The sequence below is a fragment of the Carassius gibelio genome, chromosome A10, assembly GCF_023724105.1.
Source record: "Carassius gibelio isolate Cgi1373 ecotype wild population from Czech Republic chromosome A10, carGib1.2-hapl.c, whole genome shotgun sequence".
NCBI classification, from domain to species: Eukaryota; Metazoa; Chordata; class Actinopteri; order Cypriniformes; family Cyprinidae; genus Carassius; species Carassius gibelio.
Window position 1 is genome coordinate 19,767,070 of NC_068380.1, and position 144,179 is coordinate 19,911,248.

At 37.6% G+C, this 144,179-nt stretch overlaps 6 protein-coding genes and 1 long non-coding RNA gene across 18 annotated transcripts in view; 3 read left to right on the top strand and 4 right to left on the bottom strand.

Moving 5' to 3' along the window:
• Positions 1-50,288: 50,288 nt before the first annotated feature.
• LOC128021490 (mothers against decapentaplegic homolog 2) lies at positions 50,289-71,290 on the bottom strand. Of its 3 annotated transcripts, none has more exons than XM_052608742.1 (12): positions 71,098-71,290; positions 70,770-70,851; positions 68,396-68,833; positions 59,720-59,809; positions 58,226-58,419; positions 58,021-58,155; positions 57,863-57,937; positions 55,710-55,763; positions 55,350-55,562; positions 55,018-55,155; positions 54,777-54,921; positions 50,289-52,414 (listed from the first exon to the last, which is right to left on the bottom strand). In XM_052608742.1, exons 3-12 carry the CDS (start codon positions 68,632-68,634, stop codon positions 52,291-52,293), a joined length of 1,407 nt encoding a protein of 468 aa, XP_052464702.1. In that variant the 5' UTR covers positions 68,635-68,833; positions 70,770-70,851; positions 71,098-71,290; the 3' UTR covers positions 50,289-52,290. The 3 variants fall into 3 exon arrangements, with proteins under 3 accessions (XP_052464702.1, XP_052464703.1, XP_052464701.1); XM_052608743.1 differs by having other exon boundaries at positions 57,875-57,937; positions 71,098-71,268; XM_052608741.1 differs by having other exon boundaries at positions 54,777-55,155; positions 71,098-71,271.
• Positions 71,291-73,286: 1,996 nt separating this feature from the next.
• Positions 73,287-98,078, top strand: LOC128021484 (low-density lipoprotein receptor-related protein 2). 9 transcript variants are annotated; one of them, XM_052608724.1, is made up of 49 exons: positions 73,287-73,358; positions 75,346-75,465; positions 75,582-75,812; positions 76,826-76,939; positions 77,046-77,165; positions 77,293-77,418; positions 77,502-77,705; positions 77,793-77,961; positions 78,034-78,202; positions 78,293-78,521; positions 78,605-78,724; positions 78,807-79,025; positions 79,247-79,567; positions 79,653-79,871; positions 79,949-80,116; positions 80,472-80,735; positions 80,811-81,026; positions 81,119-81,325; positions 81,408-81,671; positions 81,757-81,972; positions 82,385-82,540; positions 82,714-82,980; positions 83,208-83,423; positions 84,743-84,895; positions 84,980-85,234; positions 85,751-85,966; positions 86,051-86,203; positions 86,302-86,565; positions 86,641-86,856; positions 86,922-87,089; positions 87,171-87,374; positions 87,576-87,743; positions 87,823-88,038; positions 89,057-89,286; positions 89,945-90,074; positions 90,158-90,351; positions 90,497-90,683; positions 90,992-91,207; positions 91,543-91,726; positions 91,800-92,001; positions 92,089-92,253; positions 92,341-92,547; positions 93,462-94,011; positions 95,026-95,151; positions 95,460-95,567; positions 96,489-96,722; positions 96,809-97,055; positions 97,141-97,255; positions 97,994-98,078. In XM_052608724.1, exons 1-49 carry the CDS (start codon positions 73,307-73,309, stop codon positions 98,033-98,035), a joined length of 9,537 nt encoding a protein of 3,178 aa, XP_052464684.1. In that variant the 5' UTR covers positions 73,287-73,306; the 3' UTR covers positions 98,036-98,078. The 9 variants fall into 9 exon arrangements, 8 of the variants coding, with proteins under 8 accessions (XP_052464684.1, XP_052464685.1, XP_052464686.1 ...); XM_052608725.1 differs by having other exon boundaries at positions 73,292-73,358; positions 97,144-97,255; XM_052608726.1 differs by lacking the exons at positions 97,141-97,255; positions 97,994-98,078 and having other exon boundaries at positions 73,292-73,358; positions 96,489-96,734; positions 96,809-96,955.
• A 4,877-nt stretch (positions 98,079-102,955) lies between these two features.
• On the bottom strand, positions 102,956-105,599 carry LOC128021495 (claudin-23-like). Its single transcript, XM_052608749.1, has one exon. The coding sequence runs from the start codon at positions 105,537-105,539 to the stop codon at positions 104,736-104,738; it is 804 nt and encodes a 267-aa protein (XP_052464709.1). The 5' UTR covers positions 105,540-105,599; the 3' UTR covers positions 102,956-104,735.
• Positions 105,600-106,179: 580 nt separating this feature from the next.
• Positions 106,180-108,417, bottom strand: LOC128021496 (claudin-23-like). The gene has a single exon (XM_052608751.1). It carries the CDS (start codon positions 108,089-108,091, stop codon positions 107,339-107,341), a length of 753 nt encoding a protein of 250 aa, XP_052464711.1. The 5' UTR covers positions 108,092-108,417; the 3' UTR covers positions 106,180-107,338.
• Positions 108,418-110,447: 2,030 nt separating this feature from the next.
• Positions 110,448-114,365, top strand: parm1 (prostate androgen-regulated mucin-like protein 1). Its single transcript, XM_052608748.1, has 4 exons — positions 110,448-110,603; positions 111,061-111,675; positions 112,814-112,892; positions 113,107-114,365. Exons 1-4 carry the CDS (start codon positions 110,567-110,569, stop codon positions 113,186-113,188), a joined length of 813 nt encoding a protein of 270 aa, XP_052464708.1. The 5' UTR covers positions 110,448-110,566; the 3' UTR covers positions 113,189-114,365.
• A 25,647-nt stretch (positions 114,366-140,012) lies between these two features.
• LOC128021497 (uncharacterized) lies at positions 140,013-141,020 on the top strand. Its single transcript, XR_008185566.1, has 3 exons — positions 140,013-140,220; positions 140,339-140,413; positions 140,501-141,020. It is a non-coding gene; the product is annotated as an uncharacterized LOC128021497 (long non-coding RNA).
• Positions 141,021-143,253: 2,233 nt separating this feature from the next.
• LOC128021493 (dentin sialophosphoprotein) overlaps positions 143,254-144,179 on the bottom strand; it is a 3,587-nt gene continuing 2,661 nt past the window's right edge. For both annotated transcript variants that reach the window (XM_052608747.1, XM_052608746.1), the window contains exons 7-8: positions 144,026-144,179; positions 143,254-143,914 (exon numbers count right to left, since the gene is read on the bottom strand). The exon at positions 144,026-144,179 is cut by the window's right edge and continues 134 nt beyond it. In XM_052608747.1, the coding sequence (XP_052464707.1) occupies positions 143,549-143,914; positions 144,026-144,179 (520 nt within the window). In that variant the 3' untranslated portion in view covers positions 143,254-143,548. The remainder of the gene's footprint in view (positions 143,915-144,025) is intronic.

Here is a 144,179-nt window from a genome sequence, read left to right on the forward strand (position 1 = left end):
TCTTCCTTTCTTTAAATCAATACCACATTGTGATGTCTTTCACGCGCTAATATTCTGGAAAATGGTACTCAAGCTTGAGTGATATTACAACTAATTCCTTCATATTTTGGGCCAAAATTCAGAACAATACTGTATATAAAATGCACAGACTTCACTGGCTCAAAGTACTGTAATAAATGGTATTTTTAAAGGTAAAAAACTACAAAATGCCACTATAAAAATCTTTTGGTTAATGAAAAGTTCCCTTAAAATGGTGGAAACTGTAGATCTAATGCCATGGTTCATGTAATTTTACTGTAAAATACTGTTAAATGTAACATTTTTGGAAGTTACAATTTTACAAAGGTAAAAAACTGAATTTATTAATTTCGTAGGTCGTCTATTGAAATTATATCAGATTAATGAAATGCAAAGATTTTTTAATGTGAATTTAAATGAAAAATTCAGATGCATAAAATGTACATTGTAAATTTTTTTACGGAAAAGTGCTGGCAGCTGCCATTTTATTTGTACCTTCAAGTTTATGTGCCATTTATCAGTAGCTACTACACCAAATATGAACTAATTTTAATTTTAGTTCAACTAACATCCTTAGTAGGATGCCCTACAAACTTTGCAGTGCCATGACAATAGCTTAAGAAAAAAAATCTGGCAGTACAAGAAGACCGTTTCTGTTCATGACTGCTAGAAACACCTGAAAGTGCAATATAAACATGTGCTGTTTTATGCATTGCAACATATTTTAAAAAACACTATGCATGAAATTGTGTGGCTGTGTGTTTGCTTTCATGTATTTTTAGGTTTCTGGGCTTTATTAGCTCTTTGCGCTTGTTTACACACTCACTCTCTTGCTTAATTTCACTCAACACTGATGCATTCCTGCTTTAATTATTGATGGGCTTTTCCTAGTGCCGCTGCACTGATTACTTCTTCTTAATTAGTCAATTCTTTACTTCATACACAAAGTGCAATTAAACACAACAAGATATTACCTCTGTCAGACAGACCATTAGTAGCGTGTGCACGGATGTACACACATGCGTGAGTTTCGGCAGCCTATGGTTCAGTCTCATTGGAGATATATGACAAAAACAAACTCCATTTTACTACACACACACACACACACACACACACACACACAGAGCCACTTCCAAATAAACAACCCGTGTCATCTCAAATGCATGGCAATTACTGTACGACCATCCTCTGCAGGGCTGGGAAAGCACACACATGTAGACGTAGCTTGCGGTTCAGTTGTGAATATCCCCTATATCCCCTGCAATTCATTTGAGAGTGAAACAGAGACATTAAGCTCAGCTGCGAGCGTAAAAGCACATAAACGGCTTTAAAATTAAAATTGAGCTTGGAATCAGCTGTGGTGATGCGTTCTTGGCAAACGTTGCTGCAGCGTTTTAGAAACAGAGCAGGGCATATCGTCCGCCAGGAACCTCTCAATTGCTATTATAATTATTCACCACCTTTTAGTTGATTAACTTCTAATTGCTCCTCTGGATTGTAATGGTCCCACTCGGATCATTACAGTTATTGCCTGCCATAATTACCGGTAATGTTCTTTTCGACACACTTGTGATTATTGCCTGTAGAGAAAAGTTGTTGTTGTTGTTGTTGTTGTTTTTGGAGGTTGCCATTGTTCGTGGAATTCAGACATGAAAACTGATGGAAAACAAGATTAGAGGTCAAAAATAACTAGTCTTTGACGTACAGTAACATACAATAACTCTCCTTTCCTGACTTGATTAAACATCTTTGTCTTATCAAATTGTAATTTCAGCTGGGCAAATATGCATGAAATGCATTTTTAATATAAAAATCTGATTTTCTAAATTATCTTTCATATAATATTACATGAGAACACTTTAATGCTAATAAACTAAGCGTGCTTAATGTATAGTATAATGATTGTGTGAAGGTACTTTAGTTAAACATTGTTATTACAATGCTATTGAGTATAATTACAATGTAATACCATTTTCATTGTGTGCTGTTGTTTTCAGCACAACAAATAATGAAATTTATCAATTCTGTTTCAGTATGTTGAATGTCTTGGTGCATATTCACTGAAATAAGACATTGGTAATTAATACTAACGTCACTGTAAAAAATATATCTAAAAATGTTAAAAAAAAATGCAATGAAAAAACGTGCTAATTTCTTTTTACAAGAAAATAATTTCAGTCTTTCTACTTCAGAATTTAAGGTTTATTTCAATGTGTTATTTACTAGCATTTTTTATTTATTTATTTTGTGAAAATTGTTTCAAAGTCAATTTTGGTCAGTCTATATTCGTAATGTAACTTAAAATGCCATGCACTGTTAACCTGAATAATCAGTTGTACATTTTAGAAAAGAAAGAAAGAGAAGAAACTTCTGTAATCTTTAAATGCTTTTTCCAAATTAAGACTTTCTACTTGTTGTGGCACAAATAAATCATGCATAATAAATTCATAACACATTGAGTCACTATTTCCTTATATTTTACTTGATTATTATCGAACAGCATATCATTCAGTTTTCAAAGATCTGCTGCACTTGTATAGACTGTAATGTTTTCAGGCCTGTTAAAAGCTTTTTACAGACCCAAGGCTGACTTAATCATAATACTATTATCCTTTGATAAAGCAAAGAGAGCACATTTTAAAGTTCTTAACAACTACCCCTCAGTCCTCCCCCATCCACACACACACACACACACAAATAACCCTGGATAATGTTCCTTGCACAAGGCTGACCAAAGCTTTCCTATCGCTTCCCTCTCTCTCCTATTTTTCCAGCCCATTAGAGATATTGCCGAGCCTGGGAACTCTGCATGTTAAATCACTTAATCAAAAGCAATGGGTCGAAAATCTTGTTTCTCTTCTTTTATTTGATTCATTCCTCCAGATAAAGGGAGAGTAGGGAATGCAGAAAGCACATTATCACTTTGGCCCAATAGCTCATGCATTATGTTGTAAGCAGCCACAGAGAGACTATCATTGGGTCTGATCCCTCTGGGTATAGGGCGACTGTTTTCACCGATCATCCATTCAAACACCCTACGAGCGCTCTGCTGTCTGCCTGTACGGCGTCGGTCCTCACACGGCCCCTGTGGTCCTCCTTGTCATTTGGTTTGGCGTGAATGAATAGACCCTTTTAAGTTGAAACACCTGTGCTGTAATTCTAAAGTGTCAAACAGAGATGCATAACGCCGCTCGCTTGCCTTAATAAAGCTCTTGCAGAGGCAGCATTCAAGAGGGAAGTCATGCTTGCTGGGATGCCCAGGAGCGGGACATTGGCTTTGACTCTTCACCTTTACGCTTCTTCCATATTAACTTCTAGCCAGCAAACGCTGAAAGTCTGTCTGTGATGTCCACCTTTGTGGGCCAAATCGGGGTTTACCCATCTTTTGATAGCACACTAAACAAAATTTGGTATAGACTCAGTGTGCATTTAAAAATTGCTACAGTTCACAAACTTCAAAAAATAGTTGTTGTTTTTTCCCAGTGTAGATATTTATGGTCTGGTGCGAAATCAGATGAGCTGCCTGCATAATGAAAAAATGCGTCATACTGTAAATGTGTAGGCAATTAATTTGGTGAGCTTCAGCAGCACAGTTGCTGAACATTTTATCAGTTAATTTCATTGTGTTCGGTCCACTTAAATGTGCAACATAATTCATTTGGTGGTTCTACATGAATCATTTTCGATGCATTGAATGAAAATGCATGGGTGAGAGTTTTAGTTCCCTCTTTGCTTCGCATGGGACTGAATTAGGAGAGTATATGTTGAAATTGTGTGTTGTTTTTTGGTAAAAGACCAGTGTTTAGTGTTCAGTTATGTTGGACACTTAAAAGATTTCAGTTACTGTTGTGCTAAAATGTAGTGCTTGGTCAGGTTGTAGGATGGTTATTGTAACTATGCACTGAAATTTTGAAGAAAGACTGAAGAAAGAGTATTTTGTTGTAAAACCTCTAATAATTTTTTAGAGGTAATAAAACAATTCAGTGTAATAAAAATAAAAAATACAACTGCTGTGATAATATCAGTGCAGTGACAAGTAATGGCAAACTAAAACTATATATTGTCAGACACAGACGAGGACACAGAGGATTCAGTGAAACAGTGTTTATTATAAATCAGAGGTTTCAGACACAGGTGAATCTTGACACGTGGAAGACACTGAGACAACACAACTTTCCTTAGGTGAACGGTGGTACAGATGGTGACTCAGACGAAGACGATGGTGGAGGGAATTCCGATGAGGATGAAGAGGGTAAGGCAGATCAGGAAGGTAGACGAATGTCGTTCAGGTGAGTGAGGAGATCGGTGCAAGACCAGACTCTGAGTGCTGGTGACTGGTGGCTTTATATGTGGTGCTGGTGATGATGCACAGGTGTTCAGAATTCTGGTGATTGGGGACGAGTGGGTGTGGCTAGAGTGTCTGATCCTGGGAGTGTAGCAGGTGTGGTTGTGACATATATATAAAACTCAGATCAATTGATTTTTATGTAAATTGGACTTAAAATATTGAGTAAAAACAAAAAGTATGGACATATTCACTTTGTTCATTTTACTTGTGTAACATCTGATTAATACGTTATTTGTCAACATTAACAAACATTTTTTTGTTAAAAATAATTCTGTCCCGTTAAAAATTGTAATTTTCCCCGATATTATTATGCTTATTATCATGCCATTAGCTGTGCAGTGGCCTCAAAAAGTATTGAAATGTCCTTGAGTGTAATTTGTGTAATTTTTGTAATTATAGGGTCTGATTGGTTACATTTTTGAATGCATAGAAAGTGTATTTAAAAGCATAAAATGCATTACATCCAAAAAAAAAAAAAAAAAAAATTAAGCTGAAATCATCAGACTCAAACATGTAAAGCATTAATTTGTTTAAAGAGTACACTTTTTATTATTATTTTATTTTTTAATGAACTTGTCAGCAAAATTCATAATTATTTAGTTTTGAGTGTTTGGCTAGACACTTCTAAAATTAATATATGCTTAATTTATGCTGGTGGTCAAAAGTTTGGAATAATCATATATATATATATATATATATATGTGTGTGTGAAATTAATTAAAAAAGAAGTTTCTTTCTAATTCTTTTATCAAAAATACACTAAAAACTGAATATTATTACATTTATCAAATTATTGTTTTCTTTTTGAATATTATGTACAATTTAATTTATTTCTATGATATGAACCTGAATTTACAGCATCATTCCTCCAGTCTTCAGTGTCACATGATCCTTCAGAAATCAATCTAATATACTATTGCTGCTCAAAAAATATTTTATCCTAAAAACAATAGAAGCTATCAAAACCAACAAAAGTGGAGTAATATGTAAGTGCTCAGTCAGCCTAACAGTTCATGTAGAAATAAAAAGAAAATAAGTAGATAGAATAGAAAAATAATTGAGAATGCTAGTGTTAGAGGCTTTTTAAAGAAAACAAGTGCGGTAATAAGAATACAGATAGAATAGAGAGTGCAAGTGTTCGAGCATCAAGTGTTTATTATTATTATTAGTCAAATGAAGATGGAAGAGATGTATGTTTAGCTGTTTCTTGAAGATGGCGAATGAAATCACATTTGTGGGGCTAGAAATCACAGGGAAGGAGGTCCATCTTGACTTAATGTTGCCGGATTTTGATATTTAGTAGAAAATGGCTAATAAGAACAAGCCTGTAATAAACTTAAATCCAAACAATATGCCACATACCAACATACCGTAACTTTTACCTCCCTACTTTATTAACTGTTGATGAGCCGAGCCCGAACAACAAACCCAAAGACTCTTAATTAGTGTTGCTTAAAATAAGTGGACAAGGCAACCCTTAACAAAACACAACGACTCTGTTGACCATGACAAAGATCATTTCATGTTATAAAAATGACATTTTAGGTGATGCACTCCTGTATTTAAATGCAATGTTACTCCTGAAACAGTGTGAAAGCGGCCAAAGATTCCTGAAAAGGGTAAGCAAGAGATGAACACATATGACACTTATTTCAAAAACACTTCAAATCTTCCTTATTGCAAACATTTGAACACTAGTGTTTGGACTTAAAAACCATAAAAATGTTTGCAAATACTAATAATCAGTAAATAGCCCAAATATTTCTATAGTTAATAGCATGCTCGTAGTAAAGTATTTCGCAAACATTTGAAAACAATACTTGCGAGTGCAGCTTCTGTATAATTTAAAGGAATTACTGGATTACTTTCCAGAGATCTTTTCTTGCGTGGCCTTTTCGTCCCGTTTCATGAACAATCTATTCATAAGGCTCTTAGGGGAAAGCTTCTTATCAACCAAAGAATAAGAACACTTTTTTAATTATGAAAAGTGAAAAGCATCACGTCTTTATGGAGAGTTTAAGAGTGCTAATGCATTCTGCGATCGTCAGATCATCTTTAACCTCTTTAAGACAAGAGCCCACAGTGTAATAATGTGCCGTTCGGACAAAATCACTTTCTTTATGAGAGGACAGAAGCGCAACCTAATATCATCTTCTTAAACTTTCTGACTTTTGCTCTGTTTTTGTTCAATCCCTTGACATGCAAACATCATTTAGCTAAAGCTTCAAATCCAGCATGAGAAGTGCTCAAGGCCGGATCTGAGGGAATTGAAGTGATGTAGAAAGGAAAATCGAACTATTAAAGCTCTCTATTTATAATAAATGAAAGAAAAAAATTATGAAAAGTGAGCTGGAATTTAGAAAAAAAACAAAACAATGCGCTGAAACAAATCTTCAAAAGCCTTTTCTTCCCTACAACAGCATGTAAGTGAATCATATCAAACTTTAATCTTCTTAGAAACAGAGCTGCATGCCTTTATAAGGGAAGATTGTGGTATTATATAAAATTCACTAATGATAGTTATAATGCGGTAATATTTCTCATGCAAATAACTTGTTTATTTGTTTTTGCTCAAGTGAAATTCCGGTAAAGTAATGAGAAGTGAGCAGGGGGTGTTTGATATGAACGCTTGCTTTGGTTTAAAAGTTTAACAGGGGATGTTCTGTCATGACGCCGACACAGATCAAAAAATTAATTTGATATATATTTCGGTAAGACGATTACCCACTGGGAATAAAGTGGCAGGCATCTGCCGAACTGCGTGGCTCATTAGGTAAGTTGGTGCACTTCTCTAATTGAGGGTTAAGTTCAAAACATGGCATCCTTTGTGAATGTAACTCTCGCTTTCAACTCATAATGACCAGAGTGAAAAACTACTACATATATATGGATGTGTGTATGAATATTGAAGTAGAAACCTTACAATATGTTTATTTGTAAGGGCATAAATATTGGCTCTGAAAACAATTAAATTCCCTTACCATTCTTTATGAATTTTAAGTTTGATCATGTTTCATTCAAATTAAAATGGTCTTTTTCAACACTGACATGAATGCATTTAAAAAACTTAAAAATATATATTATTATTATTATTATTAGAGTTAAAGCTTATTTGGTCAGCTTTGAATCTTAACAAGCAATATACATAAAAAAATAAAAAATAAATCTATTTCCAAAGAATCCGACTAGGTAAAAAGAAAATAAATAAATAAACCAGAAGTACCCAGGACATGATTTGGTTATGAATATTGAAAGCCAGTCTGTTGAGATTGCTGGAGCCTCCTTCACTGCTGTGTGTGATGCAGGAAACCAGCGGCTCCGTCAATAGACCACCGTACAATTAATACCAGGGTCCCATCTGTCCCGACCTGCGTCTCAATTTGATTGTAGCCCACTCTCCATTGTGCCTTTTTATCTCTAAGTGTTTCTGCTCCTCTCTGCCGCTGTATCTGGCCGTTCTTTGAATATAGAGGAGAGGTGGCGTGCATGCATTCATGTGTGTGTGCTGGTGGAGAGCTGGAGCACTACTATAGCTCTTTGATTTCAGAGGGAGTGTATGAGAGACTCTGGGCTAAATCTAGAGGGTGGAGAGCACAGGGCAGCGTGGCGATGGAGAGGCCGTCTGAAACAGGAGTGTGGGCGCTCTGTTATGAAGTGTATTAACATGACAATGGCTTTCATCTCGCAAGGGACTTTAGGATGCACACACACACACACACACACACACACACACACAAAGTAACCGCTATAGGGTGTTTACCTCTGACCACGACATGCAGGAAAGTGCCCACTGCCTCTATCTCCATATGAAGATCAAATAAAAATACATCTGCATCACGATTATATGACAATATCTAAAAAATAAAGCATTTGGGTGTATCATTTAACAAAAAATTTATTTAAGCCACTTGTTCATTTTAGTTAATTCAATGAGTTAGTGCAGCAAATATTGAGCATTTTGTGATCGTAAGATTTTAATTACACAAAATCAAAATTTGTAAAATTGTTCCCTGTAATGAGGACTGGACAACATATATGGCATCTGCATCTGAGCAACTTTAGAGGTGAATTAAAATTACGCACACTTAATATTTATTTTTACATCATTTTTTAGAATCTGACATTAGAATTAATTTAAAGTACTGTCTCATCACATGATTTGCAAGTATGAGATTATAACGACAGAGATGCTTCAAAAATGTCTCTGATTTAAACTTCAGTAGCGAAAATTGCTTTCGAGTTCGTCAGTTTGATTCATTTCCAGTCATCAGTTTAAAATATTAATTCCATTGTATTGATTCTAAACTCCACATCAACAGTTTGTTTGTAATCATTAGTCTAAAATCTTTACTGGAGGCTTTCCATGTCTAAAAATGCATTAAAATATAAAGATTTCTGTTTATCGCCATTTATTGTTATAGTAGTACACGTACAGTACATATACATTTTGAGTAAATCAAATATAAGTTTTAGTTCTTTAAAAATCACAACTTTTTAAGCCATTTCAGAGCAAAGATAGATATTATATTCAATATTGTCGAGGACAAAAATTTTTTTTTATCATTTGTTATCATTGTTATCATTATCACTTTTGTTAAATCCCGTATAAGTATTAGATTTAATACATTTTTATTTGCCAGGAAAAAAAAGATGAATAGTCAATTTTTGAAAAAATGAATACTAAACATATTAAGGTGTGTATGTGTAACAATTGAATCTATATTAATATATCACTACAATGTTATTAATATATTATTACAATGTTATTACAATAGAGATAATCAATGAAACTGATTTAACATATCCTGATTTGGTGGCTTAATTTCATTTATTTTGCATCTGTTAGGCCTGAAAAATTTATAAAAAACGGACTTTTTTATTTTATCTGTTTATTTTTATAAAAAGTTTACTTTAATGGCACAAAAACGTTTTTTTTTTTTTTTTCAGCTTAATTACATTTATTGAACACTTATTTGTAGTCTGCACTAAATGATCCCACTAAAATAAGGCTGTTGAAATAATCTAAAATATTCAAATGGAATGCATCGAGTAAATGGTCATGAGCGCATCTGTTTCGGATGGTTTCATATTCAGGTTGTGATGACGTGAAAATGAAAGTTGCCTGTGAAAGGTGCACGGCTTACAAGGCAAATGGCATTTTTGATTGTGCCATCTGCTTTGTGTCTGGCTACATCAATGAAAATGCACTTACTGTTTTTGCATATGTAAAGTTGGGCTGCTCAATCCTATGTATTCAGTCCACTTAAAAAGGGGGGATCGTTTTCCCTTGACAAGCCAGAGACATCGTACAATGAGGCACGGGAAAACATGTCCCCAGTATTTGAATGTGATTCATTGGACAGCTTCTTCAAATTAATTCCCAGAGTTGTGCCAGATTGCTTTACAGCTATGTCATATTCCTTTGAAAGGCAAAGCCTATTGACGGAAATGGAGGGTGACAGCCACCCAGAAAGCCTATTGCGTGATGTGGCGGGACAAAATGATAGGGGTCATAGCAAGTGTTATTACACCGGGCTCACACAATATCTCCCAAAAGCACCACACTGTGTTTTTATCCATAATTTAGATTGCCGGCTTATAGTCGGCTCTCTGCGTTAGATGAGGAAATAGATCTGTCCCGCCATGCATGGAGATTTCTCTAATCATATGTTGGCGGGAAGCAGAAAACAGCGACATGGGGCAAAATACACACCAGAAGGTGGTTACCACCGAAAGCGCTTTCGCCAAACCATCAAATAGACACTAGGAAAACGCCATTTGGAAAATAAACAGAAGATGTTGCATGGACTGAAAAAGACAATATAGGTACTAGGTTTTGTAAACCAGACATCTTGTTTAAAAAAAAAGTCATCGTAATGCATGACGTTGTGCAAGAATAACCAATTCAGACAGAAAAATAACAGACGTGTAAAGTGAATAATCACAGTTTATATGCCATTGAGGGTTGAGTGAATGTGAAATCACTGGTATCTGATTTAAATGATATGGAAACTGTTTCAGTCACAGAACAAAAAAAAAACAAAAAAAAGGTTATTGCGAATTTGTTTATATCATAACTTATACTCATAACGGGATTTTTTTTTTCCTGTATTAACATCTTTACGCAGTTACAAGATACAAAATGACAAAATTCGAAACAATTTGTTTTATACCGAATTGTTTTATACCTAAAGTAACCTGTTCTGTCTTGTTTGAAAGTTTCAGAAAGAAATTTCAGATATTTAAATACAATAAAATACAAAATAGAAAATGCTAAATTAAATAAAATATACATTTAAAAAAAGAAGCAGAATTGTCCATAAAGTGCCATTTTCAAAAATTGGCACCATTACAATAACAAAAAAATCCATGACGAAAGCAAACAAACTATTCTAAATCGGGATATTTAAACTTTAAAATTTAAGTTGACTTGTTTATAGTTTATATCTTGCTTTTTTTTTTTTTTTTGGCAGAAACACGCTTTCATACTCACATTATCTGTTACAAAAACTGAGTATCTTTCAAAGATTTGATTGTATATAAAACTGTGACAAATTATTAATTCATATCATTCATTTTATCAGTCATAAAAAACATTTTGTTCTTTTTTTTTGGACCTCAAGCTAAACTCTTAGTATCTTTCAGAGATTTGATTCCACAAAACTGACAAATTCATTCATGCATAATGATGTGCAAGAACGGCCTGCTGATCTAACTGACTTGTGTAATCAATAACACAGGTTATTTAGCATCTTGAGTTTGGCTTGTGGGCCTCAAACCAAGTGTGTTTTAAATATTTGGTCCCACAGAACTTGGGAAACTTTGTTAACAATTCTTCATCAGAAGCACTTATTGTATCAGTCCCAAAAGTTTGGTATTAAAGGGATAGTTCACCAAAAAAATGAAAATTAGCCCATGATATACTCACCCTCAAGCCATTCTAGGTATATATGACTTTCTTCTTTCAGACGAATACAATCTGAGTTAAATTAAAAAAATATCCTGGCTCCTCCAAGCTTTATAATAGCAGTGAAAGGGGTTTAAGATTTTGAAACCCAAATAAGTGCATCCATCCATCATAAAAAGTGCTCCACATGGCTCCGGTGGGTTAATAAAGGGCTCCTGAAGTGAATCAATGCATTTGTGTGAGAAAAATATCCATATCTTAAACTTTATAAACCGTAATGTCCTACACGCATTCCAGCGGATTCCCAGTTGAGTTCATTTTTGGCTCAGCTATCCCTTTTATTCATGTAATCTTATTGCTGCTTGTGGTTTTTGCGAGTGTTTTCAGGTTTTTATGCATCAGTCGGTCAGTGAGTGGATTGTGGCCGGTCTGAATCACTACTAAGTCAACAGCGAATCTCATGAAACAAGCTCTGCTGCACAAAAAGTTTATATGACTCAGTTCCTCGTATCACTCAGTCAGTTTCCTGTGATTCAATCAAAGTCGTTCAACACAGCAGTCTAGGAGGAAATGATTCAGTCATCATGTCAGTTTGTAGAGCTGTGGCCGCTGTGAGATGGCAAACAGAGCTTGAGTACAGTCTGACTTCCTGAGACTCCAGAGAGGCCGACTGTTCACACACTCGCATGGATCATCATGACGGATGGAGGCGATACAGCGCAGTACTTACCACACTTAGCATATGGGAGCATGTCAGTTATCTACAGGCTCCTGCGTTGATGAGTGGGAGCAAAAACTTCACCCCAGGTCTCCCACCATGCACAAATAACTCAATGAAAACTGAAAATCATTATCTGCAATTATCATAAATAACTTACAACCCTTCTCTGAAAAAAAAAACAATAATTGCTTCAAATAACATTATGAAGAATTGAAACTTTGCTAATCTATTAATTAAAAAGTTTTCTCATGTCTAAATGTGAAAACTATCTATCTATCTATCTATCTATCTATCTATCTATCTATCTATCTATCTATCTATCTATCTATCTATCTATCTATCTATGTATCGGTCTGTCTGTCTGTCCGTCTAAGTAAGTAAACGTTTGTCTTGACAAAAATATCTATTATACCTATCTATTATAGTTTTTGTTACTTTTGATTGGTTTTGAATTAAATAAAACACACACACACACACACACACACACATACAGTCATGCCCAAAAATATGTACACCCTTGGTAAATATGATCGAAGAAGGATGTGAAAATTAATCTGCATTGTTAATGCTTTTGATCTTTTATTTAAATTTATTTTCATTGGATAATAAGAATTTAAAATGGGGGGAAATATCATTATGAAATAAATGTTTTTCTCTAATACACATTGGCCACAATTAAGAATTCTTCTTTAAACCTCCTGTTTAGCAGGTCTAAATGTTCTCCTATAATGCCTGATGAGGTTAGAGAACACCTGACAAGAGATCAGAGACCATCACTCCAGACCCTTCAGATTCCCAGCTTCTCCTCTTCAGTTCACTCCTCTCATTTTTCGTAGGGTTCAGGTCAGAGGACTGCAATGGCTATAGCAGAAGCTTGGTTTTGAGCTCAGTGACCCATTTCTGTGTTGATTTTGAGGCTTGTGTTTGGATTAGTGTACTGTTTGAAGATCCAAACATGGTCCATTATAAGATTTCTAACAGAGTCAGTCACTTACTGATTTTTTATCTGTTGGTACTTGATCGAATCCATGATGTCATGTGTCTAAACAAGATGTCCAGGACCTCCAGCAGAAATACAGGCCCACAACATCAAAAATAAAGCAGTATATTTCAGTGTACATATGGGGCACTTTTTATCTCTGTGTTCACCAAACCCATCATGAGTGTTTACTGCTAAAAAGCTCATTTTTAGTTTCATCTGATCATAGAAACCAGTCCCAGTTGAAGTTCCAGTCATGGCTGATAACTGAATATGCTTTAGCATGTTTTTGGATGAGCTAGGAGAATTTTTCTTGAAACCCTCTTAAACAACATGTGGGGATGTAGGTGCTGTGTGATAATTTTTTAAGGTTTTCTGAACCCGAGATTTAACTATTTTCTGCAATCCTTGGAGAGTCTTTAGCCACTCAAACTGACCTCCTCACCACACATTAAGACGATATAGACACATGTCCTCTTTCAGCAAAATTATCTTTTGCTGCACATCAGAAATATATTATTTGGTTTTTCTGATTGTGATGAATGATTAAGGGAATTTGGGCTTTGTTTTCGCTCTTCTTTATATTTCTGTGAAACAGGTAGCCATGGCAGGATAATTTCATGTTAATAATCACCCTGGAGTAATCAAAATTGTGAATATGAATTGGAATATACTTCAGTGTTATTTTACTCATAATAAATTATAGGGGTGTCCTTAATTGTTGCCAATGTGTGTTATAGAAAATCATTTATTTCCAAAAAATATTTTCCCCCATTTTAAATCCTTATTATCCAATGAAATTTTAGATTTTTGTGAATTTTTTTAAATGAAAGATCAAAAGGATTAACAATGCAGATACATTTTCACAGCCTTCTTTGATCATATCTACCAAGGGTGTCAATGTTTCTGGGCATGACTGTATACTATATATATATATATATATATATATATATATATATATATATATATATATATATATATATATATATATATATATATATATATATATATATTCTGGTTTCATTTTAAATTTAATTATTATTGTGTTTTTCATGTCTTTATTTTTTGTTGTTTATAAATGTCTCTTTATATTTTATTAATGTTGTTAATTAATAATGGGGATTTAAGTGACTTTGAAAGAAGAATGGTTGTTGGTCAGACAGACTGGTCTGAGTATTTCAGAAACTGCTGATCTACTGGGATTTTCACACACAACTATCTCTAGGGTTTACAGAGATTGGTCAGTAAAAGAGAAAATATCCAGTGAGCGGCAGTTGTGTGGATGAAAATACCTTGTTGATGTCAGAGGAGAATGGGCAGACTGGTTAGAGATGATAGAAAGCCAACAGTAACTCAAAAAACCACTCATTACAACCAAGGTATACAGAATATCATCTCTGAACACACAACACGTCTAACCCTGAATCAGATGAGCTACAGCAGCAGAAGACCACACCGGGTGCTGCTCCTGTCAGATAAGAACAGGAAACAGAGGATACAATTCACACAGGATCACCAGAATTGGACAAAGATTGTAAAAACGTCACCTGATCTGATGACACTCGATTTCTTTACACCAAATTCTGACCCTACCATCTGAATGTTGCAAAAGAACATGAAATCATGGTTCAGGCTGCTGGTGGTGTAACGGTGTGGTGGATAGTTTCTTGGCACACTTTGGGCTCCTTAGTACCAACTGAGCATCATTTAAACACCACAGCTTGGTCAGTGTTGTTTCTGACCATGTCCATCCCTTTATGACCACTGTGTTCCCATCTCCTGATTCTTCCAGCAGTATAATGCACTATAATGATCTATCAGGTAGAAAGCACAGAGATGTTTTTTAAGTAAAAACACAGAAGTACAAAAGTATTTTCTTTCTCTCTCACTTTCATTTAAGGACTGATGCCTCTCAGTCAATAAAATAGCTTCGACACGAACACTGCAGATGGTGAATATCAAATATCCCTCTTCTGCTTCCTTTCCAAGCTGATGCCTTACAAATGGCTTCCAGAACAATAACTACAACAGGAATGGAAAGTAGAGTCACTTTAGCGACACGTTTTGTGTGTGATGAAAGCGCTTCATTTCTCTGAGCGTCAGTATCCTGCTTTTGACATTCAGCATCTGTTTCTCACAAACGCCATCCATCTGCACTCACTCTTTCTCGAAACACGGTGTTTATATACTTATAAAACAGACGGACTCCTTCAGTACATCAGGATCTGGAGCTTAATTGAAGCAAGCTGCCATAAACTCACTGTCTAACTGTTAAAGCGTCACATGAGCACAAAGCCATTGTTCAGAGAGGTAAAACCTCTTCTCCCAAAATACAACACTTGGCAGCAGGTAATCTTTCATAGCACTGGAAGTAGTAGCAAATAATTTCCTCATGTACTATTTACAGTAACTTCACGTTTATTTATTGTTTTTCAGCAATATTACACTATTAATGGGTTTAATTATTGAAAATTTGTGTTTTTATTTATTTATTTATTTAGATTTAAAATCAATTTAGCACTCAGCCTCATGTGGTTTTAGTTATATATATAATATTTTACTTTTATAGTAATTATTGGCATTTTCTAATAGCAGACTGATTTAGTTATGTTTAAAAAATCACATTGCATGATTATTCTGCATGCAATTTTTTTTTTTATTATTATTTTTTTTTTAATTAATTTTAAAGTACTTCATATTGAATTTGGTTTCGAATAGTTATTTACAAGAGCCTTTTCCATCATCCTGTCCTTAGGTTTCGAAATTTAAGCTCTCGCTTTACTGATGTATTTGGCAACATTGCAATGAAGCATTGTAAAATTAATGTAAATCTTTCAATCCCCTTTAAGAAATATCTGCTTACAGCTATTGTGTTGAGTGGAGGGGAAGAGAGGGACACAAAGTTGTGAAGTGTTTTCCCCCACATGGTCCCAGAGTTGAGAAAATGAACAGGCAGAAATGTAATGGAAATCTTCATCTGACAAGCAGGCAATCTTCAGCACCGGCCCAAAACTACACTTCATTTGCTCACCGCAAATGTTAATATTGAAATGAAGGCCTCTCCGGACTCGATCTGCCTCCTGAGATATAAGAATAGAGACGGGACAGTCTGAACATATGCAAATTCTCCATGAGTCGCGAAGAAAAGCTGTGCTAAAAGGAAGGCTCAATTTGGAGAGCTTAAATCAAGAATCACTTCTGAGGCTGTAGAATTGACTGAGCCAAGGACCCAACAAATATAAACCTCTTCCCATGGTAGACCTCTCCTGTCGGAGCAAATCCCAGCGTCTCTCTGGAATACGATTGATTGTGTTTGCTGGTGAAAAAAAGAGATGCACAGGTATACTCAGCACAAACTGGATCCAGCTGAATACTGTTGACCAGCAACAATGAAGAAGTTCAGCCCAACAGAAAAAAGAAAGGTTTTTTTTTTTTCATTCGTTTTGCATGTGATATTTAATAGACTGACAAATCTAGTTCTGTAGCAATATTATATTCACAGAAATATAATGTAAAAACTCACACACACACACATACAAAATATATTTTTGAAGGTTTTTTTGACATTATTACAATTTAAATATTGTACAAAATTTTGCTAGTTTTATCATTAAAAAGAAAAATAAAAAGCAAATGAAGCTGGATAAAATAATTAAACTGAACTGAACTTAAACAGAAACATAAATAACAAAAATAACAATTAAAATGAAATGAAAATGAAAACCGAAAGGATAAAAATAAAAGCTAAATCAAAACATTAGCAAAAAACTATAATAGTCAAGGTTAGTTTTCTCTTTTAATTTTTTTTAAGTACTTAAACAAACTAAAAAGTACTAAAAAATTATATAGACATAAAAAACTACTACTAAAAAAAATTTAAAATTATAAATAAAAATAACGGTACATTGATATAATGCTATGATATAGTAATACTAAAACCACTAAGAAACTTGCATTAGCGTGCTAATGTGTGCTACTGCTAAAAATACTGGATGAGAGAGAGTCAAGTTTTAATCAAATTTTATAGAAGCTTATTTCATTCAGGATATTTGATGTTGGGGGAAAAAAAGTCCAAAATGTGGTTTTGTCCACAATCAAATGTATTATGAAGAATGTTTTTGTAAGAGCATTAATTGCACTTTTAATTCTCAAAACTAGGTTTTTACATTTTCTGAAATCCTTTCTCTGAAACTTCTGTTTGGTTGGGTTGCTAGGGCATTGCTATGCAGTTGCTAAGGTATTCTGAGTGGTTGTTATCAGGGTGTTCTGTGTGGTTGCTAGGGTGTTCTGTTTGGTTGCTAGGGTGTTCTGTGTGGTTTGTTTACTGGCCCAAGTCAAAAAGCCCTCTCCCAATTCTCTAGATATGAAACTATTTCAATGTAAGTCGTTGTTTCACCTGTTTTATTGTCCACCAGATTCTGATTACTTAGAAAAGTTTGTTTCCTAACCTAAATCACTAACTGTGAACACAGCAACAGTGATGCTCACCTCAGCAGAGATCTACATCTGTGATACGTAAGACCTGTTAATACACTTGCAGGCGTGGAGCGTCTGTGTCAATACCGTCTGGATCATATCTTTATCATAAAAATGGTGCAAACACAGGGTCGATGGGAGGCGTTTCTATTTCCCATAGCCTTGCAACATAAAACTTCCCAGCCACTAGAAAATAGCTTCTCATCCAGAAAGAGAGGCACTGCTCCACTCAATAAAAACATAATACCCACAATGCTTCACTCTCAGTCTCACTTACACCCAATGCACACACACATTAGCTCGTAAAAGTTACTTATAGCTGCTTTTAATTCGGCCCAGAAAAGACGCCCCTGCCAATTCAGTTAACTAACAAAATAAAGCAGCAGTTCAAAGATTAAATGGACAGAGGAGCCACAATAAATCACAGAGTTCAAGGTTTACGGTTCACGATATTAAAACAAACTTATCATGTATTAATAAAACCGAACAAAAGGTTTTCCCCCTCACCCATCCACATGTTTTTAACTCGATGCATATGAAGTCAAAACTTTGTGAAAGCAAAGACATTATCTGCACTTTATAGGACCTAACAATCACTTTTATGAGGTATTTATTTGGACTACCTGTTTGTTTTTGTCATTGTCTTGTGCGTTTGAAGGTTAAGTGTGTGTGTGTGTGTGTGTGTGTTAATGCTCCATTATGTTTGTGGTGTGGGTGAAGAGAGCTCGCTGTCTGTGTACAGAACTTTGTTTCTCAGCACATTGAATCTATCTGTGACTCCACAGGGGGCTCATCGCCTTCAGTGTGTGTGTGTGTGTGTTTGTATATGTGATTTTTCTGAGATGATATTGGTAATGCATGAAGGTTTTAATATATGTGCCTGCTTTTCTTACCAACATATGGAACCCATTTTCTGACATTTGTCAAGGTTTTATATGATTTTCTTTGCATTTCCGCAACACAAATTATGATTTCATAATTAATGGTGTGTATATTGAAAATGAATTTTTAATGATGTGCTTTAAATGTTGAAGTTAATGTAATCTATATCTATCTATCTATCTATCTATCTATCTATCTATCTAAGTCAGTATATGTTTCTTAAGAAAAAGAATAAAGAGATCTTTTTTCTTATTTTAGATTAATTCAGATTTTGAAATATTATGACTGTGGCAATATCTCCAAAACTCATAAAAAATAGATTAGCAAAACTGCAGTGCTGTAGAATGTGAAAATTTACATATTTTATTTTCAAATATTTGAATTATTTAAAGTGGTGATTTAAAATAATAATGATAATAAAAATGTCATAAATAGATTTTTATTATCAATGAAATTCTAGAAATCCAATCCCTGGTCAATTCTCTTTGACTTTGCCTTTTTGTCCCAGCTCCACTTGCACAGTTTTTAGGGAGCTTGGCAGGTAGCTTTCTCCAACTGTCTTTGAGATGTTGCCAAATTTTAATACTTGGAATTAGTCTTAATTTTTTTTTTTTTTTTTTTTTTTTTTGTCTCCTCTTTTAAATCCCAGACAGACTTAACAATGCGGAGATCATATCTCTGCGAAGATCATTTTACAAAATCTCACTGAATTCACAAACTCTTCACTGACACAGACGTCGTATTTACCATTGTTTGTCCAATTATAAATGCAAAATTCCATTATTTCAAACCACATGATCAGTAATTTCAAAATATGCAGATTTTGCAACAGGTTCAAACCGGTCACATGGACTTGTCACAATGACTAACAGAAAGCTGCTTGCTTCTGAGTAAAGGCCATGATATATGGGAACAGAAATTGGGGAGTTAACTGTTGTGATGTCATTTCGAACAAAACCGGGCTGAAACAAACTTTACAGTTTCTTTCCTCCAAAGCACTCAAACTGAGAAACAGCTTCAACTACCATTGGTCAGTAGTGATTATGTAATAGGTAGGCGTGGCTCTGGGGCTCCGCCTTCTTTGGCATGGACATTTTCTACGCTTCAGTTCTTCTTATGTCAAGCTCAGACACAAGTTCAAACATGAACACAATGAAGAGCTTTTATAGTTGAAACTGGAGTTGTAATTCTCATTGAAAGCCACGTTGACACTGTTTTTCGTGTTTAACCCACATACCTTCTTTAAAGACCCGGGACATCACTCACTGCCCTCCCCCTCATTCATTTTTTAAAGTCATAGACATCAACCTTAGTTTCCTTCAATTTACTCATTATTATCAAAGAATGGTTCAAAATCACTCTCACAGACACAGACATTATTTTACAGAGCCATGTGGAGTACTTTTATGATGGATGAATGAAGTTTTTTGGGCTTCAAAATCTCGACCACCATTCACTGCCATTATAAAGCTTGGAAGAGTCAGGACATTTTTGTTTTTTTTTGTTTTGATGTAACTCTGGAAGTATTCATCTGAAAGAAGAAAGTCATTCACACCTGGCTTGAGGGTGAGTAAATCATGGGGTAATTTTTATTTTGGGTGAACTATCCCATTAAGCTTTGATTCATACATCACTACACTAAAGGACATCTAACTTATGCCAATCCTAACTACAATAAACCCACAAGGAGGTGCTTATGTGGGAAATACTTTGGGTAAAAAAGCAGTTATTGTTATTTTGGGTAAATTCAGGCCAGGCTATGAAACAGCTTTGGATTTATGTTGATGTGATGCCACTGTGGCCCAACAAAAAGTTTCACACCTTTGAGCGATAGCTTACAGCTACAGTCCCTTCCCGGAGTAGGTCTTTCCTGTCTCTTTGTTGCCTCTTAAAACGCATGGAAAGAGATGTCCTGTCAAAACGCTGCCATGATATTTGTTTTTCCAGTAAGGAGAGTGAATTCATTTTTTCCCCTTTCGCCTCCTGCTTTTGTACACTGGCCAAGTAATGCTGGTCACTCCATCAAACATTTAGTGCAGGTAGGTTGACTGTTCCCTGGTAGATACAGTGGGTGTATAACTTGCAGCTCTTTTGTCATGTTAACTGCAGTCGATCAATGCCTGGAGGTCAGGGGCTCCTGATATAGGTGCGAGCTTAACAATGAAAGAGGCAGAGAGAGAGAAAAAGTGTCCGAGATCCATTTTTTTTTTCATCTCATAACACACACGGGTCAGTTATTTTTCTCTGTTTAGCTCTCACCGCTCTAAGTGGATATTGATCAGGTACCTTAATGCAAAGCTGTCAAATTAATTTTGTTGGTAGAAAGCTATGACTGCTCTAAAATTGCCTCAGCAATCGGTGTTAGCTGGTAGCCTATGAATTTTAATCATTATCTGAATGGGAAGCTGGTGTTGAAATCTCTCTCTCTCTCTCTCTCTCTCTACAGAAGCAATCTAGTCAGAAAGTCAAAAGAAAGAAGTCGCAGACTATCTAATCTGTAGTCGTGGCAGTCATTTGTTCTGTAAAAGTAGTAATTATGGACTTTATGGATTTGGTTTTATTCATTGTAGTTTTATTTTGCAACAAGAGTTTCAGGTGATTGACGCATGATTTCACTTGTAAAAGTCGTTTTCTTTCCGTATGCAGTCCTGACGATGGATATGGCAGCAATGAAGCAAAAAGGACTTGACCCCATCATAAAGTCAAGGGCATAGAAACCAGTGAAAACCATGAAGAATGAAATACATTACAACAAATGTTTTGAAAATATGGATGAACATGAAAAGATAATTAGTAGTGTTTGCTAATATCATATTTCGGTTCACTAATTTGCCCTTAAGGCAGAATGTAGGTAGTACAGTAGGTTGTAAGCGCTCAGAAGAAGTTGTGGATTTTTGTTTATTCTTGATTGAACTTGTTGTGCCTCATGTAACTAATGCTAAATATGTTTTTTCATTTAAATACGATAATACTTAAAGGGGGGGTGAAATGCTCGTTTTCACTCAATATCCTGTTAATCTTGAGTACCTATAGAGTAGTACTGCACCCTTCATAACTCCAAAAAGTCTTTTTTTTTTATTATATTTATAAGAGAAAGATAGTCTGTACTGATTTTTCCCGGAAAAACACGAGCGCCTAGAGGCGTGACGTGTGGGCGGAGCTAAAGAATCACGAGCGCGAGTAGGCTTTTGTGTTGAGAGCGCTAGAAACTGTGACACAGATCCAGAGGCTGAAATTTAACAAGAGCAGCATCAGCAAAGGCTTCTCTATGTGGTATGTACTGAAACTGTATATATTTGCTTAGCGGTTTTGGAAAATGACTAAGTTCCACTTTATGTCGTCTTTTTTTTCTTCTTTTTTTTTAAGCTGTAAGTTACATGTGGAAAGTGCAGTTTGATGACAACATCGCATGTTGATTACTTGATGTGCTTACGCGCCGATAGCTAAGTTAATAACACAGAGATATTTGAAGCAGTTTTACTCACCGCCTGCGGTTCCAACACACGATCGTGACCCTTTTTCGTTGCGACTGCATCATCCTTAAGAAATAAACGATGTGCAAATCCGTCGTCAAACTGGGCCTTGTTTGTAAAACAAGCATCTTCGAAATGCAGGGAACAAACACAAACACTTGCACAACTCCGTTGATGCTCTGTAAAAATAAACTCCATCCACTGGTCCCTTAATGCTGTTTCTCTTTTGGTAATCTGTGCAGGGTTGTCTTGCCCTGGCAACCAAAAACACACTTCTTTTGTGACATTTCGTGACGCTCTCGCTCTGATTAGTGAAGTCTGTTGTGCTCTCAGTGCTCTGCTATACGGGAGCGCGTGCTCTTCCGGCAGAAGTGCCTCAGGACCCATATAAGGAAATTCCGCTCCATCTAACGTCACACAGAGCCGTACTCGAAAAAAACTTTCCGAAACTTGTGACAAACCGGAAGAGGTTTTTTTGGAACAAAAATACTCCTTCAAACTTACAAGTTAATTTTTGAAACTTTGTCCATGTTTAGCATGGGAATCCAACTCTTTAACAGTGTAAAAAACTCAGTTTGCATGAAATAGCATTTCACCCCCCCTTTAACATCAATAATATACAGTAATAGGTAATTTTATATGTGAATAACATTCAGAAACTGTATTTGAAATGAATAAGGATCCATAACTAAATGCTGATTTTAAAAAAAAGTATTTATTATGAATTATTATATTTGACATGCGCAACAGAACGATGCACACAAAGTTGCGCTTTTTAGGTCAGATTAGTTTTTCAGGGCTGTGTTAAAGTTATTTGGTCACAAAATGTTCTCTCTTTTTTAAATGTTAAAATTAACACACACACACACACACACACACACACACACACACACATATATATATATATATATATATATATGAAGCCTAAAACAAGAACTTAATTATGCAACTCTGATGTCAGGATGTCGTTTAGCATCTGTCGTCCTAGTGTTTGATGTGTGTACTGCACTGTTGGTACTAGTTAGATCCCATCAATGGCTTTCAGCCTTTTGCACACGTTCAATCTGTGACTGACCCCATCGATGAGAACCTCTGATTGGCTGTTCAGCTTAGCAAACTAGTGCGTACAAAGAAAAACGTGACGCGATGAAAGCAAGCAAAGAAGTTGAGTGAGATTGATGTGAAATGGTAAGAAAGCCATGCTTTGTACATCCACAGTCCTAGCTCTTCCTCTTTTTCCCTTATTTCCTCTCACACAGATGCAGAATGTATGTGCTAGTTAGTCGTGAGGAAACAACACACTTTTTTTGGCTGCTAATTCGTTGAAGGTGGTTTGTTGTGTCTGAGCCTTAGCAACCACCCACAAGACCCTAGTAACCACACAACTTCCCAGAGCACCCTAGCAACTATATAATAATAACTACCTAGCCTGGCAACCATACATTACACCCTAGCAACACAATTCTTGGTTTTAAAGTCTACCCATTGTGTTACTTATGCATGTATCATACTTTTACACCCAAAGGTTGTTCTCACTCAACACACATTACTTATTCATCCTCCGTTCAATTCTGTTTCCCTCAGATTCCAAACACATTTTCTATTTATTCAAAAGCCATTTTCTCCTAGATTCGGGATCTGAAGGATTGGATTGGGTTAATGTGAGCAGGTCTGGTCCATTCATCTCTGCCTCACCTGAGGGCCTGTGTTAATGCACTGAGCTCAATCTGACTACAGCATTGACTCCCATCCAAGAACAAAGAGCCAGAACGAACTTCAGAAGAAAAAAAAAGAAGAGAAAATGGACTAAGCTACTATAACTTGTAGGGAAAAGTTGAGGATTCAGAACTACAAAAACTAAGTCTCCTTGGAAGCTATGTGTGCTCGTATATCCCCCAAAATATATAAGATTCCCTTTTCAATAGGGGTCAAACATAAACTGGGAATATTCTTGGAAATAATTTTATTTTGTTCATTTTACATAATGCTGTGTCTATTGCAGAGCCTAAAATTAACACAAAAAGAAGAAGAATCTTTTCACAACAGTATAGTACAGTATTTATTTATCTTTTGAATTAGCTTTTATTTTTCAATTTTACTGGCCGGACATGAATAATCCAGCATTTTAGTTGTTTTCTTGGATCTGTTTGAACAAGGATGGTTTTGATAACATTGTCATCTGTATGCAAAACTTTATAAAAATGCAAAGGAAAAATATAATGAGATGATTTTTGGTAATTATTCCACAAATATATGTTCTTAAGGACATCAAAACCTCCAGAAAAGTGTACAATATGGGACGTTTAAGATGGTAGCTGTTTTGTACAGTAGCTAGTAACTAGTTTCTAGTCAGTTCCACACGATGTCATTTGCTGGCTGACCAACCACTGTGCTCCAAAAACTATCAATCTTTAGCTGGTATGACCTGGTATTAGCATTTTTTTTTTTTTTTTTGGCAGTCTACCTTCCTAACTGGCTGTTGTCCCTTCTAAATTCATTGTGTTGGTTTATTCTACAGTTACACAGTGTTTCTCCTTACCTAATCCAGTCATTTCTAATCAAATCAATATTCCATGTCCATTTATTTATTTGGAAAGTTGCAATATAATCAGTGCAGTCAGACTGTAAATTATTGTAATTACTTAATTGACATAACGGACATATTTCAAACTCCTTCAATCATTGGAATACAAGCGGACCATCAGCTGATTCCCGGGAAGAGGATTTTGGTGGTGGATTGTAGCCAGTACATATAAAGCATGAAACTCCATTGCTCGTCTGAACAACAATTGTTATAAGATGACTGCTATGCCATGTTTAACTTTCTTCCACCCTCTTTGTTTTATAAGTATTTCTCTTTTCTTTGGGGACTAAACAAACTGCCAAGTAACATTTGCGCCTCAATGCAATTTTCCCGCGCTGGCCTATGACCTCTCCACATCCCTTCCCACAGAATCCATTACAGCAGCGGCTGAACGGATGCTCACGCCAAACAGGTTCCTCTAGCACCTCCACGTGCTCAAGGTAGAATGTAGATTGAAGCAGACATCAATAAATAATTACGAGTCTTGAGACTTTTAAATAGGAATCTATGCAGTGTGAAGTGGCGTTTAATCGAGTAACTTCTGACACTGTATCCATCATTGGAAAAGCAGCAGACATCAGCAGAAAACGAACAAGCCTGCTTCTGAGATTTGCCTTCATTTGCTTCGTCTCTGGAAAGGGGGCACTTGGTGATATTTAAATTCATCAATTGGCTTGAATTTGCACTGGTCTCTGGGTGCATTGCAGAGCTAAGAGTGAAATCAAACAGAGACTATAATCATAGCAAAGTAATAAAGAGAAGATGCAAAAAACAACAACAAAAAAAAACGTAAAATTGGTACCTTCTTCTCTAATTTAATGAGTCTAGCTGTACCAAGAAGTCTGGCTGCCCCATTTGCATTAAGCTGTAATCATATCAGCAGTGATATGTATTATTTGTAGAAGTGTACCCAAAATGCAAATTCATGTATTTGATTTTCTTCGCTCCATGTTATGAGTGCATATCAATGAAATGAAAAGGATTTCATATTTCGTTGTATCATCAAGAGTCTACAACCAAAGCTCACACTCCCTGTTCTCAATACAGATATGATTATGTTGTACAATAGAATGGCTTCTCCGTTATAAGAATAAGCAATAATTTCCTTTTTAAAACACCTGCTGAAGAAGTGTAAATTATACCGGTGTAGTTAGATTTAGTTAACTTACTACCTTTGATTACCCATTTTGCATCACAGAGGAACCGAACCCGAGAGACTTGCTACCTGTTTTTGACAAAATATACAACAATTCTCATGCTGCGGCCCATTTTAAATTGAATTTTTTGATGTGCTTGTGGATGGCTTTATTGATTTTTGCATTTCTCTGAACTGCAAGTTGGCGAGTAGGTTTATGGAGACAGTGTAAAAATGTCCCCTGAATAGAGAAGCTCAGCTCCTGCTGGTTATGAATAAACCTTTATTAGATGTCATTTGGCCAGCAATAGACAGTAAATAAAAGCCAATGGCTAGTTGCAGTTAAATCAAACTTGTTGGGGATTTTCCATAGATTTACAAATGACCTCAGAGATTTGACTGCAACAAATGTGGCTACATATCGAGATGCATGAGAACATATGGACGGAGCACTACAACTCACTTTCATTTATTATATATAATCCTCTGCATGTCTGCAGTGCAGTTTCATTGTGGGTTTCTTCGACATGGTGGGGGTATAACAAAGGCATTAAATCAGAAACCACTGGACGTTTGGTATATATTTTTTTTCTGGTAGGATAAATTTTAACAGAAAGAAAGTCATTGTCAAGTACTAAAGTACTGTTAATTTCGAGAAAAGAAAATAAAGTAATTAAAAGTTAGATTTTTTTAAGGTCATGCAGCCTATTAGATAGATCCTTTGTCGGAATGTGTAAAAGCTTTATTAAAAAGAATAGAAATGGCACCTGGTTTCATAGACAAACATATTGAAAGCTCATTTACATATGCTATACGTTTGCTTAATGCTCACCTTAAACCGAGATCATGCATCAATGGCGATTCGATTATTCTACTGTTTTTGACTAATATAATAAGTCTAAAATAATCATAACTCACTGAGATTGCTTATAGATTGGCCCAGTTTGCATGTCCCTGGCTTCAGCTGCCCAAAAGCAAGGTGCTCTAGAAATCATTTCATACTGAATCAAAAGTATTGGCAGCTTTCACTTTACAGCTCTTCAAATGCATTGTTGTTGGAGCGTGTGGGGGTTTGCTCTGCGTCTACAAACCAATCAATCTAGGTGAGAATCACATTGGCCTTCTAAGCAAAAGCGCTTGGAGAGATTTCTAGGCCATGGTGTCACCAATCTGATTTCCACCAGTGACCTCTGATCTGTGGTGTCATGGGCCCAGCTGACACACAGGAGTCAACAGGAATCAATAGCCACTGCTGGGGTCACTTCACCTTGTATAAAAAAAGACATTATATATTTATTTCTATTAAAGCTTGACACATTCAACATCCACTCAGAATGAACTCCCGCACTAATGAAATGTCAATCTAAAAGAAAATATGAAGAGGGAGAGAAAGAAGGGAAGAGGAGGGGGTTAAATGTTAAGGTTTTGAATTCAGGAATGAATGCATGATCAATCTGAGTATACAGTATAGCAATATTTAAAAATCAGCGAATTATAAACAGTAAATTTATGCAGAAAGGAGATCAAAACAAAGTTTTGTAAAATAATGCTAGGGTGTTCTGAGTGTTTGTGTTGCTATGTGGTTGCTAGGGTGTTCTGAGTGTTTGTGTTGCTATGTGGTTGCTAGGGTGTTCTGAGTGTTTGTTCTGTTATGTGGTTGCTAAGGTATTCTGAGTGTTTGTGCTGCTATGTGGTTGCTAGGGTGTTCTGAGTGTTTGTGCTGCTATATGGTTGCTAGGGTGTTCTGAGTGTTTGTTCTGCTATGTGGTTGCTAGGGTGTTCTGAGTGTTTGTTCTGTTATGTGGTTGCTAAGGTATTCTGAGTGTTTGTGCTGCTATGTGGTTGCTAGGGTGTTCTGAGTGTTTGTGCTGCTATATGGTTGCTAGGGTGTTCTGAGTGTTTGTTCTGTTATGTGGTTGCTAAGGTATTCTGAGTGTTTGTGTTGCTATGTGGTTGCTAGGGTGTTCTGAGTGTGTGTTCTGCTATGTGGTTGCTAGGGTGTTCTGAGTGTTTGTTCTGCTATGTGGTTGCTAGGGTGTTCTGAGTGTTTGTTCTGTTATGTGGTTGCTAAGGTATTCTGAGTGTTTGTGCTGCTATGTGGTTGCTAGGGTGTTCTGAGTGTTTGTTCTGCTATGTGGTTGCTAGGGTGTTCTGAGTGTTTGTTCTGTTATGTGGTTGCTAAGGTATTCTGAGTGTTTGTGCTGCTATGTGGTTGCTAGGGTGTTCTGAGTGTTTGTGTTGCTATGTGGTTGCTAGGGTGTTCTGAGTGTTTGTTCTGCTATGTGGTTGCTAGGGTGTTCTGAGTGTTTGTTCTGCTATGTGGTTGCTAGGGTGTTCTGAGTGTTTGTGCTGCTATATGGTTGCTAGGGTGTTCTGAGTGTTTGTTCTGCTATGTGGTTGCTAGGGTGTTCTGAGTGTTTGTTCTGTTATGTGGTTGCTAAGGTATTCTGAGTGTTTGTGCTGCTATGTGGTTGCTAGGGTGTTCTGAGTGTTTGTGCTGCTATATGGTTGCTAGGGTGTTCTGAGTGTTTGTTCTGTTATGTGGTTGCTAAGGTATTCTGAGTGTTTGTGTTGCTATGTGGTTGCTAGGGTGTTCTGAGTGTGTGTTCTGCTATGTGGTTGCTAAGGTATTCTGAGTGTTTGTGCTGCTATGTGGTTGCTAGGGTGTTCTGAGTGTTTGATCTGCTATGTGGTTGCTAGGGTGTTCTGAGTGTTTGTTCTGCTATGTGGTTGCTAGGGTGTTCTGAGTGTTTGTGCTGCTATGTGGTTGCTAGGGTGTTCTGAGTGTTTGTTCTGCTATGTGGTTGCTAGGGTGTTCTGAGTGTTTGTGCTGCTATGTGGTTGCTAGGGTGTTCTGAGTGTTTGTGTTGCTATGTGGTTGCTAGGGTGTTCTGAGTGTTTGTGCTGCTATGTGGTTGCTAGGGTGTTCTGAGTGTTTGTGCTGCTATGTGGTTGCTAGGTTGTTCTGAGTGTTTGTGCTGCTATGTGGTTGCTAGGGTGTTCTGCGTGTTTGTGCTACTATTTGGTTGCTAGGGTGTTCTGAGTGTTTGTGCTGCTATGTGGTTGCTAGGGTGTTCTGCGTGTTTGTGCTACTATTTGGTTAATAGGGTGTTCTGAGTGTTTGTTAATGCATTGAAATGTTCTGAGCTGTTTCTATGGTACTGCTATGTGGTTGCTAGGGTGTTCTGGGTGTTTGAGTTGCTATATGGTTGCTAGGGTAATCTGAGTGTTTGTGTTGCTATTTGGTTACTAGGGTGTTCTGAGAGTTTGTGTTGCTATGTGGTTGCTAGGGTAGTCTGAGTGTTTGTGTTGCTATGTGGTTGCTAGGGTGTTCTGAGTGTTTGTTAATGCCTTGATATGTTCTGAGCTGTTTCTATGGTACTGCTATGTGGTTGCTATGGTGTTCTGGGTGTTTGAGTTGCTATGTGGTTGCTAGGGTAATCTGAGTGTTTGTGCTGCTATGTGGTTGCTAGGGTGCTGCTGTGTGGTTGCTAATGTGTTTTGGGTGATTGCTAGAGTGTTCTGGTTTGTTGCTTGTGAAGACTGTTTCTATAGGAGTTTGCTAAAATGTTATCGCTTGTATGTTGCAAATGTGTTCTGGGTGGTTGCTAGTGAGTTTTGTGTGATTTCCAGGGTGTTGTTATGTAGCTACTAGGGTGCTTGGGGTTGTTTCATGTGCAAGGTTGATAAAGGTGTTCTAAATGGTTTTAGGTGACTGTTATAGTGGATGTTGGGAAATTATTATGGTATTCTTAATGGTTGTTAGCACATACTTAGTATTCATCTTAGTGGTTGCTAAGTTGGATTGTGCTGTAGCTTGGGTGTTGCTAAATTGTTCTGAGTGGTTGCCAGGGTACTGTTGTGCTGTTTCTAAGGAATTTTGTGTGTGTCTGTAAACATTGCTATGTGTTGCTAGAGTGATCTGGGACATTTCTAATATGTTGCTATGTGGTTGCCAGGGATTCTGTGGGTTGCTTCACGGATCGTATTGTGTTCTGCAAAAAAAAAAAAAAAACATAATATAGTTGTGCATGTAATACTAATGTTTTCCTTTAAAAAAGCACTAAAACTTTGATTCTGACTACAGCATATGGCGCTCTTATATAAAGCCAGTCGGTTGATGACAGTGGATGTGTACAGCTCATATATCCAAGATGGCTGACTGATAAACCTGCTGAAGTCATTAAAGTGGAACATATTTGTCTCATAATTTCGGTTATTACACACATTTGCATCCACCTTAATTAAATTCACACTAATGTATACACATTCACTTCACAGGCCCATAAACAAGTCTGTCCTAAAGCATATTTCTGCGTTCTGTGGCTGCCTTATTGTATCTCAGTGGACTCTAGGGAGCTCGGACCCCCATCCCCACCCTGTGTGTGTTGTTTGTGCTGTCAGGGACCGATGTTTTGGTAAATGGGGAGTTAAACAGATATATCCAAGCGTAAAATCTGAAAGTGTCCCCGGTGGGAGCCCGAGGGCTGGTGTTTGAAATCAACTACATATCAATTGAGCGGCATAGAGCAGATCGTATGATAAATTCTATTCCTCAGACGCCTATAAATTACTTTTTCTCTCACTACATCTCCTTTCCCTTTCCTGCTCCAGCTCAAATCCCTCTTTTTCCTCATATCTCTCTCCAAACTACACCTTTAATAGCGTCCCCCGAGGCTCCAGCGCTGAAAACTACAATTGTGTGAGATGCTCAGATGGATATTTTCATAGCGTGAGTGACAATATTAACAGAACCTGTGTGTGTGTGCATGCTGTCTATTCTCCAATGGATATTTCCCCCAAATTCTTGGCCTCTCATCCCAGTTCAGTCGTGGTGTGTTATCTGGCAGTTCATTATCTCAGTGTTTTCTGTAAGTAAGTAAGCTTAGATTGAATTACTAGGGGCTCTATTGTCTATTTGGAATTCTCCTTCCATGTCGCCCTGCTAATGAATGGGCAATTTGCTGCGTCTTTTCCGAAGGCTGCTTGTGTGTATCAGTCACTTAATTACTCTCAGACTGCTGGCGGGGGTTTTATTGGTGATACAGGGCAGTAAAGGCCCAGTGAGCAGAGAGGGGATGAGCAAACAGGGGTCGGAGAGAACACATGGGCTAATTCTCAACAGACAGCGGGGCAAGTGAAACACACAGTAATGACGAAGACAGCTAGTCCTCATTCAAAGTTTTAATTTAGGAGTGTGAACTACAGACGGCATTCAAGAAACCCCAATGTGAATCACATCCATGTGATGTTAAAATGGATCATGTTAGTTTTTCAACAATGCATGGATATGCAAGCATTGGTCTATACGTTTTTTATTTTGTTGGATATAAAGTTTGAGCTTGTTGATAAGGCTCTTGGCTGTGAATCTGAATGTTAAGGAAAGTTTTCACATTAATATGTTTATGTTTAAGGCAATATTGACTTATAAATATAATTATTATAAATAATATAAATACAATAAATGTTTTAAAATATTGTAATATATATATATATATATATATATATATATATATATATATATATATATATATATATATATATATATATATAAATAGTTTATATTTAATGTATAGTGTTGTCAGAACTAAAAGATGTTTATTAATTAATTAAAAAAATATTGGTCATCAATTATTAGTTTAAATGATCAATTATTGTGTTTCATTTATTTAAAACAAGCTGTGTAACATATTCTGTGCAAAAAAAATTGCATGCTTAAAATTTTGATCTTTAAAAATATCTATATAATAATGCATCTTCTATGCATAAGCAAATTATAGACTGTAATAGTTTAAAGATTATTATTATTATTATTATTATTATTAAAAATATTGTAGTAACCTCAGGTAAAACAATACTCTTCTAAATAAAAAATATTGAATATTTCTTGTGATTACCAATAATAATAATAATAATAATAAATATGTGTGTGTTGGATTAATTTAAAAAAACTATTTATTACAGTTAATTACAAAAAAAAAATGCAAGCACCACACTGAATTCAATATATATATATATATATATATATATATATATATATATATATATATATATATATATATATATGAAGACTTGTGAAACACTCAAATAATCTTGTTTTTATTAAAAAAGAAAAATAATTTTTACTGTGTACTAAAGCTGTGCTTAATACCACAGATGTAATATAAATTATTCACCCAATACATTTCTTTGATTTATTATTCACATTTTCTGACAATATACTCTACGCACATTTGTTGTTACTTCGGTAAGAGTTTGATTTCTGAGGCCTAACAAAGTATTATGAGGATCACATTAGCTGAAAACAGTAGTGCACAATTGTTCAAACCATTACCTGTTCATTACTATAAATTCTACAGAGCCTGCTTTAATCACTAGTGGACTCATTCACTCAAATTACTCCGTTGGTTGTGTCGTTACACCGTCTGAAGTGACTGTCAGAAACCGTGCTGCTAACGAGACTGAAAGTGCGTCAAGGTAAAGGCACCAATCAGACGAATGCTAATTCAAGCAAGCCATGGTTCACAAGCCTGTCCTCCTCCCCTGAGCAGAGACAATGCCGCTCCACAGTCTCCCCCCATTTAGTAGTCAGAGCCCAGCCTGATGGGGCTCAGCGGGACGGCCTGCAGACGGGGGGTGGAGAGAGAGAGAGAGCCGCGGGCCGCCTCAGAGCTGCTCTGTGCTTCCAGCCGCTGTACCTGAAAGAGGAGCGGGACACGGGTCTGCTTCCTCCTCTGTGCGCCCACAGCCAGGGGATTCGGAAATCTGCCAGGTTAACTGGAAAATCTCCATAAGATCCAAATGTGATTCAAGACCCCCGTCCAGATAGTGCTGAACAACCCCCCAGTCATTTCCAAAGGGGTTTCAATGGCCAATAAATGAGAACGAGATTATTATTCAATTGTTGTTGTAGTTTTTTTTTCCCTCAGGTTAAAAAAAAAAACAATATTAACAAAAACATCCCCAGATTACATTGAAGAATAATTGTAACATAACTTTCTTTGCAATCGAGCAAATTAGACGGATGCAGTTTTCATTATGGGTTTTCAGGCGATTCTCATTGTGCTTGATTGTGCTTTTTTTTTTTTTTTTAAACAACAGAAATTAAAAGTAGTACAATACAATACCATTATAAATACCTGTTCTTGTCTTAGGACGAATTTGATTCACTGTTTTGATCCACTTCAAATCTTGACTAATGTAAACCAATTATGTGTTAAAATTTAAACCATAGCATTACTTTAATTTACATTTTTTGGGTTTACTAAATTTATTATTAAACTGCATTAAAGAGTTTTTCATTAAGGTAAGGAGAATTAAAATTAAATTAAATTAAATTAAATTAAATTAATCCCACATTATAATTTTACAGTTACAATAATTTTAGTGATCTCAGTGTTTTTCTAGGAATGATGTAATTTTAGCAAATGTTCATTTTGTTAAAAGAATAGCAACCACCCAATCAGTAAACTTCTACACACTGTATAAGCTTTGTTTAAGAAAGTATATTTGAGCTACTGTATCCCAACACTGCTCTATTTTTGACCTCTTCAGGCCACTAAAATATTGGACAGCTGGAGCATTGGTGAGTTAGCTAAACCTGCTCAGCAGCAATTAGTGAGCGTTAAACACCGCTTTCGAGATGATCAGTTTCCACTGCGTGCAGATTAACGCTGACAGCCAGCAGTTCAGGTGACTGACGACCCGGAGGAAACCAATGACACCAACTGCAGAAACATCCGAGCTTAAAAAGGTACGAATATATAACACTGTAGTGAGAGAGAGGGGTGACAGAAAGATGCACATAAGAAAAGTGATGAGTGTGGAGCCATGAACTGAGAATAAACCATGAACCACTGATGATAAACAGCAATACATGAAGGAAGATACATCACAAACTAAATTCAACTACATGAAATGAATGATGTATGATCAGGGCTGATGGAGAAACTCCGTCCAAGCTCACATTATATTCAGACTGATTATTATATTTTAACATTATGTAAGTGTGCCAGCGTTGACTGTTAGTCCTCATAAGGAGTATACTAACATCCTTTTATTAAAAACCACGAGAGTCTCTGTTAAAATCCTGATTTCAACTCAATTCTATACATATATTTTCACCTGCCCTAAAAAAATCATTACTGCAAGCTCTTAATAAATGTCCCCGATTGAACGTCTCTGGTAATTTCTGCCCAGGTTGGAGTCATAGGTCGTCCTTGTGCCACATGTTTAAAATGGAGTGATTTGGGGGTAAATTGTAAGTTGGCAGGACTCATCATCTGTAAAAGCATGGCTCCTTGGGGACGTGTGTGATGTTCGTGTGCCTCCTGGATTCCTACGAAGCAGAGCGTGGCCCCTTAAACCCAGCCGGAGACTCCAGCTGATTGTCTAAACCAAGCTGCCAATTAACCCCCTGTCCCTCACCGCTGGAGAGGCGCTGCTGGGTTAATTGCTTCATGCTGAACATCGGGACGTGAGCACAGCACCCGAATCAGGGGACACCAGTCAGAAGAACCGCAGATACAGGACTGGTGTTTGTGTGTCTTAATTGGAACAAAACATACTTGCATTTACTTCACTATATTACAACAATTAAATCTAATCTAATCTTGACGAACTATATATCGTTGGAAAGGTCCCAAATATATATTTTACCAATGTTTTTTGTAAAAAAATTATGTAGGAAAAGTAATAGATTAAATTATGACAAGAATGCACCCTCAAAAATCTACATTATAACAGGAATTTTGACCTTTGTTTAAAAAAAAAAAAAAAAGACTTCTTCTCTATCACATTTTAGAAATCATCAGAAGTTATATATCACTTGAAAACATAAAATCTCAAAATTCATCCTTCAAAACCCATTTTAAAATCAGACATTGTATTGCCATGTAAATGGTCCATCAATATCATGTTACAAAATGTTTTCAGTCATGAATTATAAAAATGTAAGTTTGAATTGTGCACTATAAAGTCTATGTTCAAAAATGTGAGTGACAGTTAAGTTAAAACCGAAAACAGTGAGCATGGTATTAAAATAAAATAAAACATAAAAAATAAAATAAAATAAAATAAAAAGTTTGCTGAATATTGAAGAATATTAACCAACAATATCAGTCCTAGCCTACATTATTTTATAGTGCAAATAATTGTTTTATTAGAAAATTACTAACCTAAACTAACTAAGGTTATGTTTATAAGATGTGTATAAAAAAAAAAAAATTTTTTTTTTTCGTTACAAAAGTCAATAATGTGTGCAATCCCAGATTTGTTGACTAGATCGTGATGGTTGCACTTATGTTAAGTGCCTCAAAGCTGTGCGTCTTTAACATTAAGCTCTTTATCTTGAGACGCGCTTGCTCTGATCAGACGCTATCTTCTCACTGACGGCTTCATGTGTTTTTTGAGACTGATCTTATAGCTAATTCATGATGCGAGAAAGTGATATTTAGGGAAAGGAGGTGTTGTAATTACACTCCAGCCACATTAGCTAAACTCCTTCTCCCTCTCGCAATATTACAGCTTCGTGACGACTCGACAGAAGATCTGGCTTTCAGACGCACACTGCATGCTTGCAATCACAGAAGAAATGACATACAAATTAAGACAGTAAAAGGGAGGCTTTTGAGTCATGTGACCACTCATAATAATAATAGTTCACTGAATGATTTTCGGAGTGTATTTCGGAGACTCATCTGATCTGGGACCTGTAACGTGAACGCCAAACTGACCTGATGTCTAGCCGATAAATAAGTAAAGATGGGATCTCTCAGGTTGCCTGTCAGACTGTGTGAGGAGATGCTGAAGAATAATAACCGTAGCACGCTACATCATACATGTAGACAACACACCTCTTTTAGCTAATAAACCGAGCTTATTTTCTATATGCATACTGTATTTCTAATGTAAATGTACCCAAGCAGAATTTAAATTCAGTGTGAATAGTAGTTAAATAATGCAAACGGTGCGTGACGGGGAGAGTGAGAGTCTATGTGTGCATCACTGTCAGTAACTTGACTTAACGTCTACGACAAGTCTAACTCAAGGTCACGGATGGGAGATGATATTTCCATTCAAGCACAGAGAGCTGGACAGGCTGCAAAGTATCGTGCATCTGCTTTAATAATGGAGAAATGAAATCCAATGCACGTCCATTATGTTCAAAAGTGAATGCAGAGCCCATACGCTGCAGACTAAAATCATTGTTTGTCTGCGTAATGTTTTCAGCACAATACAGTAACTTCCTTATCAAACCGTTTTCGTCATTTTTTACAATCCAGTCGATTCCTAACAGGTCCAATTAAGCCTGTCCTACATTTTATTTTGTATTATTTCATGCTGCATTTAGAAATGCATTGTGGAAGCGACTTGATTTTACCATTTTTAATGCAAGATATCAATCAATTTTACGTTTTTTTATAAGCTATACATTCAAACATATGTCTCCTGCTCAATTCTGTACATTGATTTGCTATCGGACTAGTTTTAAATGATTTAGCATTGCAGTCACATGTGTTCATTTAGCAGACACCTTTATCCAAAGCAACTTACAAATGAGAAATGCATTATATTTAATGTTGCACTGGTCAGTTTGTGTGTGTACGTGCTTCTGAACTGGACATTCATGGACTCCTTTAGAGCCTTTAAATAAATATACTGCAACTGAAATCTAGAGACTCAAATAGATAAAGTGGCATCAAATAACTTATATAAACTAGTCAGAAGACGTTATAGAGGCAATAATAGACTAAAATATCAAACCTTCAGTGTCTTGTCTTTACTTGCAACTAGTTAACTTTACTTGGTCACATAAATGGTTTAGCTGCAAACATCACTTTAGTTTTTTTTGTGTTCCTGTAGCTCAACTGGTAGAGCGTTGCGTTAGCAAGCAAGCAAGCGCAAGGTTGTGGGTTCGATTCCCCGGGAACACATGATATGTAGAAATTGATAGCCTGAATGCACTGTAAGTTGCTTTGGATAAAAGCGTCTGCTAAATGCATAAATTTAATATTTTATTTTAATTTAGTTCAAACTTAAATGAATAGTTCGTTACAAAAATCATGTACTGACCCTGCATGAGTTTCTTTCTTTTGTTGGATACAAAAGAAGATATTTTGAACAATGTTTGGTAACCAGACACTTGACGGATATAATGAAAAATATAATAATAATACTATGGAAGTCAATGGCTACCGTCAAGTTTACCATCAACAGTTAGGCTACCAGCATTCTTCAAAATATCTTCTTATCTTCTTCAGAATAACTCATGCAGGTTTGGTGAGTAAATGATGACCGAATGTTCATTTTTGGGTGAACTATCCTTTCAATGACGTCCTCTCATGAGGAATGTACTGTCTTTCACTTTACTCGAGCCGAGTTTGACCGGTTCGCTTCTTTTCTCAAACACGGGCGGTGTTCAGAGATGTTTGTGTCACTTTCATTCAGACGGAGCATGTAATGGTGAGTACACATCCCTGCCTGGTTATTAAGCGTATGTAAACCAATCCGGGTGTGTCGGGGTCACAAACAGAGTAATTAATTTCCATGCATCTCATTGCCAGAATTGCTTACTGATCCAGGGAGCGAGATCAGAGATGTCAGTGGGTAAATTGAGTCAGAGGCCCTGGCCTTACATCAGACACTCGCCTGACAGTGTGGGAAGGGGCGAGGGGTAGGGGTCCTGCGCTGTGATGGACAGGGGGAATTGGCCCAATAAATTGCACCCTGTAAAAGCGGTGTCTTCTTCATTAAAACACAGTGAATCTCCATTGCTATTCATTAACACGCTGCCGGACCAGACAAGATGTTTAATCCAGCCGAGAGCGTCCTCCGAAAAAGAGATTCTTATTTATTAACGGGAGGTGACAGGTACTGAATAAGTTGTTGTTCCCATTTCGGCCCACGCTGCTCCTCTCCAGCACACAATTGCAGGGTTTGCTTATGAAGGGCTCTGATTTGGGAGAAGGTGTCTGTCTAAAGAAGAGCTGACAGCGCGGTGTTGGGTCAAGTTAGCTGTCCGTAAACATTAGCACGTACACAACTTTATAAAAAACAAGCGTTTTCATCCAAAGATGGACTGGACATTCACTTTTACTGTAAATAGTGTACAGAAGCTGTTAGTGGTCATACTAAATATTATGTTTGTGTTACAACAGGAAACACATTTTTACAGTGTTTGCAAAAAACAATAGTGAATCCACACAATGAATATGAAGTTTATATATAGAATTTATATATGTATATGTGTGATTTTATTGTTTTTAATTTTTTTTTTTTATGGTATTGTTTAAAGTTTTCAAGTTACAATTTGTAGCCATACCACACGACTAGATATTCTGTAAAAATAATATTTTGTCTTAGGCATTACCACAAGAGACCAAAAAAAATTACATATTTAGCTATTTTTAGAAATGTTTTTTTTTTTTGAGTTAGCAAAAAAGTTTATGTACAGTCAATATTAAATTATTTTCAGAGATACAGATTTACTTATTCTTTATAACTATTTTCCAACAGAAAGTATTAGAAGTGCTTATTTAATATATTTTGAATATTCATGAACGTGATCAGTACATACATTTACCAATGTTTTTATACATTTTTTAAATAATAAAAATATTTCATAATTGACAGCTACCACACAGCCAGATATTTTGCACAAAATATATAATAAATAACAAGAAAAATTCTTAAAAAAAGTTGTCTTACATAAAAATTAATTACAAAAAGAATGATCTTAGTACAAATACATAACTTCTAAGTAAATGTGTTTTATTAACTATTATTTATTTTTAATAATACATATGCATGATATTAAAAATAAACGCGTCTGCTAAATGATCAAATATAAATGTTAAATGTAATACAGGCCAAAATATTTATGAATGTGGACGGTTTCTCCCAAAAAATACACGCTGCTTCACATGTCAAATTTACAGTGCAATCTAATACAAATCAGAAAAGAAACTCAGATCAGTCATTTATCATATCGTTCACATCTATTAAAACAAACAGATCAAATGTAGCAAATGTTACATGTACATCTAATTAAATACCAGACGCCTCAATTTATCAGTGATATGAATATCCCCAGAGGATTTAACGATTTAACACGTTTACAAGCCTCCAAAAAACAAGAGCTGGAAATGTCACAAGTACAGAACAGAGAGATGAGAGAAAAGTGGCAAGAACGTAGCAAGAACAATTTGTGAAGCATTAATGCGGTTGTGTGTGGTCTCGGGCTCGTTCGAGAAATCGAGTCGATTCCCTGGGCCTGGACTCCATCCATTTTCTGCCTCCAGTCAATATTTATGAATCCCCGAGGATTTTGCAGAATAAAGCACGTAAACAATCAGTGTGTGTGCGGCTGAAGAAGCCCTAACCACTGCATTCAGAGCCAGAGGCCTGCATTAGGACCAGCACAAACACAATGCATTGTGGGAGGAAAGAGCTCAGTCCACACAGAGCACAGTGATACGAGGTGATGGCGTGGAGTTTGGAAGCACTCTTACTGTGAGGAAATGTGTGCAAATATAGAGGGAAACTCATATTTTGTAACTGGAGAAGTTAATGATCCAAAGAAAGGCCTCAGAAGATCTTTGGGGGATTTGGATTATTTTGGCTGATTTTATTCGCTCTGCAGCGTGTTTGTGATGCTCTTTAAAAATAATGGAACACTTAGACTATACTGAAAATATTCATTATTCATTTTGAGCCTCTTGTTGAATTGTAATAATGCATTAATTGATCTTTTTATTTTATTTCACTCTTGTATTGACAAAAGTTTAATTTCATTTGCTTGTAAAGCTAGAATATAAAATATATTAAATTAAAATTATTTATTAAAAAAATATTAAATAATAATGTAAAAATTAAATATTTAGGATACAATTGTAATGTCATTTTATTTATTTTTTGCTTGTAAAGCTAGAATGTAAAATATATTAAATTAAGATTCAATTGAAAAGTTTTAATAAACTAATTGTATTAATATATTTCAAATTACATAATATAAAAGTAACATTTTAGTTTTTCACTTGTATTTTCAAGTATTATTTCATTTGATTTATTTTTGTTTGCTAAGCTGGAATATGAATTAATTTAATAAAAATAAAAATGAATGTTTATTTTTTTACTAAAATTATATATTTTATACATATTTTATTTATATATTAATATGATTACAAAAAAATTTTCTTTCATATTTTGCATTTATTTTTATATTTTTCCATTTTACTAAAAGTTTTAACTTTAAATGTTCATATGTTTCTGTGCATTTTTATTCATTTTTTATATGCTTTTAATATTTAGGTTTTATTTTTTGTTATTTTATAAGTTAAAATTAAACTAAATGAAAATGAGAAATTATGCCTTAGCCTGACCTAAAATAAAAAAATAAAAAAATAATAAAAACACATTACATTTTAATGTTTTACTTGCCATTTCTTTTGAATTATTTGTGTGTATGTATATATATATATATATATATATATATATATATATATATATATATATATATATATATATATATATATATATATATATATATATATATAAGCAATTTTTCAATACTATATTTTATATATATATATATATATATATATATATATACACACACACACACACATATACTAAATATAGTTACATTGTTATACCTTCATCCCTCCATCAGAGCACTTCCGTTGTGACAGATCCCCCACAGTTAATTGATTAATTAATAATTAATTGTGTTTTATCTCCAAACTGATATTTGTCTTGCGGTGGCTCTTTTTGTTTTAGGGTGCACCTATCAGTTGTGCAGGTGCAAACATGGCGTGTAATTAACATGTCATAATCAAAATGAGCGAGTTTGACACATTGTAATCACTGCATGGAGATTAGCCTGTAGCCAGAGGCCATCCATGCGGCCTGTTTTAATATCATTTGCATAATGAAAGCCCAGCGCCAGTAATAGCTTTGCTTTCTCTTATTATCATAATTTGACCCTGGGCAGAGAAGACCGCCGCCACGTCTCCTCATTACCTCGGACAAACTCAGAGACAAAGTCACGCTCAACTCAAACTCCCCCTCATACACGGGCCGAGGGAGAGACACATGTAAAAATGTCTTTTAATGTAGAAGAATGTGTCATTTGAGTCGCAGACAGATCACATACAGTAGTAGTTTGCTCAGCAACTGGCATTAAATTTGCGAGTGGGTCAATGAACATTTAACATTTTGGCAACATAAAAAAAAAAAAAAAAAAAAAAAAAATTAAAAAGGGTGAATGTTTATTATATTTGTTATATTAAAATAGTTAAATAGGCCCTAATGCTAATAACAAGTTTCAACAATAAGAAAAAACATTTTTAAATAAAGCTCATATTCATATATTCATATAGTGTATTATTATTTAAACTATGATAATTACAGTATACTGCTCAAAACAATGTCTAATTGTCAAACATTACTGGATTCTATTTAAAAAAAGAAAAAGGTGTAGGATTTACTTTAGAACAATTTTCAGATTGGAAAAAACTATTCTTTGTAATAGTGTGTTTTCAAATTTACTAGCAAATAAAAAATATTTCTACACCACTTTTTTTTTCATTGTAGAAAAATGTAGAAAGTAATTTCAAAGACTTTAGAATGTTCAACCTAAAGATCTATCTGCCACTGTAGAGAAACTCCTTTCAAAAATGCTCAAAATCGCATGTAAATAATTTAAACACAAAACAAGACACTTAAAAATGAGAGCTGGAGGTGAAATGTGAAGCTTGATGAGCCGACATGATCACTTACTGACTGTCCCTGGTGTCTGAAGCTAAATGCACCTACGCACCCCATCCCCGTCCCTGATCTGATGGGACAGGAACACACTGATCTGCAACCAGTGCAAACACAAGTCAAGAGCACAAAGCTGAAACACCAGACATAAAAACATGAAGATGAAAAAGCAGAGACAGGCGATTGTTCAAATGAATCCAGTGTTAAATAGACTGTATTCATGAGTCGAATCGAACACCTGAGGCTGCTGGGAGTTTAGTGGGCCATATCTGATTTAACACCAGAAGACAGACAGCCTAACAACACATTTGCTCATTCAAATTAAGTGTATAAGATGATGCTAATCACTGCACCAGACATCGTTTCAGAAAAAGCAAGATTAAGGTCTAAAGGTCTCTATACCAGCTCATATATTCATTTCTCCATTGTAGAAGGATCACTAGAAATCAAACTGATGTGGCATTTCGTCTCTGGATCACATTGATTCCCAACTAAAATGAACTATCAGCAACATTGCTCTATAAAAGCAGGATCGTGTTTTGCGCCGACGGGACGCGGAGGATGCCTCGCGCTGATGTAATTCATCGAAACCGGACTGCTCCCACATCTGTGAAGTCATTAAGCCCTGATCCAGGCAACAGAGCGGAGGGCCGGGCAGAGTGGGGTAGGGTGGGCACCCAAAGCCAACCGTATCGACAAAGACATGCATTTGCTAAAATGATGATGAATATTTCATGTGGACAAGGGTTTCAGAGCTCCTCGAGCGGATGTAAATAAGTCAAGAGCAGATGATATTTACCCCAGGATGAAACATTGATGAGAGCTCAGGCTATTTAAGAGGGCTAAACATGACATGGTGTTTACACTAGGGTCAGACAGTAGGGTCAGCCAAAGGCGTATGCTTCCAGCTTTAAAGAGACGGATAATGTTACAGGGCAAAAAGGCACACATCGCCCCCGAAGTAGTGACAGGCGTCAGGCTAATAGACCTCTTTAGAGGCTTGTAAGACTTCATGTGTCACAGTGTGTTATAGTTCCACATGCAATTGTTTCTTGTCTTTTCTTTATTTCAACAAATAGTTCACACAAAAATGAGATTTCGGTCATCATTTACTCATTTAATCGTGTTGCTCCAAGCCTGTGTCTTTTGCTTTCTTCTGTGGGGCACTAAAGAAAATATTTTAAAGAATCATTCTTCTTCAAACTGTTTTTGTCCAATGTTCTGTCAGGTCCTGTTGACTTCCATTGAAAAGACCATTTCTTTTTTGTTTTTAAGTGTCTTCTTTTGTGTTCCACAGAAGCAAGTAAGTCAAGTTTGGAACAACACGAGGGAGAGTAAATAATGACTGACTATACATTTTTTAATAAACCATCACTTTAAATGGATAGTTCACACACACCAAAAAATATATATTTTGAAAAATGTTGGTTACTAAACAGTCCCTGGTAGCCATAAACTTTAATGAAAGTCAATGTCAATAGCTACTGGCAACTACCATTCTTCAAAATATTTTCTTTCATGTTCAGCAGAAGAAAGAAACTCCTACATGTTTGGAAAAACTTGAGGGTGAGTAGATGATGACAGAATTTTCATTTTTGGGTGAACCATCCCTTTAAATGGGGGGGGGGGGGGGGAGGGCATTACTTACCAGGAACAATTCAGATTTGAGATATCAAACATAAGCACAATTATATTTTTACAATTCCATTAGGAAAGTCAACTCCTTAAATGTTAACTGTGGTTGCCAGGGTGTTGTTATACCATTGCTATGTTTTTTCTGAGTGGTTCTTTATCATGTTTATGCTGTAAGATGTTCTTGGTGATTCCTTATTGGTCCGAGTCAAAAGAGCATCTTGTCCCTAGATAAGACTCACAATAACACGTATGCAGTCATAATTAGAACTTTATGTTTTCCATAATATTCACAAAGCTCATTCATTAATGGCAGTTTAATCACTGTCTCTTCTCTCTTAGACACTAATGCATTGCTATCACTATATTTAATGATGTTATATGAGAAGTCAAGTTCATTCTGTTCTCAGTCAATAGACTGACACATTGGTTCTCAGCTCTATTCCTGGAGCTCCACCAGTTCTGCACATTTGGAACATTTTCTTTGTCTGACACAACTATTTCAGGTTCAGGCTTTGAGTCTGTACTAATGATGACCTGAATAAGGTGCGTTTGATTAGGAGAATGAATGATCTTGCTGTACAACTCTTTTGTGATGATGAGACATTCTTATCGAGGTCATACTCTCTTAACGTGGCAAGATACTCTACACAAACACTCCTACTCTGGCATAACGTCATGGCAAAACATTCTTGAAGTGACATTCCAGTCTCACAGTGGATTGACATGGCGCTTGTGTCATGCTGTGACATTCTTGGAGCTGGTTTAGCGTTTTTTTTTTAGCTCCTTTCTTGGCCATGTGCTCTCTTCATGGCAAGACACTGGCATTACATTCCTGCTCTACCTAAAAACTCCTGCCGTGGCAAAACACATTTCCAAATTTACAGAATGACACAGTACACGGTGCCAATGGGAGGGTAATCTCTGACAGGAAGTGGAGTTATAAGCGTGATCAACCGTTTCCTCAAAAAGAGACGATAGTATTCCTGCAAGATGCATTCAGCTGTTAGACTGCATCTGTCCTGTTGTTTAACTGCGATCCCTCAGCCAACGTTTATTCAGGATACTTAAGTCAGAGGGAGCTTTTTAATGCACTGTGAATGGAGAAGCGTAAATACTTTGGCAGCGGTCAGAACTGCTGCATTATATATTTTGCGGGAACTAAACAGAGGCGCTGCGGTCAGGCCACAGAACAGCCCGAGCACTTCACTCTGATCTGATGCATTATCCATTCACCACAGTGAGACTTCCCTGTTTGTGTGCATTAGGTCTTCAGTAGCCACAGTTATATGATATTAGATGAAGTGGGTGTCGTAGAGCATGTGTGTGTGTCTCACGCACATAGAAAACACCGCCCCACTCCAACAAGTCAAACTAAAGACAAAAGAACGGACTCAAGCGTAAAAAAACGATAGAGTGGAGACGTCAGACTTGATCAACAGATGACTGATCATACTGAGTGCCGCCCATCCTTCACAAGCCCATTGTTTGATGACAGAACGGTGAGCTGCCCCTGTGCATCCATTTCCCACAAGCCCCTTTCAATCCCCCTTCCCACCCTCCTCCTTTCCTCCCCCGGGGCAGGAGCATCAATAACGCACACTCCCAGCCGGTCGAGGGTAGAGAACAGGGCCGCCGTGAACCCCCGAGGCCTCTACCACGTGCCCCCAACATTACAGCACGGCCATCCGTCATCAACCCGACCCCGCCTGGGGTCAACGCCACCCTCTGACCAGCCAGAGGATGGGACCATCCAGGGGTCTGGCTACTGGCTCATATCGCTCATATATCATGAGATTTGTTGAACTCAGTATGTCCGTATGATGCATGTCAGATATGGTGCAAATGACATGTTGGTAGCGGAGCTATGAATAGCAAAATCAAATGTTCAAAAATGTGTCAGGATGACAGAGCCAAGGAGGATGTTGATTCAATTGCAAACACTGCCAATAAAGCCATATGAAAGCCATAGGAAGCTAAATGCAAGGGGACATTAATGCAGCCCTCATGCCATAGTTCTTCACTGCGATCTGGGTGTCGATGTCAGGCTTGACGAGCTCGCCGAGTTCTGTACTGCTAATTGAACATAATGACCTCTGGTTGCTTGCCAAAGGCTGCCAACTCCTGGTGGAAAAACCAGTCTCCCCCACTTCACTTCAGAGGACGGACTTTAGAGATCCTCAGTCTGGGATCCAACCACATCATAAGCTAGTTTAGACCTCATAAAGAAAGGGATTTGCATGTAAAGCTGCACAATATCCAGCAGTTTCTACGAGAGAGTCCAGGGTAATCAATACATTTCTAGTTTATTTGTTTACGATGTCGAAAAAAAATAAAATTACCCGACCAGTCCACTGCCGATTTTAATCAAGATCACGATCACTGATGTTCAGCTTAACAAAATGAGACTGCTCACGTATTTTGCACACAAAATTGTTTATTTGTGCACTAAAGGACACCATTTTATCCAAGCTTTACCACATGCAAACATAACACCCACTGTGTCAAGAATGTTTGCAATTAACAAGAACATGTTGTCTTAAATGAAAGTGTTTTAGGCTTTGATGAACTTGAACGAAAGCCCTTGATAGTGATTCGATTAGCGTGTATTACTGCTGTTTTCTCAAAGAAAATGTACTTAGCCACAGTGGGTTCATATATTGTCAAGTGTATCTTCTTTATTATGAATAAAAGACAGAGAATGAAATAGATTAGCAGAACGCAGAAGAGTACACTCAAGACAAAAGTACAAGGGCCAGTCCTATGTCGCCCAGTACACAGCTATTGTTCAAAATGGATAATAAGCTAGCAGTACAAAAGTGCCATTTCCAAAGACTGTCAGCAGCCCCTGTCTCTAACTGCTCTGAGTGTAATGGAAGGCTCCTTCAACACCTGAGACCATCGCACATTTTCAAGGCCTCCATTCCTGCCACCAAACCCCTCGCCACACTCGCTTTTCTTTCATATTTGACAAAGCCCCTCCTTTGCCTCCTTTTCGCTATTTGGTGAGGAGACATCTCCACAAACCAACAGAGAGAGGACACAGAATTAAACAAACAAACAAGCAATGCTTAACAGAGTCGCACATGGCTCCCTTTTCATCTTCTCAATAGCGGTTCAGGAAGGATCAACACTCGAGAGCAAGTCCTCTCCTGCGTCCTATCTCAGGGACCTTGTATCAGTCGCCACTTCACAAGGGAACTTTCTTTCTTGTTCTGACACACTTTTTAATTAGATTGTCCACTGCACGATCATTTCCACCAGCCCTAGCGAGGTTAGGAGCCTGAGCTGTGCTCTACGTGAAGGCTCTACATAAAAATGTGTGCTATGAATAACTCTATTAAACAAGTGGTGATTCAAAGGAGTAGCCAATAAAGAAACTTCTGTTTACTCACCCATGTTTTGATCCAAACCTCTGACTTTCTACGGTGGAGCACAGAATTTTGAAGCATGTACTTTCTTACACCAAATTGCTTACAATATTCCTTATTTGTAAGTTGATTTGGATATAAAAAATAAAATAAAAAAAATTAAAAAAGGGCTTAATTTTGTGTAAGTAAAAGGGACAAAAAAAAGTGAAATTCATCACTGACCCTTAATTTCCACTATTCTTCACACGCAACATTTAAGGCTTCAGAAGACTGTGATTACTGAGAAAACTTCTCAATGTCCATGTAACTCATTGACTAAATGGCACTTTGACAAATCTGACCTTGAAATATCCAAAGGAAATCAATCTGAAGTCAATGCAGGAGCAAAAACAGGCCTGAAGATTCAGTCAAGTTGACTTTTCGCCTGAGTCATGCATGGATTTTGGAGGGAGGAGGTGGTGCCTCTGTATATTTAAGGATTATCAACTCCCCCATCCCTTAACTGAGCTCCTTAGTTATTAATTTTACTGTTAAATACACAAAGAAAAGCACTTTTATGCAGCTCTCATTAATACGCCTCTCTCCATATAGCCCATCTAGGTGAGAACCGTCACTGTGGCTAATTATTACCTTCATATGCAAATGCCATTAGTCATGCTTAAAGTGTACTTTTTCTTATTTAATTAATTAAAACAATCATCTATGAACTTTAAATTAGTCTTGTGTAAAATAATCTCTTTTTATCGTTTAATAATTAGCAGGCAGTAAAGCGGCTGAATTAATTGCATTTAGGCTTCCGCCCCAGGAGACGCACGGAGAGGAACGGATCTCTTCTTCCTGAAATATCGAATTCCCATGAACTGAGGAGCTAGGAAGGGGAAAAAAGTGAGAGAGAAGATGAGAGGGAGAGAGAAGAAAGAAAGGGAATGAACTCTTTTCTGCGTTCTTTCTTTAAATTACCCCTGAGAATCAGAGACAACCCTTAATTAGCCTAGCACCGTGGTAAAATTGATTGAAATGCAGCACATCAATTATTAAGCGTAACAGTTTTTTATAACTCTCCCCAGCTTTTCTTTGGGTGGGAGTGGGGTACGATAAATTGCTTGGGTGTTAGCTCTGTAAACAGATTGCAATTGAGAGGACATTTGTTCAGATCTTCAAGACCCCTCAGTATCTCTTACATGCAGCTCTGTGCATCGAAGCAAAGTATCACTGATACTCTTCATGGTTCTTGTATCCTTTGTTCTGATGCAGTGTTTACATTGTACATTAGGAAACTATGGCATACTTCTTAATGCAGCCATTCATGCACATAAAAAACTAGGGTTCAACAAGGCTATGTGTTAGGCCCTTTTCTACTTGATAAGTAAAGCTCCAGCTTCTTTTTAACAATTGCAAAGTGAACAGAGTGTTATTCCAATCATCTATAATCACCTTTGAAAAAGGTTGGCATGCTTATTTTGACCCTTAAGGTCAGTTAAAAACCTCCCTCCTATCTGGAGTATTGTCAAAACAAGTTCATATGATTTATAATCTCTTTGTAACATTAATGTGGGTTTATTTGTCTCCACTCAAAGCCATCTAAACAGCAAGTACTTGGTTAATAAGCAGCTGGTACTTCAAATGACTTCTGTGATTACCAAAACAGTGTTGTTAGTTAAAGCCATCTCACTGGCAAATAAAAGTGTTCATTACTGAAACAGTATTAATCGGTTAAAACAGCAATAATCTGTATAATTGCTTTAATTACCCTGCCAATAAAGAGCAACACAAATTCACTGTTTTTTTTTTTTTTTTTTTTTTTTGGCTGTGGGCCCAAGTTATTTTCTTTATAACTGCTGCCAGCTGCTGGTAACAATGTGCATAACAGAGTTCAGTGCACAGAGGTATGTGGATTCTTGAGTGTAGGTGATTTCCAATAATTAAAATGACTTAAAATTATGCTAAGATTACGTCTTTTTAGATTTATTTCCATGTTCCAACAAACATGTGCCAACAAATAATACCTCTCAAAAAGAATGAAACATGAAGAATTTCCAGTTGGGCAAGATGTTGCCAATCTTCTTAGTTAAGTTGGTCATGAATTGTTGTTTCTGGGCGAACGGTCCCATTTGCCCTTTTGATGTCTCTTAGGGGTCACTAACTGGAAGACTACATGACCCTTCTGATGTCCTGTATATCCTGGTCATTGTCAGTGCTTACCATGGGTGGAAAAACTCATTTGAGCCTAATTAATTCTTTGCAGGGCTCTTGTGCTCCAGTTACCGCTGCAGACCTTTGCCAAAGTTTCGGCAAAAAGACTTCAGAAGACATCCAACACTTCACACTGGACAAGTCAGAGGGCAGAGCACAAAAGACTCTGCAGAGCCCTTTGTAAAGGAGTCAGGGATATGAAGGTCAAGTATAGGTTAGGATGAGGTTTTAATTAGTTGGCCATAACTTATACATGATTGCTCTCTCCCTATGGCCAAAATTGAACAATGGAGCTACTCTTGAATGAACCAAGAAGAATAACTCAAGATGGTGGAGATACTGTGGGGGTCAGTAAGGTATTATATGTAAAGAAATCTCACAGTTAACTAATAATGTCAATGAAGAAACTCAAGAAGGCAAGCTCAGAATGGAAAAGAATATCATACTTACATTATGGATAGTCGGACATAACAGTTTGACCCCGAATACTTACCAGGACCAATGGCCCAGAATTTTATCGAGAAGAGCGTCCTCATTGTACACCCATTCATGTTGTAAACCCAATAGGCTCATGTAGAATACATTTCCAGTAAGTCAGTTTATAAGTAAATATACGTTTTTGGGAGATGTTTTCTGGCGCACATTAACGAGCCACAGGAGTTTACACTATAAAATGCTGCCAAACCAGATGTAACTTTCGAGACTAAATGCCACATAAATTATAAACTATTACAGTGTAACTTGGAGAAACCACTTAGTGCCTATCCCGACCACAGAGAGGATTTTTAACAGGAGAGGAATGATTAACAAATGCTGTGATACGCTTAGAGCTTTTAGCAACTGACTGGCTCTGTGGTCTTGCCTAACATCAAGGTCCCTACAGACCGAAAGGTGAGGCCTTGATTCAGAGGGAGTGCTTTGTTGTAATAAAAATCAAATGGACAAGAATGGATGAACTTGTTTACACATTTAACAATTAGCTTGACAGTTATAACCATTTTCACAAATGTAGCCTCAAAGTAACAAAATTCAATCCTAACATACAATTTTCCCTCATTTTTAAATCAGCTAGCCCGATGGGCTGCTTTACTGCTCTCCGAAACGATCGTATATTACTGAAGCTTTTGGTCCCCCTGGTGGTCTCAGTCAGGAATCACAGAAGTATGAATATTTATTTTAATTAAACTGCTGTACTTAAGTTCATCCACCTAGTTCTGTCTAAGCCAGTCACAGGAGATCAGACCTTGGGTGTCCCAGTGGTCAAAAGACCCCCTTTTCAGATCAATGGTATTCGAACCACATAACCACACATTTTACTGTAGTAGAGTTTATTAAATGAAACAACTGACTTGGGCTCGCTTTCATATTTTTGTTAATTATGGCTTCATGGTTTTATCCAGTTTGGATTGGTGTCTGGTCTTTATGAAAACGAGATAGTTGACAAGGTAGTAGGGTGCTCAATTACACTTCTGCGTATTCACCAACTAGACACATCGAATTCACATCTGTGTCCAGAAAAAAACAAAAAAAGTTAAATAATGGTCACCATAGATTACAATGCGGTCATTTCATTTTGCTGCTTCTCAAGTACAGATACTGTACAAATGATAATTTAGTCTTAAATTAAGACTGTCCCACATTCGCAACATGACTTACACCACAACCAATAAGTTGATCTCTAATAAAGTTCTCAAAAGTTAGTGTACTCGTTTACCCAGGACACTGTTGGAAAAGAGCATCATGAAACAATTTTGATGGCAGTTGTGCAACAAGAAAATCAAAAGAAAAAGACTCCAGACAGGCGTTAACATGAGAATTAAAACTTTTATTAGTGTATTTATGAAGTCTGCATATGCAACACGCCTGAAAAGCTTATCGCCTGAAGTTCACGTCCTACCAATACATCTCTCTAATGGTAAAACAAGCTCACCAACTGTTAAATGCTTGCAAAATAGGAAAGAAAAAAAAAAAAGGAAAATAAAAATTATATACACACATTTATGTCTGGTCCACTTTCAGTTCTATTTGGTTTTCTTTCCACACCCAGTCAAAAATGGCAAACAGATTGTTCCCAGTGTCTTAATCAGCTTTAAAAACGGGCCACCACATCTTCATCAGCATTTTAACTCGATGCACTTAAAAGTACAAATCGCAAGAGTAGTTAAGATCAATGAAGGAAAATATGGAGACAGAGGTGGGAAGAGGGGAATGGATATTTGCAACGCCTGGTCACTGCCACAACAGGTAAAGAATAACAGACAGCTATATCACAGTCATTAGCAAAAGTTGTACAACGAGCACACACACTAAAGTTGCACAGTTCTCCCTGTAAAAGCAACCTGTTTAGTCTTATTTATTCCCCAATTGCAAACAAATAGAACCCGCAGGAGGAGCTTCCCCTTCAGGTAACCGTACTTCGAGGGCCGGTGGGTTATACAGTCTTGTGTTGGGAACATGGGAGGAAAGCAACTAAAAGAAAACGAAAGTCAGATGTATTTCAGGGGGGTTCGAGATCAAGGCTAAACGTTGACCGGGACAACAGCTTGAATTGGAAAGCAGAGGAAGAGGAGAAAAGATATCTGCACTTATAAAAATTCCATGCTAAATAACGTTTTCGTATGATAGGACATCTCATTATGAAGCCATGTTCCTTTAAAAAGAGGGCATGATCTAAAAAAATATTCAATTCTAATAAAAAGGAAGAGAGCTTTAAAGATCTTAAATATATTTATATATAAAAATACATGAAAATACAAAAAGTAGCTAAAAGAAAGATAAGTGGAAAAAAGAAAATCTTGGAACTGTGTGAAGGATAACCTAGTTTATTAACACTTAAAGCTTCAATACTTGGATTTGTTTTTTATTCTTTTGTCGTTTTTATTTTAAAGATCCGGACTGTGCGAGACGTTTTAATAACCTTCGAAAGTCTTCGTTCATCCCTACATGAAGCAACTTTCTGAAGAAACCAGACTCTAAAACCACTCCACAGCTAACTAGTGAATATTTCACCCAGTGAATAAAAAGTTAATTCTGAGGGGCGGCGTAAAGTTCGAATTGAACGTGGGCAATTTTTTTTTTGTGTGTGTGTGTTTGTGTTAAACATTCTATAAGTTTGAAGAAAAGAAGCATGACTTACAGCAGCATACCTCAAATCAAAGGCAACATTCTTAGTGGCTTGGGGAAAGAAATCGAAAAAAATAAAATAAAAATAAAAGTATCTTTTGGCTTTACGAAAGAAATCAAAAACCATAATTAAGTTTCAAGGTGTCAATCTACACAATAACACAGTGTATAAAAACAAATAACGCAACTTTTTGCCAGAAAAAGTAACCTCCTTGAACGACAGGATTGGGATCGGCATCCAGGTAAATTAATCGTTAAAAGAGTTTCAGAGTATTTACTTCATCAGGGGGAGAAAAGCCTTGCCGCTACAAGTGTGTGAAGTTATTTACTGCCTTCTTGAACTTCCACACAACATACGCACCTTCCCTCCTTCTCGAAAACCATGAAAATAAAATAAAAACCAATATACATTTCAAATTCTACTACTAATACATTTAATATTAAGGGTTTATGAAAGAAAACAAGAGAGAATTAAAGGTGCAAGAAGCTGATGAGACAGCAAGTGCTGAATTCAGGTCCGAACGGAGAGAACATCAGTGTCAGGAGGACAGAGATAGAGAAAGGCTCACGAGTACTATGAAAGAGAGAGAGGGGGCGGGGTTAAAATCTTTTGAGTTGTCGGTTGATGTGATTGTAGAATCAGTCGTTTTGGGGGCAGAGGACAGAGAGCTTGGTCACGGCGATTAGGACATACTGGAACAGCGTACGGAGGGCGAGCCCATCTGGGTCAGGACCTTGTCCAGCCACTGCAGGGGGCCGTTCAGGTGAAGCTCGATCCAGCAGGGGGTGCTCGTCACCGTCTGTCGTCTACAGAACCAGGATGCATCATGGAAAGCAGATTTGAAATTCAACTGGATAAAGTAACGTTTAAGCTACTATTGTGACGGCTTTGTTCTTAAACATTAATTATGGAATGCATGCAAGCGTATGGTTTAATTCTTACTGCAGTGAAGACTTGTCTCATGAATATTAATTAGTCCCAGAAAAAGTTGCATTGCATCAGCCTCATTAATATTCATGAGCTATGCTTTTGCCACGATTGGACTGGTATTTTTTTTTTTTTACAAATACTGCATTGGTTTCAGTTCTTCCAGTTTTGTTATTGATTACATATTGAAAAACAGCTACTTTCAGCATCCACGGATTACAAGCAAATGCGATTTAGGAAGTAAACGTTCTTAGTTTTAGATTTTTAATTCGGTTGATGCATGCAAGAGAAGCTCTGGCAAAACATGAAAACTAGTGATGTAGTTAACTAACTGTGGATATCAAAAGCATAATAAAAAAAAAAGGACTAAATGAAAGCAATAAAAATACGAAAGTGAAACATGAGATGTTTAATTTGTGGCGATCTGGTTTAATTTGATAAATCGAAGGTTTACAACAAAGACATTGGTAAATAAAGTGAGGTTAAGTGCATAAACTAGGTTACACTTTATTATAAGGTGTCCTTGTTAGTGTAATTATACATATATGTACCGAGTAATATTAATTAATTTTCATGGTTAGGGTTAGGATTTGGGTTTGGCTTAACATTAATATTGGCTTAACAACTTAACATTTTTACAATTATATACAAAGGAAAATTAAATGTTTATATTTAAAAGGTTATGTATGCATGTAAATAATACATTTTTTCAACTTCACAAAATTAAGAAAAAAATGTCTAGTTGTGTCTATTTACAACTTCAATTTACATACACACACACACACACACACACACACATATACATACATACATATATATATATATATATATATATATATATATATATACACACACACACACACACACTCACCTAAAGGATTATTGGGAACACCTGTTCAATTTCTCAATGCAATTATCTAATCAACCAATCACATGGCAGTTGCTTCAATGCATTTAGGAGTGTGGTCCTGGTCAAGACAATCTCCTGAACTCCAAACTGAATGTCAGAATGGGAAAGAAAGGTGATTTAAGCAATTTTGAGCGTGGCATGGTTGTTGGTGCCAGACGGGCCGGTCTGAGTATTTCACAATCTGCTCAGTTACTGGGATTTTCATACACAACCATTTCTAGGGTTTACAAAGAATGGTGTGAAAAGGGAAAAACATCCAGTATGTGGCAGTCCTGTGGGAGAAAATGCCTTGTTGATGCTAGAGGTCAGAGGAGAATGGGCCGACTGATTCAAGCTGATAGAAGAACAACTTTGACTGAAATAACCACTCGTTACAACCGAGGTATGCAGCAAAGCATTTGTGAAGCCACAACACACACAACCTTGAGGAGGATGGGCTACAACAGCAGAAGACCCCACCGGGTACCTCTCATCTCCACCACAAATAGGGAAAAGAGGCTACAATTTGCACAAGCTCACCAAAATTGGACAGTTGAAGATTGTAAAAATGTTGAGTCTCGATTTCTGTTGAGACATTCAGATGGTAGATTGGACATGGTTTAAACGGCATGGTCTACCTGAGCATTGTTTCTGACCATGTCCATACCTTTATGACCACCATGTACCCATCCTCTGATGGCTACTTCCAGCAGGATAAGTCACCATGTCACAAAGCTCGAATCATTTCAGATTGGTTTCTTGAACATGACAATGAGTTCACTGTACTAAAATGGCCCCCACAGTCACCAGATCTCAACCCAATAGAGCATCTTTGGGATGTGCTGGAACGGGAGCTTCATGTCCTGAATGTGCATCCCACAAATCTCCATCAACTGTAAGATGCTATCCTCTCAATATGGGCCAACATTTCTAAAGAATGCTTTCAGCACCTTGTTGAATCAATGCCATGTATAATTAAGGCAGTTCTGAAGACGAAAGGGGGTCAAACATATATTAGTATGGTGTTCCTAATAATCCTTTAGGTGAGTGTGGGTGTATGTATATTTTTGACCCATATATATATATATATATATATATATATATATACACAAAAGCTTTTATTTTGGATGCGATTGATCACAATTAATCGTTTGACAGCACTGCTTAAAATATTATATATATATATTATAGATGACAGATGGATAGATTGAGATCTCTTAACCCTGAAAAAGTTACATTAAAAGGTGCTTTACAACCTCCTGAGTAAAATAGTCCAAGTTTACAGATGTAGCGTTTAAGATTTGTCAGAGTTGAGTCAAGAGTTGTCAGTGAGGAGGTTTGATTGTGCATACCTGTACTCGGCTCCCCAGCCTTTGACGAAACTCATTCGAATAGTGCACATCCTGGTCAGCTGATATACTGCCTCAAAGCCCTGGTTCACCGACTGAGCCAGCAGTGCCGCAAACTCCTGGTTATTAAAGATCTTAAGGTTACAGCCTAAGAAAAAGGATATTATGTCATAAAGGTTAATCAAAATTTCTGGACAGAGTATGGATAGTACAGAGGAGAATGAAAAGTGAGTGAATCTCTTACCTGGAGGGATTTTACAGACCGTCGCAGGGTGCCAGCCATACCTTTGATTACAGTTAGGGCTTTGAACAAAGATGGCGCTATCGCTGAGACATTCGGCAAACACTTCCCCACCAATATAATACAGCCTGACCCCTCGTCCTAATCAATAAACGACAACAACACACACAAAAATATAGTTTTGGACCCCATTGACTTTCATTGTAAAGACAAAAACATTCTTCAAAATATCTTCTGTAGAAGAAAGCAAGTCATACAAGCGTAGAATGACATGCCAATTTAAATTTTTGGGTGAACTGTTTGATAGAGGTTTGCCACTGAAGGTGTCCTGGTACCTATGTGTCTCCGGGTCATCTCCACGGTGGCGTTGCGGTTGACGTTGGACAGCAGGCCCAGGCAGAAGCGCTCGGAGTTGGAGGGGTCTGTGAAGCCGTCCACGGTGAGGGACGGCTGAGAGGCGTGGAAGGTTTCTCCGACCCGCTGGTTGAGTTCATAGTAAGCTATAGAGCACCAAAAAGCGGGCTCGGAGTAAGTCACTGGCTGAAGGTCTGAAACAGACGAAAAAGACTTAATATAAGAACAACTTGACAAACTCAAATGTACATAGCCATTGTATGTCTATGTTAGTAGACCTCCTAATTTGCTAAAATAAGGACTTTCAAGACGCATTCAGAATGAGTTTAAGCAGGTCTTACCCATGCCATGATTGACAGGCGAGAGTGTGCTCGGTGACAGCTCTGCAGGAGAACCTGACAGAAATATAAACAAGGTTTCTAATAATGGCAACACAAGAAGAAATAACTAGACTTTTTGGGGCTTGCCCATATGAAACTTGTCATCACTGTTAGGGTGTTCTATGGCATAGCTCAGGTCCTTCCTTCAATTGGATTGTTTTTTTCTGTTTTATCATCTTTCAAGTCAAAATAGCCATGATTTGAAGAGTTATACCTGTTCATAGCACAAGTGAAGATTAATTCTTATGGTTACGGTTTCAAACAGACACCTAAACTGTAATTATGAGTGGTAACAAAATGCAGGATTTCACAGGCTGGAAACCAAAAAGCTGCAATGTAATGAAGTAGCAACAGATGTTCTCTTCTGCACTGACACACACAGAGTAAATCATAAAGGTCATAAATGATGGTTACAGGACATGGTTCCATCCATCAGTTGACTGTATGAGGCAGATCTGAATGCAAACTTACAGATGATGTCACCAGAGAGAAATCGGTCACTTCACTGGAAGATCGGTTTATGGTATTTAACTTAAAAATGACGAGGTTAATAATAATCCTATAATAATATTAAACCTGCATGGATAAAACATTAAGATCAATAACACACATTTATAAAACCATGAAATGTAATTTAATGTTGACTAACTAAAGAAATTCTAAGTATAATAAAATTTAGGTCAAAAGGTAAACTTTTCCTTCAGGTACTCTTACTATCGTAACTTCTGTCAGGTTAGCACTTGCTGTCTGTGATCAAAACCAGTTAACCGCCTTAAGGCTAGAATACAACTACTTGAGAAACTTTTGCACTGATTTATATTCTGATTGAGGCACAGACTCAGAAATGTGAAGCTTAAAAAAAAAAAAAAACTTTTCATTTGTCATGCATCTAACAACAAAGCGTATGTTTCTGCAATAGTCTGCTATATATGGATTGACCGGAAAGTCTGCTAGAGCGTGCAACTCAATATTTTAGCATATGATGAAGATTTTCCTCTGTAACCATTTACAAAGTCAGCAAGTGTATAATGCCTAGTTTTTTAAATCAGTTCACATTTTAACAGTTGGGTATTGCACTAAAAACCACTTGTTCTGAAGGTTTAAGAAGTTCATTATGCAACTTTCAGTAAGCAACTGCAGAATAATGCTGTGTTCACACCAAATGCGAATAGAGCGTCTGGCACGAATGATTTCAATGTTAAGTCAATGCAAAGGCACGTGTACTCGTGTCTGGAGGTCTCGCGGCGTGAATGAGGCGTTTAGCGCAGCATGAATGACGCGAATTGAGTGTTTTGCGCAAATGGTGCTTTTTGTGCATTTAGCGTTTGACGCGAAATCCCACCTGCCACCCGAGTTGAACAATTTTAACTTTGCTGTCAATTCGCGACACTTTAACCAATCAGGAGCCTGCTAGGAGTCACTCATTCAACAAGGAGGAACGACTGATGTTGTCAGTGAGCAGTCAACCGGAGCTTTATGACAAGTTCATATTTCTACAGAGACAGAATTAAAAAGGACCTATATATAGAAAACATATTAATAGATTCATTGAATAAAGGCCAAAGATAAGAAACGTTTCGTTTTACCCCAAACAAATTATATTTTATCTTGAACTAAAGAGACATCAGAGCCAGCGGCAAATGTCAGAAGGTCTAGCCGAGGTGAGGCTGCTCTCGGCGGATACATGATGACGGAGCTCCCGCTGATCGCATGGAGCTCATCGCCGAAATTGGCGAACCATTTTTTAAACAGACACTGTCTTTATAAATAAACCGCATATTTGAGTTTAAAACAACTACATTCTCGCCTGAAATACTTTTAAAACTACATTTCATGACACGATAACAGTAATATTTAGAAAATTATCCGAATAAAAATGGCGGTTGAAAATGCTGCGTGAACTCAGCTGGCAGAAGCCAGTTCAAGCGGCAAACTAGACACAGTAGACGCGAATTTGACGCTCTATTCGCATTTGGTGTGAACTCAGCATGAGGAGAAAGGAGCGTGGGAAGTAAACTACTGCAGTAAAAGTACATTTTAGATGCTTTACGGTCTAAAAGTGCAAACACAGGTGGCTGTCATGCCCATGTAGTGGTGACACTTTGGGAATGTACCTGTGTCCATACTTTGATTCATCTGCTGGTCGCTGGCCTCCCCATCCTCACTGATGTATCCCGGTGGAGGAGTTTCTGGACACATTGAGAAATCACAAGCAACCTATTATTACTCTTAAACTACACAATAATGCACATGGTGGGAAATGTGCTCCTACCTGGTATATAATTGTTAGGAGGCTCGATCCCTGTTGGGAAGTTGGTGTTTTCAGGTATGGAGTTGGTGTAGTCGTCCAGAGGAGGCAGCTCGGTCAGGATCTCCGTGTGTCTTGGCACGAGGACAGGAGGAAGAACTACAGGAGCCAATGTTCAGATGAATGAATGAACACAACAGGAAGCGGAAAGCTGTATCTGTTTCCATACCTGGCGTCTCCACCCGCTGGTAGTGGTAGGGGTTGACGCAGACTTCATCCTTCTTGAGGTTGAAGGCGTACTCGCAGGTCTCGATGGCGCGCAGCTCGTGGTGGCTGTGCAGGTCGGGCCATCGCCACAGGCGGCAGTAGATGACATGAGGCAGACCTTTGCGGTGAGACACCTGCAGACGGCCGTCCAGAGATCTGACCCGAGCGTCCACAGAGAGGGCGAGAGAAATGGAAGAGAGGGAGCGTGCCAAATGAGCAGAGAAAGACATGCATGGATGGAGGGAAGAGGGGAGATGGTGAGATTAGGCAGCACGTCATAACAATACAGACACAAGCTTCATCTATTAGGATTCAAACATCTGTAAGTTTAGCTACTACAAGACAATACTAATCATTTAAATCACCGGTTCTCAACTAATGGTTGGTGACCCAAAAAACGGGTGGTATACATCGCATGAGAAAAAGAAAAAAATGCAACCAACCATATAACAGTGTTAAGTTTTAAAATGTGGAAAAAGTTTTAAAATTTTTAATATGCATCCAATGAAAATGCACAACTTTAAGTTGCATATAAAATACCAGGCAAACGTTTGGAGTCAGTGATTTTTTTGTGTGTTATTAAAGTTTATGCTTAATGAGGCTGCTTTATTTATTTATTTTTAATCAAAATACAAACAGATATATATATGAATAAATACCAGTTTTATATTATTTATTATTGAAATTTTTATACACATATACATACATACACAATTAAATATATACACAGAGTGAAAAATATTACTACATATTAAATACCAGTTTCCTATTTTATATATATTGTAACATTTTTATAATACAATTTCTTCTTTAAATATTGCTTAATAGTTTTGTGGATTTCTGTGAAGGGATTCTTTTTTCAGGATTCTTTGATTAAGTTAAAAAGAATAGCATTTATTAGAAATAGAAATCTTTTGTTATATTAGAAAATGTCTTTACGATCATCTTTATTCAAGGTAATGTATCCTTGTTGAAAAATAGTATTAAAATAATAAAATTCTTTAAAATAATAATAATAATCAACAAATATCTTTACTGACCCCAAACTTTTGCACAGCATATATAAAAAGTGTATACGTATAGGTAATGCATATGTTCATGTAAATTTAAATACAAACCGTTCACTTCTGCATAATTCACATTCAGCTAATTTTTTCATAGGTTGGGTCACCAAATATAAAATCAAATCCAGTTGAGAACCACTGTTTTAAACTTAAAACTAAGTGAGGTGAATGTATGAATTATGAAAACGTGTCCATCTGCTTTAAATCTAATGTAACCTATAGAATTAAAACTCTACAATGACAAAAGTGATTCCATCTTCAAGATAATATTTAATGTAGACAAACTATAAATAAGCGCGTTAAAGTGTTTATTTCGCGGCCCCCTGTGCTCGTTCAGCCCCACCTGTGTCTCGTGGGGTGAGTGTGGCACAGTGTCAGGAGAGGATATTCACCTGGTTTGGTCAGGGTAGCTGTAAAGGCCTGAGGTATCCCACTGTTCTATCGTATTTGGTGTACTCAGTCCCCAAATTTCAGAGCAATTGCTGTGCACAGAAAGTAAAAAAACAAAAACAAAAAAAAAAGAAAAGAAAGAAAAACAAAAACACAAAGAAACAAAAAAAATGATAAACATGGGGCATGATTCATTCAAAAATACCAAGATGAAGTACCATGACGGGATAATCAAAGGGCATCGTTTCTTTTATTTGAGATGTTTCGCGCAGTCGCCTGAAGCTGGCGAACAACGCGCCCACCTCGAATAAAAGAAGCCACTCTAATGGAAAATTCACATATAACAGTGAGATGAGAAAACCGAAGAGAAACTGACAAATGCATTTCAAATTTACAGATAGGGCTGGGCGATATATTGAACATTCACAATATATTCGCAATGAAAAATAGACAGTAAGCGATTCATTTCCATGAAGCAGCTCAGATTGCGTAAATTAACGGATTCCAAACTCAATTCACTTGAAACACTAATAAATTTAGGTAAATTCTAATGCTTTTCAATGTTTTCTTCATTTAATGGAAAAGCAATGCCTTATTTTAAAGTTGTTACACTAAACATATATGTTTTACAAGATTTCTTCTAATATTTCCTGCTACATCGCCCAGCTCTAGTTACAGTGCATTATCTCTTCCCCGGTCATCATGCGGTGTGTTATGAGACAAACAGGGCAATTAACGTTATAAAGACGTTTCATTCAGGGGTTGGATTTCTCCATCAGATATCAACATTTAAACATGCAGCACAGGACAGGAGCCTACTGTCGTTTGACTACATCACACTCAAGATAAAGAAGGCTATCAGTCGATCAGACACGCACACAGACCTTCAGTAGTTCTGAAAAAGAAACATGGGATGAGAAACAGATACGGTGACGTGACAGGAACACGACTCGCACAGACTTGATATGTGATGAATGAAGTTGTGGCCCCCTGTGGTTTAACCGTCTCTGAAAAGGGACTCAAACACGTGCCAGACTCCACCAGCGACCTGTTCTCATCACAGACACGTTTGAAAAACCTTTCCAAACACCCACATACCGATATTGGACTATTTAGCTTGTTAAATTGTTCATTTAAATTTTTCCTGCAGCAGCAGCCCTAAGGGCTAGAGACGTGTTTTTCTTATATAAATTTTTAAATTATATAAATTTTTCTATTATAAAAATGCTACTTCCACTATTATGGGCCTGTCACACAGAATGCGTCTTTGTGTATAATACTGGAGATGCAATGCTAAGGAAGGGTGCAAGAACTTGCTTTAACTACTCATTATATATGGATTACTCTTACTGAACGATCACAGTTTTGACGGCGTGGTTTGGTTTCATTGAAAATGTCTTTTGTTTAGATGAAAGAAGCTTTATTTGTTTAAAATGACATGAGGCTGAGTAAATTACAATTTTCATTTCATGTTGGTTAAACTAACCCTTTAACCAACTAACTTTAAAAGAACAGTTTTTTTGTGTCTTGAAACTTAAAGCAGCCATCCCAACAATAAGAATGCATTTATACAACCAACATTAAAACACTTAAGGAGACAAAAGGAGTAAGGAACACAACCCTTGAGCAGTACATTAACATCAGAGCAGGTCATCTGAGCGCGGAGTGTATCGCTAACCCTCGACCTGTACGCTAGCTGCTACCTGATGTCAAAAGTTAATGAGACCGACCCTGAAGTAGAAACCACACCAGAGATATTGTGCGGAGCTTGCTCAGAGTATAACGTGTCCTTATTCCTTCAGGAAATTAAGATTTCATGATGCCCAGAGAACACCATCAATAGACACAAAAAGGCCAACAACATTTTTAAAAGGTGATCAGTTAAAGCTTTTTTCTTTTCTTTTGTATCTAGTTTTACATGGTGATACTACAGGCACTGAATTCACCTTAGTAATTATGTACAATTTAACATGATTGACTTTTGTTAGTACTGTACTAGTATTATAATTCTGACCAATAATCATTTTATGGCTGATAACCACTAAATTACTGTATGGACATTACAAACACTTAAAAACTTTTTTAAAGCAGTGTTTTAAAGATTAACTACAAGTAAGCACTAGCATGCACAACTAAATCTACAATACAAGTTTAACAAAATAAATAAATAAATATATATATATATATATATATATATATATATATATACACACACAATTTAAACTATACATTTCTTTCATGTCTCCGTTTGAGCTTTACTAAAATGTAATTTTAAGTGGCATGCAGTGAGGAAGAGGAAAAAGAAGAAAGAGCAAAGCAAATGTATATGAGAAACCATTAAAAGAAGTGAAACCACAGTGAGTTTAGATAAACTCACATGACCCGTTTTAGGGGGATTTTAGGGGGATGGGGACTTCAGTTTCAACACCAGTAGATGAAGAGTTTCCCAATACTCTCTTTAAACACACACACACACACACACACAATAGAAACCCGATTCAGTATTAACCCTCAAATCAACAATAGAGCAGATGGAAGATCACTGTGTGATATCAACAGAGGTGCAGTCAAGCATGATAATGATCATTCACAAACCTATTAGGAACCATTAGAAGGAATCCAATCAATATTAGACAATTTTAGTGAAACTATTAATGAATGTAACCAAATACAACATTTTTACAAATGCCTGCAACCAAAATGCAATGGCTTATTCAATTATCATTGCAACTAACCTACATTAGTCCATTATGCACAAGACAGATGCTCATAGCAGCCATTTAAAGTTCCCAAAGTTGGTACTTTGGGCATGACTGGGTTGCCATGTCCCAGACAGATGACACACTTTCGGAGGGTATTAACCACTGTATCCTGTTGTGTGGATCCCCACTAAACCACTGAGAGCCCATCTGCTGGCCACCGTCTACCCTCACTCCAGCTATACTCCAGATAAAAACAAAAAAGATTTTCTTTTAAAGCAGCGCTGCCTTCACCTACCAGGTGACTAGCTAATGAAAACAGAGTTTAGGGCCGAGTTTTGGACTTCAGGCGTCATGTAGGAAACCATATTATCTCTGTCAAATCTCAGGATGATTCCTGCAAATGAGGAGTCAGTAAGCGTCCCATTTCAGGCTGCCATCTGGACACATGCCAAATGACCAACATCTTAATTCCATAAATGACATCTGAACGAGCAATTTAAGGGGATCTTTTGAAATGCTTCATAAAATTGCATCTTAAAATGATTTCCCAACTCATAAAATTGGTATTTTTAATCCAATAGTCTCTTCTACTTAATTTCAGCAGTATTGATTAGAATTTTGTTATTTCCCATAATACAGAGGCTGGTCAAAGACGAAAAAGTGTTTAAACATATAAAAAAAAAAAAAAAAAAAAAAAAAAAAGTGTAATACTGCTTTAAACTGTTGTACTTTTTCCCCCTAAAAAAAATTCAAAAAGTTTTCTGTTTTATTTAATTGCAATTTTGTTTTTGTTTTTCTGAGCAAAAAATAAATATCATACATTTTGCCCTGATTTACAGAAGACACCCAGTAAAATGTCATTCAGTGTAACAATCTTGTCAGGCATATTTACAACAAAAATCAATTTATGACATTAAAAGACTAATTACTTTCACCCCAAACACTAATTAGTTTAGTGTTTAGATAGATTGCCACTATCGTAGGTTATTTTACTTACATTTAATGTGGTTTCTACGGACACAAAATCACTTTTGTACATTTCTTTTGATGTGGACACCTTAACGTCTTTGACCCTAATTCATAGCACTTTATGGATAAAATAACAAGCATTTCAAATAAACTCTGATCTGGGGTTCAGGTCTGAGCTTTCATAAAGAAAACACTGGTAGAGAGACATCTTGATCTCAACTCTAATATGATTTATGAATCCCAATGAAAGCTGGGTCTTAATTATAGTATGGGAAGCCAGACAGACAAAGGGAGTCTTCGGATTACAATCGATAGAGTTGAAAAACCCACAGCGCCAGTCGGCTCTGTCCTCTTCACATTCTTACACTCACTGAAGACATCTTACAGATAAACTACCAGCTCTTCTACACAAAAGACCTGCGCTGACAGGAAGTCAGGTCGAGGCCGATATGGGTTTGTAAGTCCTATTAAATGGATAAAAATACATAAGGGAGGGCAACAGGGTGGTTCAATCATGACTTTGGCACAAAAAGATGGCCTAAAAGTCCTTACATGGCATTTTAAAAAACGCATCATAAATGATTCAATTCTGCTTGTGCAAACCTCCAGTACCAATACAGCAGATATGCTGTATGGTAAAAAACATGATGTGTTTAAGTGAGTTTTGTCCTGGGATTCAGGCCAATTTTACAGATTCATTTCCCAACAAAGGAATCCATTCACACTCTAGTAAAACAGAAATTGTAGCAAGATTTGCAAATACTAAACAAAGTTGTATTGAAAATTGGTCAAAAATCTATGGAATATATTTTAATGTTAAAATACTCCGCCCAAACATGAAAATGTATTGCAGTCATCAAGATGTTTTGACAAACATTGGCAACCGAACACCATTGGAGCCCACTGACTTCTAATGCATTAAAAACACTTTTTTTTAATCAAAATATACAGTTTTGAAAAGACATGACAATTTGCATTTCTAGACAGAATATCGATTTAAAAAGAGACATTGGAATTTCATTTACATATGCTCATTTCTACACAACTTCCCTTGCCAAATTATGGTATATAATTCACTCAAAAAACACTGGAGAAAATGTTTCACTCTGATGTCTGACTGGACATGATTTGCATCAATCTGAAGTCAATCTTTGTTTAATTAACAAGCGTATTCCCGCCCTTTTATAAACCGCAAACAGTCAAATTGAAAACACCCAAGAAGAGACTAGCCGGGTCTTTTAGTTCACAGTTATGTGAGGAGGCTGGAGAGGACAGTCGAGGAGGCTTTTTTCCATTACCAAGCATGACAACGGACAGATACAACGACTGATCCAGCCGTTCCCACAAGCCTCCAAGGTTAGAGAACAGATTAGCAGCAGAAAACATCTTGGAGGTAAAGTTTCCCACCCTTTAAATCCACTCTTAAGGGAAGACAAAGCACTCTGGATGACTTTTCTGAAGATCTGACCGGATCAGTCCATAGCTAGCAGACATTTAATGTTCACTTCTACAATTTTCCAACTGGAGGAGGTCATTTTAACCTGTATTTACTGTAGGCTATTCACTCCAAGAGGTTTTGTTAAGTGAACCTGATCAGGCATGTAGGCACGGTGCCAAGTCACACAGTATTTTCACAATAACCATTGCACAACTTTTCAACAGTGGAAGAAGATATGCATTGTGGCCAGCTTTTGTTAAATGATACACGAACAACAATTCTGTGGATTTGAGATGTTAAAACTGATTCAAAAGAACTCGATGGAAATAAATCTCTCTAGGACAAAGGATAATGGCCGTTTGCCATTACAACAAGCTCGCATTATCCATTTCAACAGCACCTTTCAACTAAATCCGCCCAGGAAATGCGATTATGCCCTTTTCAAGTTTGTTTAGCAACTCACACCAAAATTAAACTGCATATTAGATGTTAAAGAATGAGAACCTGTTCTAGACCTCGACATTACTTAAAATAAACGGTGATGAATCTCCAGAATGGATATATAGAATATTCGCAAATATTGGCATGTGTGATTAATTTGGTGTTAACAATTTGATTTTTATTTTTTTTGCATAGCACAATGATTTTTGCGCTTTGACCAATTGTGATTCTTAAAGATTATTTTGCACTGTAACTCTTTTAAGTGCAATCTCAAAATACATGATTCACATTTCTGTTATCACTTCATTTTAATAGAATTAGTTTAATTGGTACATAGCTGATTACAATTCTCGAATTCATCTAATGAAAAGCATACCTAGATTATTTTATAGATTTCTGTTTTACATTGGCATTTAACATTCTAAATGCATTTAAAATCAGTTCAGGTCGAATTAATAAATAAATAAAGTTAGAAATAAAAAAAAAATATGGCAACACTTTTCAGAAAGTTGCCATTAGTTAATCTTAGTTAACACATTGAATACGATGAACTAACAATACAACCTTTTTTTGTTAGTTTATGTCAGCTAATGTGCATTACATAATATTAATTTCAACATTTACTAAAATCAAAAGTTGTATGTTACCATTATGATTAACAAACGCTTTTTCATTGTTGATTCGTGTTTACAAATGTGGATAACTAATCTTAATAAACAGGCCCTTAGAAAGTTACCAAAAATATCAATTCAATACATGTTAAGCTCAATCATTATTAGAATGAAAAAGGTACATGATATTCCTAGAAAAAATTCAAAGCTTTTTGTTGTTGTTTTTACAAGCTGGACATAAAATCTATTGTAAACTTAAAATGCTTAAAAGCCATTTCAGAGCATTATAAATCACCAAAACGCTGAAGAACAGAATGCATTAGACATATCACCCAACCCTTGTGTATGTATAACATATTGGTTTCAAACTATTGATATGTTGTGGCTCGGGCACACGACCTGCCCTCCATCATCCTCTCCTCGGAGCATCTCCCTAAAATATCAGCACTGATGCTCCATTTGTCATGAGAAATGGAATAAAAGCAGCCTGATGGTTGATATCGCAGACATTCATACAGCATGAGAAGCCTCTGTGCGCTCTGAATGGAGGTGATGTGGAGCTGCACAGAGTGACCTTAACTCAAGTCAAGACAGATGGAGCAGAAATCACTTGAAGAAATAAAGGGAGGCAATGCTGATATTTGACAACGGTAGACGCAACTCAGCGTCATGCCTTCACCTTCACTCACGGAGCAACATACGCAATGATACGGCTAAGGTCACTTCGACAATTAAATAAAAGCCTTTCAGAATCATTAGAGGACTTGCTTTGTAATTAGATGAAGACTTAAATTGAAGAGTTCATTGGCTTGCAATTCTTCACATCTTAAAGGAAGTTAATATTTACTCACCCTCATGTTGTTCAAAATTTAAGCCATTTTTAATAGGAGTCGACCGATATGGATTTTTCTCAGAGTGGCCTTGTGTGTGTGTGTGTGTATGTTTGTGTGTGTGTGTGTATGCAAACATTAAACTGCAGGTTGTTCATTACTAAACTTTTTTTTTCATTTGTTTACACTTGTTTAAAAAAATACTTTTTAATAAAGTATATATATATATATAAAATAAAATAAAAAAAGAATAAGAAATAAAATACTGCTGCAAAGTTCTCCACTAAATAATATACTCTCAGTCTCAAACCAATATCATATAATAAAATATAATGAAAAATATAAATAAATAACTATGATTACAGTGCAGCTTTACCAATCCCAGCTTGTAGGCCTGCTCATATTTAAAAAAAATATATACATAACTTTTCCAAAGTGTAAAGTGCAGCATCAACAGTTTCAGTTTCCAGGCCTGCTCAGATTTCGTTATTGCGTTGGAACGATCGGAATTAAGAGCAAAGGTCTGTTTAAATGCCGACGGGAGATGCGTTAGAATTACAATAGTTTTTTCTTAGTTGTAGTGATGTTCACACTCGCGTGATGCCTTTTGAAAACCTTAGGCCGGTGACACACTGGCATATTGCACCTGTCAAAAATATTATATGTCTATTTTGCCGTCAATAGTGTTGATGGTGTCCTTTATATTTGTGTCACCGGCCTTAGAATCAGCTGCAGGGCGGGATTTGCGCTGAACGCGGAGACTTCCGCCACTTAATATGTTTGTTTGGAAACACGAAAATGCACCTATGTTCCGCGCACAAAATATTGCATTCGGTACACACGTGCACCGTACCGAAAGCCCTGTACCGAAACGGTCTGGTACGAATACACGTACCGTTACACTGACACTTCTCTTGTGCAAGTTAAAATAAATAAGCAGCCCGGCCCATGGGACAAAAAGTAACGCAACGCTACGCATTTATTTCCATGAAAAGTAACACAATTAGTTCCTTTTTTATGGAGCAACACAATATTGTAATGCATTACTTTAAAAAAAAAAAAAAAAAAAAACACTTTCCCCGACACTGCTATTTTCTAAATAAAAAACATATATAATGTGGTTGATTCTGCAATTCTATTATAGTAATTGTCACAAAGAAATTGTTAAAAATATTAATAAAAAGGAAGTCAACGTTTAACAGTGCACTCAGTAATTTGGTAAGTGTGCGCGCACTGGAAGAAAAAAATTCAATTAAAAGACAAGTTAACTTTAATTTCACATGCACCATGCGATGAATATGACAGCAGCAAACTATATCATTTACTTTGCTCTGTGCAAGTATACTGTATTAGTCAGAACTGTTGAACAGAGACAGTAAACTAATGAAGATGGAGAACAGGAGCGCCATGCTATCAGGAGCCGGCATTCACAGCAGTGTCAAAATAAAGGTCCTGCTTCAGACATATCAGCCAAAGAGAGAAAAAAAAACTGGCTGATGCTGATAAGTGTCAAATCAACCACTAATTCTTAAGCAAACTGTAACAATTCACCTGATTTTTTGACCAACAAGAGGATGAGTAAACAACATTATTCATTCTTTCCCTCATGTTTTCGTGTTAGATTGACAAATTTAAGTTGGCATTGTCCTGAAAGCAGGAATGCAGTCATCTTTTGGGGATGTCGTACCTGGGAATGGTGACACACTTGGTGTTGCAGTTCTGTGTGGTGATGGCTTTCTCCAGCTCGTCCAGCTGGCCCGTCTTCTTCAGCTTCTTCACCAGGCTTTTAACCGCCTTCTCGCACCATTTCTCCTCCTGGCCGTTCTGCTCTCCTCCGCCTCCCGCTCCGCTCGAACCGCTGGCCGACTTCTTCCAGCCCAGCAGACGCTTCACCACGGGCGGAGTGAAAGGCAAGATGGAGGACATGCTTCTGGGGTGTCCAATAAGCGGTCAGCCCCCTACTGGGCAGGTGGAGTTAGGGAGACAGATGGAGGCTGAGAGAATGGGGAGGAACAGACCCAACGTTCCTAACTGGGATTTAGGAAGAGGGTCTCTGGGCTGATTATGAGGGGCAGGGGACAGAGGAGCTTTGGAAACAGGAAAGGAAAGAGGGGCGAGGGGTTACCTGAGTGAAGAGAAGCAGAAATCAAGAACAGCCAATGACAGACTGTGGAAAAATCTTCAGGGACAAGACTAAAAACCTCCCTCCTTTTTTTTTTATGGACTAATTTTAATTCAACTGTGTGTGTGTGAATTGTGTGTTCTCAATTTCAATGTGTTTTTATACACACTACCAATTCAAAAGTCTGGGATTATAATTCAGATTTTTTCAGTATTAAAAAGTTTCCATCCTTTGAATAAGTACAAAGGAACAGAATTAGTTTCAAATGAAAACCTCTCTACTGTCATTTGATTAATTTTATGCATCTTTGATTCAAGAAATAAATACAAAATCATACAGACCCCAAACTTCAACAGCAGTTTAAATACTTTCTCTTATTTAATTTGGGATATTAATTCTAAAACATCCTTATTTTTGCTATTTGTTCTGGTGACAACGGTGGACCAGAAATCAGATTTCGGCTTTAAATAAAGGAGAGTTCAATATAATGTGCTCTTGTTTTACCAAGAACTGATTCTAACGGTCTCTCAGCTTTTGATAGTGACTCAACCCTATTCACCAAATGAGAGATTTCTTTAAAACTACAACTTTATACAGAAGAAAAGATAATACCACAGAAGGCTGTCTTTCATTTAAAAGGATTTAGCTTTTAATTTAAAAAGAGGTTTCAGATAACAACAAATCCAATGCAGAGAAACCAGGCGAATATTTTTAGTTTGTGAACATAAGAAAGTGGAAGTAATACATCTTGATCATTTTGGCTAGCCTTACAACATACCCTTACTCTGAGTGCCCGTTTTCATAAAGGAAACGATGCACCATGAGAAAAGTTTGTTGTAAACACATAGAAACAAATTCACTGCAGAAGATGATGACGGCACTATGACATCAAAACATTTTTCTCATTTAAGGGCAAAGTAAGTTAACGGTCAAATCAACAATACAGATGGATGATGACATGAGGAAAGATAATAATAAAATTTGTCTTTTATATGCTGAATCATCTGAACAAGTTCTGCTTTTATGTGCAGCCTGTTTGTATGTAGAGTGTGTAACCATTCATTATTGCAATATCTGATTTTAAGAATGCAGAACTCTTAAAAAATTATGATCTCAGTTAAGTGTCAAACTTGAAAGCAGTTTGGACGTCACATGCAAGTTTGAACAACTTCAATAGAATGTTGGGGGGGGAAACAATTGTGCATATTAGAGGCACACATTCAAATAGCGGATTTCAAGAGCATCACGTGTGCATTTGGAAGATTCAAAACAAACGTTCAAAGCATTTTAAGAGTAAACTAAACACGTGAATCACTCTGGACAAAATAGGCACGTTCTGAACGGTTATTTGAACAGTGTACATAAATATAATCATTTTGGGTGGGGGGGTGGGGTGTATTGGAACGTTTCAGGTTTCGTGGCATCATAGACCCGAATCAAACGTTCAAATCAAAACACAAAACGCATTCGTATTCTGGAAAAACCGGAAATCGGAGGTTTTAGAACGTTCGGAGAATTTAAACACCACGTGTGTTTTTGTAAGGTTCGAAGAACAACACTGTTTCGCCCGTAATAGTCGTGTCGGAATGTTCGATTGGGGCGTTCCGCTCTTTGATGCCCACGAATGCTGTCTAGGTAATGTTAGGCAGCTCTCTGAGTTCTGACACATAGCCAGAGACTGGGATGAAAAATACACCTGTGCCAATGAGGCAGGTGTGAATTATATCACACTATCCTTGTAACGTTGCATGTTTTTGTCTTCAAATGCAAAAGCAAAAACAATTTGATTGTTAATAAACTAAATTGGCAAAACAAACATCACCATGTTTTTTTTCTTCTACAGGTACCATTCTTATCATGCATATAAATCGAGCCGAGCTAACCCTAGCCATCATTATCTCATCTGTAAGATTAAAATGATTAATGAATGCATTGTTACCTTCTTCTCCAGCAGTCTGATGGAGTATCGCGGGCTCGTTATGGCTGCATGGGCCGCTAATCGACTCTCTGTCCCGGTCTGCCTACAATACAACAAAACCCCAGGATCAACACATTTATGCTAATCGCTGCATTAAAAACTCTTTCATCTATGCAGGAACGAAAAGCCGAGATCTGGCCGCTTGTTCGCGGTGTGCGAGTTTGTGTGAGCATTGATTTTGTGTAAACCGCTAGCAGCCTGCGCTACTTTCTTTGACAGAAATAAAATAAATAAACAGCTTTCAGACGTGTTTGCGAGCCGTTACCTTCTCGTTTACCCGTCAACTCACCCTTTTAGCGAGGTGCTTTCTCTGTAACGAATGTGCAGCGTAAATTCCGAGCCAAACGGATTATTCGTGAGTGGGGAAAAGTCGATTTTAAACAATATTTTCCTTCCCACTGTAGCCGAATTACAGCAGCAGACGACGGCCTCCAGCGCGCGCAACCTAACCTTAATGCTCGCCATGCGATACGCGCTCTGCATAAGCCCCGCCTTCTTGCTCTCTATTGGATAAACTAAAAGCCCGTCAAGAATACTCTTCTCGCCGATTGGTTTATAAAACCGCCGATCTTGATCCAAATTGAATATGCAAACCATAGTCGATTTTTATTGGCTAATCAGATTGTGTCATTTAATCAGTGTTGTTTAGGTTCTGGTAGGAGGCAGTGGTTTGTCATTGTTGCTGTCCATCTATTGACTTCATAATAGACTTTACGTGAATGGGGTGGAGAAACTGAGAGCGAGTTACTGCCATAGGTTACTGCTTCTAAATAACATCACTATGAGATTGTGGTGTGTGTGTGTTCATCCGCCATTCTGCGTGTAAAAAATAACAGTGAAACATGCCATAATAAGCTTGTGGTGTTAACCACCTGTGCTCTTCTGCAGTAATAAAACACTATTAGAATTATTAAGCGTGCACTCATAAATGTGTTTTTATGCCCTCAACAGTAAGATGATGTTCGATGTTACGTCGAGAAATAGGCAACAGAGTATAGCGATAAATTATGTCATAGTTTGTACTAAAATATTTTTCTAGATGGTGAATTAAAGTGATATGTGATTAAACAAAGCCCAGGAATAACACAAGGAGGTGAAGCAGTACCAGCTCACATCACTAGATGTCGCCATTGTGCGTCATTTCATCGCTGCTTGTTTTCATCTGCAGTCATAAGCACTTATATTAACCATGTACAGTGCACTACTTATATTATTCATTCTTTTCTGTTTTACTGTTTATGAAATAGACATACACAAGTGTTATGTTAATATTATTTGTTATAGATAAATCAGGAAAAAGGCATTTGAGAGGAAAAACTCTGGTAATGTTGCTCACAGTATTAAAAATACTTATTTACTATGAATTAAATATAATTTATCTAATTTAAATGAAAACATTGTGTGGAAATTTTATGACAATGTCAGCCATTTTATTGTCTGGAATTATATATATATATATATATATATATATATATATATATATATATATATATATATATATATATATATATATATATATATATATATATATATATATATATATATATATATATATATATGCCAGTTATTAAACTAAACTATTTAAAAAACTAGTATAGTCGTTAATCTTTATGTCAATGTCTTTTGCATAATTTGGCAAAACTACTTTTTGAAATCTGGTTTGCATCCAAAGAAAAATACTTTTGACAAATGTTATGTTAATATTGAAATGTTTGGTAATAATCAGTGGTGGATAATAAATATTTTATTTATACATGCATTAAAAAAGCAAATACATTATTTTATTCAGCAATGAAGCATTCAATTATTTAACACTGATAGTAAAACATCATATTACAAAACACAAATAAATGCTGTTCTTTTGAACTTTTTTGTTGTTATTGTAGTTGTTGTTCGTATAAATAAAAATGAATCGCAGTTGCCACAAAAATATTGTAAAAAATAATAATAACTGAGCCCCAATAGAAAACTGATTTTAACGGAGTATCAAATCAGCATATTAGATTTCTGAAGCTGAAACTTCAGCTTTACCGTCACAGGAATAAATTACATTTGAAATAGAAAGCAGTCATTTGAAACTGTAATAACATTTCACAATATTAGGCCTCTTTCCTTTACTGTATATTTTGGATCAAATGAAAGCAGCGTTTGTGAGGTCTTCAAAAACATTATTTATAATAATTAGTCCAAACATATATATATATATATATATATATATATATATATATATATATATATATATATATATATATATATATATATATATATATATATATATATATATATATATATATATATATATTTATTATTATTATTATTATTATTATTATTATTATTAAATGCTTAAACTTACATATAAATCAGGACAATATTTGTTATATATACTTGCATAAACGAAGGATTGTATGACGTCACGGTGGCGCCGGTCTCGCGCAGCGGGATCTTATAAAGGCTTGTGATTGGTCCGCTCGCACGCGCGTGGCTTGAACAGGTGTGTGATGGACCTGCGGCGTTTCATCTTCTGCGCGGCGGTGTTTGTGTTACTGACAGGTAATTCTCTCGCTTTTGCAAGAGCGGTAGGACGGTGATATCTATGCTCCTCAACGATCCCTCCGATTCTTAATAATTATAATAAAAATTAAAGGAGAAACCGGGGCTAGTTGTCACAAAGCTGCATCCCTGTTTTTATCGAAAAGTCCAGTTTCACAAATGTGTGTGATTAGTTTCATAAAAACATTTACACTACCGTTCAGAAGTTCAGACATGATGTCTCAGTTGAGTTTGTTTCATTTCTGAAAATTAGTGTCAATTATAATGAATCATTCAGAAACTTGATACAATGATTTCTGTTAAATTCAGCATCCAATAATCAAAGTTATAGTCCTGGGCCCGGTTTTTCAAAAGGTTTAATCCGGATAAAATTGATCCGGATTTAGTAATCCTTTTTTTGCGATCCGTAATCACGTAATCCATCTTACTTTTGGAGCCAGTTTTTTAAAGCAACATCGGATTGGATCAATCTGATCCGGATAGGAACTTTTCAGGATCACCAAATCTGGAAAACCAGTGCTCAAACAGGATAGGAAATCACAATGTAGAACTATAGATATGTATAGAGCAACAAGTAGAATAGCAAGTGAGGGGTCAATATAAGTTCATTTTTATTTGAAATGAAAACCCAGACATTTAAAAAATAATATAAAAACAAGATAAACCCCACCCCATCCTCTTCCAGCAGTCCGCTCATCTGAGACCTACAACACAAACACTGTACATTGAGTATACTTATAACAAGTATCAAGTATAGCTGTTTTGAGAAAAAAAAAAGACTTAATGTAAAGCAATATTTTTGATTGTGATGAATATATATATCAATTAGTGACAGAATAAAATGTATTGTTTTTGGTCAATTTAGACAGCTGTTTGGGGGATTATTTTATTATTTTTCTTTATACTTTGGTGTAGGCCTATTCTGAAAGGCTGAATACGTTAAAGCCTACCTAATCACTGTAGCCTGATGGATGAACAAATAAAATTAAAACCTTATGAATAAATAGGATATCTTGTAAGGTACTGCATGATCCAAATATAGTATTATTTGATAAATTTTTTAAGTTTTCATTACATTTTGGCCATAAAATCCACGCTGAATCCACCCTTCTGATGGGATCAGTTTAATCCATATTTTTTGGATCAAAGTGATCCAAATCCTACAAAAAAGTTCTTAAAAAACCCAAACTAAAGGTTTGATCCGGATCAAAACCGAGATTGGATTACGTGATCTAATCCGATTATGTAATCCGTTTTTTCTTTTGAAAAACACATTTTCAAGATTTGATCCAATCCATTATCCAAAATCCTACTGGATTACTTTTGAAAACCCGGGCCCTGGTGTGTCCTGCAGAGTTTAGCTCTTACACACCTGGCTTGAAGTTTCTAGTGTAGTAAGACATGGATCAGCTGCTTCAGGTTTAATTCGGGTCAGAGCCAAACTCTGTAGGACTCCGGCCCTCCAGGACCCAGTTTTGGGACCCCTGCTATAGACCGGTATATTACTACAAAACAATTTCTATAATAATAACAAAAATGCTGTTCTTTTGAACTTTCTGTTCATCAAATAAAAACTAAAGAAAACAAACAAAAATCAAGGTTTCCATCAGAAATGTTTCTTGAGCAGTAAATCATCATATTACTACATATGTTTATTTATTTATTTTTTGCTGAATTGTCGTAATTGTTTTAAATTCCGTTGTACAAGGTCAGCGCATGTTCAATTTTCTTACATTCATAAAAACCAGCCTTTCAGTACCTTGGAAATGTCTCTTCTCTAATGACTGTAAGAAAGCCATCTTATCGGCCACAAGTAATTAAAATCTTTGAAATAAATAGTTGTATATAATTTTTACTCTCTTAGACGTTCATGTTGTTTTTTTAACGTTTTCATTTGACCTCCAGAAAGCTCCAGACTGTATAAAGTATGGAGTCCTGGTGTGTCAGAAGTGTTTGAAGTGTGTGAGCTCTGTGAGTGGTGTTTCAGGTGCTGACGGGGGCTGCGGCAGCAATCAGTGGCAGTGTGATGATGGAGTGTGTGTGTCACACAGATGGCGCTGTGACGGTGTCAGTGACTGCCAGGATGGGTCTGATGAGATGGACTGCAGTATGTATCAGACCCCACCTGCTCCTGAAGACGTGTTTTTATGCTCATGTTTAGGTTGCATCTGGTTGATTCTATGGAAGGAGAACACAACTAAACGAGTGTATTTTTGTCATTAGTATGTCAGCCTGGAGACTTGGAGTGTGCGGATGGCTCCGGGTGTGTGATTGTGTCTGATGTTTGTGACGGGCGTCCCCAGTGTCCCGATGCTTCAGATGAGTGGGACTGCAGCAGGCGTTTGGGGTGTCTGTCAGGTGACTGGAAGTGCAGGAACAACATCTGCATCCCACAAAATCTTCTCTGCAATGACGTCAATGACTGCGGTGACAACTCTGATGAAGAATCCTGTGGTGAGATGCTCTACAAGTGCTAAACCCTCATTAAACAATGTATGAATGTCAGTGCATTATCAACCTGTGGCTTTAAGTGACTTTGTCGAACCATTCGATTAAAATAAAAACAAGAAGAGACACAGCCTCTAATTATCCAGGCCCTAACACGAGTGATATAGGGACAACCTATTCATAAATGCAAAATGGGAAGGATATGGATAAATGTATTTAAATGTATTAAAAGGATAGTTCACACAAAAATGAATCCTACCCCATGATTTACAGTACTCACCCTTGAGTCATGTGTGCATGACTTTATTTCAGATGGATCCAATCAGAATTGTATAAAAAAAAATGTCCTGACTCTTCCAAGCTTTATAATGGCAGTTGTTTAAAAAAATAAAAATAAAAAGTTTGAAATTTTATTTTTCTTGCACGCATGCATTGATTTGTCACATGGGGCACTTTTAATGATGGCTGGATGCACTTTATCGTGCTTCGAAATCTCAACACCCATTCACTGCCATTATAATGCTTTGAAGAGCCAGGACATTTTTTAATACAACTCCGATTGGAATTATCTGAAAGTAGAAGGTCATAAACACCTCTGGTGGCTTGAAGGTGAGTAAATCATGGAGTAATATTCATTTTTGGGTGAGCTATGCCTTTAAAAGTATTGTATCGTTTCACATTGCTCTATGATCGTGCATGTAAATGCTTTCATTGTCCTGGTTTCATGTATAACAAGCTCTGTGAACTCTTGGAAGTTTTCTAGTTGACACTAAAAACATTTAAATTGTATATTCGACCTAAACTAAGTTTAAAAAATAATAATAAATTGGAGGTGGAAACCATGTGACGCTCACCCTCTCATATTCACATATACTGTGAGCATCCTTTGCAGAAGCAGATTTACACAAAACATGTACATTTAAACAGGGTTTCTGATGATGTTTAGAATATCATATTGTCCTTTTGATTCATGGTCTGTAAGCGTCGTGGTGAATATTTGCCTGGTTGTGTTTGATTAGGTTCCTGTGGGAAGATGAGCATCCGCTGTCCTGATGGCACATGTCTAACCTCCAGACAGAGATGTGATGGAGTTGCTCAATGCTCGGATAAGAGAGATGAGCCACTAACATGTGGTACATAAAGACCCTCAGTGTTCCTTTTGAATGTTGAATATTTATTTATTTAGTGCTTTTATTGATGAGGTTTTCCCCTCATGTTTCACCTTTCCATGTGACCAAGGTAAAAGTTGTCATTATGGCAATGGCGGCTGTAGTCATACTTGCATTGACCAGCTTTGGGGAGCTTTGTGCACTTGTCCCACTGGAATGACCCTTTCTGCAAATGGACTTGATTGTGAAGGTATGTGTGCACTTTTGCCTCTAAGCAGACTATATTTCTGTAAGATGCAGCATTGATGCTGTTCTCTGGATGTGCAACGGATACGGTCACAAATACAGTCTTTCAGTTTGAGTTGATATTTTTCCAGATGTCAATGAGTGTGCCCAGTCTTTTGGACCTTGTATGCACTTGTGCACAAACACACCCGGGTCTTTTCGGTGTCTGTGCCAGAATGGTTTCAAAGCTCTTGACAATGGCTCTTGCGAAGCTCAAGGTAACTTATGACATGTGTTTTCAGATCTTACAATTAATAACAAGTATACACTGGAAGCACTGACATCAGACTGTTTTCGCCAGGAGTCGTGACCAAGATCTTGACCTCCAGGAAGGGGTTGATTGGTTTAGTGAACGTGAAGACCAGAGTCTACGAGCCGCTCTTTAAAAGCGAGAGTGACCCCATAGCCATGACCTATGATATCCAGAGAAACTTCATCTACTGGGCTGATAAAGATGGGAATATCTACAAGGCTTTTAAACGGAGGAGCGCAATTCTTTATTCAGGCTAGTCGAGCACTAAATCAATGCAAAACCACTTTAAATATCTTGGCCTCCACTGAAAGCAGACGTGTTTTATTCTTCTCTCACTAGGGCAGTCTGGTTTGCACAGTCTAGCCGTCGACTGGTTTACTGGACAGCTGTACTGGACGAGTGTTACCCAGAAAGCCGTCCTCACCGGTGCAGCTGATGGCAGTGCTGTAGGCACGGTCCTGTCCAAAGAAATGGACCCGACAGAGATGGTCCTCAGCCCGACTGAGAGGTACAAACTGCTTTTGACTGTATTAGCACAGATTTGAAAAGCATGGTTATATCTGGCTTTTTCCTTTTGTAGTTTCATATTTTGGATTAATAAAGAAGCGACTGAAGAGCTGACCATCGAGAGGGCGGAGCTGGACGGTTTGAACCGGACTACACTGGTTTTCATTACTGCGCAGCTCCCGAGGAGTCTCACGATGGATGTGGCGGCGCGCCGGCTGTATTGGATCAGTGTTTACAAAGCGGTGCGACATGTTTGGGGTGAAAAAACAAACTAATTTTGTTGTCAGATTTATTGATTGTGTTCATGTTGAGTTTTTCAATTGAAATGGCAGGCGATTGAGAGCATCAGGACGGACGGCACGGGACGGCACACCTTCTGGGGTTTCTTTCAAGGCCGTCCTGCTCAGACCCTGGCCGTGTTTAACGGCTGGTTTTACTGGGCCGATGAGAAAAAACTCTCGCAGGCTTCTCAAAGTATGCCTGCTGACACACAAAATGGTTTCATCTTAAAAGCCTCGCTTCCTTTCTTGAACATCTACCATGTTCTTCAGCAACCCCGAGGTAAATGAAGTTTCGTGAACGCACATTATTTCTTAAATCTTAAAGGTGGATACACCACAGCATTATTGTGTTTTGTGATGTAGGTTTTGCTACGTGTAAAGACTCGGGCTGCCGGCTGTGTTTGCCCTCCAAGAAAACTCCTGCCGGGTTCACCTGTCTGTGTCCTGAAGGAGCGCTGCCCATGTCTTGGGGATCTTGTGAAAGTGTGTTTCACATCTGATATTTAGCATTTCAGTTCAAAATGAGCTGCCTCTTGATGAGATGTTCACCTCTTGTCATTGTCAGATTTTAAGGTCGCCTATGCCACAGCCACGGCTATTTACAGTTTGGAGTTCGCAGGAAAGATTCCTGTGAAAACTGAACTCTTTACTTCAGATGAAGACATCCAGTCCTTTGACATGTACTGGCGGAGAGGATGTGTGGTGTGGTCTAATGGGACGGGCCACGTGAAGACGAACATACAGTCTCAGGACTTATCGGACTACATCCTGACATTAAAACCCGGTGTGTTACCGTTTCCACTAGAGCCTTGAAACATACTCTACATGAGCACATGAGAACTGATGCCTGCTGTTATTCATGCTTGATTTTGTGCAATGTGGATAGATTTGTTTACTTAATGTATTTGGCCATTATAGTAGACAGAGGGACTTAATACACATTTAATGCTATGTTTATTCTAGCTTAAAGTAACTAATTCTGTCTTGCCTTGTCACTTCCTGTAGCCTGCCTCGTCAGAGTTGACCAGAGGACTGGGAATCTGTATTGGCTGGCCTGCGATGAACTTTCCATTGGCGTTTCTACCATTGGCCCTCTCGACAGGAGTATCTCCAGACAGCTGTATCAAGCCAGAACCGCAATCCTTGACCTCTTTGTGGACTGGCAGAGAGGACAGCTGTACTGGCTGGAGGGAGGTCAGATCATGAGGATGAAACTGGGTCTGATTGGTGGAAATGCAGAAGCTATCTTCAGCTTTGAGGAGGATGGGGTCAAAGCCGTTGTGTTTGACCGTAAAGCGAATGGCTTCCTTTGGAGCGTGGAGTCTTGTGAGTGTCTTTTCTGTGTCAATGAACTGTTAGTGTGCACACTACAGGCTTTCATTTACTTGAGCTGAATGTGAAGTTGTTTCAGACTTGCAGGTTATGAGTCTCCTGAAGATGAGAAGGTACTCCGCTGGTAAAGACTGGGTCGTTCCTGGCTCCCTCATGGCTGCTTATGAACCCTACACGGTGACCTTGTTCAATAACATCCTGACCGTGTGGAATCGCAGAGATGGAGCTCGCGTCTCAGGGGTGGCGGTAGAGAATGGGGTTATTAGCTTATCTGTAGCCCTCAGGGAAGTCCAACAAGGTTTGCAATGGTATTCTGGGTTTGATTTTGTGTCTTTATGCTACTGTTATTTATTTTTAGTTTTGGATCCACTTTAGATACAACAACTGAAGATGTGCGTCCTACTGAGGTGACTTGCCAAAGTCCCCAAGTCTCTTGTGAAGGATCAGCCGTGTGTATCAGCCGATCTCAGCACTGTGATGGGAACAGAGACTGTCCGGACGGATCTGATGAGGCCTCGTGTGTGCACACGTGTGCGAAGACAGGTATGCTTTGACATTTCGCCCAAAAAACGTTTACTAAAAGTCTTTCAGTGACTCTCATGTTGTTTGAATCCTGTATGGCTTTCCTGTTTCTCAAGTCTTCTACATGCTTGAGACCGGTTATACAGTGTTAAAAAGAAACCCCGAAAAATGTCATATATTTGTTCCACCTGAAGGAGTATTTTAAGGTTTAAAAAATTTAGCTCATAGTACTTTTACATTTAAAGTGTAAGTATAGACTTGTTTTTGTTTAGATATTTCATTTAGTTTGGTTTGTTTTCTGCGTTTCTGACTTGATGTGCACAGGTCATTAGACTCTGGAAAAACCTGGTTGAAAGACTTCCCTCTGTTTTCTTAGATGACTTCCTGTGTAAGGACAGGAGGAAGTGTGTGGCGAGGGATCTGGTGTGTGACGGCCGCTCTCACTGCACTGACGGCTCAGATGAGACGGGATGTCCCACCACTGCTCCTGAAACCGTCTCCACATCATTAAAGTGTCGTGTGGGCTCTAAACCCTGTGAGGACTGCCGTGAGTGTGTGCTGTACAGTCATGTGTGTGATGGAGAGATGGACTGTAAAGATGGATCTGATGAACGCGGCTGTGAATATCGGTGTAAAGCAGGTAAAGCTCATGTGACCGATCCCTGACTGTCTTCTGTAACTCAAGACGTGTGTAACTAACAGTGTGTCCTCGTAGATCAGTTCCAGTGCGCTCATGGGAGGATGTGTATCGACAGAAAGCAGGTGTGTGACGGCACACCTCAGTGTCAGGATCGCTCTGATGAACTGGACTGTTTCAGTCGCTCACACGAATGCAGACATCAGTGTGATGATAAAACTCGCTGCATCCCAGAGAGCTTCCTCTGTGACGGAGAGAAAGACTGTGTGGACGCCACCGATGAACACAACTGCTGTGAGTTTCAAAAAGATGCTGGTTTTATCGTGTTAATTGCATTAAGTATTTAAAGGTGAACTAATCATGGCTGATCTCCTAACGTTTAACAGCTGAGATTAAAAGAGGGCATATCAATATGTTGACGCTGGACAAAGACAAGTCAGGTTTGCAGCCTCCGGCTCCAGTCTGTAGAAGTCCATCCGTGATGTGTCCGGGAACATCACTGTGCATTTCCCAGATCCGGCTGTGCGATGGGAAGAAGGACTGCCCGGATGGTTCTGATGAAGTTTCATGTGTAGACGCTTGTTCAAAACCTGGTACATTTTCACGTGATCATCAATGCACGTAAAAGTTTTCCAAAGAAAATGCTAAGCGTGGACATCTGTAATGTTGTGCCAGGTGACTTCCTGTGTAAGGACCGAAGGAAGTGTGTTGATGGGAGTCTGGTGTGTGACGGCCGCTCTCACTGCGATGATGGCTCTGATGAGGAGGCTTGTAACATGGCGGCTCGAACCTCAACCACGGCGCTATTAAAGTGTCGCAAGGGCTCCAAACCCTGTGAGGACGGCCGTGAGTGTGTGCTGCTCAGTCATGTGTGTGATGGAGAGATGGACTGTGCAGATGGATCAGATGAACACGGCTGCGGTCGTCAGTGCCAGCCCGGTTAGACTAATCCCAGTACTCCAACCTTCATATCAACATTATATCCCAGTACTGTCCTCACGGTGTCCTTGTTCCTCCGCCGCAGGGCAGTTCCAGTGCACTTCTGGAGCGAGGTGTGTTGAACTCAATCAGGTGTGTGATGGCACTCCTCAGTGTCTGGATAAGTCTGATGAAGCAGGATGCTGGAAACCCTCAAGGAGCTGCAGCATGCGCTGTGACCGGGACAATCACTGTATTCCTGAAGTCCTCATCTGCAATGGGATTCGGGACTGTCGAGATGGCACAGATGAAGCCGACTGTGGTGAGCCAAAAGTGCTCCTGAACTTGGAAAACTGTTCATCCAAGATTGTTACATAATAACTGGTTGCTAATTGTTGAAAAGCAATGCGAGTTATACACAAAAATTGCAAGAGTGTGTCAAAATTGCCAATTTAAAGTTGCATTAACATAAACATTAACTTTTTTTTTTTTTTTTTTTTTTTTACCATCGTTAGCCAAACGATACCCAACCCTAGTCTTAAGTGTCTTAATCTAGACCAGAATAGCCTATACGTGTGTACCAAACTTTATGCCAATTTTAAAAATGGTTTGGTCAATCAGTAGTTGCTTGTCACGGTACAATCTTTGCTTCATATCCCTCTTATTGTACTCCACTTTCCAAACACTGTGTCTGGTGGAAGTCTGTAAATAACCTAATAAGACTCTCCTGACAGCTGTATCCAGACCGGCTCAGACCAGCTGTGAGAGTCCCTCTGTCCTGTGTCCGGGAACATCAGGGTGTGTGTCTCAGGCTCAGCTGTGTGACGGCACAAGAGACTGCCCCGATGGATCTGATGAAGCTTCATGTATCGATTCATGTGCTGCTCCAGGTAAAATAACTGTGCTTCTCCCAGCCTGATAAACTGGCAAGTCCCCAGAACCTTTCTAAAACCTCTTCCTCTCTCTCCGCTCCTCCTCATCCTCCCCCAGCTGGTCACGATCCCTAAGATGTAATCGGTCATGACTCGTGCCTGCTCTGCTGTATTGTATGTTGTTCACACAGGTGACTTCCTGTGTAAGGACAGGAGGAAGTGCATTAATGGAGCTGTGGTGTGTGACGGCCGCTCTCACTGTGCTGATGGTTCAGATGAGCTGGGATGTCCTGGAATAGCCACTGAAACCACAACCGCAGCCTCCTTCAAGTGTCGTGTGGGCTCTAAACCCTGTGAGGATGGCCGTGAGTGTGTGCTGTACAGTAATGTGTGTGATGGAGAGATGGACTGTAAGGACGGATCTGATGAAGAACAATGTGAACTTCAGTGCAGTCCAGGTGAGATGTTGCAACAGTTTCACAATCTCATTTTTTTGGTCTTTAACAATATTTACTGAGGGCTCGAATACACTACAGCTTTTGCCCAAATTTTTGCGCTGATTTTGCGCCTGGACAAGATGATAGCAGTTGCCAAAGTCAGAGCCAGGCTGCAGATCTGAATGTACGGATTACATAGAAAATCTCTTGACTCGTTAACCTGCTCCTTGTCTGTGGATTGTTTACAGGGATGTTTCAGTGTATTCAGGGGAAGAAATGTATTGACATCCGGCAGGTGTGTGATGGGACTCCTCAGTGTCCGGATCAATCGGATGAAGCGGGATGCTGGAAACCCACCAAGAGCTGCAGCATCCGCTGCGATGGGAACAGCCGCTGTGTCCCAGAGGTCTTCGTCTGTAACGGGATGAGGGACTGCTGGGATGGCTCCGATGAAGCCGACTGTGGTGAGTCTGCTGCAGAAGCATCAGGACATGACATGCTCTGCTTTCCAATTATATGAACTGCTCCAAACTGGGAGATATAATCCTTTAAAGGTCCCGTTATTCATGTTTTTTTTTTTTTAAGCTTTGATTGTGTTTACAGTGTGCAATATAACATGTGTTCATGTTTCGTGTGTAAAAAAAAACACAGTATTTTTCACACAATTCACCTATCTGTATACAGTTGTTTTCACTGTCATAAGAACGGGCTGATGACTTCCTTGTTCTATAAAGTCCCTCCTTCAGAAATACGTGACGAGTTCTGATTGGGCCAGCGGTTCCTGTGTTGTGTTTCGACAGCAACGGAGCGCGCGCTGCCCTCCTGCTAACGTGATTGGGCTAGTTTTGAGAAGCAAGTGGGCAGGATTTGTTTTGAAAACCTGGCAATCCTGAACTGAACGCATGTGCTGGAGATGTGCTTCTAATAACAGAACGCTTTTACTGATGAGATGCGCATGAAAATCGCATTCAATTTATTCTATTTTTATTTTTTTTTGCACAGCCCTAACATCTAGTTAACAAAGCTAAACAGCATTTCTCTTTGTGTAATAAGTTACAGAAACTGTTAAACGCACCAACTTAAATAATAAAATACACTTACCGGTTGTGGTCCATAAACAACACCTTCTCCAGACAAAGAGGAAACTGCTCCATCTTTCAAGAATAATCTTTGTGTGAATCCGGCGTTAAACTGATTGAGATTGAGAAAGCTGTCCTCAGCAAAATGTGCTGCACATAGTTTTACATGTGCATTATAATTTTCGGGAACAGAGTTAAACATAAATTGTAACCATTGATCTCCAAGTACAGCGTCCCTGGGAAGCCCAAACAAAGATGATTGGACTCCGAGATGAAAAGAACAGCGTTACGACGACTTGGCAAACACAAACGTAGCTCTTCCGCTTCTCCATCGGAGCGCAACAAGACCACGCCCCCTTTTTTGTGTATTCATGTGGGTGGAGGTTAGTCAAAAACTGTTTAAGTGACATCATTACTGCAGGAACTAAAGGGGTGTAGTCCAAACGGGTGGTTTTTTGTAGGCGAATTCTGTTAATCAAATATCTCTCTTGGCATTGAACTTTGAGCTTTAGAATTGTACAGATATTATTTATACTCTAACAACAACATTACACACTAACTAAAGTTTAAAACATGGGATCACAAAGAACGGGACCTTTAAATCCTTTTTTTTTACTTTGTGTAATGTGTTTCTGGGTCAGTGCGACTCAAATTGATCTAACACTTCACTAGTGACAATAAAAGTTTGTTTTTGTTTTTTTAAGCCATGCCTACTCCACCATCACCGTGTAAAATCCCTTACGTGGCTTGTCAAGGGACGTCTCTGTGTATCCTGCAGCGCTATCTGTGCGACGGGAGAAAAGACTGTCCTGATGGATCCGATGAGAGACCGTGTCTTCGCAACTGCCCATACCGCAGTAACGAATGCATTGTTTGAGTTTTAGTTGTAACGTGATAAAGGAATTGCTGGCTTACATCTTTACGATCACGTTTTCTCCCAGGTGATTTCATGTGTAAAGACAGGACGAAGTGTATTGAGAGGAATCTGGTGTGTGACGGCCGCTCTCACTGCACTGACGGCTCAGATGAGACGGGATGTCCCACAGCAGAGACCACATCCTCAACCAAGTGTCGTGTGGGGTCTAAACCCTGTGAGGACGGCCGTGAGTGTGTGCTGTACAGTCATGTGTGTGATGGAGAGATGGACTGTAAAGATGGATCTGATGAACACGACTGTGAATATCAGTGTAAAGCAGGTAGTCCAGCCAGAGATCATTTTACACACAGTTTACACTTTGTAAAAGAAAAAGGGAAAAGTATAAATTTTCTCCATTTCAATTTATAATTGTATGCATTTTATATACATTTATATATAATATCATTTACTATTTGCGTTTTTATGAATTTCTAATGGTCTAATTTTATAAATTTTACTTTTATATTGTTGTTTGTCTACTTCTATCTATTCATTTATATTCAAAAATCTTGTAAATTTATGTATGCATCTCAGGTTTTTTTTTTTTATATACAGTTATCTATGAAGCCTTTATTTGTTTTTTTGCTATCTATTGATTTTATTTATTTTTGTGGACCTTTTTCTTATCCATAAATCGGTTTCATTTATATACTGTTTTTAATACTTTCCCCTAAACCCTGTTGAACAAGCGTTTCAGAATAGTTTATTTACAATTATTTTGTGACGCTAGTGGCACAGAAGTTTTCCCTTCCACATGACTCTTATTAGTAGACTTTGCTCTGTTGTTGTTCCTCAGGAGAGTTTCAGTGTGCCCATGGGAGAAAATGCATAGACTCAAAACTAGTGTGCGACGGCAAACCGCAATGTCAGGATTTTTCTGACGAGAGCGACTGCTTCATACGCAGCAAGAGCTGCAGCCACCGCTGTGATAATAAAACCCGCTGCATCCCAGAAAACTTCCTGTGTGACGGAGAGAGAGACTGCGTGGACGGCACCGATGAATCTGACTGCGGTGGGAAGCTGAGCTACTGCTGGAAATATGATTCGACTCTATGAATTTGGCTAAGAGTCATTTTTTTAATGGTTTTGTCTTCAGGGTACCCCACAAAGGTGGTGAAGTGTGAGAGTCCTGCGGTGCTGTGTCGTGACGGGGCGCTGTGCATCCCTCACACCAGTCTCTGTGATGGGAAGAGAGACTGTCCTGATGGATCTGATGAAACCATCTGCTTTGACCGATGTCCAAACTCAGGTACTCGAAGGTCACTTGCTTAATTATACGAAACATAGCTTAATTTTAAAGCATGCATGCAGTCACCATTCCTTTGTTTTTGTTTTTTTTATATATAGGTGACTTCCTGTGTAAGGACAGGAGGAAGTGTGTGGCGAGGGATCTGGTGTGTGACGGCCGCTCTCACTGCACTGACGGCTCAGATGAGACGGGATGTCCCACCACTGCTCCTGAAACCGTCTCCACACCATTAAAGTGTCGTGTGGGCTCTAAACCCTGTGAGGACGGCCGTGAGTGTGTGCTGTACAGTCATGTGTGTGATGGAGAGATGGACTGTAAAGATGGATCTGATGAACGCGGCTGTGAATATCGGTGTAAAGCAGGTAAAGCTCATGTGACCGATCCCTGACTGTCTTCTGTAACTCAAGACGTGTGTAACTAACAGTGTGTCCTCGTAGATCAGTTCCAGTGCGCTCATGGGAGGATGTGTATCGACAGAAAGCAGGTGTGTGACGGCACACCTCAGTGTCAGGATCGCTCTGATGAACTGGACTGTTTCAGTCGCTCACACGAATGCAGACATCAGTGTGATGATAAAACTCGCTGCATCCCAGAGAGCTTCCTCTGTGACGGAGAGAAAGACTGCGTGGACGCCACCGATGAACACAACTGTGGTAAGAGTGAGTACACATTGATATCACAAGAAGACATTAAATGTACTCACGGATTTGTTTTGTAGCTCCCATTACTGGCCCATCCGTCACTGAGCAGCCAGCTTGCATTAGCCCTTCTGTATTTTGTCATGAAACCTCAAAATGCATCTCACAGTCCCAGCTGTGTGATGGAAAGACGGACTGTCCCAGTGGAGCCGATGAGCGGTTTTGCATATCTTTATGTCCAGATCCAGGTAACTGATGTGCTGTTCTTAGATGATATAGATCAAAGTCAATGCATGTTTGATGAGCTGAAGACGCTGTCCTGCAATCAGGCCAGTTTCTGTGCGAGGACAGACGGAAGTGTGTTGAGAGCTCTCTGGTGTGTGACGGTCACCCACACTGCGCTGACGGCTCGGATGAGAAACAGTGCCCCGTCTGTGCCATGCTTTGCGACCAGAAGAGCGTGTGCCTGACGAGTCAGCAGATCTGTGACCGAAAACCAGACTGTAGAGACGGTTCAGATGAGAAAAACTGCGGTAAGTCCACAATTTACACCATGCATGTGTGCATGCATAAACAAATTAATGCATTTTATTAATTTACCTTTTAAAACATCTTTTAGTGTTTCGCCCTGAATAGAAAGTCATGTGTGATTGAGAGTTGGGCGATTAAAATTTTTTGGTGAACTGTTTAATTTCAAATATGTCAGTCTTTCCCATTGATTTTTCATATTTCAGACACTGGTCTTATGGATGCAAGTGCTCCGTTACCTCTGAAATGTCCCTTGGGATCCAAACCTTGTAGGGATGGGAAAGAGTGTGTCCTGTACAGCCATGTGTGTGACGGGGAGAAAGACTGCAAAGACGGATCTGATGAGAGGAACTGTGAGCGGAAATGTAAAAAAGGTACATTTACAGTAGAAGTGCAATGTATCCTTATTTGATGAAGGCCAAATGAATACAGTGTACTATTTCAACCCTGTAGGCCAGTTCCAGTGCGCTCATGGCAGGAAGTGTATAGACATGGAGCTTGTGTGTGACGGCACACCTCAGTGTCAGGACCGATCCGATGAAATCAACTGCATGAAGCTTTCAGAGGAGTGCAGGCACCCGTGTGACAATAAGAGCCGCTGCGTTCCTGAGACCTTCCTCTGTGACGGAGAGAGAGACTGTGCGGATGGCACTGATGAAGACAACTGTGGTGGGTCAACGGCAGGAGGTGTTCATGGTAGTATGGGTCAGGATCTGGGTTCAGTCTCGAGGACTTTTTTCAGGAACTGATGAGTATTCGTTCATCTAGATCCATCGAGACTTTGCTCTTAAACAACACCTTAACAGTAAATCAGAAAGATTGGCTTTAGTTAAAGGATAAAACATCATATTTGGATAAAAATGTAAGGGATAGAAGTGCATCATTCATGGAACGAGCAGAGTAGAGTTGTTGTTTTAAACGGGAATCATCTTAGGGGAAGTTTGATGCCCATTTTACACAAGTTTGTATGTTTCATTAGGGTCCTTATGAAATGTCTGTAATGTACTATGGTTAAAGTTACTGCAGTGGTTGTGTAAGGCAAGGCAAGACAGGTTTATTTATATAGCACATTTCATACGGCGTGATAATTCAAAGTGATTACATGAAAAGATAATCGCAACAATAAAAATGATTTATAAATGTATTTAAGAGGTTTAAAATGAGTTTAGAACAGTTAAGAATAGTAAATGATTATACACAAAATGTATTGCAATCAGTTTGGACAATGCACAATGCTCATTCAATAAATGCACAGCTAAGATTTGAGTCTGCATTTAAAAGTGAACGTGAAGGTGTAAAACCCCCTTTCTACCTCGTCAAAAACAGCTCCGTTCACAGCGACTCGTTTCGGTGCATGTCTCTTTAAATGATAATGAGCTACTGCTCACCCCACTACTCTCTTCCATGGGGCGTGTCAACGCAAGAATCATGAAATGTGTGAAATATGGCTTGGAGGTGGTCTTATTTAATAGCTAGCTATCCATGTAGAAACCGGCTGCAGATTCAAACAGCTCACGGGATGAAACCAGTTTCAGATTCACAGCCCATAACTAACTGGCTTGCATGACACTAAATGCCAAAAAAGCTACTTCATTCGATGTCCACTTTAAGACGTTATCACCATTTTAGTGATTTACTTCAGTGTTCGGACAGTTTTCCTGACTCTGTGGTTTGGTTCGTCCTGCAGTTGTAGAGCCCTGTTCTGGAGAGCGGTTCCAGTGCAGTAGCGGTCAGTGTGTGGCTCTGGCTCTCCGCTGTGATGGGTACACTGACTGTCGGGATCACTCGGATGAGAAGGGCTGTCCTCGGCCTCCACACTGTCCTGTGGAGCAGCGCTGCCCCCACACACACGAGTGTCTGCTGAAAGAATGGCTCTGTGATGGAGACCAGGACTGCAGTGATGGGTCTGATGAGAGGGTGAGGAACCGCACTGGTCCTGTGATCTTGTCCCAGAGGAACCAAATGCTTCTGTTTTTGCTTAATGCTGTTGTGTAGGTTTTGTTTGTTTGTTTTTGTTTTTGTGGTATTTGTTTTTCTTTGTGATATTTTGTTTGGTGCATGGTGTTTTTGTTTGCCGTTTTGGGTTTTATGTGGTGTTTTCCTTGTGATATTTTGGTTTGTTTGCTGGCTTTTTTGGTGTTTGTTGTGGATTTTGGTGTTTATGGTGTTTGTTTCTTTCTTTGGTTTTGTTGTGTTTGTGGTGGAGTTTTGTGTTGGTGTTATGTTTGTGGATTTTGGTGTGGTGATGTGGTGTATTGTTTGGTTTTTTTTTTATTGTGTGTGTGTGTGTGTGTATTTAGTTGTTTTATTTGGACCGTTTTAGTTTTGTTAGGTTTTTGTTGATTTCTTCAAAATGCTTTCACAATTGCTCTGTTGGTTTCTGTAACCAGTGAGTTTAGGGAGGAGATAACTCTGAACAGGGGTCTCGCAACAAATGTTTAAAAATTTCCCCCAATTTTGTGTATTGCCTCCAGTCCAAGTGTGTTTAAAACGAAGTAGATGTGTTCAGAAGGTTCAACATAATCAAGTTATCCATCTGCACCACAGTGAAACCACCTCTTCTCTCCCCGTGTAGAACTGCGAGGTGACTGCACTGAAGTGTGGAGAGTTCCAGTGGTCGTGTGCATCTAAAACTCAATGCATTGTGATGACATGGAGGTGTGACGGCGTAAAGGACTGCAAAGATGAGAGCGATGAATCTGGATGTGAGTGGACGTCTGAAATCAGCTCTAAACTCCATATCAGAAACTGTTCAATAATCTGAAAGTGTTGATTGCTTGTCTTATAGGTGGTCAAGTGAAATGCCCCACACACTTGTTCCAGTGTGGAAGTGGGGAGTGTGTGGAGCCAGATCTGGTGTGCAGCGGGGCGTCTGACTGTGCAGATGTCTCTGATGAGGGTGTGGGGTGTCTGAAGAACAACTGCTCCAGTCCCAGCCGCCCATCATGCCATCACTACTGCATCAACACTCCACACGGAGCGGTCAAACATTCACTTTCTGCTTTATAGAAGAGTGTTATAATCGTGCATTATGCAAAACACAAATCAAGAATCGAGCTAAATTTAAATGAAATATTTTTGCACTATATAGTGGCATCCAAATGCAAACATCCTCTTGTGTTTCCAGAGATGTGGCTGTAAGTCTGGCTTCAGGCTTCAGTCTGACGGTTTAACCTGCAAGGACTTAGATGAATGTAAAGAGATTCAGCCCGCTGCCTGCAGTCACAAGTGCCTCAACACGCCGGGCTCCTACCTGTGTCAATGCCACCCTGAGTTTATACTGGAGCCGGATGGGCGCAGCTGCAAGACCGCAGGTATAAGTCTATAGCAGCTAGCTAGCCTAGCATAGCCAAACTTTTTATCACTATAAAGTCTGATCCTGGTCAAGTACTAACGAGAAGTGACTGTTTGTAACAACCCGTTTCCCCTTTTGCATGTCTTTTAATGGGTGGTACAAAAATATATTTAAAATACATTTGAATAATTGCACAACAGTGTCTTTGTGGAACTGGTTGCACAGGAAATGCTGAAAAATTGCAGAAAAGTGTACAGTATATAGACTATGTATTATTCTACTGTATTAATAGTGTTTTTCCTGCACGTCAATCATGTTTTTGTGCAGAGGAACCCAGTCTTTTGGTCTCTGAACAGAACGAGCTGTTAAAATTGGGTCTGCGGAGCGGCAGCATTCAGGCCCTCACTACACCGGGACGCAAGCCCATCTTCTCTCTGGACTACGACCTGAAAGAGCAGAGGGTGTACTGGGTCAGTCTGGAGGAAGAGAGCATCAAATATGCCTTCCACGGAGAAAAGGATAACATTCAAACTATCATCAAAGGTAAAAAAAAAAAAAAAAAAAACTGACGTCAGAGAACTGTGAACCTTATGTGAATAATCAAAATATTTCCTTAAAATCTCAGAAGGTACTTAGTACTTTTTCTGAAAAATAAATCACAACTGATTAGATTCAACTTTATAAAAAATTGCTTTGTTAAATGCATTTTGCTTTCGAATATAAATAGTTTCAGTATAAAAAGTTTCAGTGTGCACATGTATAAAAGGAAATGCAATTAATATTCCATCAAATATTGTAAGTTTTAAAAGCTGAATGTGTTCGGCTTACAAAACGGTTTAAGAGACCCTGGCCTAATCAAAATAACTTTGCACATTCAGGTGTGAAGTCGGACTCCATAGCTATCGACTGGATGGGGAGGAACCTTTACTGGGTGGATGGTGTTGCTGGGCAGATTCTAGCTGTGAGATTGACCAATAGTCTTGTAGAGCCCCAAAACTACATCGTGGTTGTGGAACAGGATTTGCATCAGCCTCGTTCGCTTGTGCTGCTGCCTCAGAAGGGGTGAGAAACACATCCAGGATGCTTCAGTCTCCGTGTGTGGATGCAGATAAATGTTTCCAGTTATTGTTTGCAGGGTAATGTTCTGGTCCGAGATCGGAGGTCAGGCACAGATCGAGCGCTCGGGCATGGACGGCTCAGACAGGAAGGTGGTGGTCAGCCGGGGTCTCGAGCGGCCGGTCAGCGTGACGGTGGACACACTGACTGACAGACTATACTGGACTGACGAGAAGCTCCGGTGTATAGGATCCGCGACGCTGGATGGAGAAAACATAAGGGTGATATGAAATGTGCCATTTAGTGTACTTTCCCTCTAGTAGCAGTTTTCTTTGTGAATCCATTTATATTTATATATAATTTTTCAGTTGCTACAGCTGTCTGAGATGCCTAGTCCCTTCTCTGTGGCGGTGTTTAATGACATGGTCTACTGGTCCGACACGAACAGACGATCCGTTCAAGGGGCCAATAAACTGACTGGCAAGAACCGGCAAGTTCTTCTCAAGAGACCCGGCCAGCCCTTCGACCTCAAAGTGAGGATGCATGCTGTACACGTTACTGAATCTCATCTGGACATCAGTATATCTGCCGTTCCTGATCGTTTCCCCGTCCTGTTCTAGGTTGTGCACGCGCTCTTGCAGCCCAATGTGTCCGGCCCGTGTGAGAAGCTCGGGTGCTCTCACGTGTGTTTGCTGGCTCCGGGGCTCAGAGCGGTGTGTCGCTGCCCCGTGGGGCTTCTCTTAGCCTCGGACGGATTCAGCTGCACCCCACCTGTCGATTCCTCCTCTCCTTTCCTTCTGTTACTGTCTCCTACCGTGATTACACAGGTACTCCACTTCAGAAGAACCACTGAATGGAAGTGATGCAATAGTTTGTCTCCAGGACAGATTGCAGAGTAACACCTTTAAAATGACAGTGTAGACTGGTTTTAAAATCAACATGAAATCAAATTGTACCTTAGTTATTTACTTAAATGCACATTCCTGGTCGTACGGTGCATAATTTATTAGTTCAATTTAATTCATGTTTAATTTTTGGCTGACATCACATAGGCTACTAGTTTGTTAACTGGCAGCCAAAATAGTTCGTTTATAAATGAATAAATATATCCTAAATAAATTACATTTTAAATGTATATTTACCATTGTGTAATTTATTTGAATTATTTTTACATATAAATCATAATTACTTGTATAATGTATAATAATAAAATAGATTTTTTTAATTAAATATAAATCAATTGTATTATAATGTAGCTGATATTTTATTTGTATAATTTATAATTACTTTTCCTAATTTATTATACTATATTATAATTATTATTGTATCCTAATTTATAATTTTATAAAATTATGTATTTATATAATTAGAATTTTAAAACCCCTAAAATGGTTCATGCATTTGTGTAATGTAATTGTTATGAAATTAAATTTGATAAATATATTTTAATTTATAAAAAAAAAAATTCTCTCTCTCTCTCTCTCTCTCTCTCTCTCTCTCTCTCTCTCTCTCTCTCTCTCTCTCTCTCTCTATATATATATATATATATATATATATATATATATATATATATATATATATATATATATATATATATATATATATAATAATTAACCACATTTTTATTTGGGGCAAAACTAAAAGATGACTATTTTTTCCAACATAATCCCACACATGCCATTTGATTGAGCTTCACTTTTACCGATCCCTCAATAAGCCGTTGTTAACTTCCTGAGCTCAGGTCTTCACTAAGGGACTGGAGACAGAGGTTGGGATGAAGACGTGGCCGGAGCACCGTGCTCTGACTCTGCCGGCCGTGAATGAAGCTTCAGACTTCGATCTGCTCCTCGAGGACCGCACCGTCTCTGTAGCTGACGCCGGACGAGGATCTGTAGCTCAGCTCAAACTCAGCAGCTCTGGGTTCACACCCATCGGTCACGTGCTTCAGCTCAAAGGGGACCTGGTGACCGCTCTGGCTGTGGACTGGGTCACCCGAAACCTCTACTGGAGCAGCGTCAAGAGCCCCCAGCTGTACGTCACGTCCCCCGGAGGGAAATACACCAGCCTGGTGCTGCAAGCTGAGCTGGAGGGAAGGGTCTCCATCGCCCTGCACCCTCCCACGGGCCGCCTGTGCTTCACCGCAGTGGGACGGAGGGGACCCCAATCTCTGCCCCAGCTGGACTGCGCTCACATGGACGGGAACAATCGCACGCTGCTGTGGAGCAAAGCAAAGATGCCGGTTTCACTCGCCTTTTCTGAGAAAGGAACTACACTGTATTGGGCAGATATTGGTGCGTTAAGAGAACATTTCACTTTCCACAAATAGGGAATATATACTAACATACAGGGGCGTTTCCTCCAAATTGGATTAGAAAAAATGTGTACTACAAAAAATTTAAATGCAACATTTAAAAAGTGTATAAAACACTTATTTTCATAAGAAACATTGTCCGACAGTGACACCAGCTAACCCTCTCGCCTCCCCGGAGCCCATTGAGTTTGAGAGTGAACGGAGGAAAATCTCAATCGCGATATGACTGGATCTGACCGGTTAGGTTTGTGCAATAAATCCCGCCTCTTGTGTTCATGCACATTGGAGAATTAGTCTGAATGAACAAGATTTAATCTAAAGAAGAATCAGCTTGGTGGAAGTAAATCTGTGTCTGACCAATATTTACTGCACTTTGATGAACCGGAAAGTTCAAAAATAGTAAAAAGGTGAACTATTAAAAAGAGTACCGTAGCTAAAAATAAGTTCAAATACAATGTTGCTTTACAATGAAACCGAGGAATTTGCTTCATTATATATGGAAACTGCATACACAGACTATCTAACATAATTAACAAAGTACAGTAGCTTTAAAAATGACAGGTTTGTCCCAATAAAGAGGTTTAAAATTCTATATACATTTAATTGTTACTGCATTATTTTTTTTTTTGTTTTAGTAAATGGTTTACACACCGTAGTATTGGCTATCAACCATTCAAAATGTATTTTTGATTTATGTCATCTAAACGGTCGTTTTTCAGAAATGGATATTATAAATTCTTTTTTCCATTTATTTGAGATAGTTTTTTCAATAATTTAAGTTATCATTATTGGTGGTTATTGTTATAAAATGCTCCAATACATTTTATTGTCGTTTGTGAAATATTTATAAGTTATCTGTTTCCTATTTGTGGAAAGAAAAATTTTTGTTTGAAGAAAAATAAAATTGTATGTCTATATATTTTATTAAGCTGTGAATCTCTTCCAAACCTGGTCAATAATGCTAACCGATCCTGTTTGTGTGTTTTGATCCCAGGAAATGATCTGATCGGCTCTATTAATATGGATGGCTCTGATTATAAGGTGTTCCTCACCGGGTCTGCCTTCATGGTGTCTTTAGCCTGTGTTGAGAACATCTTCTTCTGGGTCACACTGGACAACGGTAACAATCACCCCTCCACAAGTCTCGTTTCCATTAAATCCAGTTCTGTGTAGAACCACTAGATGGCATCAAGTCATCAACACCCTGGCTTTCAACCATTATATTCAAATATTCTTAAAAAAACAAAGCTTCTTTTAAGAACACTTTTGAATCCTAGCGACTCTCAAATGAAACTTTGACAGTAGTTTATACATTAGATAATTAGAACTACAATCAATCAGTTATTAACAACTCTTGATAAAAACATCTTCATTAAATATGAATATTACAAATGTTTGATGATCTGCAGCTCTTTGCTCTTGAAACAGGTTCAGCTGCAGTGTGGTACACGGACGGTTTCCAGCCCAAACACATGTGGTTTGAGGTGAAGACAAACATCATAGATCTGAAGGCTTACAGCAGCTCCAGTCAGAAAGGTTCTTCCCTGCTGCATTTGTCCCGTGTGTGTGTGTGTGTGTGTGTGTGTGTGTGTGCACAAGTCACATTAGAGTTCTTCTATTTTCCCACACCTCACACTGCAGCCGTCCCTGACAAACCTGTCCAGCACAGACTCACTCGCTGCTCCTCAGCTCCACTCGGTTCAGTATAGTACCATGTTATTCTTGTTTTTGCACAGTTTTACTGTATGTTGTATACGGTGCATGAATTTCCTGTATATGTGAAACACCAAGATCACCTAATACATTAAATGATCACCTAACACTGCACTTATTACTGTATCCCACAGTGTGTTTGATTTGCTCTTACATTTCCAGTCTGATGAACAAACCATAGTGAATTACAGTGATTAGTGATTATAGTTGATTTAAATGCTAATGATTCTTTTTTTTCTTTTATTGCATCAATATTTATGTATTTATTTATTAGACTTAATTTTATGTACTTTATTTTTCTATAATTTTGTTTATATTAGTTTCTTTCTTTTACATCTTGTGCATTTTTTTTTTTACCTTAATGTATTTTTCTGTATATTCATTTATTTGTTTTAGATTTTGTTTTTATCATATTTTTTAATTGAATATTTTTTTTTATATTTTTAAAATATTTATATTTTGTATGATATTTGTTTACTTGGTCTTTGTTTCTTTTTTATTAATTTTATCTTATTTTACTTTTTAATTAACTTCAACTTATGCATGTTTTATAATATTTTGATACTTTTTTTAGTATTGATCTTTTTTTCTTTTAACACTATCTTCTTTAGAAATAAGATAAAACATAAATACGCAGCTGTTTTCAGTGTGTAATCTAGTATTTGGGTCTGAACACCGGTTGCGTCTCTGTACCAGAGTGAATCGTCCTGTAATTCTTGTCTGGTTCTCTCTCTTCCTGACCAGGAACCAATCTCTGTTCTGAACACAACGGGGGCTGCAGTCACCTGTGTCTGCCGTATCCAGGTGGACGCTCCTGTCGCTGTGCGCAGAACTACCTCTCCGTCAACAAAACCAAATGTGTTTCCAGCCTCCAGTGTCCCGCGGGCAGTAAAGCGTGCAGAGACGGCCTCTCGTGCATCCCTGTGGCCCAGATCTGTGACCAGATCCCAGACTGCCAGGACGGCTCGGATGAGGAGTGTGAGTGAATCGGTTCGTCTCCATTTCCAGGTTTGCAGTCCTGCATGTACAGATCAGATTCTAAACACAGTGCTAATGAAAACCAGGTGTCAAATCTGATACTCGGCGTCTGCCTGCTCTGGGCTCTGCGGTCGAGGTCTCGTCGTGTGAGGCGGAGCGCTGCAGCGGTCACGGGACGTGTGTGAGTGTGGAGGGAGAGCCGGTGTGTGAGTGTGAGGAGGGGTACAGCGGGGATCTGTGTCAGGACACCGCCTCCAGCAGCACTGCGCTCGCCCTCACACTCACCTTTCTCTTCGGAGGTGCTCTGATGGCCGCAGTCATCCTCAAGAGGAGGTTCATCACTTCAGAAACATAATAGATACAGATTTGATAAATAACATGTTTGTATATCAAACTATCCTCCCAATTGTATTTGCAGCAGGGCAAAAGCAGCGAGGGAAGAGGCTACAGAAAAAGAGACGCTTGTGACTGATGAAGACGAGCACATAAACTACTCCCAAAACTTTGCTAATGAGTTGTACGTTCCTGAAGAGGTAGAGTGAAGTTTCTATAACTAACTGCATATGTATACACATACATGTATATAAAAATGAGATTCTGGAGCACAAAGAGATGTTTTGAAGTGTTTACATTGTTTTACATGCAGTACAATGACGATGAATGGAATGTGATTACAATGGCTTCCGGATAAATGGTTTATGATCCACAAATATAATAGAAATTCACAAATAAATAGGATGAGACATGCAGATTAAATTAAAATGTTTATATAAAGATTGTACATTTTCTTCAAACCTCATTGTGGATCTCATTTCTTGTTTTGCATGAGATTTACAAACAAAAAGATATGCACAATATTTGCATAAAAAAAATAAAAAAAACTCAATGTTTTTGAGTGTCATCCTAATTATTTTGGTGAATATCTTTGCTTTTATAATAATCAATTTAGTCAGGAATGTGGAAGAGTTATTCTGGGGACTGTGAATGACAAGTTCCAAAAATAACTGGAAAATTACATTTTATGTATTTATTCATTTTTTCCTAAAATAGCTTTGTGCATTTTTCCACATTACTTTTATTATGTGGAAAAGAGCAGCCTGGACATTCTTCTAAACTTCTCATTTTGTGTTTCACAAAGCAAATATGATCATAGAGGTTTGGGATGATTTAGATATTTGGAATTCATAAAAATGGACCTGTAGAATTGTATATAATCTTCTCTTGTACATTAAGTCAGAATTCAGCCTTATGACTCTTTCTCTTTCCTGTAGGCTCCGATCGCTCCAGCTCTCACCACGCCTGTTGTCAGCTAATCATTTTTTGTGTGTCTAATAAAACACTTTCTTCTGCAAGAAATATGGTGTCTAATTTCAAGAAAAGCACTTGTCTCATATAAACTTGCCACAGATGTCGAAACAGCAGGTAGTTGGTATTCTAAATAAATGTTTACACAGTATTTCACAAAGGAAGCCGCAGGGTTCATGTCACACACTGAAACCTAATGGGATTGTGAAACCAAAGTCTAGTTTTTATTTAACACCTCAGTCATTATAATTAATTATATCCTGAAACTGTGCAGGAAGCAGGTCTGTGTTGTTGTGCAATGCATGTCTGTCACACATTTACAAATGTAATAGTCTTTCTCACTTTATAGTTGTGTATTTTCCTGTAACCCTTAAGTTCCAGCTTTATTGCTTGGTCATTTGAGTTGCTTCTTTAAATAGCCTGCTTTTCCTGCTTCCTTCCACAACACAAAACACTTGTGTGTTTATGCAAAGCCAGGTCTACTTTCAATACTTTCTCTGTTACCCCATCCCCCATGAAACATGAACCAGCACCTGAACAAGAGGAAGAGGCTTGTGTGACGCTCTCTGGGTCCTATCAATTTGTGGCACAAAATTGAAATATTTTCATCATATTCATGAAAAGGATAAATTCAGGTTTGAAGTATTGGTTTCATTTAGTTGTCACTGACTCATGATCTGCCTTCACCTTTTGAATTCCTACAGAGATGTAAAAAATAAATGAATACAGAAAGGGTTCAAAATGCTATTTGCAATTTAAAAAAAACCAAAGGTGCAGAATGATTCTTTCACGAATCCGACGTTACTTCAGGGCCCATTGTGTCGATACATTCACGTTAGTCACTTTTTTTACTATAAAAAATGTCTGCACTAAAATACAAACTTTAAGTTGCGTGCATATTAAAGGTGCTGTGGGGAACTTTTGTAAAAAAAAAAATATATATATATATATATATATATATATATATATATATATTACATATTTATTAAACCTGTCATTATTTCCTGACAGTAGAATATGAGACAGATAATCTGTGAAAAAAAATCAAGCTCCTCTGGCTCCTCCCAGTGTCCTATTGCTATTTGCAGAAACTCCATCGCTCCCGGTAAGAAATCAACCAATCAGAGCTGCGGTCCCTAACTTTGTTTGTGTTCAAAATGTAGAAAAATGTATATAATAAGCGAGTACACCATGAATCCATTTTCCAAACCGTGTTTTTGGCTTGTCCTGAATCACTAGGGTGCACCTATAATAAGTGTTTATATTCGGACTATTTTAGATTGCTTCGGGGGTACCGCGGCGGAGTAACCCAGTACCTTTGTGATTCTTCATAGACATAAACAGAGTAGAAGTAGTTCCGGCTACGATGTTCTTCCGCAAGACGCAAGAAGTTCCGTTTATTAACCGCTAGAGCGTCAAAAGTTCCCTACCGCAGCTTTAAGTAAATATTTGTCAGTCTCCTGCTTTCTTCGGGTTGCATGAGGGAGTAGATGGGGACGTGTTTATCGGATGTCAGACACATCCTACACTGATTTAATGTCCTGCTCTGTTCATCTGGCCCGTGTTTGTCCTGTAAGCTGAAGGTTCACTCCTCCTCCTCCTCCGTGTGTTACCTGACAGGGCTCTAGTTTCACTGAATGGGTGGGTCTCTTTTCTGCTCGGGAACATTGCTTTATTCTTTCTGTCTCAATGCATTCATCTGTTCTGAAGGCATCTCTCATTCCATCTTTTCCTCATTTGTATACAGAAATCCAGTTCTAGTTTTGAATATATGTTTGCCAGTTGCCACCTTTCACTTGAAACATGGTGAGTAGTTTTAAGTAAATTACTCTATTCTCTCGCCTTAGGGAGTCACCTCAGGGGATTTTAAGGGTGCAACTTCAGGATGTAACCTGGCGTCAGATTCACAGTTTTATTAAGGCTTGTGTGTTTCAGGTGTCTTTGTTTGCTTGGAGAACTTGCATTTGCCTGTGTTAAGTGATAAAGTTTGCATTCATTATTTAAAAAATATATATTTAAAAAAAAAAGAAGTTTATATTTCATAGTTTTGTTGTTGTTGTTTTCTAAAGAATTTGTACTTCACTTTCTTACTGAGAAAATTACTCTTGTAACAAAATGTGCCACCCGTTTAAAATATATTTAGGGGTTAGGGCCAAACTATATGTGAATGAGATATAGACCTACATATGAGAAACATGGCACATTTTTATGCTAAAAGCTGTTGAATGGAGTAATATTTTTAGACTGCATTTTGGCTAGAGATATACTGTGTACACATGCATACAGTACATACTTGTAGGGTCAGAAAGATTATTTTTCTAAATGGGTTTTATACAATAAATATTGAAATTGAAGTATTTCTAAAATTTATTTCAAAATTATTTTTGAATATTTATTTTAATATTTGTTGGTATTTATATATTTTGTAACTTTTTATAATGTTTATTTAAATGTTTAAATGTTTTGTTATTCATTTATTTAAATATTTGAATTTTTATTTCAAAATAAATATTTTTTATTCAGCAAAGATGCATTAAATTGATCAAAAGTGACAATTAGACATTTATGATGTTACAGAAGATATTATTTCAATTATTTCGCACAACAGGAATGAACTGCATTTTAAAATATATTAAAGTAAAACAGTTATTTTAAACTGTAATAATATTTTCACAGTATTTCTTTGTTTTCATTGTTTGATCAGTCGTTAAAGCATAAAAAAAAAGTCTTACGAAATTAACTAAATCAATTCATATTAACCCTAAACTGGGGAAAGTTGTGCGTGCACCAGTTTTAATTAAATCATATTTCTAAGCACTTTTGCAATATTGCTGCTTTCTTCAAATTACATCTGAAAACAGATCCTGAAAAGCAGTTCTACGTAGTTGCCACTCTCCACAACCTTTCTGTGTCTGCGTGATCTGCTTCGCGTCTTTTGCATTTGTTCATCTAGTTTGCATGTGTTTTGTTCTTGTTGCACTTCAGAGCTTCAGCGTGTCTGCTCCTGCCAGCGATGACGGTGGCATGTCTCGCCGTCTGCTTGCATGTGCTGATATAAAATGTAAATATGGTAAGTGTGTTCTGGTGAACGGGAAGCCCACCTGTGAGTGTAAGCTGGGCTACATTGGAGACACCTGTACCGAAACAATCAATGCCGCTCTGTCTGTGCCGCTCACCCTCGGCGTCCTGGCTGTCATCGTCGGATTCACCATCCTGCTCTTCGGCCTGGCATTTTTACGGCAAAAACAAAAAGCAAAGAAGAGGTGTGTCTTCGGATTCCTTATTATTGTTATTTTTAAATCAATTTATTCATTAACAATGCAGTTTGTGCATAAAATGGAAGGAATATGTCTGATGTTTTTAATGTATTCATTGAAAAAAAAAAACTGTAAAATTATAGAGGAGTGATAACCTCTAAACCCACATGACGTAATAATTTTAACTTTTTATGACAAGGCATGGTTGGTTCAGGTTTTAAAAAGTCATATATTTGATTATAGTTTCAATATTTGAATATTTGATTATAGTTTCAAGAATTACTTTTTGCCTTGGAAATTACATTTTATAACATTTTAACTTGATGCTTAAAGAAACAGTTCACCCCAAAATGAAAATACTCACCCTCAGGTCATCCAAGATGTAGGTGAGTTTGTTTCTTCATCAGATTTGGAGAAATGTAGCATTGCATCACTTTCTCTCTGCAGTGAATGGGTGCCGTCAGAATAAGAGTCTAAACAGATGATAAAAACATCACAATATGTCCACATCACTCCAGAATATTAATGCACGTCTTATGAAGTGAAAAGCTGCATGTTTGCAAGAAACAAATCCATGATTAAGGTGTTGAAACGTTAAACTGTCACTTCCGGCCAAAAGATGAGTCCATAATCCATAATAACGCTTCCTCCAGTGAAAAAGTCCATCTCTTCTGAATCGGGAGAGAAGTCTGCACAGATCAAGTACAATCTCTAAACAAATATGTTGTGGATTTCGATGTGAGAGACATCAGAAGGTGGACTTTTTTTCACTGGAGGAAGAGTTATCATGAATCATGGACTCATATTTTGGCCGGAAGTGACAGTGTAAAGTTAAAACATCTTGATGGATTTGTTTCTTACAATCTCGCAGCTTTTGCCTACTCAAGATATTAACTCATGGACTGGAGTGCTGTGGGTTACTTGTATATTATTGTGATGTTTTCATCAGCTGTTTGGACACTCATTCTGACGGCACCCATTCACTGCAGAGGATCTAATGCTGAGCAAGTGATGCAATGCTACATTTCTTCAAATCTGATGAAGACACAAACTCATCTACATCTTGGATGCCATGAGGGTGATGACATTTTCAGCAAATTTTCATTTTTGGGTGAACTCTTCCTTTATAGTACACACTCATGTATTCAACCGCGATTCACAAACATATTTGTTCTACTCAGTTTTTAATTTATTTATCATGCACACTTTTGTTTGCCACTGACACTTTAACTGGATTTCAATGTTGCATGATTTGCAGTGACGAAAGAGCCTGTAATCCAATGCTATCACTTTGTTAACAGAAAAAAGGCAGCTGAAGAAGCCATGTTAAGAAACGGAGCACATCTTTAACATGTTTTAATCCAGCGTGCCATAAAATAGGTTTGTCATTTTACATCAGAGTTACTCAAATGAACTCTATATAATGGTCACATTAAGAGACAGTAACTCTCTCTGTTTCCCTCTTCACAGAGTACCATCAACACTTGAACTTCCACTTTCCACCATGAAGCTTAACTCGCACTTAAATGTGCATGAATATATATATATATTCATCTTATGTCATGGGTGTATGAATGTAGGTATTGAAGTAGCTCTAACTGGATTCAGCTTTTAACTGGAAACCATTGTGAAATACATGAAGAGCGCAGCACATTTGAATGATCCCGGAGCATGATTTGGGTTGGTGTAGCTGCAGGGGAGAAACATGTAAATCATCTCGAACATGCAATGAGCTGCTGAGACGTGCCAGGTATTTCAATGCGGTTTTTCTGGTATTATATTTAGCTCAGTCAGTCCTGACTGGTGAGTCTGAAAATTAGTATGAGGCCTGGTTGTATATAATTTGTATTTTTGGAGTTTCACAACATCTCTGCATGCAACACTTTGTAGTAGAGGGCCTACGAGCCTCATTCGGCTGTACAGTGTTTTTGAATAAAGAGATCAGTTTTTTTATCAGCTTGTATTTCTCAGTCATATCATCAAAGATTGATTCAGTGCACTTCAACAATATTTGCTCTATTTTTAGCAATATGTTTCCAAATGAAATGGCCTTTTCATATAATATTTCGCAGTCAACGTATCTTTATTTAAACTAATTTCACATTTATTTTGCTATATACTTTGTTTTAATGCCACTGGTGTCTGTTGTCAATATGTATATAATTGCACATATGTAATAATAAACATCAAGGACATGTTCAAATATGATATCATGAATTATTAAACATAAGTGCATTTTTGTATGTTTTACTGCAAAAGTGCAACTATATAGTATTATTATAACGTTTACAACGTATGGTTATAGTTCTAAAGAATCAAAAAGTGTTGCCTTAAATCCCTAAAAGAAGTTGTTTCTGTTTTGTATGACACAGACATGTACGACAGATTTGTTTTTAATAAATAGCATTTTAATACAAAACCAAAAAAATGTGTTTTAATCTCTTTACAAAGAGAATTAAAAGATGATGGGTTGCTGCTTAGAAACCTCCCAAACTTTGAGCCCAATGGGAAGGTACAGTAAAGACACCCTTCTTCCTGTATCTGGATGCGTTTAGACCATTTAACCCCATATGCACCGCTGCTCTTGTACTGTATGTGTCTGTTTATAGTTAATGATTCACTTTATTAATTCAGCATTGTAATACATTGCATGTTTTTTTCTGCAGTCAGTTGCATAACAGGTATGTTTTTTTTTTGAGACCTCCAGACTGAAGGCACGTTGTCTGCTTACAAGAAACAGCTGAACATGTTTTATTCTATGGCAGACAATCCTGGAAAAACTGGAATATTTGACAATATGTATAGCCATGGCTTTACAGAAAAAGGTAGGTATTTACCAACACCAATCTTGATTTTTGGAGCAACATACTTGATGACTCACAGGTCACCTGACAGTTCAAACATGAGATCACACTGAATCAACCAGTATTACTAGTTACACCGCATCACAGAAAGCCCTGGTAATTCTTCCAACTCCAGCTTGTTTTTCCACAGCAGAAGAGAGTATTGCACAGATATCCTTTGTTCAAATGAGCTCGTTTTTATAAAATCCGATCCTGCATTACGAAGCTCATCTTTCAACAAGAAGTTACATTGAGTCTATTTAACTCTAAAATGTTGCTTAGCTTAAAAGCGTGACTGGCAAACACAATCAGTAACTGTTGTAAACATGCAAAGTACTGGTAAAAGTAAGAAAAAGCCTGGTGTAACAAGTGTACCATACACTCATCTACGCTCCACCTTTCACTAAAAACTCCTAAACAACAAATCATTTCTTCTTACGAACCTGAACAATGCTTTTCCAATATAAAGAACTTTTGTGCGATGGAAAGCTTCCGTAGATTTGTTAAAGGTTCTAAAAGTAACCATCAGTGAAGATAAAAAACTTTATTTTTCAAGAACAAGAAGAATCGCTCAGAAGATATTCACAGTATGTACTCAGCTGATAACTTCACAGATCAGCGTCGTAAGGTCTTCCGGTGTAGGACGTGTTGACGGATCCTCTGTCTCGGGGTTTGGCTCTTGGGAAGTCCAGGTCATCGTCTAGTGACTTCTGCGAGTACGGCACGCTGCTCTCGGTGCTCCTGCTGGAGCTCCTCGGTGGGTTGACCCTCGGCAGAGGCGTGAGTCTGTTCACGGGCCGTTGTGTGTTGCTCACAGGCTTTTCTCCACGGTTGCGTCCACCGCAGCAGGAGCAAACCCCGAGGAACATCACGAAACCCCCGAGGACCTCCATGATGCCTCCGATGTAGCCCAAAATGATGCAGTAGCCAACGCGGATGTCATCTGCTCTGTTCGGATCTCTTTTGACAGAAGTGGAATTGAGGCTGTTGAGGAGATAAGTGTACCACGCGATGGGAATAATGGTCAGGACTCCGGAGCAGAAGATTAGGAGGCCACCCAAAGAAGCCAGTATCCACCTGGGTCTGTCCTTCCAGCATCTGACTCCAGGTGTTGCCAGTGCAAGGCCCAGCAGTGTCACAATCAGTGACGCGACCATCATCCCTTTAGCGATCGGAATGATCTGGTTGCTAAAATAAATTTGGTCGTTGCCTTGCAGGTTGCACTGCTGGGCCCGAGACGTTGTGGAGACCGTGCAGATGTCCCAGATTCCCTGTTCCACCACCAGATCCGGAGGCTGGTTTGCGAGGTTGTTGATGGTGCGCCAGTTGGGCGCGACCGTGCTGGTCAGGTCCAGGATCCACCCGCAGGGGGCCAGGACCATGCCGAATATCAGGATCCCCGGAGTCCGCATGGTTTAGGGTCGAGCTGCCGTCCGCTTCTGAAGAGAGACGAGTGCGTCAGCTGCTTAAGAAGAAACACACTGAAGCTCTGAGGAGGTGGATCTGTGTGATTAGCATCTGAAGGGCGTGGTGACGAATGTCTGGTTCAGACAAAGACAAAACTGGTTTTCACTGCATGCCGTGTTTCAGCCGAACCTGGAACGCCAGTCTGGGAGAAATGGGAGAAGCTGGGGCAAGCTGCCTCAAAGAGAAGATGTTGATACTGGAGTAACAGTGAGGTTTAAGGACAAAAGTTCATCTGCATACAGCTTTGTTCAATCTACCAAGATGTCTATGTTGGTTTCAGTCAACTCTCTTGAAATAATGTTTCACTTTTTTTCTATAATTTACACACTTATGCCTTATAATTTCATACAGTTCATTAATATAGTTAATATCTGGCCAAATAATGTTTAATATTTTGATGAGACATAATTCTGCTGTGTATTTTTTTTTTTTTTTTTTTTTGCAAATAAATATTATAATGAAAAAAGTTTCCATGCTTATGACATATGTTCATTGTACATTCAGAATATATATGCTTGTAAATAAAGAAAGGTATATATTAAAAACAATGTAAAGTCACATTTAAAAACAGCAATAAGAGGATAATATTTATTATAAGAATGCATAAAATTGTACTCAACATCTCTTCAAAGCGAACTGTTTTTATTATTATTATTATATTAATTCAGGTAGTTATATGAGAGCAGTGTTCACCCATCACAATCATAAAAATACATTCAATCATTTCCCCTTAATTTGACGGGTGGATGTCAATTACGACATTATCACTGACAAACACTTCCACAAAGATAACTGCGTATCATTCTGTCTATCGTAAACACCAGTGACATACATTTCTGCAAACATTCAAAGCCCAGTGCAGTGTTTGTGCAAAGATTAGCTTCCTTCAGAAGAATATTAGTTTTTTTGTTGTTGGTATAACTCTACAAACATAAGAGGTTCCTAATAAGTTAGATATATACACATTAGAGCCAAAGTACTACAAAAAGTCATTAAGGTACTGTTACTACAATGATGAGGGCCTCACAATATAAAGTGCAACATATATCAAACCAAACAAATGGTGTTAGTGCTCTTCAGTAGAACAATATTTATGAGTAGTTGACCGATAACCTCCATAATAAAACAAGAAGTACAACTAAAGGTCACATGATGATTTACAGTTAATCGAAATAGCCTTTCTGCGAACCACGGCTAATAAAAACATATAGACAGTACAAACAATAATGTTCAACATGAACTAAACATCCTAAAGTATAACATAAAACACATGACCGGAATAAAATGTAGTAGAAACAACCATATAAACTTTCTTTTACTGTTTTCACTGTAAATTTCACAGTGACTCTAACTTTTAATTAGAAAAAAAAAAAAAATCATTGTAAAATAAGGCACTTAAGAAATCTTGCAAACAAATGGCCTCAGAAAAATATATTCCAGTTTACTCAGAAGTCAATTTAAACTTGAATATAATAAGTAACCTAAACAAGTAAGCTATATAAGTAAACAAAATGAAATTCACTGTGGACAAAATACATGTTTTTCCAGTTTTACAGTAAACGGTGAAATTATAGAATATTTTAGGGATAACCAGACACTAGTAATGAAAAAATAAATTGTATTTTTATCTGTTCGATAAACTCTGGTAACTGTATGAACCACTGATCTATAATATATCGAGACTATAATAGAAATCAGTGATTTTAAGTGCCATGGTGATTTACAGGATTTAAAAGTTCTTTAATCACAAATCTGTGTCGTAAGGTCGTGCTCTGTAAGCAGTGCTGTCCTGCTGTCTCTTGTCCCGTGTGAAGTCCGTCTCACTCGGTCTGGAGTAATACGGGACGCTGCTGACGCTGCTGCTGATGCTGGGCACCGTGACTCTGTGCGCTGGAGACGGACCGCGCGTGGACTTCACCGGGAACGCCCTCGGCCTCTCATCGCGCTTCCGAGCGCCACAGCGCCGACACAAGCCGATGGACATCACCAGTCCTCCGAGGACCTCCATGATCCCGCCGATGAAGCCCAGCACCAGGCAGTATCCCACACGGACATCGGTGGAGGCGGAGAAGATGTAGGTCATGATGTGAGTGTACCACGCCACCGGGATGATGGTGAGGACCCCTGAGATGAAGATGAGGAGACCTCCGACCCCAGCGACCGTCCAGTGCGGTTTCTCAGTCCAGCATCGGACTCCGACTGACGCCACGCCGATGCCAATGAGATTGAGAATGAGCGAGGACAGCATCAGAGCTCGCGCGATCTCGATGATCTGCGCGCTGAAGTACTGCGTGTCCTGCTGGTTGCACTGAATGTCCCGGGACGATGTGAAAGTCCTGCAGATGTCCCATAATCCTTGCTGGAGGACCAGGTCGCTGGATTGTCCCGGGAGGTTGTTGATCGTGCGCCAGGCTGGTGCCACGGTGCAGATCAGCTCCAGAATCCACCCGCAGGGCGCGAGCACCATCCCGAAAATGAAAATCCCGGGAGTTCGCATGATGATGGGTTTGGGAGATCACGAAAATAGCCCCTGCTGGGAATGATGGGGTTTGTTTCCGTTTGTTTTCGAAAGCAGCCGGACAGCAGAAACTTCTCGTGGGAGGATCCCATCAAGCCTGGCCATTGTTGAAAGCCACGTGACTGACATCAGAAGCGCTCCGAGTTTCGACTGTGCTGGCGCACCTGTAGAGCCACGCCCTCTGGCTGTGACGTCACGCACCACAGGAGAGACTGGGGAGAGACTCTGGTGCTGATGATGCTCACCACATCGCGAAGAAATCATTGCTTCACGAAGTAGCACAGTTGATAGATGATTGGAATATGTTTCTTCACTTTAAATTGTATATTTCTACTTCTCAACAAGTCCCAGTGTATAGTTATTATGCCTTATTGTAAAGTGTTATCAAATTATGATATGATTTTTTCTTTGTTATCAGTATTCCTCTGATTTATGTAAAAAAATTAATATGTGTAGGAAACTTTTTTGATTATTAAAATAAATTGTAGTTTTAATTAGACGTTTTTTTTTCCTGAACATTATTGTACATTTAATTATTCAACTTAAAAGAAAGAAAGAAAAAACTTTTGAAATTTGCTATTTTTGACTTTTTGAGTTATTACTCTTTCATTTTACCCTGTCTTAATCTCTGAAATCTTTCTTAATTTCTGTCATCTAAAAAGTTTACAGTGATCCAAAAACATTATCACTGTCAACCAGTGCTCGTCTTGATTTCTGTCTCCTTTTCTCTGGAACCAAAATGTCTCTTTTAAGTGCATCCCTCAATTTATGCTGCATTACAACTCTGTAACAGGGTTATAATAGTCAACTAAATCTATAACCATAAAAAGATGTTAGTGAAATAAAATAAATGTTAAAATAAAATGTATAAAATAACTTGACGTACTAAAATAACTAAAACTTAAAATTGATAAAATGATCAAACACACACACACACACACACTGGGGGGTAAATGATTTTTACTCAGAAATTGCAAGTAAATGTCATAAAGAACACTGCATTAAAAATAAAACAAAAGGACTTAAATATTATTTTCTTGACTTCACTAATCTTTGTTTTATTTGCCACTTTTAGAAATCATTAAATCCTTACAGTGCACAACAAACCAAATTTAACATGAACAACAACTGTAATACCTCAATGGTACTACGATAACACTAAATGATGTTCTGCTTGAAATGCATTAAGTGCTGCATTGTGACCATGTCAGGTTTGATACGTCATCATCCTCTGAACAGTTGTTGCATCATTCTGGAGTCATAAATGTGGATGGAAAGTTTCACTCAAAACCATGAAAGCATGTTTGAAATGTCCTCCTGCACACAGACTCACAGTCCCTCTGAAACTACAGCCGTTCCCTGAGCACGCCTCTGATCATCTCACTGCTAATCTGCTGACAGAATCAAGGCATTTGAATGACAGAATATTATGAATATTAGGTTCTCTGCCCAAAAATACAGGCTTAAACCAGTCTAAGTTGCTATGTAGTAGTTGGCTTGTATAAGATGGTTTATCTGATTAACCAGTGTTAAACTGATCAGACTGAAGACCAGTCAGAGCAGAGGAAACCTGTTTGCCAGCTGAGCAAACCATCTTATACTGGGCTTTTCTTCCTTCTGACTGCATTGTTCTGTTTTGTACAGTTAGATGTTGATATAAATGTCCCTATAATGCATTTGTGAGTTGCAACACAAAGTCAACACGGCCTTTGTTCCTACTGAGCTCCACCTAGATGACTGAGTGATATTTTGACATATCATCACGGAATGTGGATTGGAATGAAGATAAACCTGGCTGAGCAGTCTCAGCATAATGATAATACAACAAGACCGCAACAACGCATTATTTTTATCTTGCAATTGTATCTAATCTTGCCAGTTAACAAGTAATAATCACGATGTTCCTATAATAATACTCAAAGCCTGATATTAATATCTTGCACCTTTAACATTCTTATAACAGTTTCGAGCCTTTAGTCAAATGTTATACTGAAACAAATATAATTTTCATTTAAGAGCTATGATAATTGACTATGAAAGTAGCAATCTGTCGTAATTCAGCATTCTTTTTTTTTTTATTGATTTATTTTTATATATTCGAACGTTTCTCTGAAAGTTTAAGAATTCTCACTTCTATTTAACTTAAATTTGCTTCCACCTAGTGGTGAGTTTTGGTCATAACACACTTATAGTCTTTTAAATTCACTCATTATACCTCGAACATCTGTTTATATTTGGTGCTATTACAGCCAATATGTGTGTATTTTAATATTATATTTTACCCTCTTTTTATTTGCTCCTCTGATGTGAGGTCACAGTGGACCGGGGGCGTGCACGCCTGCGCGCTCTCGACCTGCGCGTGTCAGTTTCCTTCTTGTCACTCGCATGTGTTACACAGTGCGATAGAGAAAGTGTTCAACAGTCGCGGTGTCAGACGTGGAAAGAGGAAGGAACATGAAGACCCACTTTTCAACGGCGGTGATATTAGCAGGTATGTTTAAAATGTTATAATTTTATGTTATGTTATTATTTATAAGTTATGAAAAACGTGCACAGGCTACGTAGCCTGCTCATTATCCATTTTAATTATTTAAATTAAATTTAAATAACACTGCTTTTGTAGTATAATGTTTAATATTAAACAGTACAGTAATTATTCATTCAAAAAACGCACGTGCTACTAGAAATGCGCTTTGCGCGTTGCTTTAGCTTTTAAAAGGCGTAATAAAGGTTACCTCTTTATAAAAGCTAAAAATGAATGAACTAACGTGTAACAACTTGAAACAGTAAGGTGCTTTACAAAAGCGTTTCCTGTTTAAGAAATAGTTTCAGTTTTAATATGCAGGGGGTGTTTTTTGTTGACAGTCATAGTTCAGAAATGCACTCACTGACTGTATTACCAGAATATAATGCATGCCTTGTTTTTGTGTTTGTGGTGTGACATGAAGGTTGGATGATATTTGGAGGCAGCACAACGAGCACTGAGCCGCCAGCAACTACACATACAGTTACAACTCCATTCACATCACATGTAGCGTTATCACCAAACACCACAAACGGCACTGAGGCGCAAACAACGACTGAATCGGTCTCCACGACCCCCAGTACAAGTGAAACAACCGCTGGGTCCTCAGAAAGCGTTGGCACGAGCACTACGAGCAACTCCACACCAACTGAGACAACAGCAGACACCACTTCTGTCAATAACACTACCTCTGCGGGGACTGAGCTCACAGGCACGAGCGCGCCACACAACACGAGCGCGCCACACAACACGAGCGCAGTCACATCGAGCTGGGTGAACGAAACTCAGACTACATCCTCCTCAGAGAGCCCTGCCTCACTGGAGACAACACTGGGAAGCACAGAGCCGGTTATTACCACTAACGAAAGCGCACCTTCAACTGTAATTACTACGATAACAACAGTGGCCTCTACTTCTACACTGTCAACGCCTGGGACTGAAACAACAACAAAGGGAACCGACAATACTGCATCATCCCGATCAGCACACACCGATTCTGTTGAAGAAGAAAAGAAGGATCCAAAGGCCTTGAGCTCAGGTTTGTGTATATATATTGCGTTTTATTGCACAAAAAAAAAAGAAAAAAAAAAAGTTTGTTTATAGGACTAGATGAAATATAAACAGTTTCGATTGTTGTTTGACCTTCTGTTCCAGATCTTAAGTAGGTCAAGTGCGTATTTTAGTTCCTCCTGAGACTTTATCAATTGTTACCTATATGGTTTCATAACTAGGACATAACCATTTCATAACTAGGGTTAACCTCTTCGGTATTTTATGAAGCGTCCCTAAAAAAGGTTTTGGATAGCATGAAAGTCATTAGCTGAAAATCATTAATGAAACTATATTGTCAAATGCAAAGTTCTTGGATAAGGTCAGAGAAGGGTCACAACAGGTCAATGATTTAATGCTGCAACTTTTTTTTTTTTTTTGCCAAGGCACTGATTCATAAACACTTTAGAAGTGGCCGAAGTTAATATTTAATACAGTATATTGGGTGATTGAACCTTTGACAGTTCGATAACACTTTCAAATAAAGGCTCAATTGTTCCTCACCCTTTTCATAAGCATCTATTACGTTGCACTTTGTACAGCGTTGATGACTTTAGTGTCATTTACTGGAGTTTTGGGAATTTGAATGAGAACTTACTGGAAAAGCAGTGGCTGAAAATGATAGTGACCTCAGGACACATCACCCACGATAAAACTGTGGGAACGTCTTAGCACTGATAACAAGTATCATCTCTCACAACTAACTTACCCCGTCTTCATTAGTTTTGCTCAGTGACTATACTGTATGAAGTCATTCGTCCTCATTTCATCATTTCAAACCTGACAAACTTGTTTTTGTGGAACATTTCGATTGAAAAGTGTGTGTGTTTGTTATCTTTAATGACTCTTTAATAATCAGTTATGTAATGTATTGACAGTCACATGTTTAAGTATGTGTCTTAAAAGTATCTAACACATCTAAATGCATGTTTGAGCCAGTGTGTGTGTGAAAAGAAACATTTAATATACAACTTGAATATACAACTTTTTAATCTCTAAATTGTTTTTATGTGTCTTGCTTGATAGGACTTATAGATAAAGGAAAAATGCATCTTATTTTAATATACTTGAAATAGCTTTGTCATGTATGACTCATCCAACTAAATTTTTTCCTTATTACTTTCTAGGAACTGTCGCTGCCATCGTAATCGGCTTTCTTGCCATTGTACTAATTGTACTTGCTGGTGTGTACTACTTAAAGATTCGGTGAGTCAAGCATCACAGTTTTTTGTAGTTATCTTAATTTTAAGCTGATTCTCACAAAAAAATATATGCTTAACCCTATATGTATATACAAAAAAATAAATAAAAATGAAACACTCCTATATCTTTGTAAAAATCGAGTTGTACACCACAACAGAGAAAGAGTTTATTCCTAACTGAATTGTCCGTGGCCTTCTGATTTGTTTGTGTGTTGCAGACCCTCTTCTTACGGACGTCTTTTGGATGATGGGGAACACAGCTCTGTGGGGAATTTTCTGAACCCAATGTTTGATGGCTAAATGGAGGAGCATTCGTGAAGAAATATTTGATTCTGAGGAACAACCTTCACGTCTTTCTTAAGCAATGAATATGGTAACATTAGATTCTATATTTTGGCAAAATATCAAAATAAGATGATGCACTGACCGGAATCATCAAGACTTCGACGTCCTGTGAGTATTACTATGAAGACGGGTTTACAGGGCATTTTGGTCCTGTTCGAAGGAAGTTTTTAAGTGATGTCCTTGAAATTTCTTTTTTTGTTGTTGGTTGTTGTCGTGTAATTTATTTTCTCAATTATATTTTTCATCTTATTTACATTGCTTGCTCTGTTCGTCTCATGCTCATATATTGGAGTGTAAATAAACCACGTTACAAACATTAGCAAAATCAAATCCTTGCATCTCAAACAGGCCACTTGCGATCGTTATTGGTCTCAAAGAGTGACCTTATCATAAACCATAATTACAGCCCTGGCCTCCCTTTGTTCATCCAAAGACAGTCCCTGTTTTAACACAAAGTCTGTTTAACATTTCTGCATCCTCTACAATAACAGATCTTTCCCCGTGTCATTGTAATAGCAGGGATCCACAAGCAGCGTGCAATTAAGCATTTAAACAGTCAAGAGACTTAAAAATAAGCCATCAAGCAAACGGAGGCTCATTAACAAAACATCTGCTGTTCGGGCTTGTTTGAGATCAGGTTTAGTAAGTCGTGCTTCAGCAGTTTACAGCATCCAGAAATGTATTTTTGAATGTTCAAAACCACGGATTTAGTTTCCTCTCCGAGTTTTTTATTATCTGTTTACCAGAAACCATTGTTTCCTGTTTTTGGAAATGCTCTATTTTTAAGAATGGTATAAACCATATGAACAATGTCCAAATCACTGGTCTAATGCTGCAGCTACTGAGTGTAAAACTGTTGATGTGTTTGTAAAATGATGAAATTAAAAATCACTAATATATTATATCATATAGTAGTTTTCTTTTCTTTTTTTATTTCATTGAGTACAGACAGAATGTTCTTTCAAAATCAAAGGACTTGTTGTGTGTTTGTGATGAATATTTCATGCCACTATCCATGAAGATTGTTTTAGTCAAACTATATTTAGACTGTGTCCCAAGTTGTAGTTTCAAATAAGAAAAAACGAAATGAATGGAGATTAAAACAGCTCATATAAAATGTAGTTTGACCTTCTGTTCTGATGTTGACAATTATTATTTTCTAAACATGGTGCACCTGCTCCCGAACATTTGTTTTTGTTTTTTTGTCTCCCAAAATGTAAAATCTGCTGATAATTAGTTCACACTCAGGCCATTCAAGATGTAGATGAGTTTGTTGTGTATTGCTCAGGGACACATTGGTGTCTCACCGTGGATTCGAACCTGGGTCTCTCACACCAAAGGCATGTGCAAACACACAGCTTTTCACTTCACAAGACTTTGATGGACCAGAGTGATGTGGATTGCTTGTGATGTTTTTATCAACTGTTTGGACTTTAATTCTGACGGCACCCATTCACTGCAGAGGATCCACTGGTGTACAAGCAATGCAATCAAGATCTGTTCAGATGGAAAAATAAATTAATCTACATCTTGGATGACCCGAGGGTGAGTTATTTTTCAGCAAATCTTTATTTTTTTGGTCAACTACTCCTTTAACTATTCCCAATTTTGTTCTGAGAATTTCAAATTGAATATTTTTAGGCAAAGACCATGCCGTATGTACCCTCTCAAATACAGCTGTGACCTTCATTATCATGAACCTGACCTTATTTCAATGGAGGACAAACAGTCACTGTCTACTGAGTTTTAATTCACACATTAAACATAAAATCTCAATCTAAAGAGAAAAGGCCATATTTAAATCTGACAGACCTAAGCACAGTTTGTTCTTGACTGCTCCTTTTATACAGTATAATGCATATAAAGTGATTCCAGCAGATTAATAGAGGTGACATTGCAAACTTCCCATTTTCAGATCAATGATCTAGCATTTTTAACATTATAAAGTGGATCTCATTTAAACCTAATTTCCCCTCCATTTCACTGCTTTTATTATGTGATTATCTCTTGGTGTGAAACACAACAGAGATGAGCAGACAGGTTGCGCTCGTGCTCAGCTGCACGGTGTTTGTAAGGGTATTGTAATGAGCACAAGTGTTTTTCAGCATGCTCCTGTAATGAGTAGGTTTGTCATTAACACACAGCTGAGAGCTAATTGTGCTAGCAAAGCCCCAGCATTAACTCCACTTCAACACCTCACAACCCTGAGTTTATTTGAGCCTATATGATGCCTCATAATATCATATAACATATACAGGTTTATATGGTACGTACAATCAACTGTGTGTAGTTTTGTGTATTTTGTGACTTTGGAGCCCCTGCAGTTAGGTAATTAATAAAATATGGCACTCTCATAATTACAGCGGATAGCTGGATCATATACAAACTCGCAATTCTGATGTGAAAATTCCAAATTGTAAAACTGTGATAAGAAAAGAAATTGGTCATACGTTCTTTACCTCAAAGCCTATTTCCTAACTCCAAGCTAAAGCTCTCTGATATGGTGTTACATTTGTCAAAACAGACATATTAACCAAATGACCTAAGGCTGTCTAAAAGTATACTTGAATATATCTTGATCAGGTTAAAAATGTAAACAGTATCTGTTTTATTTGTATTTAGCTGGAGAAATTGATATTTGTATAAACAGTAGTGGCCCCATAGCCGAACCCTGAGGAACACCATAAATGATCAGAGAAGCTCAAAACACTTGATATTGTACAACTACCGGAAACTTTAGTTTTAGAGAAAACAGTTCTACCCCAGTTATTCTGATGCATTGCCTCTTTCTGTCAATTCATAAATTGTGTCAAACACCATGTTCAGATCAAATGGGCTAACATTAAGATGAAGCAGATATCTCAACATCATCAATGATCAGCAGGCCATCATAAATTTAATAATATAACGATAATTAACATTAATTTCACATGAAAATAGAATAAACTTGAAAAATACTTTGGAATTCATCAAGGTTCTGTAAGAGGTAGAAAATGTTAAAAGTCAATTTATTAAGTATTATTTGACATTTAACAATTAAATAAACTTACAAACGTAAACCAAAAAGGGTTTCTACAGTCTGATTTCTTTTGAAAGTTTCACAAAAAGTTTTTTCTTCTCTAGATCTTTAGAAATCCACCTATATATATATTGTGGTGGACATAAACTCGAAAAACCAACCAAAATATTACAAAACGTTTCTTCATAATATTACAGGAAGTTTCTTTGCTTAACCAAAGATTATGCAACAAACCATTCTATAACCTATATTTAAGTTTACTGTATCTGCCCTTTGATGCTCAAATCGAGGCTATCTGTACAATATATCATGCATGCCTGATAAACCAGACATTGAGTGTTGAAAGTGTATATTATGTGAAGTCCTTATCTGAATGTCAATCATAATAATTAATATTCCTTTACAGACATTGCATGCTGTAAGTTACAAAGTCCTGAATACATGATTGTTGTAGAAGTTCAAGAAGTGTAGAAGTAACTACAGGACAAATTCAATGTCAACATCAATTCATTAGGTCTTGAATGTTGTACAAACAAAACAAACATTGTTCAGATAATATTCTTTAGAATCATATGAGTAAAAATGTGTTACTATCATAATTTCCAAAAGTTTAAAATAAAAGCAAATTTACATTGTAAATAGACCACATTTTGTCAAGTCTAGATATCATTACGGTCTGTTTATGTATCTATAAAACTGCTGGTGTACTGTATTTGTAAAGTCTTAGTAATTATGCAAAACACTGCTGTCCTGTAACTACAGCAGCTTTGCATTCCAAAGCTCTCATGAAACACGTTTAATTCACCTGAAGATACATACTTTCAAGTCTATACTTAAAAGAACACACACACACAAATATACACACACACTGGCCACTTTATTAGGTACACCTTGCTAGTACCAGGTTGGACACTTTTGTCTTCAGAACTGCTTTAATTCTTTGTTGCATAGAATCAACAAGGTGTTGGAGACATTCCTCAGAGATTTCTGTCTATATTGAGATGATAGCATCACGCAGTTGTAGCAGTTTTGTCAGCAGCACATCCATGATGCGAATCTCCAATTCCAGCACATCCCAAAGCTGCTCTATTGGATTGAGATCTGGTGACTGTCTGAGATGAGATGATTTGAGCTTTGTGACATGGTGCATTATCCTGCTGGATGTAGCCATCAGAAGACGGGTGCACTGTAGTCATAGAGGGATGGACATGGTCAGAAAACAACAAATGTTCCCCACACCATTACACCACCAGCAGCAGACTAAACGATTGAGACAAGACAGGATGGATCCATGCTTTCATGTTCTTTAATTTTCTAATGTTCTCTCTCTATAAATATAAACCCCAAGTTGTATCAAATTTTACACTCTTCTGCATCTAATTTCACAAATTTAGAAACAATTATACATTTGCTACTCAAATATATACTGTTCACACAATAGTTCCGAAAACATTTGTATAAAAAAGAAAATGCACAGCAGTGAGCAGTGTGTTACTGCTACATACAGTAATTTTATTGATATATTTCCTTCTATCACTTCTGAAGTAATTTATGTATTCTATGTGATTTATATATCTATTAAGATGTATTTCTTCCATTTCTTAAGGTAGAAATGGTAGAGATAGTTGGGTAAGGTGCTTTTTGTGAATACATAGCAAGTCAGAATTTGTGAATGAAAAAAAACATTTCCTAGTTTAATGACAGATTTGAACCAGTAGAGGTCAGCATCGCTCTCTCTCTCTCTCTCTCTCTCTGAGAGTTTTTTCCTTTAACACCATCTAGCACATTATATACCTTATACTGTATATTCAGCTTTTGATTTATAGTTGCATACAAACAAAACTATAGTTATCACAGGCACAGTTATTTGATAACAAACACAGTTTCAATGTGTGAGAAAGCAGTCAGTCTGAAATATTCAACTTCTTGGAAGAGGAAAGAAGGTATTACTGGCCATGGTGCTGTTCCCATCCGAGCCACTGGAGGGCCAGTGAACTGCTGACCCTGGACGAGCAGTTCAATATTGTGAACTTACCTTTAAGAAATAAATAATCAGGTCTTGTGTAATAATGCAATATGCACATTAAAAATCTTTACATAGAAAAACATCAAATTCATTATCCAATCATACAGTGACCACATGTGACCACATTTTATGAAATAATCACACAACTATTCACTCATTATGACTTCTCAATGAAAACATAATAAAAAAACTTTGGAATAAACCTCAGACTTTTGGTAAATCCAAATGTACCTGATACACCCAATGAAATATGATAGAAAGGTTTAGAAATGTCTAGTGATTGTCCGGTTCTGAGTCTGTAACACATCAGTTGTATGAATGTGTTTCTGTTCTCTCTCTCTGTTTGTGGATGTTTGCCCTTTTGATTTATTCAAAGATTACCATCTACCTTTATCTTTGTGTGCTCGTGTGTTGTACTGCAGCAACCCATGACACTAACAGTGCTCATTGAATTCATAAGGTGTTTTTAATTCATGTAATGAAAGCGTAATTACAAATTCACCATACACTGTAAAAAAAAAAAATCTGTGTGATTTACGGTAAAATACCGGCAGCTGTGGTTGTCAGAACTTCATCGTAAAAAGTATGGTAGCAACATTTTAGGTTTTACAGACTTAACTTAAATTTACAATAAAATACTGTATTTCATTAACTGATGTAATGTTAATAAACAAACATACTGAAGTACTAATATCTGTTTTGAACCATTATAATGCACTGATAACACCAAAACCAAGCAGCTTTTCTTTAAGCTGAGGGGGGGCAATACTTATATATAGAAGGTGCAAAGTTTCCTTCAAGCAAACACTAATCACCATCAGGGTGAATTATACTAAAATAATGCAATAATCATACATTTAACAACATTAGATTTAAGATAAAACCGTAATGTACACAACTGATGAGAAAAAAACTAAAAAGAAACGTGTTATAAAGTCTCTCACTGTAAATTATACAATGACTTTTTATTTTTCACTTCCAAAAAACTGTATTTTACTGTAAAATTATATTAAATGTAATACAATTTATTCACTGAATATAGTATATAAACAAACTGTTATCCAGTTAACATGTTTTACTGTCAAATTTTTACAGTCTTTTACTGTTAAAATCACAATATTTTTAACAGCGTAGTTGTCAATAAGTTCAGAAACCTTTTATACAGTATTGTTCAAAATAATAGCAGTACAATGTGACTAACCAGAATAATCAAGGTTTTTAGTATATTTTTTATTGCTACGTGGCAAACAAGTTACCAGTAGGTTCAGTAGATTGTCAGAAAACAAACAAGACCCAGCATTCATGATATGCGCGCTCTTAAGGCTGTGCAATTGGGCAATTAGTTGAAAGGGGTGTGTTCAAAAAAATAGCAGTGTCTACCTTTGACTGTACAAACTCAAAACTATTTTGTACAAACATTTTTTTTTTTTCTGGGATTTAGCAATCCTGTGAATCACTAAACTAATAATTAGTTGTATGACCACAGTTTTTTAAAACTGCTTGACATCTGTGTGGCATGGAGTCAACCAACTTGTGGCACCTCTCAGCTGTTATTCCACTCCATGATTCTTTAACAACATTCCACAATTCATTCACATTTCTTGGTTTTGCTTCAGAAACAGCATTTTTGATATCACCCCACAAGTTCTCAATTGGATTAAGGTCTGGAGATTGGGCTGGCCCCTCCATAACATTAATTTTGTTGGTTTGGAACCAAGACTTTGCCCGTTTACTAGTGTGTTTTGGGTCATTGTCTTGTTGAAACAACCATTTCAAGGGCATGTCCTCTTCAGCATAGGGCAACATGACCTCTTCAAGTATTTTAACATATGCAAACTGATCCATGATCCCTGGTATGCGATAAATAGGCCCAACACCATAGTAGGAGAAACATGCCCATATCATGATGCTTGCACCTCCATGCTTCACTGTCTTCACTGTGTACTGTGGCTTGAATTCAGAGTTTGGGGGTCGTCTCACAAACTGCCTGTGGCCCTTGGACCCAAAAAGAACAATTTTACTCTCATCAGTCCACAAAATGTTCCTCCATTTCTCTTTAGGCCAGTTGATGTGTTCTTTGGCAAATTGTAACCTCTTCTGCACATGCCTTTTTTTTAACAGAGGGACTTTGCGGGGGATTCTTGAAAATAGATTAGCTTCACACAGACGTCTTCTAACTGTCACAGTACTTACAGGTAACTCCAGACTGTCTTTGATCATCCTGGAGGTGATCATTGGCTGAGCCTTTGCCATTCTGGTTATTCTTCTATCCATTTTGATGGTTGTCTTCCGTTTTCTTCCACGTCTCTCTGGTTTTGCTCTCCATTTTAAGGCATTGGAGATCATTTTAGCTGAACAGCCTATCATTTTTTGCACCTCTTTATAGGTTTTCCCCTCTCTAATCAACTTTTTAATCAAAGTACGCTGTTCTTCTGAACAATGTCTTGAACGACCCATTTTCCTCAGCTTTCAAATGCATGTTCAACAAGTGTTGGCTTCATCCTTAAATAGGGGCCACCTGATTCACACCTGTTTCTTCACAAAATTGATGACCTCAGTGATTGAATGCCACACTGCTATTTTTTTGAACACACCCCTTTCAACTAATTCAACTAATTGCCCAATTGCACAGCCTTAAGAGCGTGCATATCATGAATGCTGGGTCTCATTTGTTTTCTGAGAATCTACTGAACCTACTGGTAACTTGTTTGCCACGTAGCAATAAAAAAATATACGAAAAACCTTGATTATTCTGGTTAGTCACATTGTACTGCTATTATTTTGAACACTGTAGGTCAGGAATGCTAATGTAAACTTTCTTCTTTTTATCTTTTTTTATTATTGTATTGTTGAATTCCAAAATCTGCTATTACTCCTGATTAGCTGTAGTTTGGACATTAATACTAATGGGAATTATTGTTAATTAAGTTAGCATTATAGTAATAAATATATACATACATACACTTATTAAAGGAAAACGCCACCGTTTTTCCATATTCCTTTATGTACTTCCTACAATTTAGATGAGCTGATGGAGTGATGATATTACTGTGCCGAGGTCGAAATGCTGCGATGATTTATGTTAAAATGTACACTTTTAATCACTTATTATTTACAATAAAAATAATAATTAGGGTACAATTATTGTTATTATAATGATTGGAATATGAAGCTTGAGTCTTGTTTACTATTTATGGGCATTACTTTAGCGTAGATTAACCACCCTGTGTGGGAACTCCAGTTTGAGTGTTTGTTGTTGTTGTTGTTTTCATTCTGTTTATGTGTGGCTCTCCTATCATCTACTGCCACCTACTGTACATGCTAGTCACTGCATAATTACTGGTGAAGTAACAGTGGGTAGTGGCACTGTACCGAACCAGGTGCTTCCTGCAGGTTATTTCTTGATTGTAGATTTAATGTTTGAATACTTGAATAAAGACTTAATCAATCAAAATAAATATGGAAATCTCTTTTAAAACTGGGTGTGGGTGTATAGAAAATAGTGTTACATGCTACAGAATTCACTCATGGCTTCTTAAAGATCATTTTGAATAAATGATGCTGAACACTTACATGCATTTTTTTAATACAGTGTTTGCTTTTGAATGTGGTCTGTGGTGATCGGAAACCAAAAGCAATTCAGCTTTTTTCTTTCTTTAATTATTCTCTTTCCGTAATGATAAATACTTGTTAAAATGTCTTAAGAAATCTAACTGAACTGATGCAGAGGCAGGACGCATGCTGCCATCCAAAGAAATACTGTAAAAGCACTTGAATCCTTTAAAATGGTGTTAAATTTAGGATTTGGAGCATAACTTTCCCAAAGACAAACTGGACAAGTGATGTTCTCAGCTATACCTTCAAATTTAATATAAAACATTCACAAAATCTAGTGATTAAAAGCCCATTTATGATGTTGATATATGTGTGCTGATGTGTCTTTCATGCATATGTTTCTGCTGATCTGAGCTGGTAATGCACAATAGCATAGTCTTTAATCCACTTACATCTATAACGTTTGCATGTCTTGCCAGTTGCTTTTTGAGAAAAAATACTTTTTGGTAACTGAAGATTTTACATTAGGTAACAAAATATTAAACTATCTGAGCTCAGATCCTGCTAGATGTTGACTTTTCTCAACCAAGCAGCAATGTTTAACCTGCTAGTCTCAAGGTGATTTTATTTGAGTAAAAGTTCTCAGGTGGCAACCGCAGGTGTAGTTTTCCACTGACAATACCCTCTTGTCTTCATTTTCAACAGTATTGCTATTGTTTCATGACTTAAAACATAATAAACTAGTTATGGTGAAATATCTTTCTTGAAAACATCCGTCTTCAAAATAAATGGCACTTGGTTCGTTGTTACATAACACGATCACCTTTACAGTTTTACAGTAGTTGAAAAACACTTTTTAGTAATGCTGTTTAAAATAATATCATGAAATATTACCTTGTGCATTTTGATCTTCACTTCAAAGTTTAAATACCACTTGGTATTGTTTCTTAAAATAATGTGTGGCTATCCACTTTAATTATAGGTTGTTTTTTTGGTAATTTCTTACTGTTACCTTTCGATTGAATCCTACAAATTGAAAAATGTATGGTCAGAAGGGGAAACTATGAAAAACAGAAGTAAAGAAATCACACCCTGATTACAATTATACAACTACAGGCAGATTATATGTTATAATTTCTTGAATGTACTTTCTATATTTAGAAAATTCACCATTTTATTTGCCAGATGACGTTGCATGTACACAGTATTATTATTAGAGTGCTAAAATATGCATCTTTGTTAACATTTCAGCAGTTTGGAGTTTGGTTTCTAATGTCATCAAATAAGTTTATAGTTTGTTGTTATGCATTTATAACTTCTTCTTTCATGTTGGGGTACGGTATACAGGATGATGAAAGATTATATCAGGTTTACATCCTCAGTCCACACTGACGTCTTTTGTGTTGGTGAAGTATCTGTCTGAGCAGCTGAACTTGTTTGATCTGGGAATAAGAGCTGTAACGAGATATTAAAAACAACAAGTATCAGAACAATCTGCTTATCCATCATGTTTGAGCAGTCAGAATGATCTTGCAACAATGAAACAATGCTCACAATTGTTTCCATTGAAGTACACGATGGTGGTCATGAAGGCCAGAGGTTTAGGCTGGTTTCACTACAAAAACCAGTGTACCACCGTGTACCTATTGTGTTCATATTGAACTGTAAAACAGGTTTGCTGCTATTGAGGTGGGATACAGGTCAGATGCAGGTTTGGCGGTCTGATCAGGTTTAATGGGTAAAATTAGGGTCAACGGTGGGATTATACAGTAGATGTAATTACAGATATTAAAACTGTTTTAATTACAGGAAGGTATTTAAAAAAATAAGTAAAATCATGTATGTAAATAATCATTTTATGCATTAAATTATTCATTTAAATGCAAGTACACAGTATATGAAGTGGGTCCATTTTCCTTGAATGGTATAAAAGCCATATGAAAAGGTTAGAATAAAAACACATTAAACTGCATTGGTTTGTACATCTCTAAGAATTTGGCACTTATGATTTATGCTGTGTTTTATGTTTTATGATGTATTTGTTATAATAATGTATAATGTATATATATATATATCGGTTTATATAAAGGGGATGTATTAGGAATGTATTAAAAGTATTTAATTAAATAATCTAATTTGTATTATACAGTATAAAAACCAGTGGTGCATTGAGTTCCCTCAAGCGGTGTTTAGAGCACTGGAGCATGTCCAGAATATAAAAATACAGTCACAGGCCATGATTTCACACGTGTGGATCTAACATGTACAATACAATAAATCCTGTCCGTACATATACATGGATTATGTTTAAGTTCTCAGCCTTTCACTGTCACCAAACTAAACAAGTAACATACACTGGGGTTTGTCTAAACAATACGGTGATGCTGCAGATTTTGCAAGATGTTTTGCAAGGTTTGGCAGAGACCCAAAAGTTGCACGAATGTTTACTTGTGACGTCATCATCATGGGAATTCACTGGACCAAGCCCTGGTTTACTCACCTCCATCCAGTATTTAAGACACAGTACCACAGATGCCAGAGTAAACACAGACTCTGACATTACACTAACTGGACAAGAACATCTGTTCAAGGTAAGCCATTCATCTCTTATTTATGCTACATTTATGGCTTTCAGTCTATCTTTATTATTGGTTACTAAATAATACATGAATACAAGTACTTATAAATACAAATTTGTGCAAAAACACTTTTTGACGTCACCAGAAAATAATAATTTCACATTATGTTCTTCTGAAGCTTTTGATTTGCAGGATGAAGACTTTACATGCAATGCTACTGATGATGTTTATTGCATCAGCCTTTTCCAAACCAGTACGTATTCAGTCAAGTTTTCTTTTGTATTTTAAACTTAGTGTGATTTAGTGTTATCTTTAAATGTTACTATTATACTTTAATAACTTTTTTCCAAAAGCATACTATTATTAACGAGATTATTAACTGTTGAAATCCTCAGTCTCGTCTGCATAGAAGATCTGAATCATCAAACTCAGAGAGTTCAGAGGAAAATGATTCACGTGGAGGAAACAGGCTGGATTCTCAGTCGGTCGAGTCCAATTCTGACGAGTCTAATGCATCTTCTGAGGAAGCTGTGCCGAGAACAATCCCTCCAACTCGCACAACAACAAGATGAATCATCACGACACAAGACATCACGCACCGTGTTACTGCAGATCTGACAACTGAAATAATGGGCAATCGTTATAATACCAATATAATATCTTGCAACACTACTGCTTAATCATCTTTTCATGCAAAAAAAAAAAAAAAATGTTTAATGGTGTGAGATTGATTATGGTTTCCACTAATGATTCTGACTGATCTAACTTTTAAAAAATTAATTACTTTTAAATTCAGAATAAAAAATCTTTCAAATGCAAACCAGTTGTCATAATCATCATTTAAATCATAATTTTCTGCTAATGGGTTATATCATTGTCAGAAGTAAGAAAATATGATTTATTGCTCAGTAACTTAATATTATTTTAGTCACAATATATGACAGGGAGCCTACAGTATGCTATTTTTCTATTTTACTTATTTATTTATTTATTTATTTTTGTGGGTGTGTATGTGTGCGTGTGCGTGTGTGTGTGATCAAAATAAGTAAGATTAACAGCATCATCCTATGGGATTTCAAAAGATTGGATTAATCTCAACAATTTGTGTCATATATTGCATGCAGACCAAATATGATAGACCAGAACATATATATATTAGGGGTGTAACGATACGCGTATTCGTATTGAACCGTTCGGTACGACGCTTTCGGTTCGGTACGCGGTACGCATTATGTATACCGAACGGTTCGTTGGAGTAATTAATTATATTTGAAAAAAAAAAAAGAGAGAGAAAGAAATATAATGATATGCGTTCAACAAGGTAGCCCAATAACCCAAACAACGTAACAGGCAACGGCCCTGACACTCCCGAAGAAGAAAAAAACACCATCTTATATGTTTATGTTAGGCTACTCAGCAGGCGCTAGCTCACTCAGCACGCGCTGAAGGCTCGTTGCAAAATAGCCAATGCGTTTAACAGACTAGAAATGAGAAGATCCCCCAATAACCAACAGGTCTGGTGTTTGGGTGCACTTTGGATTCCCTTTAAGCTATAATGGTGATGGCAAGAGAGTGGTGGATAAATAAACAACGGTATGTCGCATCTGCAACATGACAGGGTACACCAGCGGGAATAAAAAAAAAAAAAAAACAAACAGCGGGAATATCTGGGATGCGTCAGTACTATCTGGGAAAAGACGAAAAAAAGGAGAAACATGCACGCAGCAAACTATCCCTGCAGCATTTAGAAACTATAGCTTACAGGGAATCCAACCCAAACACCAGACCTGTTGGTTATTTTAGGATCTTATATTTCTGGTCTGTTAAAGGCATTAGACATTTTGCAACGAGCCTTCAGCGCGTGCTGAGTGAGCGAGCGCCTTAGGGGCCGTTCACATATCGTGCCTAAAAACGCATGGAAAACGCTAAGCGCGTCTTTCTCCTCCTTTCCAAAGCGCTCGGGCAGAAGCGCTCATGATGCGTCTGTCTTTGCTAAGCAACAATGACGTGCTCTCTCCATGAGACGTGGAAATTTCAGCGAAGGATAAATGGATTTGCAGCTCTAAAAATCGCTTGCAGTAGCTCTGCTACTGAATTTATTTCAAAATTGCAATCCATGTACAACTATGATCAGCTGTTCCTTCATCTTGGCTGAGCTCTCAACGTTGTTACGGGAAAGGATGAAGCTGATTGGTTGGTTCTTGTCACATGACCCGCGGTGCGCTTCGGCATTCTGAAAAGTTGAGATGTTTTTACATTTTGCTGTATCTAAAACGTATCGAACCGAACCGAACCGAACCGTGACATCAGTATATCGTATCGAACCGAACCGTGAATTTTGTGAACCGTTACACCCCTAATATATATATATATATATATATATATATATATATATTTAATCCATCAATAATCTATCAATTTTATATGATCTATCAAAAAGTTAAATTAACAGATAATTTTTATACTGTGATAATGTCTTTAATAATTTCATGCATTATGTTTTTCAAATGCCACATCTGCAATAATACATTTTTATAAAAAAAAAATTAAAAAAGTGAATTAAAAAACATTTTCTAAAATAAGTCTTTTTGCTCCATTTTTGCTGGAGGAAAACAGCTGTAGTGAGATAAGGGGTGAATGTATACTTGCTTGTTAAAATGCCTTAGAAAAAAATACATATAACTGCAGCGGCACATACTGCAGCCCAAAAAAATACTGTATGACACACTTCAATGTTTTAAATTTGGAACCTAAATGAAAACTTTCACACAGACAAACTGGACAAGTGGCGTTCACAGCTATACCTCCAAATCTAATATAAAATATTCACAATTATCAAAAGCCCATTTATGATGTTGATATATGTGTGCTGATACAATGCATTTGTTTCTGCTGATCTGGACTGGGTTACACAATAACGATGGATACTAGCTCTTAAGAGCGCTCTCTACGTGTGAGGTTACTAGCACTCGCTGCAATTCCAAGTATGTTTCCCCAAAATGCACATACAACACGTGAGAAGTTCTCTATGTGCTAAGAGTCGCTGTCCGCTTGTCAAGTGCTGAAATATTACCTAATAGAATTGTATCCGTGAACCTAATAGTGGTCAACTGATGTGGATTTAAAAACCTCTCAAAAAGATGTTCTTCTGGAGGAGGTGGAGCAAAACAAAGATGTAATTTTCAGGAGATTTACAGGACAGCATACAAATAAGGAAAAACAAAACATAAGGGAGGATCTTGCTACACAATTTAATGCAACCGTGTTCAAAATTTCACGGTGTTTAGAAATCAGGGAAGGTCCACAAGAAGAGGCTGGATTTTCCAAGCCTGACAAAAAGGAAGAGGGCACTGCAGAAGATGGCAATAAAAAAAAAAACAGTTGGTCGGACCAATGATAGGGAACCAAACAGGTGGACTTTAGTAGGTCTACTTGACAATGCCACCAGTCAAGATTCCAATTAATCCACAATGCTTCCATATGTAAGAAGCATAACATATAAAAAGAGCCTTCTACAAGCATAAAAACACCAAAATTATTATCCTACCTTACTACCAATTAAACACAGAAAAAACTGCACAAACGTTTTGTTTCATATAAAGTGGCTCATCAAAATAAGACTTTCGTAAATAAATGAATGCAATACTCACAGTTGAGAATGAAACAAAAATGTTCCTCAACGAAAGCTCAAATGCTGCTACTAGGCCCACTGACACCATAGACAGTAAAAGAAATGGACACAGCGACCCCACTGAAACTCAACTGAGACAATTGAAGCCCATTTTTAGCGTTTTTTAGCACTTCCGTTTCTGACGCGCAGACTCAAACGAAGCTTGACGACGTCAGCAACCTGTCTGACAGATGTAAATCTTCTAGTAGCTGTGCGTGCAAACTGCCGTCGTTAATCTTGCAGAGACGGCGAGCTTGAACGGGGAGTTCTTTGTCGTGAGTGAGCAGGAGTTAGTATTCTGATTAATTATTTTGTATAGTATTTTAAAATGTAACGCCACTACGCCATATTAAGTTAATTGCCTGCGAGCTTCTCCTCCTGTCTGTACGGTAATGCGACAGAGAGCCGAGTGGTTATGACGCAATCGTTAGCCTATTTTTTACAAAAACTGTTTCTACGGGGCCATAATGTAACATAGAAGGTAATGGAGCCCTTTATACATTGTCGTGTATCTTTAGAAATAAATAATGGACAAATGGAGTCTTTAAACGCCTCAGATGTAAAGTTATTCGCTGTCAAAGTGACGCCAAAATGAATGGGAGTCAATGGGATGCTAACGCAAGTGAAGTTCTGCTACAAGATCGCAGCACGCAACCGACTTCAACTTCCGGTCGAGTTCCTTGCCCCTTGATTGACACACTACCAAAAGGAATCCATACTCTCTTGTTCTATTAAGCTACTACATTTATCCATGATCAACCAAAGTTTAGGCTGCCCTCTACAAGTAAGGAATAAAACTGCAGCTGCACTCAACTAGTAGCAGGCTGAACAGTGCCACGGACAGGGGAATGAACTGCATGGTCGTGACAGGACAGGCAGATAGTTCCAGGCAGAACTTCATGGTCCATAAACAGCCTCATTGGCCACAACTAGACAAGCAAGAGAATTTTTTAAGATGATGGAAGCCTGAGGATAAGTGAATAGAAGTCTATTAAATCCTGCCTCAGCTCACCCTCAGCGGTGGAACAGCTTTCCTATGGTGTGATGCTTAGCTCTGTCGCTCTTTCTGGTCAAGGCTCGACAGCTGCAGCAGGCTTTGGTTCTCCATCTGTGGTGGGCTCTTGGTGATGGACAGGATCCACTCACAAAGGTGGCGAAATCCCCTCAAGGACCGTTTCCAGACAACCGTGTCATCAGGGTAGCTGGTGTTGTTGGAGATTTCCAGGAATAGTCTGTTGTGGTCCTCCAGGTCAAGTTCCCCCTAAGGGAGGAATTCGGGTGATCAAAAATGTCAAAACAAGCGAGGAGAAAACACACCGCTTAACTTTCTTCATGGCCGGTTATTCTGTCATGCTGCTGCTAGGAAAACGATGATGATAATAATATCCTTTAATGGAAGTCCAGAAGATGAAGAAGACAACAGCACACAGGGTAACATAATTTTAACAAACATACATTGATAACCAACAAGGAAGAACTGAAAGGTAACAATTTAAATACAGAGGCCAACAAGCATAAATAACTGACACAGATGAACAGAATTAACTAATCAGACACAGGGGAACACTAGGTCAAATAAAACAAATTAAAAGTCCATGATTGGGATAGTTACAGCTAAGCATGTGAGCGAATTACAGGATTTGTCTTTTAGCCTGTCTTGATTTCAGTTCATAGGTGCTCATAGGGGCAGATCGAGTGATTTGGGAGCCCCAGGCAAAATACAGGAATGGGGCCCTATACAATTTCACACATTTACAACCTTGAGTTTCCTTTCACTGTTGTGATGCTCCCTGCTGCACAAACGTGCTGTACATGTTATAAATAAAGGATTTCTTCAATGTTGTAAACCCCTTGTTCACATTTAAACCGGTTATAATAGATTTAGAGTGGGTTGGACACTAGGTGGTGCTGTGGAGTAATATTCACTATGTAATTGTCTATACAACTCAAGGCTGCCTAATTCTAAACTTTAAAATATACATTTATTTTTTATCTATTTTAATTACACATTTAAATTAAACTGAAGGAAATTATACATTTACAAGCTTAAGGATTATTAAAAAAAAAGAAAAAAAGGAACAGTGTGCATGGTCCTTCAGGAGTCACAAAAACGAGGGATCTTTATTTAAAAGAAATTAAAATAGCCCCTGTATAATATGCAATTTTGCTTAATATGCATGATAATTGTAGGGCCCTATGAAATGTATTTTATTTTTCTTAAATTATTAAATTATTCTTTAAAGTTTTATTTTTTACCAAATCTTTTTATATTTTAATCTTTCTGGATTCAGCTTTTTTTTTTTTTTCTGGATGATTATATCAAATTTTAACAAAAGATTTGTCAAGTTAATTTAAATCATGAAACTTGTTTAATTTAACAGCAATTTAAGTCTATGAAAGTTGAACAAAAATTAAATTTTTAGGGCCCAAATCCTGTATCCCATTTTAATGGTTTAATCAAAAACATATATAGTTAATGAATTCATAAAAACAACTTAATTTATGAATTTGTATAAAATAATAGGGCCCTATGAAATTTAATTTTCATAATTTTTTTTTTTGTAAATCAAATGAATGCAAAAACATAAATCTATCTTTTATTCCAATGAAAATTAAACAAAACCTTTCATTTCTGTACTTTCAAAGTGCTACATAACAGAAGTTTACTATGTAACTTGAATTTGTCAAATATTCAATGAATAAATCAAAAGCAATTTAGTATACTTCAATCAAACTGTGATATGGACTAGTGTATGTGAATATTAAATGTAAAAAATTCTATTTAGCTAATACATACGACAACTGTGAGGGTTGCGCGTACTTTAATAGCAAACTAACAAACGAAACACACTTCTGCACCATTAATTCAATCACTTTCTGCATTACACAGTAAATCCACAGCTTTTATGAATGGATTCCTGGATTCCTACATAGCGGAAATCATAGGGCCCTACTTTTGCTAAGAAGCACGTTCAATGCGGATGCACAGAGGGTTATAGCCATCTCTTATTGGTCTGCACTGAATATGCATCAAGCATATGAAAAGCATTTTAGGGGGCCATTGGCTTCTAGGGGCCCAAGGTGATCGCCTACCTTTACCTAATGGTTAAGTCCACCTCTGGGTGCACATTTACCAAGCTTGTAGCTTTTCACCTTCCTCCACTCTCTTCTTCTGAGGAGTAGAATCTGAACTCATTATGTCTGGTGTGGGATCTTCATATCTATGTGAAAAGAACGGCAGGTTTCAGGGCTCCTGACCATCTGTTTGTGTCCTTGGCTACTCCTCACAAAGGGAAGCCATTATCTCATCAACGGCTATCTCATTGAATAATAGAGGCTATATCTTTATCTTATATGTACAAGGGTTTTCAACTGCCTAATGGTTTGAGAGCCCATTTCACACGGCCTTACTCTGGGTAGATCCTGTTCTAGATGTATGTGACATACTTGGCTACGCCATAAACTTGTGTGCAGTTTTATAGACCGGATGTGACTGAGCCAGGAGCTAGGAGCTGGTAGGTCTGAACCCATAATTTGGTGACAGCAGCGATATTGGTGCAAACCAGGAGTTGTCAGTATCTCCCAAAGTGAAAACCAAGAATAGTAAGAAAAAGAACAATACATAAACTCGGGTTCTTTGACAGCAGATTGAGGTTTTTCACCTGTGGTTCCTTCCTTGCACAGGTATGGGAAAATAATCTCTCTACAATTATTATTGTCAGGTGTCGCCCTGACTGATGTAGGTGGGGCAGAGCCTGGTCACAGGTTGACCTGTCTGTCAAAGACAGATGTGGTGTCGTAAGAGCTCACTCTGTTATCAAAGAACCCAGGTTTAGTTTAAGTAACCCATTGTTTTGCCTCTGTGACAAACACGGGTGGTGAAATATTCCATTGTTAACTACAACAATGGTTAATTCACTTTTGTTAATACAGTTTAGAAGGTGAATCTGGGCTGAATTGTTTTGAGAAGCTCTGTTTTTGTCCTCTTGAAGTGATTCTTCTTGACTTCTGATTCAGTCTTGATGGTTTGACAAGATGTCAGAAAGCTCAGAGCTGGTAACCAGAGAGTTGATGCAGATGCTTTCTATCCACAGTTGGTGAACATCTCACATAGCAATTGTTTCTTTGGTTCACACAAACCCTCTGCCAACGTACCACAAATAATGACAGTCCCTGAGAGGATTAGAGACAAGGGCCACACATAGGCCATAACCAAACGTGGCTCTGTGCTGACCCTGAGTTTACTAATCCAGTCCACCTAACAGAGAGAATGAACACTAACAAGTGAATTCAGCCACTGATGAACAGCTGCTGTTGACAAGCAGATTACCAATAAAAGAGCAAGAAATTAAACGACGACTGACAATACAGACACAGCTTTAGATGGAATCAAGTGAAATAAAACAGCATGGATAATTAAATGACTCCACAAACAGCATTTCCAGCTTCACATATTACAGTCTGACAGACATATCAAATTCTTTCTGTGTGCTTAAAAATTTGCTATTTTTGAGTTATATTAACATGTTTTGTGATGTTCAAAGTTGATCTATTTATTTTTGTTGTTTGTCACCATTGTTGAGATTCACACGCTGATTCTTGATGTGTGTGTTTCATTACACTATTAATTTTTTTAAGAGTCTAGCATAACAGCCTATAACAGGTTATGTCATTAACAAAACTTTATTGACAACATTACATATTTAGCCTCTGTCCTTCTTTCCAGAACATATCAATGCCTTAAAAACATGTTTAGAGTAGCCAAAAAAAGAGCCCAACTAAAGCAAACACTGATCTCCATGGTTTTTTTTTTTTATAAAAAACAAGGAAAAAACAGCAATTTACTGTAAAATGTGTTAACTAAATGAAAAAGTTATTTTAACTGAAATATTAGTGAAGGTCAAAAGAAAAAGTCAGGATCTCATAAGGAGAGTAAATCTTTTGCTGATCTGTATTTATATGTTTCTGCACAAGAGAAATCTGAGTTTAATGTAGTTTCTTGAGTCACCATTGTGCTGGAGAGTACTTCAGTCCATGATGAGCCAAAAACACGGATGTTCTGCTGCTTTATTTAAGATAGCAAATGTGTTGTTGATGCAGTTATGATCTTTTTGTTAAGCACTTCAGCACATGGGTGTTATATCTGATGATAAACTGCAACAATTCGAGTTAAAGTCATGTTTTTAGTTATTTAAAGTGTTTGAAGTTTTATACTTAGAAATATTTCTTCCCATTGGACTCAAATTGAAAAAGCTCACAGTACTTACACCATTTTAATACTAGTTTTTTAAACTCAAGGTGTTTGAAGCAATCAAAGAAGAGTTATATAAGAGCTGTATATTAACAGTACATTACGGGCAACCCTGCTGCCAGTAAATTTATAATGGTTAAAGGATCTCTCTCTCTCTCTCTCTTTATGTAAGGATTCTAGGATTATTTGTTCTGAGAATAATACAGGTCCTTCTCAAACAATTTGCATATTTTGATAAAAGTTCATTATTTTCCATAATGTAATGATAACAATTTAACTTTCATATATTTTAGATTCATTGCACACCAACTGAAATATTTCAGGTCTTTTATTGTTTTAATACTGATGATTTTGGCATACAGCTCATGAAAACCCAAAATTCCTATCTCAAAAAATTATATATTATAATTATAATTAAATGCAAGATCGTTTGCTATGTGGGAATTCAATAATGGTCCTACAACTGCCACTTTTAAAAAAGATTTCCGTTTTACACATTTCCATTTTACACATTTTTTTTTTTTGTGAATAGTCATCTAGTGCACAGTACATCAGAAGAATACTGTTCTCATAATAGTTATTATACGACACACACAAGGTGGAAAGATTTGGTGATGGAAGAAATCCTAAAAAGTAGTAATGCCCGAGTTGCTGCTGGTCAGAGAAATAATGATTGTGTAGACTGCTCTCTGGAAATCACTGGTATCAGTGTAATTTACACAAAACTTCAACAAAATGTTGACCATTTTATACCATTTTATTTGCCAAATAATGTTGCATCATTTAAAATGTATTAAGAATGGCCTAAAATATGCATCTTTTATAATATTTGAGCTTTTTTATACGAAAATAAATATGAGTTTTGTTTATAGAGAACTTTACATCATAAACAGAGCTTATAGTTCATTGTTATTTATTTATAATTTCTGGCTTTCATTTGGGGGCAGGTATTTAGGATGATGTCAGAGTGTATCAACTGTTTGGAACATTCACATTCTCAGTCATCACTGACGTCTTTTGGTCGGAGCAGCTAAACTGGTTTGCTCTGGGCATAAGAGTTGTTACATGTTACTAAAAACAAAAACTCTCAGTAAAATCTGCTTGTCCATCATCATGTTTGGAGCTGGAATGATCTTATAACAATGAACAATGAAATTCTGTTCACATTGTTTCCAATTAAGTATATGATACACGCCGGGGATCACGTAAACCAGAGATTATGCTGCAAAACCAGTTACAAAGATAAACAAACATGTCCTTAAAGTCTCTGAGCATGTCTTAAATTTCGGTAAATGATATCATAGACTCTTGTGACTTAGTGTCAAGGTCAAGTTACTTAAAATCTGATAAATGTTTATTCCATTTTATGGCAAGGTTAAAGGGTTAAAATGGGATGTTTATCTGCTTACCCCCAAGGCATCCAAGAATAAGGTGACTTTGTTTCTTCAGTAGAACACAAACTGAGATTTTTTACGAAACTGTTGCAGTCTATCACTCTTATAATGTAAGTGGATGGGAATCACGGCTAAAACAGACATTTGAGAAAAATGCACAAATAAAACTAAATTAAACCCTGCAGCATGTGACGATACATTGATGTGTAAAGACACAAAACGATCGGTCTGTGCAAGAAACTTAACAGTATTTATATATATTTTTTTTTACCTCTGATTCATAGCACTCTCCTATCTCTCAAATGGACCATTATTGACATTCCTAATTGAGATTGTAGATAGAGTGTCAATGGTCCATTTCAGAGATAGGTGGTGCTAATGCACTTATTAGTCTGTGATTCACCATAAAGCAAGAAGAAGAAGATGCCCAGGGCTGGCGCTCCGCACACGCACATCACACACTGCGCGTAGGGCACCAAGTGCTTGGGGGGGCACCCAACAATCTGGGTCGTGAAAAAAATCATCACAATAGGCTACTAGTATAAATGACAAATAAAATATTTCTAAAAGCATGTTAATATACAAAAGCAATACAAAAGTAATATAGGCCTAGACCAAATTATTCGAATAGAAATAGAAAAAGGTGAATCTCTGTGCCAGTCTCCCTCTGGTGCCCCCCCTTCCCCACCTCCCAGTGGTCTGTTCGATTATGCCTCAATCAATGTCAAATTTGGCAGACACCGACCTCAGACATGGCCTCGAAAGGCACCAAGAGTCGGGGGCGGAAAAAAGAAGAGACAGCGGGATGATGCTCGCGCGTCGCTTGCAGGTAAGACAATGTTTTAAATAAAAATGTTAGTTGAACGCGTTAGGTAATGTATTTTTTCAGTAACGCGGTAATCTAACTAATTACCTTTCCTGTCGTTACAACGCCGTTAACTTTACTGAACGTTAAATGCAGTGTGTTACTATGCATTGATTTAATAAACTATGCAATCCGAACGGACCCCTGGCTCACACAGCGAGTGAGCAGGTGGGTTAATGACGAGATAAGCGGTTGTGATTGGCTACGGCAGAGTCATGTGTTTCATGGTAGCCAATCAGGGCCAGTTTTTTTACACACATGCCGGCGCACGCGGCTGCGCCAGCGGCGCCAAACACACACACACACACACACGCAACAGCTACACAGAGATTCGCAGCAGAGATGGCGAGATGGCGAGTCAGGAGCAATCTGATGAAAAGTTGGCATTTTCAAGGTAAAGATATAAGCACTACTACAAATTCAATGTGGTCAAAGGCAAGATTGTGCATGTAGTGTGTACATGCAATGTGTGACACGCATCTACAAAGCTAGTGGCCAAAAACTCCCTTTCTTACAAAGAAAATACGCAAAGTGCAGGATAAAACTCTTGCTGTCTGTTGACGTGCAATAAATATTGAAAGTTATGTATGAACACCTGTCTGTTCTACTCATTTCAACTGACTTGTGAAAACTGAAAAAAAGTACAAATTCTCTGACATGTAGCAACTTATTTATTTATTTTTTTAGTTAGTTACTTCCCTGGTAACGAGTTACTTTTATTATAGAGTAATTCAGTTACTAACTCAGTTACTTTTTGGAACAAGTAGTGAGTAATATTAACTAATTACTTTTTTAAAGTAACGTTCCCAACACCGCTGATAGCTGATTTTGCAGCTAGGAAATGTAGGCGTGTGCTTCTGTAGGGCCTCTGACAACTGATGGTAGTGAAAATGTTTAATATAGTTCTATAGAATAGCAGAATGGTCTCTTTATAGAGATGTAGTTCCTCTGTTGAGTAATTTCTACTGTGCAGTAATGCATGGTTAATTGCAGTTTAAAATGTGCACTTTAAAATTCATACTTCATAAAATTCATACACTTATACTGTTATTTGCACTAAACTTTTTTTGCACTTTTAACTTTCTGTGTTTACATTGTTCAGTTCCAATTATTCATTTGCAGCAGTTATTTTGGAAGTAAAGAGAACCTAACTAAGAAATTCTGAATGGTAGTTATTTCTTTGGTTGGTGGGTGGGTGGGTGGTTGGTTGGGGAGGGGGGGGTCACCGCCAAGCATTTGTGCTTAGGGCACCCAAATGGCTAGCGCCGGCCCTGAAGATGCCTTACTCACCTGCTGCTGTGAACACTCACAACACGACGCGCTCAGGAGAGTTCTAACAGTACAGACATTGTGTGAATCAGAGGTAAAAAATGATATAAATAATGTTTCTTTACACATCTTTACACATCAATGTATCATCAAGAGATGCAGGGTTTCATACGGTTTTGTTCGTGTATGGTTTTTTTTTTTTTTGTATGTTTTAGCCTTGATTCCCATACACTTACATTAGAATAGAATAGAATAGAATAGAATAGAATTAATTTTATTGCCAGGCATGTTTACACATACAATAAATTTGTTTTCGAGCTTCCACAGTGTAACATAATGACAGTGACCGAACAAAAAAACTAAACAAATTGGAACTTTAAGTAAATAAGGAATAAAAATATACAAACTGACAGTTTTATGTATAGGTATTATGTGCAAACTAAAATGTACACTAAGTATGTGTGTTAGATAAATTGTGTATAAATGTATAAATAGTGTGTGTTCCACAGTTATTTTCAGGAGTTCATTTGATGGATTTCCTGAGGTCAGATTTGGTAGCTGAGCTGAACCAGACAGGTACTGAAGTGCAGAGGACAGAATCAATGATGGCGGAGTGGAACTGTTTCAGCAGATCCTGCGGCAGGTTGAAATTTCTTCTGGACCTTTTTAACAATGAAGTCTATATGAATGTACCACTTCAGGTCCTGGGAGATAGTGGTTCCCAGGAACCTGAATGACTCCACTGTCGTTACAGTGCTGTTCAAGATGGTGAGTGGGGGGAGAGCAGGGGGTTTCTCCTGAAGTCATCTCCACAGTTTCAGCGTGTTGAGCTCCAGGTTGTTAAGACTGCACCAGACAGCCAGGTCCTTAACCTCCTGTCTGTAAGAAGACTCGTCACTGTCCTGAATGAGGTACCACTCACCTCATTTTCACTGATTTGAGGTGCAGGTGTGGGGAAGAGGGGGGTTGCAGGAGGTGTGAATGGTTGTGTGGAGAGGTGTTCAGGGTGAGTGTGGAGTGTTTTTTCAAAGCTGCCTTGTAGTTGTTGATCTCCTTCAGACCTTTCCACACTGATGCTGAGTCGCTGGAAGTGAACTGAATCCTTAGTTTTTCAGAATAATTCCTCTTTGCCACTCTGATCTCCTTTTCCATTGTGTATTTAGCCTGTTTATACAAGAGTACATAGAGTGAACCATGGTTTGTCTTTGTTGTAAGTTAAATGAGTCCTGGTAGGAAGGCACATATCTTCACAGAAACTGATATATGATGTCACAGTGTCTGCGAGCTCGTCCAAATCGGTGGCAGCAGCTGTCAGCAGTCAGTGAGGTCAAAACAAGATTGTAAATCCTGCTCTGCTTCATTAGTCGATCTTTTAACAGTCCTTAAAACAGGTTTAGCTTATTTCAGTTTCTGCCTGTAGTTCGATGAACCAAACAGTGATCAGAGAGTCCTAAAGCTGCGTGTGGAACAGAGTGATATGCATCTTCTATTGCTGTGTAACAGTGATCCAATATATTACTGTCTCTGGTGGGACATGTGATGTGCAGTCTATATTTTGGCAGTTTACGAGAGAGATTGGATTTTATAAAGTCCCCAAGAATGATAAAAACAGAGTCTGGGTGTCGTTGTTCTATCTCTGTGATCTGATCAGCTAGTTTCTGTAAACCTGAGCTTATGTGTGCTTAGAAAAGTAGAAAGGCTTACAGTTAATGAAGAGCACTTCTAGATCTGAACAGCACATCTACTTTAACACGGTTACATCTGTACACCACCTCTCATTGATGTAAAAGAATGTCCCGCTGTCATGCGAAATCTGCACTGCCGGAGCTTTACGAGGGCGCCAGCTCGCTTCCCCAGTCTGCATGTCCTGAATCATCTGACCATCGCTCCAACAAAACGTCCGAATAATCAAAAACCTGTGAAATACCAGGTGGTGTGTACTGTCGAATGTCTAGCAATTTGTCTCTGGTGAAACTTATTGCAGGGATATAACTAAAGACAGGACAAAAAACAACTGCGGATGACGCCAAAGAGGCTGCCATGCTTAGCACCATCTTGGATCGTTGGATAAGTCTGATAAACTGCAACAGTTTCAGTTAAAAATCTTTGTTTTCTACTGAAGAAACAAGTCACCTACATCTTGGATGCTGTGGGGGTAAGCATATAAACATAAAATGTTAACCTTTGGGTGAACTGTCCTCTTAAGGTTGTAGAAGGATGTGGTACGACTTCTCAAAAATGCAATGCTATTTATCCATTAATAATAATTTTATGTGTCATGATCAAGTAATGGAACTTAAAGATTCCTAAATGCGTCTATTTTCAGAAGGCCAAATAAAGTGCTTTTGCTTTCTCCTAGATACACACAGGATCTACTCTGACATGACTGCTTCAACACTTACTGCGGTTACTGAAACCACGCCTTCTTTCCTTGCGTGAACATTTGGATGGCTGTGGCAGGGGGGGCGTGGTTTAGCGAAGTCTGCAGCGGGAGAGAGAATCAGGAGACGAGCGGTAAGGGAGTGGTTTGGGCAAAAATTATCATCACCTGTTTCTCGTTCTAGTAATTGGCGTGGAGAGAGTATAAAACGCCAGGAGAAACGGATGCAAGCGAGAGAGAGACGGACTGCTGACCCGAACCGGAGACGGAAAACCGGAAGGAGTAAACCGGAAGTTTGACAGAGCGTGTCAGAATAAGAGTCACCGTTTGGGTGTTTGTGATTTTCTTTGTTCTTTGTTTAGTTTTGGTTAAATAAATACGTCAGCAGTCCAGCCGACCCCTTTGTCCTCTTCCTTGCCACACGAACTTACTACAATGGCATTACGCAAATATTTCCACATAGTGACGTGGAAGTGTGGGGGCGTGTTTGAATGAGCTGTTTTAGGGGGCGTGGCATAGCCTTAACTTTGATAAAGAATATCTCTTTGGATTTGAGACTTTAGTCTTTGCAACTTCAGGGATCTTATCTATGCACAGAGAGTTTTTAACACTCCAAAGAGAAGGGTAAACTCAAAATCGCATCACATGACCCCTTTAAGTTCTGAGCTTTTCACTGTTACCAAACTGGACAAGTAGCAGACAGTGGGGGTTGTCTAAACAATGCAGTGATGCTGTGGCAGTGCATGATTTACACTCCTGTTTGGATTACTACACACTGATTGTAGAAGGAATTTTGCAAGGTTTAATAAAGCCCCGGAAGTTGCACGAATGTTTACTTGTGACGTCATCATCATGGGAATTCACTGGACCAAGCCCTGGTTTACTCACCTCCATCCAGTATTTAAGACACAGTAACACAGATGCCAGAGTAAACACAGACTCTGACTTTACACTAACTGGACAAGAACATCTGCTCAAGGTAAGCCATTCATCTCTTATTTATGCTACATTTGTGGCTTTAATAAATTTTTAATCTGTGCAAAAACACTATTTGACTTTACAAGATAATAATAGTTTAACACTAGGTTCTTTTGAAGCTTTTGATTTCCAGGATGAAGACTTTACGTGCAATGCTACTGATGATGTGTGTTGCATTGGTCTTTTCAAAACCAGTACGTATTAAGTAATGTGGTTTATTATCATTTATTTAATAACATAAGACTATTATTAATGAATTCATCTACCGTTTGAATCCTCAGTATCCTTTGCGCAGAAGATTTGATTCATCTAGCTCAGAGGAAAGTGATTCACGAAGAGACGATTCACGGTCGAATGAGAGCGAGTCTAAATCAAGTGAATCTGAATCTTCAGAGGAAGATGTGAGAGTTGTGATGAGCACATTGCCTCCAGTAAGAAAAACAAATCCACCGACCGCTGGCATAACAAGACCAACAACTACAACACAAGTCATCACAGACTGCGTTTTTGTGGATGTGATAACTGGCACAAGGGGTGATAACAATAATGTCAATGTAATATCTTGCTGTGCTTCTGGTTAATCATCTTTTCCTGCAAAAAAATAAAAAATAAAATAAAAAGATAAAAAATAATAATAATGCAATTCAATTAAATGTTTTTTGGTGTACAGTCCATTGCAACAGTATAAAGTAATGTTTATGTACTGATAATGAAGGTCTTGAAACTGAATGATGTAACTTTTTTAATTATTTACTTTTTTGATTTCTCCCCATTTTGGTTTTAAGTCCTGATTTACAATAAAAAAAAATCTTTCCAAAGACCAGAGAAAAGTTTTAGGAATTTTTTTTCCCCATGTTTTTATGTTGTTTAGAGCATTAAAAATAATGTAAAAAAAGATAATATTTCTTAAATATTATACAATTTTAAATAAAAATAAATGAATGAAGGCAAAAACAATCCATTTTTGTTCAGTATAAAAATTACTATCAGCTATGTTATAACAGAATGATGCAATATACAATTTTCTTTCTATACAATGTATCTATAAACTTAATCTAATTTACATATTAATGTTTTTGGGGTAATGTAATGAAAAAACAATTGTAATAATGGGAGTAATAATTGAAAATATTTTCATAATAATATATAATATTTCATATAGATTATTGAAATATAATTTATTTCCCTATTCATTTGTTATGCCTCCCAAAATCCGTAGTAAACATGATTTTAGTCCCTGTGTCCTTATATGAGTATGAAATCAATGCCCTGTTTCATAACAGAAAGTCATATTTTGATTCGAAACCCCATAACGTTTTCCTCATATGTTGATTTATGACACACAATTAAAAAAAATCGATTTAAATGATAATTACAAAATATTGTCATTTTCCAGAAGAGTGTCACTAAATTAATTTCAGACATTTTTGATGATCAAGCAAATGGACTGCCTTTGGACTGCACTTTATATAGCGCTTTCAACAGACCACATGGCCATCCAAAGCGCTTTACAATTTTGCCTCCCATTCACCCATTCACACACTCATTCACACACCGACTGCGGCGTCAGCCATTCATTCCTGTACAGGACATCCAGATAAAATTGTGGCATGCACAGTCTCAGAAAGAAGTTCATGAAAATACCATGTCCTCATATGAGGCCGCAGGGTCTTAAGAGCTCATGATCTATGACATAATACAGTCTCAGAGTGAAAATACAAATCTATCTTACATGATCTTATTATATTGGTCAGATATTACCATGTGACATAATTATGTGAGAAGGGGTCTAATTATCATATTAGTAGCCTGTATAATTATCATTGCTACATAGCCTATAGGAAGGTCAAGTTTTGCACTTTTTTTTTTTTGCATTATGTGTTAGGCTATATAGTCATTGCATCAAATCTGGACTTTGTCCTTGACATGATAGACTAGTTTTGCAGTGAGTTCGAATATAGTTTTTGCATTTGAATGTGGATTTTTATGTTAAATTTGACAAATATTTGAAATTCTAATTGAAATTTGATGTAATTTTATTTTATTTATTTATTTATTTTTAACCCTGGCTACAGCCCTGCTCATACTCAAATAATAATATGTGTTTTTGCTGTTAGGTCAAAACATTACCAGATGGTGGAGGAATGCAGTAGTTTGGTTTGATTTGACATAATTAAACTTACTGTACAGTGAGAAGAGCGTCACATTAGTGAAGCAGAGGTAATGTGCACCATGCTGTTACATTGTCAACATCTATTTGTGGTGAAGAACTAGAGTTTTTATTTAGTGTGGTACTTATTTTTGTTAGTAATGTCCCAGTCTATCTGCGCACATAGAGCAGGCTAATTACAGAGCACTAGAGACTGCTTCAAACTTCAAAGTTTTACAAATATTTGCCTGGAGCCTGCACATCAAGACATTAGCACAAAAAAAAAAAAAAAAAAAACAGCAGTGTGTGAGGAATGTTTGTCTTGAGAAATCAAAAGGGTTTTGACATTTACTGTATTTAAAGGTGAGTCTTGTAATTTACACTTGCTTTACTCTAACCAGTAGAAAGGTTTTTATTTTTATTTTATTGTTACTTTCTATTATTTATCACAGTAAATTCTACAAAAGTGGTTATAGTTTATACGTGGTTTAGGGAGTTCTTAGTCAATGCTATAAAGTATCTTAGATGATAATGTGTTGATTATTATATTAATAATTATTCTTTTTTTTTTTTAATCCAGAAAAAACGGCAAGCCTTAAACAAGCTTGCTGGTGACCATCTGCAAAGTGGCCAAAACCCCTGTAAAATAACTCAAGAGATCAGGGAGACTAACTTTAAACAACTTCTAAACTTCTTTTCAGCAAGCTGTTTCTATACTGTAAATATATGGGTTTTCATTTCGTATGAAAATGCACTTTTAAAGCGGTCTGACTGACCATGTGAATGGTTCAGTGGAGTTGTATCTGTAATTCTGTTATAGTTTGGTAATATTTGGACATTGTGTCTTGTGTTTTTGTGGTGCACCAGGAAGCACTGCGTAACGGATATAGGACAACATTTATTTATGAATGATCAATCATAACATACATAGAGCAGTATAAAATTACATTTACATTGATATTGTAAATAACTGTGCAATCAACAGGAAGACATTGTTGAGATGAAACTGCATCTCAACCGGTTCGGCAGCAGTTCGAGGACTTGTATGAAGCGTATGTTTGTGCTCTGCCGTTTGTCTAACTCACACTAACATCAGGAGTGAGTCACCAAGCACCATACAATTACTACATTTGCATTCGTTTCTGTCGACAGCCCGTTGAGGGTATGTGCTCGGATGCGTTTACTTTGCTATGATAATAGTAGCGTCGGTGGTCTGGGTGGTCTCCTCACTCGAATCGCTCTCCTGGCTCTCTGTGCTCTCCTCAGTGTCTGCAGCTCCAGGCGTAGCTGTGGTCTCCTCGCTGCTCTGGCTGCTGTCTGATTTCTCTTCATTTTGCTCCTGGCTGGCGCTGGCGCTTGCGCTGTTGCTGGTTGTGTCGCCAGCATTTGCTCCCTCGCTGGCTGATTCTGCTGTAGCGTCCTTGTTTCCAATGGGAACGATCTCTTGGCTTCCCAGAGCAGCCTGGCGGTCGTTTGGCTCCATGTTCTCCACATCTGGGGTGCTGGTGTCCTCCTCCTCCAGAGGAGTATCATGCACCTGCAGAGCCTGAGAAACAAAAGAACATCTCAACTACAGTGATTCTGGTTTTATCCTGTCCTACTCTATTACTCTACCTCTTGTCAACCTTCACAAACATAAAGTAACCTTACTATTTACCTTGTACAGTTTAAACTCTTTCTCCACATCATTGATGCTCTGCTCAGAGGACTTCTTGCTCACAAATGTCAAGCCGCCCAACTTGTCACTGCTGTAAGACTTGAATGGGGAAGGCATTTTTTCCAAGTTGTTTGCGTCCACGTAGACCATGTTT

Coding starts and splice junctions, on each gene's coding strand:
- LOC128021490 (XM_052608741.1), bottom strand. CDS start 68,634: ATGTCCTCCATCTTGCCTTTCACTCCGCCCGTGGTGAAGCGTCTGCTG. Junction 59,810..68,395: donor AAGTGTGTCACCATTCCCAG/GTACGACATCCC, acceptor TTCTGTGCACAG/CAATTGCTCTGAAATTTGGG. Junction 58,156..58,225: donor CCAGCGGGTGGAGACGCCAG/GTATGGAAACAG, acceptor TGGCTCCTGTAG/TTCTTCCTCCTGTCCTCGTG.
- LOC128021484 (XM_052608724.1), top strand. CDS start 73,307: ATGGACCTGCGGCGTTTCATCTTCTGCGCGGCGGTGTTTGTGTTACTG. Junction 87,744..87,822: donor TGAGCGGAAATGTAAAAAAG/GTACATTTACAG, acceptor TCAACCCTGTAG/GCCAGTTCCAGTGCGCTCAT. Junction 96,723..96,808: donor GGACGGCTCGGATGAGGAGT/GTGAGTGAATCG, acceptor AATGAAAACCAG/GTGTCAAATCTGATACTCGG.
- LOC128021495 (XM_052608749.1), bottom strand. CDS start 105,539: ATGCGGACTCCGGGGATCCTGATATTCGGCATGGTCCTGGCCCCCTGC.
- LOC128021496 (XM_052608751.1), bottom strand. CDS start 108,091: ATGCGAACTCCCGGGATTTTCATTTTCGGGATGGTGCTCGCGCCCTGC.
- parm1 (XM_052608748.1), top strand. CDS start 110,567: ATGAAGACCCACTTTTCAACGGCGGTGATATTAGCAG. Junction 110,604..111,060: donor AACGGCGGTGATATTAGCAG/GTATGTTTAAAA, acceptor TGTGACATGAAG/GTTGGATGATATTTGGAGGC. Junction 111,676..112,813: donor TCCAAAGGCCTTGAGCTCAG/GTTTGTGTATAT, acceptor ATTACTTTCTAG/GAACTGTCGCTGCCATCGTA.